We start from the raw sequence: 141,471 nt of genomic DNA on the forward strand, positions 1-141,471 counted from the left end.
GAGAGACCGTCTCTCCCAAGTTTTATTGTTATTTTAATGGTTGTGAAATATTATACGTAATAAAGTTATAACCGCGTTATAAATGAGAATTTGTCATAAACTTAGGACTTTATTAATTTCGCTTAATCCTCTACATTTTAAATTTTTTCTCCAAAAAATTGATAACAACTAGTATAAATAAAATATAAAGTATTTTTCTTTGCTTCGTGTGACCAAACCAAAGTCGCAACCTTTTGGTAGGAGTAGTTATTAACGATACTTTTGGTTTGTTACTCACATCCTCTTATTCTATAAGACTATCAAGGATGTGAAATTATACCTTCATTTTTTCGATGAAGTGATAATTAAACATTGATTTCGTGAAGCCAACAAGGTTGCTGACTTCATGGCTTCTATTGGACATTCATGTCCAACTCTTTCGAGGTGGTTTGATAGCCGGTGGCTTCAACTTACCTCCCTCATTCGAAAGGATGAGATAGGTTGGTCATACCCTAGAGGATCAACCTAGTTTTCTTACCTAATAAAAAAAAAAAAAAAAAAATCTATAAGACTATCACTCGTGTCTCCAAGACTCCAATAGTCCAATTCACTTCCTAACTTATTTTATTCACAAATAGGATCCTACAACCTGTTATACAGTAGCATTTTACAATAGGCTCATATATTACATATTAAACTATCTAAGCCCAATAAAAAAAAATTCTACACATCTCCATTTTCCCCTAATTCCATTTCTCTCCAATCGACAAACCCTACCTCCTCTTTCTCTTCTCTAAATTTCTCTTAAACGACGACAAACCTCCTTTCTCCGTAATTCTGATTCTAATATGGTGAAAGGGAAGCAATTGACATCATAATCAAGGAGGAAAAACGCATCTAACAATATTTTGGTGAACGAGAAGCAATTTACATCATCATCAAGAAGGAAAAATGGATCTATAATACTAAATTTCTACACCAATCATACGAACTATTATTAGAAGAAGACAAGCTAAAAAATTCGAGCACATAAGAATACGAGCTATTAAGATAAGAATATGAGCTAATGTAAAAAGAATACGAGTTTAAAAGAATCACAAACTTAAAAATACGAGCACATAAGAATACGAGCTATTAAGATAACAATACGAGCTAATGTAAAAAGAATACGAGTTTAAAGGATCACGAGCTTAAAAATACGAGCACATAAGAATATGAGCTATTAAGATAAGAATACGAGCTAATGTAAAAAGAATACGAGCTTAAAAGGATCAAGAGCTTTAAAATATGAGCACATAAGAATACGAGCTATAAAGATAAAAATACGAGCTTCAACTATTTTCATGCATTAGAAATTTTGGATAAAAAAATTCCTTCCTCACGAGTCACGTCATATTGATTTGTTCCATATAGTCAATTAATTATAATAATTTAAAGGAGAATAAGATTCATTAGCTGGATGATGGATGAAGATGGAGAGGAGTTAGAAAAATATGGAAGCAATCAGACTATCAGAGAGAGAGAAGGAGGATTTGATTCAAAATTGGATTACGTTATTTTTTTTTCGGAAAATTCACGTGGTACCCTCAAACTTTGCCATTTTTCACGTGGTACCCAACTTTTTAAGTTTGTGCATATAATATCCTTGAAATTTGATTTTCAAGCACAACGTGCCTTTTTATCGTTTTTAAAATTTTCAATTGGTCATAAATTATAGACCAGAAATCGGAATTGACTAATTTTTTTTTTCAAATTGATGACCTCTTCGAGATCTATGAATTGATAAAACGAAAATGGTCATTCAAAAATTTAAGATCGAAGATATGGTTGATTTGAGATTTTCGTTAAAAAAAACCCTATAAAATGTCCGTCGACAATTTTTTTTCACAAATCGTAGATTATGACGAGATAATCATTTTAAGAAAAAAATTTGGTCGATTTTGAATTCCGTTCTAGGAGTTATGCGCAATTGAGTTTTTTTATAGCGACAAAAATGGCATGTTGTGCATAAAAATCAAACATGGAGGGTATAATGTACACAAACTTAAAAAGTTGGGTACCATGTGCAAAATGGAAAAGTTCAAGGGTACCACGTGAATTTTCCGTTTTTTTTTTTTGTAAAAGTATTTGAAAAAACACTAAAATAACCTTGGATGTACAATGCTCATTGTACATCCAGTTGTATAGTCTTGGAACTGTATTTTATTTGTAGCTTTTGGGTTCATGACTTCACAATTTTGACTAGATTGAAAAAAAAATCATTCGGGTTTGGGTGTAAGTCGTGTCAGTTTAAGTCGGATTATTACAGCTACTTAATTCACTTGATTTAGATTGATTCAGATCATTTTAAAGCCGGATCTATTTTTTGATAAAATATAATTCACTCTCCTGAGTCGGGCTTCGCTGGTTCCCCCGGGGTGTGCCTCGTCGGTGTTGCGGCGGCGATGTCCTCTCCCGAGTGCGAGCAGGACTTATGTTTACCACGACCACCTTGGGCTCCTCCGGCGTCTTGATATGGTCTGCCTCCTCCAGTGCTCCGTTCAAGTTTCTGGGAGTCACGTTCTGGGTCCTGGTCTCCTGGACGGCTTCCACCGCTCGTGTCGGCGTGCCTGTGTGAGCTGGTGTACTCCCAATTAGGTCCAGGAGTGTCTTCAATTTTGCCACGTCAACCACCTGTCCCATGATGGTGACCTGGTTGATGGGCGGCGGTGTGTCCGGTTTTATCGGCATTCCGAATTCCGGTTGGACTACTCCGCCGGTGGAGGGTTGCACTACTCCAGAATGGTGAAATGTATCGTCTTGGTGTAGCTCGATTTCGTCGGTCACGACTACTTGTTGTTTCGACATCTTCTCAGCTTTTTGGGTGGGTTTTTTGTGTTTTTGTTTTTGTTGTTTGGGAATAAACGTGACTAGCTTCTAGTGTCTTCCCCACAGACGGCGCCAATTGTTCCGGGTTTAATTCCAGAGCAGATATTTGATACCACTCGTAGCTAGTAGAATGATGTCTTTGCTTGAATCCTCCTTGCGGTCTCCTGAAACGATGAACAAACTGAGGGCTCGGCTTTGGCCGAGCGTACTCACTCCGACGCTCAAGTCAGTAAACTTAGAGAGAAGTTGGTGTAACTTGTCTAAGAGTGTATTGTAGAGAGATAAGGAAGATATTACCAGATGAATAGTGGTTATTAGGTCAATTTGTGGATCCTTTCCTCAATGAAGGTTGAGGAGTATTTATAGGCATTCACCTTTTGTCATGTAGTGACCAAGTGGCCATGTGGCTAACAGGTGGAAAGACCGTTGTACCCTCGGCCGATGGACCTGTGGCAGGCTCGCCGAGGGTCTTGGATATGAGTACGCGGATTTGTGTCCCGGCTGGCGGTTGTCCGCCGAGACCCAGTGACAGTAGATGGGCTCCATCGGCTAGACTGTTTAAGTCGTTGACTTTGCTGTGGATACCCTTGACCTTGCTCAATATGTTGACTTGGTCAGCGGTGCAGAATATGCCCCCATCAATTTGCCCCCAGCGTAGTCTATGCCGTGGCATGGGCTCCGATGTATGTTGAGCGTATATTCTGCGCAAGTATTATGCAAAAATTTTCTGCGTCGGCTTCTTCTGATGCATCGGCTTGATCATTCGTAGGCCTACCATATCCCCCCTCCACACGGATGCGTAAAGGGTATCCGATGTGGGAAAGAATGTGATGCCGGCCGAGACCAGGGCTGAGAGTGCCGGTTATTTCTGATTGCCCCCGGCCGGTGCTTCCTGGCTTGGTCGATCATGTGGCCGGCGGAGAGCAGGTGCCTAGGAATTTGTTGTGGGAGATGAACAGGCGAAGAGATGTGAATGGGCGTGTTGAATACGCTTGGTAACTGTAGCATTGATTGACATTCAACTGTTGCAACGATTGACATTCCGTGGTTGCATGTCTGACACGTGTCCGCTTTGCGATTGGATGACGCTTCATGGGCGTGCCCCGATTGGTCCCTCTTTGTGGGCTTTTCCTTATAAATAGGGCAGTTTATTCCGTGATTTTGGCCATTACTTTCATTTCTTCAAATTTTCGAAAATTTTCTCCCAAAATCTTCATCTCTCTAAACTTTTAAGGGCTTTCTTTTCTTCCAATCTTCGGTCTTCGATCCGGCAAGTGTATTTCTTCAAGGTAACCAAACAAATTTTCTTTTATTTCGTTAGATTTGTTGTGAACATGTCTTCTGTTGATGCCGGGACTAGTGCTTTGGCGCCGGGGGGTTCCCCGCCGCGTCTCGACGAGGAGGGGATGCTAGAGGTCGTCCCGTTAAGACACTGGGGCCCTAGGTCTCCTTCTCCCGTAGCTGATTTGCCCCTTGTGGAGGAGTTGGAGGATGAGGATGATGCTGATGTTGTTAATGACGATGGTGATGGGAGGGCTCCCGTTGATGGTGGAAAGACGACTATCTCGGATCATGGTGAGGCTTGCACGACTGGCCTCGACCGTGTATTTACAAATAAATTCGCAAGCAGCTCCGGAGAGGCTCTTTTCGGAGATCATTTCTTCTTCGGTGAGGGGTATAAAATTGTTATCCCTAAGGAGGGTCAGGCGGTCTGCTGTCCTCCCCCGGGTCATATCGGCGTGCATATTAGGCATCTGGAGTATGGGCTCCGGTTTCCTTTGAATGAATACGTCATGGCCATCATCAAGGCTATGAACGTCGCCGTGGCCCAACTGCATCCGTTGGCCATGAGGACGATAGTCAGCTTTGTATGGATCTGTCTCTTTAGGGAGGAGGTCCCATCAGTTAACTTGTTTCGTCGCCTCCATAGTCTTCGGCCGTCAAAATCGGCAAAGTAGGGTGGTACAGCGTACGACGACGAGCGGAGCCGGGCTATGTCTCCGTGAACAAGCTTTCCTCTTGCAAGGACTGGCAGGGGCGATGGGTGTACGTCCGAGTACCGGAGGACTACCCATTGCCTCGGTCTTTCCAGAGCCCCGTTTGCTTACGGTGTGAGACCCGGGAAGAGTATGAGAGACACGTCTCCCGGGGTAGCAAGGTCAAGATGGACGCTTCGTTTGTCCCTCTTACCTCGGAGGAGGAGCGGGCAATGCGGCTATTTGACGCTGAGGAGGGATGGTCGCCCCGACTCGGATTATTCTTCAGATGAGTCCGTTATGCCGCGTCGGCCTCATACCGCCCTCACCAGGGGTGAGTGGGGTCGGTGTGAGGCCCACCTTTGCTTGTTATGTTCCTTTTTCAGAGCCTTGTTTTCCTTCCTTTACGTAACCCTTGTTTTATTTCTTGCAGATCGGTTTGGGCGGGATCTGTCTGAGAAGGACTTGAAGAGGCTAGGGCTTGATAAAGACGGGAAGGTTGTTACCCGGCATCCTACGGCTGATTCGAAAGATCGCAGGCTATCCCCTAACGAAATCATGGAAAAGCAGACGAGGGGGTTAGATCGGGAGACGGCCCAGGCACGGGTTCTTGGAGGCGTGCCGAAGAGATCGAAGAAGGCAGCGTCCAAGTCGGCGGCGGTATCGACGCCAACTCCTTCTTCGACCCCGGTGGTCCAGGTTGATCATGTGGAGGTGATCAATATTACTGAGGAGGAGGTGGCCGCTGATAAGGTCCCTTCTCCGAAGAAGAGGAAAGACCCACCGCCTGCTTCCACCGTTGCCGGGGAGGAACCTGCCTCCACCAGCCCTCAAAATAAGAGGGTCCGAACTGGTACGGATCTAACTTGTGGTTCGGATTTAGCCGGTTCGTTGGGCGTTCCTGATGACAGACTTTCCGATGTATCAATGCATGGTGACATGGATGCTCTGTGTAAATTTTTTGTAGATCCACCATCGGCAGCCGGCGTTCTGACTGAACGGCAATCAGAGAAGCAGCCTGAGAAGGTCCCTGAAAGGGCGGGTGATAGAAATATCACCGTTGACTCCTCAGCTCAGCAAATTCCTCCCACCGAGCTCGTGGCGGAGGGTGAGAGAATATACAGGAAGTTGGGGAAGTGGATCCGTTTAGCCGGCTCCCTCGTCACGGAGCAGGAAAAGGCGGCGGCCCAATCTGGGCCACGATTGCGGGCCGGCTTGATCTCTCTGCTGCGAGGGGGGAGGCCGGGAAGGCTAAGCGCGATCTCGTTGCTGCCGAGAGGCGTGTGGAGGAGGTTGAGAAGCTGCTGGGGGCCGAGAGGGCCAAAGTTGCTCAGGCTGATGGTGCCACGGCCAAGATGATGGACGAGCTGGAGAGGTATAAAGGTACCTACGACGCCGTGGTTGCCAAAAGGGACGAGTGGAAGGATCGGTTCGAGAAACAGGCGGAGGCGCTCAGGGACGCACAGGCTATCCTTGCTCAAAAGGAGAAGGATATTGACATGCTTCAAGATGACCTCCTCCCTAAAATGTGCGTTCAATTCCGGGACCAGGCCGAGGAGGCGGCTAAGGAGGCAATCAGAAAGCTCGTGGAGGCAGGCTCTGTCCCCGATGGCTTCCCGTGGGATAAATATGACCAGCTCCTTGATGAGATGGCTGAGGCTGCGAAGCAGCCGCCGAGAAGGAGGAGGCGGCGAAGGCGGCTCAGATAGCGTTGGCCAAGGCGGCCTATGAGGCGAAGGAGGCCGAAAAGGAGGCTGAGAATGTCGGGCCTTCTTTTGAGCCGGCCACCGTAGATGTTGCTGCCTCTGATGGAGGGCAGCATCAGGCATAGGGAGACGGGCGGTCGTCACCAGACTCACCCGGCGTCTCGGATAGCCTTAGCTGTTCGGGGGCCAACTATTGAGCCTTTCCTCCCTGCCATCTTTTGGCGCTTCAATTGATATGCTTGTAATCTTTTGCTTTTCTTTTCCTTGTTTGTAAAAAAAAAACTTTCTTGGTAGGTTGTGTTTAGGCTTGCCCCTATGGGGACGGCCGTCGTCTGTGTTCTTCTTTTAATTCCTTTAACAAAGTTTGTCCTTTTGTGTTTATTAACTGAGTGCCTTTTGTTTTTACCTTTGGTATGGCCGAGGCAATTTGAATGCATATCTCAGCTGCGTAACGTTTTTGATGTATCGGTCATTATGTCCCCGTGGCTCTCGGTTAACTTGCCCAGGTAACGGGGTTATGGCTCGATAGCAATTCTTCTAGCGTACCGGTCATTGTGTCCCCGTCGCTCTCGGCCAATTGCCAAGGTAACGGGGTTATGGCTCGGCAAAGAATTCTTCTAGCGTACCGGTCATTGTGTCCCCGTCGCTCTCGGCCAATTGCCAAGGTAACGGGTTATGGCTCGGCGGCGAATTCTTCTAGCGTACCGGTCATTGTGTCCCCGTCGCTCTCGGCCAATTGCCAAGGTAACGGGGTTATGGCTCGGCAGCAATTCTTCTAGCGTACCGGTCATTGTGTCCCCGTCGCTCTCGGCCAATTGCCAAGGTAACGGGGTTATGGCTCGATAGCAATTCTTCTAGCGTACCGGTCATTGTGTCCCCGTCGCTCTCGGCCAATTGCCAAGGTAACGGGGTTATGGCTCGGCAGCAATTCTTCTAGCGTACCGGTCATTGTGTCCCCGTCGCTCTCGGCCAATTGCCAAGGTAACGGGGTTATGGCTCGGCAGCAATTCTTCTAGCGTACCGGTCATTGTGTCCCCGTCGCTCTCTGCCAATTGCCAAGGTAACGGGGTTATGGCTCGATAGCAATTCTTCTAGCGTAACGGTCATTGTGTCCCCGTCGCTCTCGGCCAATTGCCAAGGTAATCGGGGTTATGGCTCGGCAGAATTCTTCTAGCGTATCGGTCATTGTGTCCCCGTCGCTCTCGGCCAATTGCCAAGGTAACGGGGTTATGGCTCGGCAGCAATTCTTCTCTTTGGGTGGCAACTATGGAGGGGACAAGCACTTGGATGGAAAACTTGGTTGTTTCTTTATTTAAGATCACGCGTTGGGGTGTCCACATTGGGTTTTGACACCTCCGCCGCTACACAAAGTACTTTCTCAAGTTGTCGGTGTTCCAATGGCTCATCAAAGGCACACCCTCCATGTCCGTCACCCGGTATGTACCCGCCTCATTTCTTCAACCACCTTGTAGGGACCCTCCCGATTGGCCGTCGCCTTTACCATGAATGTTTCCTTTGTTGGTGGCGGCCGACTTTCTTAGACTAGGTCTCCTACTTGTAAGTCCCTTTGTGGACTCTTCGGTTGTAGAGTTCTTCTCATACGGTTTTGGTATACGCCAAGTTGAGGCGTCTTTGTATCCCGGCTTTCTTCGACCAGATCTAGGGAGGCTTTAAGGCCTTCCTCATTTTCGACCGGGTTAAAGGTAGCCGTTTCAACGTTGGCACCGTCGCTTCAATTGGTAGGACTCGCCGGATCCGTAGACTAAGTGGAAAGGGGAGTACCCCGTTGCTTCTTTCTCCGTGGTTCGTAGGGACCATAGGACGCCGGGTAGTTCATCGGCCCACCTTCCTTTAAGGTCTTCCACTGTCTTCTTCAAACCGTTGAGGATTGTCTTATTGGCTGCCTCCGCCTGTCCGTTGCTCTGCGGGTGGCAGACGGAGGAGTATGCAAACTTGATGCCAAGCTCTTCTAACCAGTTCATTATCAGGTCACTCCAAAATTCTCGGCCGTGGTCAAATACCATGACTTGGGGCAATCCGAAACGGGTTATAACGTTTTCCCAGATTACCTTTCTGACGGCCGCTGTGGTCTTTGCCGGTACTGCTACAGCTTCCACCCATTTGGTGAAGTAATCAACGGCGACAATCAAGAACTTCCTTCCTCCGGAGGCCGTTGGAAACGGCCCTAGCATATCCATCCCCCACTGTGCGAAAGGAAGGGGGCTAAGCACCGGTTGTAGGTCTCGGGAAGGAGCATGTATTACACGGGCATGCATCCGACGGTTTGTGCACTTCTTGGTCTTTGCCCTGGAATCTTGAAGCATGGTGGGCCAGAAGTAGCCGGCTCGGAGAGCTTTGTGGGCTAGTGTTCTTGCCCCCATGTGGTGTCCGCATATGCCCTCGTGAATCTCTGTCAGTATTAGCTCTGCGTCGGTCGGACCGACACATTTCAAGAGTGGTCTTATTACGGACCTTCTGTATAGCTCCCCTTCGAATACCAAGTACCTGGCGGCGATCCTTTTGAGCTTAGCCGTGAGATTGCGGTTATCCGGCAACTCACTTGTGAGTTTGTATTTCATTATCGGACTCATCCACGTTGTCTCGGCCTCCACGTCCCCCACTATGCCGATGGTCTCAGTGATGCTCTTCGCATTCCTGATGTCTACCAGCACGGTTCGGCTGACGTTCTTGACAGTTGAGCTGGCAAGTTTTGAGAGAGCGTCGGCTCGGTTGTTTTCGGACCTGGGGACACATTGGATTTGGAAAGATTTCAATTTGGCTATGTCAGCTTTTACCCTTTCCAGGTATCTTACCATCCCGTCATCCCTAGCCTCAAACTCTCCTCTGATTTGGTTAGTAACCAAAAGTGAGTCTGTCTTCAACACAATGTGCTCTGCTCCGGCGGCTCTGGCCATCTCGACTCCGGTTATCACCGCTTCGTATTCGGACTCGTTGTTCGAGGCCGAGAAGGTAAATTTCAAGGCGTACTCAAACTCGTCTCCGCTCGGGCTGATGATAAGGATGCCGGCTCCCGAGCTGTTCGTCGTGGAGGAGCCGTCGGTGTAAACCTCCCATACGCCTGGGTTTGGTTCTTCTTGATATGTGCATTCGGCCAGGAAATCTGCAAGTGCTTGTCCCTTTATCGAGGGCCTTGGTTTGTACTGAATGCCGAAACCAGAGAGTTCCACTGCCCATTTGATAAGTCTACCGGATTGTTCGAATTTCTCCAAAGCTTTTTCCAGTGGTTGGTCGGTTAGGACCGTCACGGGTGTCGTCAAGTAGGGTTTTAACTTCCTTGCGGCAACGACGACGGCGAAAGCTGCTTTTTCAATTAGCGGGTAATTCCTTTCGGCCGGCAACAGTGTATGGCTGACAAAGTAGATTGGGTGTTGCTGTTTTTCTTCTTCCCTGATGATCACGGCACTGACCGTGGCCAAGGTAATTGCTATGTACAAGTATAACGTCTCCCCCAGCATCGGCCTGGACAGAGTGGGGAGAGTCTGAAGATGATCTTTTAGTTGCTTGAAAGCTGTGCTCTGTTCCTCCCCCCAGCTGAAGTCTTTATTCCCCTTCAACACTTTGAAGAAAGGGGTGCTCTTGTCGGCTGACCGAGAGATGAAGCGGGCTAGAGCCGCCATTCTCCCGGTCAGCATCATAACCTCTTTTCGATTCCTTGGTTCCGGCAGATTTAGGATTGCTTGGACTTTATCTGGATTGGCATCAATGCCTCCGCACCGACGAGTACACCGAGGAATTTACTCCGGACACCAAAGTTGCACTTCATTGGGTTGAGCTTCATCTTGTATTTCCTTAGTGAACAAAACGTTTCCCGTAAATCGGCCAGGTGCTCGCTGTCAGAGTTGCTTTTCACAATAGCGTCGTCGACGTAAGCCTCAATGTTTCGCCCTTTTTGGCTTTGGAATACTTTGTCCACCAGTCTGGTGTACGTTGCACCGGCGTTTTTCAAACCAAACGGCATCATTTTGTACATGTATGTGCCGTTCGCGGTGATGAATGCGCATTTAGGCATGTCCTCCTCATCCATGAATACCTGGTGATATCCCGAGAAGGCGTCTAGCAGGCTCAGCATGGTGTAGCCTGCCGTGGCATCGATTAAGCTATCTATCCGAGGCAAAGGGTAACAATCCTTGGGGCATGCTTTGTTAAGGTTGGTAAAATCTACGCACATTCTCCATGCCCCCGATGATTTCTTCACCATCACGACGTTGGCTAACCACTCAGGATAAGTACAAGGCATAATAAAGCCCGCTGCTAGTAACTTATCTACCTCGGCTTTGATGGCGTCATCTTTCTCGGCTGAGGAGTTTCTCATCCTTTGCTTGACAGGGCGAGCGGTGGGGAGTACGTTTAGCTTGTGAATGATTACCTCCCGGCTCACGCCTGGCATTTCGGCCGCTGAGTAGGCGAAGACGTCTTTGTTTTCCCTCAGCAGATCTAGGAGAGCGGCTCTGAACGTTGGTTCCAGGTCGACACCGATAGTCACGGTGCGGCCTGGGTCAATCTCTACCTCCTCGGTCTCCGCTCCCTCTACCATGCCGATGGTGGTATCCGTGTGTTCGCTATCCTGTCGTAAGGATGGGCTCTTCCCCTTTTCTGATTTCTTCGCCGCTTTGAAGGATTGCAGGTTGCACCCTCTGGCGGATACCTGGATATTCACCACCTCATCGCTCTCGTTCTTCGAGACGAGTTTATGCGCTTCCCCCCGGTCCGAGACATACATCAATGTCAGGGCCCGGATGGACATCACCGCATCAGCCTCACTCAGGGTGTCCCGGCCTATGAGGACGTTGTAGGCGGATGAACCATCGATGACCACGAATTCCGACATAACGTTCTTAGCTGCACCTCGCTCTCCGAACATTACTGGCAGCCTGATTGACCCCAGGGGTACCATGCCGGCCCCAGAGAAGCTGTACAACGGGCTGGTGCAGGGGGTCAAGTCTTCAACCTTCAGACCGAGGCTAAGAAAGCATTCTCCGTACATAATATTTGTGTAAGCGCCTGTGTCAATTAGGCACCTCTTCACCAAGTGGTTGGCTATGTCCAGGTGGACTGTAAGTGGGTCGCTGTGAGGAGCGACGACTCCTTCGTAGTCCTTCTTCCCGATGGTCATATCGGGGATGTTGGAAGCGGGGGTTGCTAAGTTGGGCACAAAGTTGACGGCTTGGTATAGCTCGTTCAGGTGCCGTTTGTACCTACGAGTGGACTCGCTGTTCTCGTTGCCCCCGATGACGACATTAATTACTCCTTTCCGTTCTGAGACGGGCTTTTTACTCGATCCGTCGGCATCTGTTCCTCGGCCTCTGGCAATATATTTGCCTAGGCTCCCCTTCCGGATCAGTTCCTCAATGGCATTTTTCAGATGTCGGCAATCGTTTGTTAAGTGGCCGGTGTAGCCGTGGTACTCGCAGTATTGGCTTGTGTCACCGTCGCCCCTCGGCCTAGGGGGCCTTTCCCACTTCTGACCTTCGCTTTTGCTCAGGGCGAAGACTTCTGCGGCGGATACAACCAGGGGGGTGTGATCATCGTACTGCTTTCGGTAGTATGGTGCCGAACTCCCCCCTGCGCCCGTCGAGTTCTGTTTCCTGGTGGACCGTGACCTATTGTCGCCGCGGCGCCTTTCATCCGGGCTTTCCTCCCGGCGGCTTTTCTTTTCCGAGGGCTCAGTCCCGCTGGGTCCTACCCAAGTCTGGTGGTAGTCTTCTACTTTGATGGCCTGATCGGTCATCCTCCTGGCGGCATCCAGGCCCAAACCCCCGTGCTTGATGAGCTCGTCTTTTAAACTTCCCTTTGGGAGGCCCTTCATTAGTGCGAAAGCCGCCACTTCGGGGTTTATCTCCCGAATCTGCTGAACCTTGCCGTCGAACCTCTTCACGTAGCTTCGTAGAGACTCGCCCTCCTCTTGTTTGATAGTTAGGAGGTCCGATGTCTCCACGGCCGTTCTTTTGTTGCAAGAGTATTGGGCTACGAAGGCGTCCCTTAGGTCGGCGAAGCAGTATATTGACCCGTCGGGAAGCCCCTTGTACCACCCCGAGCCATCCCATGCAGAGTCGTCGGAAAACCCGCACTGGACCTCATCGGGCTGCTCCCATACCGACATGTAAGACTCAAAGGCCTCGACGTGGTCGGTTGGGTCACTTGTCTCCCTTGTGCGTGAACGCCGGAACTTCCCGCTTAGGTGGCACGGCGATGTCAAGGACATAATCACCGAGGGGGCTGCTTGACCACGTGTCGGATGATACGTGGCGACCGACTCCTCGCATTCCTAGTCCGGCTTCTCTCCTCGTAGCGGGAAGGGCTCCTTCTCCCATTGGGCTTCTTCTCCGACTCTCCCGAGTCGGGCCATTGTTCCCCCGGGGTGTGCCTCGTCGGTGTTGCGGCGGCGATGTCCTCTCCCGAGTGCGAGCAGGACTTATGTTTACCACGACCACCTTGGGCTCCTCCGGCGTCTTGATATGGTCTGCCTCCTCCAAAGGCTCCGTTCAAGTTTAAGTCACGTTCGGTCCCGGTCTCTGGACGCTTCCACCGCTCGTGTCGGCGTGCTGTGTGAGCCGGTGTACTCCCACCAGGTCCAGGAGTGTCTTCAATTTTGCCACGTCAACCACCTGTCCCATGATGGTGACCTGGTTGATGGGCGGCGGTGTGTCCGGTATTATCGGCATTCCGAATTCCGGTTGGACTACTCCGCCGGTGGAGGGTTGCACTACTCCAGAATGGTGAAATGTATCGTCTTGGTGTAGCTCGATTTCGTCGGTCACGACTACTTGTTGTTTCGACATCTTCTCAGCTTTTTGGGTGGGTTTTTTGTGTTTTTGTTTTTGTTGTTTGGGAATAAACGTGACTAGCTTCTAGTGTCTTCCCCACAGACGGCGCCAATTGTTCCGGGTTTAATTCCAGAGCAGATATTTGATACCACTCGTAGCTAGTAGAATGATGTCTTTGCTTGAATCCTCCTTGCGGTCTCCTGAAACGATGAACAAACTGAGGGCTCGGCTTTGGCCGAGCGTACTCACTCCGACGCTCAAGTCAGTAAACTTAGAGAGAAGTTGGTGTAACTTGTCTAAGAGTGTATTGTAGAGAGATAAGGAAGATATTACCAGATGAATAGTGGTTATTAGGTCAATTTGTGGATCCTTTCCTCAATGAAGGTTGAGGAGTATTTATAGGCATTCACCTTTTGTCATGTAGTGACCAAGTGGCCATGTGGCTAACAGGTGGAAAGACCGTTGTACCCTCGGCCGATGGACCTGTGGCAGGCTCGCCGAGGGTCTTGGATATGAGTACGCGGATTGTGTCCCTGGCGGTTATCCGCCGAGACCAGTGACAGCCGATGGGCTCCATCGGCTAGACTGTTTAAGTCGTTGACTTTGCTGTGGATACCCTTGACCTTGCTCAATATGTTGACTTGGTCAGCGGTGCAGAATATGCCCCATCAATAAACAATACGATATCTACGCTATCTATTTACTAATACAATTAAATCAATTCATTTTTCAAAATTTGTTATGAGTATTTGATTAACCACCATGAGCATTTGATTAAAGTACAACTCAAGTGTTATCTAGATATTCGGCACACATCAAATATATTTTTCTTTTATTTTCATCAAATAAACCATGAGTGTTATGTAATTCTTCATAAAAAATATAGAGGTAAATTCAAACATTCTACCTCTTATATTCACAATGTTTCCGTCTTAACGACTACGTTATAACAAGATTTGGCAAAGCATACCTAGTTTGCATAACTCCCTAAGCAAAAGCCATAATTTGACACGCAATCGCATCTTTGATTCCTTTCCGATCTGATTGTTTATTACTGCATTAAATTCTGACCATTATCCTTATGCTGAACTTGAAAGTAACATGATTATAGCAGACCCGGCCTGAATTCTCGCAAACCCAAACTAACCTTAATCAGGCTAACCTAACCACCACTAAATCCAATTGACCCGCTTACGAACTCTAGCTATAACCTTTTTCTATATCAAATCAAACTATGACTATACATAGATATTTGATGTAACATCGTGATATTTTTATTTTAACCACCATCTTATAGATAGACTTAACAAGACACTAAACACACCCACTTGTATCTGACCCTATCTCAAACCTATCAACAAAATTTGACGGGTAACCCTAATCGACTCCACCGGCCAACCTCATCCAATTCGACTTGAATGTTTATTACTGCATTTTGATCATCGTCCTTATACAGCTTGATAACAACACATTTGAACCTACAATAATCTGACTCCACTCAATTCGACCCACATCACCACAAACCCAAACTAACATCAATTAAACCAACCTAACCCGCACCAAATTTAAGCTATTATCCCCGATTTCATTGACTCAACTCTCAACCACTATGTTATAACTAAACCTAGCAAAACACATCCGACTTCTACCTCGCCCTATCTCGAACCGGTATTCCAAAATTAACTGGTAACCCCATCGACCCCGGTATTATTCAACCCAAATGTTTATAGTTTCTGTATTCTAACAATTATCTCTGTAGAGCTTGATCAACACACTCAAAACCCAAATAACCAGACTCCGCTAGGGGTGGGCACCGGTCCAAAACCGGACCGAACCGGGCCGGATCAGAACCGGAATCAACAAAAACCATGGACCGAAAACAGACCGGATTTAAAATATTCCGGACCGGACCGATTGGACCGGAATTTGTCATTACATGACCACTTTTACAAATTCCGGTCCAAAAATTCCGGTCCATTGGACCGGATCGGACCAGATTAAAACATAATTTTAAGATAAAAATGCAAATAACTATAATTCCGGTCCAAATTGGTCCGGACCGGACCGGACCGAAAACCGGAATCTTAGAAAATGGTGGATCGGAGACCAGACCGGAATTTTTAATTCCGATCCTAGTCCACTAGATTCCGGTCCGGACCGGTCCATTTTTCCGGTCAAAAATTCCGATCCCGCTCCACTAGATTCCGGTTCGGACCGGTCCATTTTTCCGATCCGGACCGAATTATGCCCATCCCTAGACTCCACCCAATACAATCCGACCCAACTCCCTACAAACCCAACTAAACATCAATCAAACCGACCTAACTCGCACCAAATCCGAATGACCCGCTTACCAACTCTGGCCATAACTCCACAACTCCCATAACCTTTTCCACATCAAATCAAATTATGACTACACCATAGTCCATACATCTACACATGATGTAAACACTGAAAAAAAATAAACAAAATTGGGAGTTTTCCAAACTTCCAAAGAACACGCAATCTCTCTGTCAACAAGTGTACATCTTCTTCCTATCTTCAGTCACTCTCTCTCTTCTTTTTTCACCTGCTGCTTAACTTAACCCTAAATAAATTTCCCTCTTTCCAATACAATACCGCGTTTCCTTTCCTTCATTTCTTTATGTAAGTCTTTTTCACCTTCTTTCTTCTCTATTCACACTTCTCTCCCTTTCAATTTCATTGCTGTCATCTTATTTGTTCTTAATTTTTTTAATTAATCTGTATTATTTAGTATGAGCTGGATCCTAATTTTGTGCTTTTATGACCTAATTTTAGGTTTTTGTTTATTGGGTTTTGATTATTAGTTTGTATATTAACCTGGGTTTCCTTCAATTTTTTCTGGGTTCTTCTTATTTTCCCCAAATATGTTACTAGAATCCAACTTTTTAGGTTTTAGATTTGTTGGGTTTGATCTACATTTCATATATTATCATGGGTTTCCTTCAATTTTTTCTGGGTTCTTTTAATTTTTCTCCCCAAAAATAAAAAAATCTCACCTTTTTAGGTTTTCTTCAATTTTTCTGGGTTCTTCCAGTTTTTCTCCCCAAAATTACAAGGATCCCCTTTTTTTTTAGGGTTTTTTTTTGTTGGATTTGATCTACATTTCATATATTATCATGGGTTTCCTTCAATTTTTTGTGGGTTCTTCTAAGTTTCCTTAAAATAAATACAAGAACTCACCTTTTTAGGGTGTAGGTTTGTTGGGTTTGATCTACATTTCATTTATTGACATGGGTTTCCTTCAATTTTTTGTGGGTTCTTCTAATTTTCCCTAAAATAATTACAAGAACTCACTTTTTAGGGTTTAGGTTTGTTGGGTTTGATCTACATTTCATTTATTGACATGGGTTTCCTTCGATTTTTTGTGGGTTCTTCTAAATTTCCACAAAAAAATTACAAGAATCCACTTTTATTGTGTTTATTGTTCATGTATGGGTGAATTTGTGTAAAAACGGGTTTTTTGAATCCGCTTTTTAAGAGTTTGTGGTTTCTGAAACCTGGTGATTCGTTTTACATAATAGTAGTGAAAGTCTCCTTACAAGAGACTAATTGACTATGCAATTGCATTAATGTTTATTGATTGTTTGTGGGTTGTGGTTAAAATGTTGTTCTGACTATTTAATTTTGAATGTTTTGTGTTTGATTTGTTTTGTTCAGCTGCGCGTGTCCTATTCCTTCTCCAATTTGTAATCTCAATCAGTTAGATTCAGAAACCCTAACCCTAAAAAAACCCTAAATTTTGTGTGGTAAGATTTTTAGAGAGTGAACTTTAAACCATCTATATACATATATAAGCAGAAGATGGAAGTGAAATTGTGGAATGACAAGCGTGAACGGGAAATGTATGAGAATTTTGCCGAGTTATATGCCATAATCAAGGCAACTGAGAAGCTAGAAAAGGCTTACATTAGGGATGTCATAACCCCATCAGATTACGAAACCGAATGCCATAAATTGATTGCCCATTACAAAACCCTGTCCTCTTCGTTGAAAGACTCCGTCCCTAGCATTGAAAGGTTTATCGATATATACAAGATGGACTGCCCATCTGCCTTGAATAGGTTGGTCACCTCTGGGGTGCCTGCCACTGTCGAACACCGGGCAGCTGCCTCAGCTACAGCCGGTACATCGGCAGCTGTTGTGGCCGAGTGTGTTCAGAACTTCATCACAGCCATGGACTCTCTTAAACTGAACATGGTGGCTGTTGATCAGGTCTTTCCCTTATTGTCGGACCTCTCTGGATCATTGAACAAGCTTAGTATATTGCCTCCGGATTTCGAGGGGAAGACCAGGATGAAAGAGTGGCTTGGCCGGTTATCAAAGATGGGAGCTTCCGATGAATTGACTGAGCAGCAATCAAGACAACTTCACTTTGATTTGGAGTCTTCATACAACTCTTTCATGGCAGCCTTGCCACATGCTGGAAATTAATTCGTCGTATATGGGTAAGCTTGTGGTTCCATGCTGAAGCTTCATTCATTTATTTCAGCTTGTATATATTCTCCAAAACTATCCAAGTATACATTGTTCATTGTCTTTGTCGTTCTCCGTAGTAAGTAAACTATGCATGTTATGGCTGCTTTTGCTGGAATGTAAACGATACTTGACCGAAAATCCCTTTTTGTACCAGTAATTGGACTTCACATGTTGAATACAGTTCCTTGCTGGTTATGGCCATTCCATCATTGAGCAGCTCAAGATTTGATTATATTTTGTGTTATACAATTAGTCTACCTATAGACGGATATATCTGTCTAAAGTGAAAAACGAGTCAAATATGCTTAAAGTGGTAACATTTTTGGTCCCTGCCATGCAACTTGTTGCTTGTCTTTTGCTTAAAATGGATGGATATTTGGCCCGTCTATAGCTATTGACGGATATTTCCTGTCTATAATGAGAATTTGTGTTATACGGAACTTGTTTGTGGTTTCTACTTTATAAAACTTCTTTTGAATTTCGGAATTTCACCCGAGCTAAAGGCCAGTCCATAACAACAGAAGAACCTCAATGCTTCTCTACTCGAGTTGCTCTTCATGTTGTCCTTATATTGACTCTTTTCCGATGTCTCCTACATTCCGGTTTTTGATTGAGTGCATATTTGTGATTGCTTTTGAAGTTCTATTTGTCCGTCTTGATAACTTCGTATTGCATCAAAATGCAAGTCAATATCCTTTTTAGCACCGTGCAGCTTCTGGAGTCGTCAATTGCAGCTCACTTCCTGAGAAGCAGCGAAAACAGGCAGAAATACATGATTCAACTAATATCTCCTTTTATATCGCCATTTGAAAACGAATTCAAGGAGTTTCGTTCATCGAGAATCTCGTGTTGATCTGAATTCTGAATTCTGATTATTGAGATAAAGAAAAGCTAAAACAGTCGTAAATAGGTGATACTAACCGAACAAATGATCTCATTAACATCGTTTAAATGTAAACTAAAAATTGGAAAAACGGTTTCAGAAACTTGTATTACACACTTTTACGTAAAGTGGTCTTAAACAAGAATTTATATCAAACAAAATTCCGAGCTAATAGGGACCCCCTTATACAAATTAGTTGTTCTCTCCGCTCCGATCATTTGTTTACTATTAATTAAAGCGGATCATTTGTTTACTATTAATTAAAATAACAAACAAATAGCTGAGAAAAAGCGAATATCTGTCAACCTTTTTTAAAACCGTTTTGCACGAGACCGACCCAACCGACCTAATATTGACCAAACCCGGTAAACATCCCAACAAAATTGTAAAACAAAGAAACACATACAGTGAACATACTCAGCGCAGCCTTACCAGTTACCACAAAAGCTCGCTCTCCCGTTAACAATGGCGGAAGAAAAAGAGGCAATTGTTGCAGCTCCGTCTGGTGCACCATCATTGGGAAACTCCCACGTATCTAAGAGATCTCTTCGTAACAAATCTCTCTCCGTTTCTTTCGATGAAAAAGACTTAAAGTACTCTCTTTTTTCTTCTCTTTTCTTTTAATTTTTTTGTTGTGTATTAAAGTTTATGTCTTTGTTGTTTGTGAGATGTTATTAGCTCATTTCATGAACTGGGTTGTGTTTAATTTTGCTGTTTATGATGATTTTTTCATGTTTGTTTGTTAATTTTTAGGGTTTATATTTTTGATTTAGGGTTTTTTAGATAATTTGATTGGTTGGTTTTGCTCCAAAGTGCTTTAATTTTTGTGGGTTTTTAGGGTTTAGTTGAGAATTAAAGTTGAAAGTTGTGAAGCATTTAGAAAGTAGGGGGTGAAAGTTGTGTAATTCTCAACCGGACTCGAAGACAGTGGTTTAACCGCATTTGGAACTTTTATCGGTTGAAGGAAGTAAAGTATACTCGTTGTTTTCGTGAGACAAATAAAGTATAGCTCACTTTATGGCCAGTTTGGGGCATTCATGTCCTATTTCTTTGAAGCGGGTTGACAGTCGTTGGCTTTCAGTCTCCTCCATTATCCGTAAGGCTGAGATAGGTTTGTCGTATTCTTAAAGGATTAACTTAGAGAATATGGGCATTTGAGTTACGGTTGTTGTAGTTCAATGAGCTGTTTGATGGGAAATTGTTTTAAGTGACGAATAAAGTATAGCTCACTCTATGGCCTGTTTGGGGCATTCGTGTCCTATTTCTTTGAAGCGGGTTGAGAGTCATTGGCTTTCCGTCTCCTCCATTATCCGTAAGGCTGAGATAGGTTTGTCATATTCTTAAAGGATCAACTTAGAGAATATGGGCATTTGAGTTACGGTTGCTGTAGTTCAATGAGCTGTTTTATGGGAAATTGTTTTTAAGTATTGATGAATGTATTGTGCATCTAGTCTCTAGTTCGGAGGATATGGAAAGGTTACTTAGATATAGAGTTCGACCTTCCCATACCTTGCATAGTGAAAATCTTAGTAGATTATTATTTGGAAATGTTGGAGTTAACTATGGGTTTCAATGGAGCAGAGACTTTGTTGGTGGATTTCAAAAGAGAAAGAAGAAGAGGAGAAAGGAAGCTTATAGAAAACAAGAGGAAGCAGGTCGCCGTAAGCATCTTGAGATACGTAAACAGGTAAATCCCTCATTTTGTTTGACAACTTTACTACTACTGTTGTATGTCACTGAATCAAAATGTCCTTTACCTTCAGTACCCGACTATGATGCAAATATTCTGTTAATGGCGAATAGAACTATGATTGAGAAAATTTTGTTTTTTTCGCAGTGTCACATTTTTAATCCTGTATTCATGTGTATAGCTAGGTATTTAGTCTCTTTATATCACACATTTATGTCATGGATTCTCCCAGGCATAATATCTTGGGAAGTACGATAAAGAACAACTGTATCTTGACTCACCCTCTTAAAATGCTGTCTGGCTTCTTACTGTTGAAGTGGTAATCGCGGTAGAGGATCTTAATAGCCTTTTTGTTTTCTTAGCATGTTTTTTTTTTTTTTTTTTTTTTTTTTTTTTTTTTGGTGTAAAAGGAGCCTCAAGGGCAATTTTAATGCTGACGGGATTTGAACCGGGGTCATGAGCACCACCTCTCATGACTTTACCAACTAAGCTAGACATCTGCTTCTTAGTATGCTTCTAAATATGATCTTAGTTGTGGGTTCCTTCATAAATGTGTAGAGTAGTCTGAGGAACCCCTGTCTCGAATTTGGGATAATGGTTAGATGTGGTTTAGTCTAGGAAGTCATTTTAGTGCAATGTTCTCACTCCTTGAGTTTATATGTTCAAATATTTTCTTTTCGAATATTTTTTTTAACGTTGATTGTGGAGGTGGATTCAAAAGGGCCAAAGGAAGGTCTTTGCTTGTGGTCTTGACACTTTTTTCTCCTTTGGATGTGCTTGCCTGCTTGGTGGTGTTATATTACACATCGAAAAAGAAGGTCTTTGATTGTGGTTTTGACTTGTTCCAATGTTCAAAATTTTTAGTTCAGTGTGAAGCCACCCATTAGATGGCATGTAAAATGTTTCTATTTGATGCATGTTATGTTATTTTTTAATTTAGATGCTCAACCTAGTCTCGGATATAAGAATAGAGCGCAACTAGGTCTATACCAGGCAAGAAAAATCGGAGTATTGCCCTCCGCCTTTAAAATTGAAGTTGTACTTCATGCTCTCACCAAAGTCAAATTGAACTGGATGTCAGAAGGCACGCTTTTTTAGGGTTATAGTATCTGATGGGGTTGTTATTGACGCTTCATCTTTCTTTTGATGCTCGTCAGTTTTTAACTTATAAATTGGCTCAGTTCAAATGGCCGAGGACGTTCGTTTGATGTATTAAAACTTTTTGCCAGGATTTGAGATTCTTATTTATGAGCAAAGCTTGATGTTAAAAAGTTTGAGCTCAGAAAACATATGGCATGCTTGACTAGATGGCTCCCTTAGTTTCAAGTATAAGAATCCCGTATCTGTGTAGCCTTAGCAAGCAAGCTGAGTTACTAACTCATAAGTATTTTCTTATTAGTAGACTTACTGGTCGTTTGACATGATATTTTAGGGGATCGTGCTCCTACCATCCCGTCCGTCTCCAGGATGGGAAATTGAAAGTTGATGGTTGTAGATCAGAACGAATGAGATATAGAGTAGGTGTTAATGTCTGATGTAATAGCTCAAAATTATATTTTAGGAAGTTTCTCAAATGACTCGGGATTTGGGACATAGTCGTATTTCCTCGACATTTTTAACGATTTAACCAACATAGTTTGGAGGTTTATTAGATTTATTCACACTTTTTCAGAGGAGAAAGGAGAAAGAGAATGCATTATATGGTGGTGCACCACCTCCTGAAAAGGACGGTGAAGCTGATGATGAAGATACCGAGCAGAATGATGAAAGTGAGCTGATCCCGTCAGTGTCTGGTATGATTTCACAAGCTTGATTACCCATTCTTTTCATTCAGCTGGTAATACATCAGAAACTTTCTCATGTTGTGTTGTGTTACTCGAACTCAAGTATGGGATCCGGACACAAGTACATATCCATGCGTCGGGTTAGGGCATGACTCAATTTTCCCATGTCCTAAAATTAGGATGCTGTGTTAGTGTGGTATCTGTCTCTAATGCAAAATTGTACCCATAAATTTGTAACATGTTTAAGTATTTTAAAGTTAAGAGTCAGTATCACATAGGTTTATCATTGTTTATGTGCCTTTTCCCCATTGCTTAAGCTGTTAACGAGTCCAGTTGTTCAATGCATAGTGATATCTGTGTTATTCTCCGATCCTATAAAGTCCCTGACTGTTAAATTGAAAGCTAAGAAGGTCCGAGAGTGATTTATCGAAATTTAGAGATAGGATGTCAGTAAGAATGTGTTATTAGTCTCTGAGTATCAAAGTAAGCTAGGTACGATGAAGGAACTTTGTTAAAAAATTGTGTCTTGTCGTCTCCTTGATTATTATCCTTTTTCTTTTTAAAAGTTCCTTGAATATATCCTTAGCCGGCTTCTGTTCTCGGAAATCGGAATGCAAGATAAAAATGTGCATAATTGCAAACTTAGTACCAAGCCACCAATCAAATCATGCATTCTGTTTCCTCGATCCCTTTTTGCTCATAACCAGTTGGTCTTGCTTCAGACTGGCCATTTTGGTCTAAAGCAATAAGACGGGATTTTGTAACCATTTTACAGCTAAATGTGACAACTATTGAAAAACAAGTTTTCATAAGTTGTTAACACTGGTGTACCATTGTGGTTACATTTAAGTATTTAACCATAAAATGCTCACATATTCCGGTCTGAGCTTCAGGCGAAAAGTGGTGGCCGTCTGAAACAAGAATTTGCCCATAACTTCTGATGTTTGTACAATTGTACCTGTTGAGCATATGCCAGCTAGCTCAGCTTGTGATGTCGTTGAGGGATGTATTCATAACTTCGGTTTGAACCCCTCAGGTCTCAGCGCCAAAATTCTTCGTTGTGGGCTTGTGGCTCTTTCAGACAAAAAGAAAGTAGTTGACCAACGATTGGGAAAACAAAATATCCGATGTTATAATTGAGAACCAAGAGAGAATTAAGATTTAGGATTTTTTGGATATCGTCTTAGGATACACGTTGACCAACAATCGGGAAAAGAAAATATCCGATGCTTGTTATAATTGAGAACCAAGAGAGAATTAAGATTTAGGATTTTTTGGAGATCGCATTTTGAGGTGTGTGTCCACCCATGGACGGTTCTAAAGGATGATTCATGTCAGACGACCCCAAATCATTTTGGGATTAAGACTCTGATGTTGTTGTTGTTGTCGTCGTCTTAGGATACACGTGCTGGGCTGTATATTTGACATTCTAAGGATGCTTGTTAGATGAAAAGCCTCCGTAATAGGTTAGGATAAACCAATCTAATATCTTTAGGTCATGCAGAGGTCTTTGAAGGGACAACAACATATGAAAATGGCGATGTCATGGTGACAGTCACTACAAGCGATCTTACTCGCAAAGAGGAAGAAGACCGTCCATTGACAAAGTCAACATCTTTACCACCGGCCTTCACTAAAGGAGCAGGCAAACAGCATAACATTCCTGTAAGGAAGAAGAAACCCATGAAGAAAGTTAGAAAAGGTAGCTCCCGGCCGAAGCTACAGAACAAAAGAGAGAGAAGGAAGGGGAATAAGAAAAAGTAACAGCTTTAATTTTCTCCGGTAATTTTTCTCGAGTTCACTCCTCGCTGTTAGCTAAATTTTATGCGGGTTTATAGCGTAGTATGCAAGTAACACAACAATTCGGATTTTCTTGTATTGTTTGCTGATTATAGTCCATGCATTTCTCGATTAACCTTCATTATGGCTTTTCCGTAAACGCCCGTCTCTATTAGCTGAACACAAGGTGAAGCTAGTTATACTCGATCCTCTTACCCTCCCATCCACCATAAACAACCTTCATTATGGAAGATTGGAAGGAACTGTGGCGGTAAAAGTGGCTGATAGGTTATAGTGTGCATTTTAGGCTGTCTATTACTCTATTACTATATAAAAGGGCACTTATTGGAGTATCAGGGGTAAAATGCGCGGGAATGAGTAAATTAGTGTGCGGGATTTAGCAATTACGAATGTTTAATATGTGAGAAAATGGCCCTAAAATGTCGTGTCGGGGTACTTCTAACAGGATGTCGCTGATGTCGCTGGAGTGGGGCAGGCGAAAAGTGGATGTAGGTTCCCCCACAAACTGATACACGCACGTAGAGCCTTAGAGGTGTGCGCTGGGCCGGGTTGGGTGGTTGCGGCACTGGCACAACACTAAATAAGGACCGGGCTAGTGCTGGGCCAGTTTTGTCTGGCGGCCTTTATATATTTTTTATTATTTGTCTGGGCCAGTTTTGTCGTGGCACTAGCCCGACGCTAGGGGATGATCGGGCTGGGTCATGTGCTGAGCGGACCACCATTTTTCGGCACACAGACCCGGGCTGGGATGGGCTAGCCCGCCATGTTGTACACCTCTACATGTACGACAGTACCCACCAAGCAAAAATGAATCCCATACCCGCCCCGCAGTCACCACCTATTGGTACGCATTTTCAACCCATACTTACCCAGCCCGTTAAAACCGGATACACCCTATTTACCCACTAACCCAGTATACTCGCTAGACCTGACAAAATTAACCAGCCCAAATGAATCGATTGGAATAACCTGACTCATACATGACCCAACACCCCAATTGAGGATTTGAGCATGACTCGAAACCCGAATTGATCCGGACGAATTCGACTTGTTTTGACTTTCCACGGATGCTTATTTTGGCAAACTGGCAATTATTCCGAAAATGAACCAACTCCTAAATAACCCGAATTCATATAAACCCGAAAGTGACCGACTCAAAACCGACCTAACTATCCTGTAGACAAGGTCTAATACTTTTCCATAAAAACCTCTAACCGTACGACTACACTAACATAGTAGATGATGAAATGATGTATCTAAGGGGAGTGTACTTGAAATTGGAATTGGTTTCATTTAATAAAGGTAGTGAGGTAGAGATTGGATCAAAGCGAGTGACCGACAAAAGATAATATTCTAATAAGGCGGCAGTTAGCAATTATGATCACGCTAACTCCAATTACTCCCTGCGTCCCCACCATACGCAGCCCTGTCACTGCCTCACCTGATTTACCCCTTCTCTTTTACCCATTTCCCGCACGTGCATCACTTCCCTTGTAATCTTTTTTTTTTTTTTTTTTGGTCTAAATTGGGGTGTCCACCGTCGACAACAGTGTATACTTCCGTTGTAATCTGACATGTACTCAATCCACCGGAGTAAGTATTAAGGGATTACTTTTTTCGGCTTGAATGAAGCTGAATTGAACTAATTTGAGCTTGAACTAAATTGAAGTGAGTTGAACTGAATTAAAATTTGTTGAGATAAATAGAGATGAATTGAGATTAACTGAATTGAAGTGAGCTAGCCGAAAATAATAGGGACTATTCTCCATTTTGATGTCTGAAATTACAGACTTCTACCAGAAATTAATTCAATTTTACTTAAAATGACAATATCCATCTTAAGATGTGATTGACAATATATTTAACACGTTTCCATTTTAAGATAGATATTGTTGTTTAAGAAACTTATTAATCCGATTTTAGATTTAAAAGGATAATCTTGACTATCCACAACATACACAACAAATCGAAGTCATTCCTATAAAATCCCGATTTGTAAATATCGTCGACGTTTTAGTAAATATCGTCGACGTTTTCATTCCAAAAGGCGATAATGCCCTTTGCATAATTACACTATTTTCTCTCTCTAAACAATATTCTCTCAAATTCTATTAAAAACCAACTACATTTCGTTCTCTCATCGCATTAAACAAATTAAAAGATGTTAGAAATTAACGCACATCCTAGAAAATTTAAATAAATTTAAAAAATCGGCAAATAAACGTATTAAACACGGTTTTTTTTTTTTTAAAAATGAACTAGCTCATGGACTAAATGTTGAGATTCAACAATCGACCATGGACCAAACGTTGAAAACCAACGTTTGCCATGGTCCAAACGTGGGAAACCAATGTTGGCGTAGTGGTCAAACGTGGGAAACCAACGTTGGCCGTGGTCCAAAGTTGGAATCCCACGTTTGTACGGAGAATTTTTTTTTTTTTGAAAAAGTTCCAAAAAAAATAAAAAAATCTCCGTGGCAAACGTGGGATTCCAACGTTTGACCACTTCCAACGCTTGGTTTCCACGTTGACCACTGAAACATTGGTTTCAACTGGTCCATGGTCAACGTTAGATCTCAAAGTTTGGTCCATGGTTCAACTTTGGGGATATAAATTTCAGATTTACGCAGAAAAATTGCAATGTTTGTTATTACTAAGTCAATACGTGACGTAAATCAATTATCGAATGGATTTAACGGTGCGCAAAAAAAAAATTAACCAAATAATGAAGCGATTAAGTTGTTTAAGTACCCGGTGATTCGAGATCCGTCGTGTTGTTAATTGTTGTTGTTTTTTTTTTTTAATTTAGTTGAAGTTGAGAGGAAATTTTTTAGAGAGAGAAAGTGTTGGATGAGTGGAAGGGCAGTTATCGTCTTTTTTATGAAAAACGTCGTCGATATTTACTAAAATGTCGTCGATATAAATCCGCCCTCTTATGAATAGAGAAGAAACATAAGATTCTGTACCAAAATACGGTACCATTTCTATATATATAACATATTCCACCTCATCCATCCCTACAAAATCAAACCCAAATACTCAAAATTCAAAAAGGAAAATAAGATTGCATCATTGGCTATACGGTACCACTGTGGCAGTGTAGCACCTCCATTATACATACATACAAGTATATAACATATAAATAAACACGATATGATGACAACATAATAACTCGTGAGAAAGTGGTACCAAAATATTTCACTTCATCTATCCGGCTATCCCTACAAAATCAAGCCCAACACTCAAAATTCATAAAAGGAAAATAAGATTACGTCACCAACAATACCGTACCACCTCTTATGACAAAACACCGACATATTAACACGTGAGAAAGTGGTACCGAAATATTCCAATTCATTTAAACAAAATCAGGTTTCTAATTTTTCCCCTCAACTTTCCATAGTTTCCAACTCCATATATAACTCAATAAGCCGTCAATATTGAACACAAAAAAACTTCCATTTCTTTCAATCAAAATCCCACATCATATATTCATAACAAATCATCATTATTTCTCTTTCTAACATCAAAAGCTGTTAACTTTTTCCCGCTCAACTTTTCTTCATAAATTCTGTTAAATTCAACTAGTGGGTACCATGTATAAAGCATAAATTAGTTACTTTTTTTTTGTTCATGATCTTAATCTTTTAAAATTCATTTTTTTTGATTTAATTGTTAAATTAAATAAAGGGTATTGTTTATTTAGTGGATCTAGTAATAAAGTTGGAATCTTTTTGAGAAAATAATAATGCAAACAAGATACATGGAGAGATCAAAGAGTATGAATGGAAGAGAAAAGAGAAGTTTGGATCCGAATTCGAGTTCGGATGTTAATGGCGATGATGATGATGATGGTCAACCTGATCGTAAAAGACCTGCTTTAGCTAGGTTAATCTCATATCTTTATCATGTTTTTATTTCGGCTAATTTAGTTAGTCTTATGTAAGACGGTTTTGTTTTTTGCTTGCTAATTTGAGTGATTTAGTATAGTTGAAAAACAGTCAGTCTTGGATAAGACGGTTTTATACAAAGATGGCCTTATTTAAGTGATTTAGTAAAGTTGATAAACAGTTAATTTTCTGGTTGTGAGGTGGGTAACTATAAGACCCGTCTTAAACTTACAACATAGTGATTATAGGTATTATAAAATGAGCTACATGGCTTTTAAAAAAACCCGTCTTTAAGCTTAAGACGGTCTCAAATGCTCATTTTCTGTATTGTTATGCTTGATTTGGTTAGTTATTTAATGCTGTTTTATGTCTGATTTGGTTATTAATTTGTGTCATTTAGTAAAGTTGGGAGCTTGGATTTTCTGGGTATTAATTAATTTCTTTTATTGAAGTTCTCCACAATTATTGATGAAATATATGTACTATGTACTTATGGAGTCCATTTTCTCTCAATTTCCGAAAAAGAAATGGAGAGGCAAGTTCCTATTAATGGTCCGCATTTTGACAATATCTAACGGTTCTAAATTTACGCATAAAAATAAAGGGAAAATGGGAGTGAAAGGGGTAATTATTATTCAAATAGATTGTGAGAGGAAATGGAGAGGATCCATTTCCGTACTTATGTAGTGTCTGGCATATAGCTTTTTGATGCAGTTTTGAGATACTTTAGGGTTTCTTCTGATTTTGTAATAACTGCACAGAAGTTAGATGAATTCATTGTTAGGAGATAAAAACTCGATTTTATTATCGACATTAAGGGTCTCACTTAATCATGTTCTATGGTGAAACCGATCCAATTATATATTTCCGACACTCATTGATGCTCCTTGCTAACCAGACTAGTGGATTATATTACATACAGCATAAGTAACTCTTATCCTTCGAAAAATTTAAGCTTTATTGTTACTGGAGATCTGTGAGTTAATTTTTTGCTCAAGGGGTTGTAGATTTATGGGTTTTCACGGCCTTTGAGTTGATAATCTTGAGCATTGCTTTATATGTGCATCAATGTTCGTGTGACGTATGCTGTTTATTCTCTAAACTTTTGTCTTTTATGTAGTGTTATTGTTGAAGCCCTTAAGGTGGATAGTCTGCAGAGATTGTGCTCATCCTTGGAACCCATCCTTCGGAGAGTTGTAAGATTAATCAAACTTATGTATGATTCTCTTCTTCTTAGTAAAGGACAATTTGTCCATTAGAGAGCTGAATTGAACGCTTCTCGATAATGATATTCTTCTTGGAGAAGAAACTGCATCTGGTTACTATTAGGCTGCGACATCTTGACCCCATTAGGATTCATCCTGGTTATTGTTATCGTTGGCGCTATGGAATTAGTGGTTGAAATTAATTAAGGGGGAGTAAAAATAGGCTACTTGCTTGTATGTTTGTGTTGAACGTGTTGTTTCTTTCATGACTGATGGAACAGGTTAGCGAGGAAGTGGAACGTGCTTTGGCGAAGTTGGGGCCTGCCAGGCTTGTTGGAAGGTACAGTTTGCTTGATAACTTTTTCTGTTGAATGTGACTTCTGAATCTAATTTCTGCATGCTCCCACGACTTTCCAGTTCCTAATGTTCATCGTTATTCTTATTTAAAAAATATATCCAGGTCTTCTCCCAAGAGGATAGAAGCATCTGATGGAAGAAGTTTGCAGCTTCAGTTTCGAACAAGGCTGTCTCTCCCCCTTTTCACTGGCGGAAAAGTAGAAGGCGAGCAAGGGGCAGCTATCCACATTGTCTTAGTTGATGCCAATTCCGGACAACTTGTCACAACTGGCTCAGAATCATGTGCAAAATTAGATATTGTTGTGCTTGAAGGTGATTTTAATGACGAAGATGATACAATTTGGACGGAAGAAGAATTTGAGAGTCATCTTGTGAAAGAGCGTGAAGGAAAGCGACCCCTTTTAACTGGAGAATTGCAAGTGACACTTAAAGAAGGCGTAGGAACTCTTGGGGAACTGACATTTACCGATAACTCAAGCTGGATTAGAAGCAGACAATTTAGATTAGGTCTCAAGGTTGCTTCAGGTTACTGTGAAGGGTTCCGTGTTCGGGAGGCAAAGACCGAAGCCTTTACTGTGAAGGATCACAGAGGGGAATGTGAGCATTTTCACGTGTTTTTGCATTTTCTTTCTCGTAGATGCTCCACTTCTGAATGTGTCGCTCTGACAGAATGCTTTACTGTTTTTGTCTGAAGTGTACAAAAAACACTACCCTCCAGCTTTAAGCGATGAAGTTTGGAGACTGGAGAAGATTGGAAAAGACGGGGCTTTCCACAAGAGGCTGACTAAAGCCGGAATAGTTTCAGTCGAAGATTTCTTGCGGTTTGTTGTTAGAGATCCGCAGAGGTTGCGAAATGTAAGACTCTTTAGCAGCATTGTCTGATGATTATTTCTATCTCAGCGATATTATTCTAACCTAACCCAGAGATATTGTAGATACTTGGAAGTGGAATGTCGAATAAAATGTGGGAAGCCCTAGTTGAACACTCGAAGACGTGTGTCTTAAGTGAGAAGCTGTTTATCTATTACTCTGAGGGTCCACAAGGTGTTGGGGTGATGTTCAACAGCATATATGAGTTTACTGGCCTAATTGCTGGCGGCCAGTACTACTCGACTGATGCACTCTCCGATGCTCAGAAGGTTAGCAATTCATTCCTTTCAATCATGGTAATCGGTTTATTCATCTTGTATTTGCTTGCGTTTATTGATAATTCTATATCCGTGAGTGAATTGCTAAACAAATATGGTCTTGAGGAAATTCTAATTGTGTCATTCACCAACTGTGAGGGTAAGGCTTCGGTTCTTACGTTTACTTAGACCATATGATATTAGCCATATATAGGGCAAAAAACTAAGATGTGATACTACTTCTGTCTTAACTCTTAAGAAATCGGGTTATACAGAATAAAAACTTGAAAGGATTTGGATTCTCTTTTTGTCAATTCATGCGAAGGTGGATACGCACATATTTGTCACTATATGAATTATTGGATGCATAGTATGCTATAGTAAAATAATTTCGTCCCCTAAAAATGTCGCTTGTTGGCAGATTTACGCGGATACCTTGATAAAGAAAGCATATGACAATTGGATGCATGTTGTTGAGTATGATGGTAAGTCTCTATTGAGCTTAAAACAGAACAAAAATGACGATACTTCCAGAATTGAAGCACCTATGACTCAATCAAACAACTACTACAACCATCACTTAGCTATACCAAGTTTACCCGTCCCTCCTGCTCCGGAGCAGCATCATGTTGAACCTAATCTCAAGATTGAAGGTTCGGATGCTATTCTTCGCTCTTTTTTTATTTATTCAATGCATCCAGTTCATTTTCTGTCTTCATTATCCTTCTATAAATAATAAATCCACAATGAAACTAAGGAATCGAACTATGCATTACTCGATTAATATATAGACATGGGAACTCTGCCCTAAAATGAGGATACAAGTGAAGTAAAGCTGTTCTGCTTTTGTCATGCGGGTGTCCCTTTTTTATGTTCTTTCGAGATGTCTTGGATTGCTAAGAGTCGGGTATAGTGCTTACAAAATTATAAATATTTCCTTCTGTTAATTTTTACTCCCTCCGTCCCGGTCATTTGTTGTCCTATTCCATTTTGGGTTGTCTCAGTCAATTATTGTCCTTTCTATTTTAGGAATGCATTTGATGAACAATTTGATCATTCACACTCAATTTGGTCCATATGTCACTTAGTAATTGGTCATCTCCTCTTTCCTTGGTCTTTGTGCCAAAACCAAAGGACAACAATTGACCGGGACGAAGGAAGTATAAATTTTATCCTAACAACATGGTATGGTATGGTTAGGTCTAAATGATGCGGTTGGCGCAAGATACTCTTCCCAATCACATACAATGAATCCTAATGGGTCGACGATGCAATTCAACACCACCTCATTTTTGCCTCCTAATCAATATATTGGTGCTTCCGGTCTAAGCCAACTCCCTAGAAACGATGACACGTTGTCACTCGGCCCTCCACAACCATCCTTCCCGGGATTCAATCCAGCTAGTACATCAAACTTTTATAGAGGCACAGAGGAATTGCTATCAGAGGAAGAAATACGAATGAGGAGTAACGAGATGCTTGAACATGACGATATGCAGCATTTACTCCGTATTTTCGGGATGGGTCACAGTCAAGGTCAAAACCTGGTTGGCGTGACAGAAGATCTGTACCCGTATTCATCATCAGGTTACGCACCCTCACCCTCGCCTGCAATCAACTTCAATTTTGACGATGATAAAGTCCGCTCTTCTGGTAAAGCTGTGGTGGGATGGCTCAAGCTTAAAGCTGCGCTTAGATGGGGAATTTTTATCAGGAAAAAAGCTGCTGAGAAACGCGCTAAACTCACTGAGCTTGATGATACCTAGTTAATAGGTCTTCTGGAACAGCTGAGAAAACCAGAAATTTATGCATCTAATCCGTCTTTATGTAAAGGTATTTTGTTCATTTTACACGTCCGTTTGGTTGTATTTTGTATTGTTAAGAACAGTCAATTGGTTTTAGGATGGAACCTCTCTTGTGTTATCGAGTGGTCCGTCTCTCCTCTGTTTGGGTGTGGCCCGACCCGTTTGACTGTTCTAACAAGTATCATGATTTCTTTGATCAAGGTTTACAGGAACATTACCCTCGTGTCTCAAACGGATTTGTACCTATACCCTTCTTGTATTCTTGACTTCTAATGCAATAATTCTCCGAAATCATATTCTGTCCGTGTTGCCTAATTTTTTCGATAGATTTTATTTTGGTCGAACGCTTAATCGTTACCCTGCTTCTCAAAAGTATAACAAAGGCACCTCACCGGAAAGTTGGATGCTTGATATTGTCTTCGGTTAGGCGTTTGCCTAATATGTTCAGATGTTCACTGTCGGTCTATCGCTATCCAATATGATTATATGTGGTACGCTTGTGATGGAGTATTGCATACAATCAGTCGCGGATGTAGCCAAGAGAAGCAAAGCGATAACATGTCGTACGAAAAATCGGAAGCTTGAAATAGAAGGCCAAGGTTAACATGTAGTTTGGCATGAAGCTTGATTTAACATTGTATCCCATTCTTACCAATGCCACGGTTAGCCCCAGCATCTAAAGCACGCGATGATATCGACACTGATTTACTTGGATGATGCCTGAACGAAAGTTCAGTGGGTCATCATAAACTTATATGTCAAGCCAATTCCATGATCAGGACCACATTAATAATAGGGCTAATTTCGGACGGTATGGACCAATTTAGAAGGGAAAAAGTCGGGGTAATTCGCATTGATTGGCTAGTGAATTTACGTTTGTTCAGGATAATTAGCATTTCCCGACATAAGAAAGACCGTGTTAGAACACTTGTCGAGGTTATCTTTGGACGTTATCTTACAGTTTACGTCAGCTAATTTCTTTTGGCTTAAAGGGAGCCACAGGGGCGATTTTGATGTTGACGGGATTTGAACCCAGGTCATGGGTACTAATACGGTAATACCTCTCATGACTTCACCAACTAAGTTAGTTGACATCTGTATTAAAATTCTTATTAACATTAAGGACGATAAAATACACTTGAATTTCCAATATAATGTACGATAGATGACGCGGTAGACTGGGAAAAAAACCTCGCGATTTTTCTTTAAGAAACTACAGTAATCTATGGACTATCCAAGCATACAAAACGTACAAAAATGACCAATTACTCTCAATAAGATTACACAGAATTCAGACACAAGATTCTTTTTTTTTTTGGTTTCTTAGACAATATGGCAACAAACAAGACCATAATAAAACAACCAAACAAAGGTACCATATTTCATCAAATTACAGCATTTCATGATAAACTCTAAGAAATGTAAGTAGGCTAAGATGTACAATATTATCGGTTCACCCGTGACCCGACTTTTTGACAAACCATGGCTAATAAGTGCTGATCTGCTGGACCACGGCGAGACGAGAGCAATCAGCAATGTAAGAGATAGTGAGTGATGGGAGAAAGGGGAGTATTACATACAGGCATACAGCTCAAGAAATTAAAGCTATTCATTATCTATATTGCAAGAATGCGATCCGAACCATGTTCCCTAGTAAATAATTGCCAGCTGGGCCGATGATCACTTGGTCACTGCAGCCCCCGAAAGGAGGTGGTTTACATGGTCCATGTGGTGATGCGGGAATGCATGGGCTCGGGGGGATTCAACCCTCTCGTCATTTTAACCAAGTGGTGTTAGTCCAGTGGTAGCTGGGTTAAACCTTGAAGCTTACAGAAATGCAGGAGTTGAGAGGTCCCAGGTTCGACTATCAGCTCGGGCGATGATCACTTGACCACTGCAGCCCCCGAAAGGGGTGACTTACATGGTCCATGTGAGTGCGGGAAAGCATGGGCTCGGGGGGACTCAACCCCCTCGTCATAAAAAAAAAAGGAATATTCTACATGGTACCCCTCAATTTTTTGACTTTCTACATGGTAACCCTCACTTATTAAAACTTACATGATACCCTAATTGTTGTCATTATCACTAAGTGTGCCCCTAAACTTTATTTTCCGTCAGTTAAACTCAATTTTAGGGGTTAAGTGATTACTTGGACACGTAACCAAGCTTGGCATTTATCATCCCATGACATAAGGACTCTATTAGGCTCAATATTCATCTTTGGATGTGATAATTTAGCAAGGATTCAATAAATTTTCCGTCAAAACTTTTTAGCCTATATATATCAATAAATATTAGAATCGAGATGGATATTAAGTCTAATAGAGTCCTTATATCATGGGATAATAAATGACAAGTTTGGTTACGCGTCCAAGTCATTATCTAACGCCTAAAACTGAGTTTAATTGATGGAAAATAAAGTTTACGGGTACACTTAGTGATAATGACAACAATTATGGGTACCATGTATGTTTTAAAAAGTATAGGGGTACCACGTAGAAAGTCGAAAAATTGAGGGGTACCATGTAGAATATTCCAAAATAAAATAAAAATAAATAAATAAATAAATAATTGACTTGTTTAGTGTACTTTGGTACGAAACGAAATTACTTGCCTAGAGGGCGTTAGGTAATTGAGAATCCGTGTGGAGGTTTGTTATTTCTAATGTTCAATTAAAAATACTTTGGAACACCAAAGAGCATCAAACGACTATATCCTTAATCTACGTGGCCAATAAATCTTTTTCTGGAGTAAAATCCGCTATTTTTATCCTCTCGCAAAAATAAATTAAACTAAAACGATTAAATTGAGCATACCAAAGTGATTCGAATAAAAAATTCTTGCATGAGATGACCTCATTAGCCTCATACACAATGGAGAAGTACTCCAACCTTATCATAAGACTGTCTCACGGTCTCACCACATGTGATCGTTAACATAATTGAGCTTAACGTGGTTATTACTCTCGACATCCCGATGAATAGTTAATTAATTACTCCTATCATTGATTGAACTCTTTACATATTTCAAACAATGGTAAACATTGACAGGGACGAAGAGAGTATAAGCGCGTAAAACGAAAGGATAGACAAGTAAAAGTACCGAACAGCATAGAAAATAGACAACAAGAGGATCCGTGGCGCAATGGTAGCGCGTCTGACTCCAGATCAGAAGGTTGCGTGTTCGATTCACGTCGGGTTCAATTTCCCGATCCTCATCACGGTCTTTTTTCGTTCTGTGTTTTATATATTTGAATTTATATAATACTACATCGCGTGTAAAAGCAACAAGGTCGTTGTAGTATAGTGGTAAGTATTCCCGCCTGTCACGCGGGTGACCCGGGTTCGATCCCCGGCAACGGCGTTTTAATTTCTTATTTTTTTGGTCAAAACAGAATTAAGCTGTTCAACTGAAACCAACACTCTGTGTAGTGTTCGTTTCCCTCTGTCAACTTCTTACAAGAACTACTTTCTGTTTTTTCAAGCACCATATAAATGGTCCATTCAAATCGATCACGTTTATCAATTTTTTGAATAGTTTTATACGAAGGAGTAGAAACCTACCGACCTATGCAACTTTTTTTATTATTTAAACGAGGTGGGTTCATCTTAACCGACTCCAAATCATTTGGGGACTAAGGTTATGTTCTTTTGGATTTAAAGTCACTTAATTTAAGTTCACTTTAGATCCTACACTACAACGAAAACGCGGTATAGTGACGGGCATACTGACGGAAAAAACAAGTCATCAGAAAACACGGGATACTGACGGCTATCTGACGGAATTTCCGTCGGTACACATTCCTGACGGTTTTTAATTAACGACGGAAATTCCGTCAAGGTAGGTTTTTTAGTGACGAAATAAGTTGACCCTGGCTACTGACCGAATTTCCGTTAGGAAATGAAAATACTGACGGATAAGCCGTCAGTACGGGCTGATTTTGGTCGTCGGTATGCCGCGTTTTCGTAGTAGTGCTATAAATTTAGTTCAGTTCAGTTCAGATCCTATAAATTCAGTTCAGATCCTATAATCAAGGCAACAAGCTGAAGGATGAACATATTAATAAAAGTAATACAAGTAATAATCAAGGCAACAAGCTGAAGGATGAACATTGTATTAACAGGGGAGAACACTCTACAGTTTTGATTCTCTCATTCTCTCAACTCATACTAATACAAAGCAAATGCGCCAGATACAGATTCACATGTTTCAACCATCACGCCTTCGAAGAAATTACTACTCCATATTTTAATCATCTTAAACTCTCCTGCATCTTCTTCATTATTCCGTATCAACTTCGTAGTCCTACTTCTCTTAGACGACATTTCTCTATTTAAGTTGAAGTTCCTGGGCTTGGTTGTAGAGATTTCCACTACATTGACCTTCACATATCGGGTCGCATCAGGGTCATTCGCCGCATTAGCATCATCAGAGCCGACCTGAATAGAATAAACTCGACCAAAAGGGCCCAGTGCAGTCAAAGGCCAAACATAATACAGACGTGGCGGCCGTTCCCTAGACAACTGTACTTGTACGCTTGATTTACTGATGAAATAATGAAAGTACCGCCTTATCAGAATTCTAATAGATATTGGGGAATATATATGTTAGACTGTCCCGTTAAAAACCTTGTTAAGGTCACGTTTCGACCTAGAGCATATTTTTTACGCCTCTCCTTTTATACAGAACAATATAACGTAGAGATTCGACAAAGTTTGGGTGAAATATAGATTACGTCTGGTCAACTTAAAACTTTGGACATAAAATGAAGATAAGGTGTAGCAACCCGTACTAAGGAAGGACGATTTAATAATCAAATGAAGGTAAATTGCAGAACAATGCAAGTATTCATGGATGAAAATCATGAAATACAATTTTTAAACCTTAATAATACTACTAGGCAACCAGCTTAAATCAATAATCAAGGGGACAATCAATGCGACGTAAAACGAAACGATAGACAAGTAAAAGTACGTAGCAGCATAGAAACTAGACAACAAGGGGATCCGTGGCGCAATGGTAGCGCGTCTGACTCCAGATCAGAAGGTTGCGTGTTCGATTCACGTCGGGTTCAATTTCCTGGTCCTCCTCATCACGGTCTTTTTTCGTTCTGTGTTTTATAACGTTTGGTTTATAATATACTATAGCGCGTTGGAGAGCAACAAAGTCGTTGTAGTATAGTGGTGAGTATTCCCGCCTGTCACGCGGGTGACCCGGGTTCGATCCCCGGCAACGGCGTTTTTTATTTTACTTAATTTTTAATCAAAACAAATTAAGCTGTCAACATAAATTGATAAAACCACTACTCTGTGTTCGTTTCCCTCTGAGATACCAAAATTTTCGTACACATAAATGATAAATATAGCAACAAAATTGCGTTCAGACATTGCGTTGTAAGCATGGTACCCGTAAATTCGGTACATCGAGTTAAGTAGGCTAAACACCGAAAGATAAATATGAGGTGCATCTTAGTCAACATAATGCAGCTGAGAAAATGAACTATTTTCTGTTTTTTCAAGCACCATATAAATGGTCCATTCGAATCGATCACGTCTATCAATTTATTCGTTTAATCCAATTCCCGGTTTTACAGCAGAGTCTTGATCACTCTTTTGGTTTAAAGTAGTCACTACTACAAATCCAGGCAACTACAACGCCCCTTTAACAACGATTATTCACGAAAATCACAATAGACGTTGTAGAATGTATGGCGCGAATTTTACTAAAATCAATTACAACGGGTATGGTTATAAAAACCGTTGTTATTCGTTTTAACAACGGGTCACACATGAACAACCGTTGTTAATAATTTGGCGCAAAATTGGCGCAAAGTTAGTGAAAAGTAATCACAACGGTTATTTTTGAAACCCGTTGTTAAAACTTATTTAACAACGGGTGTTTTCTACAACCGTTGTTAAAACATATTTCACAACGGTTGTTGTTTAATAACCGTTGTCAATACCTTCCATACTATAAACCACACAAACACAAGTCTGCTGCACCCACAAAACACAAACCTTAATACACAAACACAAACCCAAAGAAGACCAAACACAAACACAAAACACACACTTTCTCATCGTCTCTTTCTCTCTTTCTCATCGCCGCTTTATCTTCTCGCCGTCACTTTGTTGATTTCATCGTCTCTTTACGTACGTTACAGTAATTATCGGGTTTGTTTCATCGTCATTATTTTATTGTTCTAATTATTTCATTTCAATGTATGTGTTTTTATCGACCATTAGGTTCCGTTCAAAGATCTCTGCTAATTATTTCATTTCCATGTATGTGTTTCTAATTATTTCATTTCCATCTTCTTTGGCGTCCTTCAATACGGATCGAGCATGTTTTAGCGATTAGGGTTTGGAGAATATATTGAGATAATGGAAATGCATGTTAGTTGAGATAATGCAATGTATTTATACTAATGTGTGGGTTGAGTTGTTTTTTAATTAATATATATGTTAGGAAGTTGTGCCATATATGTTAGGAAGTTGTGCCATAATCGGATCTTGATGATGACAGATAGATCTATGGAGTTGAAAAAATGGAAGCAAATCAAACAAGCATAACTCAACACTTTCAAAATGATCATTTCATTTAATTTTAAACCAAATACATTACAATTATCGAAAATCAAAAGATGTATAATAAGTCGGAACAACCCCGGTTAAGCGTAAAAAGCGCTTCTCAACCCGCCACCAATCACGCCACTCTGGTATACCGCTAACTTCCGGGTCATTGGCTTCATATTTTGCAATAACATATTGAATATATGCAAGGACACGACTTGCATGTGGAGATAAGGTTGGAAGAGTACAACTCAACATATCTCTGGGCCGCACCAAGTTGCGAGTAACAGGCCGACTAGGGTATGAAGATGATGATGATGATGATGATGAGGCTTTGTTGACAAGCCGGACCGCTTCACGCCTCTTAATCCAATAATTCCGTTGATGTTCAAGGGATGCTTTGATTAATGGGTGTTGATCGGCGGAAGCTTGGCGAGAACCTTCCCATCATCTTCAATCGTTTGTGTAAGCCATTCTTCGTTGTTGATAAAATTAGGGTTCATTGCCATGTTGTTTCAATTAATGAATGTTAGTAAAGGATGCTTTAATATGTTGGTAAAGGATGCTTTAATATTTATAGTTAGTAATATTTAATTTAAATTTTTTTTTTATTTTTTTAGAACAAACAACAACGGTTATTTACAAACAACCCGTTGTCTTTAGTTATAACAACGGTTTTGTATATTAAAACCCGTTGTTATAACTTTCCCCCCAAAATTGAGTCACACTTTCCACAACGGGTTTTTATATTTAAAACCGTTGTTAATAGTTTTAACAACGGTTTCCGTAAGAAAACTAACCGTTGTTAAAACCTTCTACAACGGACGCTTTAACAACGTCCGCTTTTTTATATAACAACGGTTTTTGACCGTTGTTATAGCCTGTATCTGTAGTAGTGAGTGTAGCCTTAATTTGACTTTTTTATATTAGAGGTTGTGCTGTAGGCAAAATCAACATTGGTTGCCTATCAAAGCAACACGTACTCCTTGTGTCTCAGTGAATAGTTTACATTTGTTTTATTTTATGAGGAGAAAATAAAGCAAATGTAAATTATTGACTGAGACGAAGGAGTAGTGACCTAATGACCTATGCAAACTTTTTTTTTTTTTTTTTTTTTTTTTTTATCGAGGTGGGTTCATCTTAGTCGACTCCAAATCGAGGTGGGTCTGAGGTATTGTTGTTGTGAAAATGACATGTATCCGGTAATGCACTAGATACTTCAAAATATAAATAAGATACGTACGAAGTAGATCTTAGTACAAAAATGACAGAAATCAATGGTACAAACACAGGCTTAACATTCAAGGTGATGAGGCACGCGCCAGAGCTAATCTGCCCTGCAAATCCCACGCCCTACGAGTTCAAAGAATTATCAAACTTAGATAATAATAAAGGGCTTCGGGTTCATCTCCCGTTCATCTTGTTTTACAAGAATCATACTAGTAATATAAACTCGTCTTTGAGGGGATTCGACGACCCTGCAAAGGTGATCAAGGACGCGATAGCTAAGGCGTTAGTGTCATACTATCCAATAGCAGGGCGGTTGAGGGAGACGGGCGAGGGAAAGTTGGTGGTTGAGTGTAATGGAAAGGGTGTTCTCTTCATTGAGGGCGATGCTGATGTCACTCTTGACGACTTTGGTCATCCCCTTCATCCTCCTTTTCCTTGCTCCGATGAGCTTCTATATGGTGTTCCTGTCACTAGTGAAATCTTGCATTCCTCGTTGCTTATCATTCAGGTATATTTACGAGTAGTAGACCTGTCAAACTGGCCAGGTAAATGAGTCGAGCAAATACGAGTTTTGGTCATGTTAAAGGTTTAGAGTTGTTATCGCAAATAACAAATTAACAATATACGTTCTCTGTCCCCATCATTTGTTTACCTTTATATAAATAGTGTTTTTGTCACACAACCTTTTAAAAAACATATTTCCAAACATCACCTTTAAAAGAAAGTTTGTCAAACACAACCTTTAATAAATTATTTTTGTCAAACACGGTTTTTTGGCCAGATTTTGACAACTTCCTGACAACTTGCAATGGTGTGACTTTCAGTTTATCTTTGAGATAGCAAACGGAGTTGGTTTTGGTGTTCTTGGACTCGTTGAAAATGTGGGACTATAAACTTTCCAGGGGTTGTCAACACAGTGGTCAAAGGTGACCTTATGTAAGGTCTATTAGTGTGTAAAGTAAGGTTGGTCAGAGAAATGACTTTAAGTCTGGGTTTACAGTGGGTGGTCATGAGTTTTTCGCGGGTCTTTTAATGGGGTTATGCTGTCTTGTTTTGTCTGAAATTTGGTATGTAGGTTGAGGGGAGTGCAAGGTATTTCGTAGTTGGGGTGGTTATTGGTTGCAAGTGGTGGTTTAAGAGGAGTGAATTGACCCTCGAAAAATCCTACTTTAACATACATCAACCCTTTGTGACCATCAACCTTACTTTACACACCAATCTACCCTACATAACACTATCTTTGACCACCGTGTTGACAACCATTGGAAAACCTGTACTCTCACCTTTCCAACGAGCCCAAGAAAACCTCAAACCGAATTCGTTTCCTATCTTAAATATAGACTGAAAATCACCCATTCTAAGGGGTCAAACTATCGCAAAAATGTCGTGTTTGACAAAAAAAAATTATTAAATGTTTTTCACACACTTTTTTTCTAAAGTTGTTGTTTGGAAATATATGTTTTTAAAGGTTGTGTTTGACAAAAAAATCCTTATATAATTATATAAATATGGCAACGGGAAACTGGGAATATAACATCACATCGTTAATCTAATTTAAGGATAATGATAGGGCCCCACCGGGTGGCGCCGAATTGGCTGTCACTCTCTCACATGCATTCTTTATTGTCAGGATCTCCACTTATTGCATGTGAGAGTGAGGCGCCGAGATTGGGTGTCACCCGATGACGCAAACTCATTTTCCTAATTTAATCCAGTGTCTCTTGCAAATCGTAGGGGTAAGGGAGAAGTACGTAGTCTTCTACTCCGTACATATTATTAATACTTCCTCCGTCCCGGTCAATTGTTATCCTTTTGTTTTGGCACAAAGACCAAGGAATGAAGAAAAGGCCAATAACTAAATGACAAGTGGAACAAATTGAATGAAAATGATCAAATTACCCATCAAGTTCATTCTTAAAATAGAAAGGACAACAAATAACTGAGACACCCAAAAATGAAAAAGGACAACAAATGACCGGGACAGAGGGAATCACAAATTGGGCATAATATAAATTCGAAACACACATGTTGAAAAAAAGGCTCCATTCTAACCAACCCGAGATTTTTTTTTTTTTTTTTTCCGTTACAAAAACAGGTGACCCGATTAAAATGTGGAGGATTTATATTCGCACTTAGTCTAAACCACGCAATGACAGACGGGATTGGACTAGTACAATTCTTGAACGCGGTAACTGAGCTCGCAGGCGGTGCCCAACACCCATCAATTCCACCCGTGTGGATGCGTCACCTTCTTAGTGACGCTCCAGGCCCGTCCCAAGGTAGTTACCATGAAGATGTCCGCTACGAGTATAATTGTATTACTTCCCCACTTGATGAATTGGTTCACAAGTCTTTCTTTTTCGGTGAGTTTAAGTTCTCACACTTTTTTTTTTTTTACGAGCCCTTTCAAATTGCTAACTAGACAAGACCATACTCGTATAGTAAGATTGTAAGAAGGTGTTTTTGAAACTCAGTACTATTCGCGGATTTTAAATTAAGTTATTAAAAGTTTACCGTTGTATTTAAATTAAAAATAACTCACTTTTAAAAATTGGTTTTTTGAAATTACTCTCTTATATAATTTTTTTTCTAAAATTACTCTCTGAATATGCACTTTTTTGTCAAAAATTGCTTCAAAACTCCAATTTAGGTAATTTATTTCGTATGTCTATGAACTCATTCCGTTTGTAACTTAGTCAATTTATACTCCGCGAAAGTGATAATTAGGCCCCTTAACTTTGTTCAATTATGAAATTAGGCCCCATAAGTTTTATATGGAGCAATCAAGCCCCTAAGTTTTACCAAAAGTGAAATTCAACCCCATTTTCTTAATTTTCACCAAATTCTTATATTAAAATCATTTTTAATACAATTTATCAAATATAATTTTTTTATATAATTTTAGAACTTTTATATTTATATTAAATATTGAGAGTTTTTTTATTTTGAATTTTATAATATATAGACAATTTATTATATATGTATGAATATTATATAAATTATAAACAATTTACTAAATATGTATGTAAAAGCGTTCTTCAATAATTAAAAAATTATGTAGAAATTCGTAAAGTTGCAATTAGTAATTTTTAGTTATTTAATAGATTGTTTAATACAATATAAAATGTTTTTAATTAAAATTCTTGTGAAAATTTTAAAAATGTGGTTGAATTTCACTTTTGGTGAAACTTAAGGGGCTTGATTGCTCCAAATAAAACTTATGGGGCCTAATTTCACAATTGAACAAAGTTAAGGCGCTTAATTACCACTTTCGCGATTTATATTCTGAAAGGTATAACAATGGAGAATAAGTTCAAAATGATACGAAACAAGTTACCTAAATTTGAGTTTTGTAACATTTTTTTTATAAAAGTGTAATCTAAAGAAAATTTTAAAAAGTAAAAAATTAGTTTAAACTATTTATATATAAAGGAGTAATTTTAAAAAGTAAATTTTAAATGGGGGTTATTTTTAATTTACTCTATTTATTACTAGGATCGGCTGAAATAGCTAGGCTACAAGAATCAGTTTCGCCATCAACAACATTCGAGCTCATAATCGCCCACCTATGGCGATGCCATACCATGGCCTTGTACAGCGATCCTCAAGAGACGGTTCAACTAACATTCGTCATGAACACCCGGTCAAAATACAACCCTTCATTACCAACAGGATATTATGGCAATGTTATTGCCGTCCCGATAGCACAAGCCACGACAGCCGAGCTCTCTGAAAACCCTTTTCAATACATAGTTGATCTTGTGAAAAGGACTAAAGAAAATGTCAATGTCAATGTCAATGTCAATGTCAATGAGGAATACGTGAAGTCCTTGGCAAATCGCATGGCAGTCGGTAGATTTACGGTATCTGATCATAGACGAATTGGGTTAAATTGTTTGGATTTCGGTTGGGGTCGACCTGTTTATGGTGGGTTCGGAAGAGGCAGCGAGTTTAACCCGTATTTGGGATATATTACTTGTTTTACACCTTTTAAGCACCTTGGCAAGTCCGGGGTTTTGGTTCCCATTTGTTTGCCACGCTCCGCTATGGAGAAGTTTGTCAATTTGGTTAGTCTTGTATGAAACGGTTTGTTATAAACAGTCACCCTAAATAATGAAATTTGCGCTACTACATTCGAATGTTTGTGTTCCTCGCAAAAAGGCTAGCTGCTCGTAATTTTCTATCCTTTGTTTTAATTAAGGGATATTCTAAATGGTACCCCTTTATTTTTTTTACTTTTTATATGGTACCCCTAAATTTTTTAAAACATACATGGTACCCCTAATTTTTATCATTATCACTAAACTTTATTTTTTGTCAATTAAACTCAGTTTTAGCCGTTAAGTGATTACGTGGACGCGTAACCAAGCTTGTCATTTATCATCTCATGACATAAGAATTCTATTAGGCTCAATATCCATAGTTGGACGTGATAATTTTGCAAGGAATCAATAAATTTTCCGTCAAAAGTTTTTTAGCCCATATACATCAATAAATATTAAGATCGAGATGTATATTGAGCCTAACAGAGTCCTTATGTCATGGGATAATAAATGACAAGTTGGGTTACGCGTCCAAGTCATTACCTAATGCCTAAAACTGAGTTTAATTGATGGAAAATAAAGTTTAGGAGTACACTTGGTGATAATGACAACAATTAGGGGTACCATGTATGTTTTAAAAAGTGTAGGGGTACCATGTAGAAAGTCAAAAAAATTAAGGGGTATCATGTAGAATATCCCTTTAATTAATTTGTTTTTCTGTTTCGCTTTTCGTATTTATCAGCGGCGGAACCAGATTTTATAGTTTTAGGCAGAAATTTCAGGGTAGTGAATTAGTAATGCAATGAGGTAAACTATGAACAACAAGTCTCCCTTGTGACGGGTATATTCGTTACAAACTTGCGACGGGTCAAATACTACACACATGGGTAGATAAGACAAAAGAAAATGTTACTCCCTAGACAATTTGCTTTTGTCTTAGCTCCCATGTGGCTTGTATTTGACCCGTCGCAAGTTTGCGACGGATATGCCCGTCACAAATGAGAATTTGTGAACTATGAAACGTTTCGGAAATTTTAACTAAAAGGCTTTTAAGTTTTATATTGTTTACTCACTATGTACCAATCATTTGTTTACTTGTACTTTTTGTGAGGTGTATTTTAATCAATGCTAAACAAATGATTGAAACGGACGGACGAGGTACAATGCAACAAAGTGTTTACTTTTGTACTTTTTGTGAGGCGTATTTTAATTAAAGCTAAACAAATGACGGATGGAGTACAATGCAACAAAGTGAAATAGGAAAAGTTTCTGAAATTTTAACTAAAAATTTTATATTTTAAACTGTTTACAAAAAAAAAATGTATATACTAAAAACAAATTATTCTTTTTTACGTAAAGTTAAGCGAAACGAAGTGAGGCAAAAAACAAAATTCATAAAACTTTAATCTTGGTAGTAGGTAGTTTTGTTTAAGTTGACAACCGATTTTTTGTTTTAATTTTGAGCCCACGGGTCGGTCCGCCTATTTAAATGGGCGGACTTGGACAGTTAAACATGACCCGCTATAATGGATACATGCAAAAAAATTAGGTCCGTCAGACAGTTTGATAAGACATAGAAGGTAAACATTAAATTCTTAGAACCATTTGTTTTCACAATAATTATAACAAAGCCGTTATACGCACGAACTTTCAACCTAGTAAAATATAAAAAGGCCAAACTGGATGCGTTTGTATGAAGGCCCAGCCTGTAAAACCCAGTAGCAAACAAGGCCCAGAGAAGTTGGCAGTTTAAGGTAAACAAACACGCCAAAACGACAGAATTTTCGCCGTTTTGAACTGTTGAAATGAACAGTGCACCCAAGGGGGCTTTTAGGGTAAGTTGAGTTACAAGTCTATGACGGATATAGCCGTCACAAGGGCGCCGTCTGTCGAAAAAAGTACTTAATTTTTCCAATTATGTATTCGTAAGACCTAATTCCCAATTCAATTTTACAATTACTCTCTTAATTTTATTGATTTGATTCATTCTTGTAAGTATTAATTCACAAATTATTGTTTCTTTTACTATTTAGGTCTCGAATTTATGTGACGGATTTGCCCAAAGATACTACTGACGATTGTCTCAAAAAACATTTCTCGCAAAAAGGCGAGGTTACTGATGCTAAGATAATTCGTCGCTCGTAATTTTCTATCCTTTGTTTTAATTAATTCGTTTTTGTGTTTCGCTTTTCGTATTTATCAGTGGCGGAACCAGAATTTGTAGTTTTAGGCGGAAATTTCAGGGTAGTGAATTAGTAATGCACAAGGGATTAAGGCCTAAGGGTAGTGAATTTGTTTACTTTTGTACTTTTTGTGAAAAGTATTTTAATCAAAGGTAAACAAATGATTGGAACGGGTTGAGTATAATGCAACAAAGTGTAGTAGGAAAAGTTTTTGAAATTTAAACTAAAAGTTTTATATTCTATTTAGTCTCCCGTTCCAATCATTTGTTAACCTTTTGTTGTATTTTAAATTTATAAATTGTTTATAATGCAACAAGGTATAAATAGGAAATGTTTCGGAAATTTTAACTAAAGTTTTAAATTTAAACTTGTTTATTAGACGATTGCTCGTGCTAGTTTCTATAGTTCTGCCACTGGTGTTAATATGGTTAATATGTGTTTATGGTTTGGTGTATTGTTTTGATAATGTGGTAAGGTAATTGGCCGAGTTTGTGTGGGTGGCAGAGATGGGAAGAGTAGGGGATTTGCGTATATTGGGTACCGGACTGATGAGGAAGCTCAAAGAGCAATCAAGTACTTTAACAAGTCTTTTCTGGAGACGTCGAAGATTGAATGTAAGGTATGGTGTAGGTTTAAGTTCAGTTTTTGTTTAGTTTGTGATTTTGTGAGCTGCTAGGTTTTGCTAGTATTGTCAAAATTGGAAAGCATATGTTACTCATTATTCTAAACTGTTGGTATGAAGGATTTACTCGTCATACCTTTGTTTTATATGGTCATATACATGGTTACCTTGTCCGATTCACTATGAATTCGCCCTTCCCGATTGCATATATATATATATAGAAATGAGATCAAATGAGTCTACCCAAAATCATTGAGTCCATAAGTCCTCTTTAGGGCCCTTGGATGAGGGAGATGAAAAGCTTAGATTGAAAGAAAAAAATGAGGGGATTAATCCTAAAAGGAGGGGATAGCTAATTAAACACTTTCCCTTTCTACCTTCACTAATCAAACACTAATTTTACTATATAGGAGTATCATTTATTTTTCACTCACTTCTCTCTCATCTCACACAATTATCATTTCTCCCATCTCTCTAAAACCAAATAAATCAAAATAAACTCTTACTTATTGTTATTTAAATTAATGTTATGTGTTTTTAATTAGTTTAGTCTTCTTAAATTAATTAAAGTTTTAGTCTTTAATCCTCTTATCATGTTTAGGGTTAGTCTAATAATATTAGTCATTAGATTTGTTCAAAGTTGGAATCTTTATTGTCAAATTATGTTTAATTTCATGTTTAGGATAGTTATGTATTTGTCTTGTGTTGGAATAATTATGATTAGTGAGTAATCCTTTTACTAGGGTGCGATTAGACTCTAACATGAGTAATTAACCTAATTTGTTCCACTTAAATTAGTTGTCAATGGGAAATTAATGGGGTTTACCAAAGGAGTTAACTTGTTAATGTTTTATTTGTTAACTTGCTGCTGCTGCTGCTGCTGTCGTCGCCACCGTCGTTTGACTTTCCTTTATGCTTTGTGTTACAACTTCAGGTGGCGGGTAAAGTAGGGGATCCAAATATTCCGCCTACTCGGAGTCGGCACTCTAAGCAGAAAGAAAAGAAATCAACTGATGAGAACAACAATATCTCTGATGCCACATTCAAGAAATCCAAGAAGAATGTTGCCAAAATAAATGACAATGACGATCCTGAATTTCAAGAGTTTCTCCAGGTTGAGCAGCCACGACATAAGTCAAAATTGTGGGCCAATGATGTAGTAACTTCTACTGATAATAAAATTGAGAAAGACAAAGAGGATTCTCGTCATTCAGGGGAAAGGAATCAAGAAAAGACAATTGATGGGCTCCGCAAAGATAGACGCGCTAAAAAGAAGGATAGTGTGAATGAGGAAAGACAGGTAAAAGCACTAAATGCGCCACAACATGAAGTTATTTCTGATATGGATTACTTTAGAAGTAAAATAAAGAAAGATTGGTCGGATCCAGAGGATGAAAGTGGCGACGATGATGGGAATGGTATTGGCCTCGAACAAGATGATGAAGATAATGATGATGAAGAGGTTAGTTGTGGCAGTGATGATAGTGATGCTACTGAAGGCAATCGACAGAAAAAGGGGATTAAGGAACACTCTGAAATACCCATGGCTAAAGAGCAGAATAGTGTTTCCAAAGATTGTAATGGTGAATTTATGAACTCGGAGAATATTACTACTAACTCTTCTGGTGAGAATGAGGTGCCTCTTGCTGGTCGACTATTTGTTCGCAATCTTCCATATGTTGCAACGTACGTATTCTGTCATTTGTTCAAGTGTTCATTTTAGTCACTAAGTTCGTTTTTTCTCCCTTATGAAATTTCGAGCACTTTTAAGCGTATTTCCATTACCCAAACTAAACAGAGAGGATGAGCTATCGGAGTGCTTCAGGAAATTTGGTAATGTCTTAGAGGTCCATCTTGTGATCGACAAAGAGACGAAGCAATCCAAAGGTTTTGCCTTTGTTCGTTATAAAGATCCAAAAGAAGCTGCTAAGTAAGTAATTCAATACTACTGTTTTTTTTAGTTATTCACTTAGGCCAGTGTATTTATCAGAGTATTTATGCGACAAATTATTTGTAATGTGGTAGTTTTACTGGATTTTCTGTTTCAAATGAAGCCAAGACTCATCTTTGGTGTTAAATATGATGATTTAGCAAATTGACACGCCAAGTTTTGTTAGCTTTCCGAAACATTATTTCAGTGAGAACTAAGTTGTGGTCATCTGAAAAATAGTCCTTCTGTGTCTTCGTTATAGTGGGGAAGACTGAACAATCTGAATCTCCTCACCCTGCCCCATATGTTGTATTTCTACTGTATCTGGGAAAGTAAGAGTCATTTATCCTTCAATAGGAATAAAGATTGAGGTAAAGGATTAAATTTGATTATTCTGAAAACATAATTGAGAATAATTAATCGAGCTACACTTAATAGAAAAGAATTGCAAAGAGAAGCAAGTAAAATAAATTTGGTAGAATTTTGTCAGTTTCAAATCCAAAATCCAATGTTTTTGTTATTGAAAAGGAATAACTTTCATTAATAATGCCGAAATTCATTGTCAGCTAATGCACTACTCTCTTGATTTCAAATGTTGTGAATTGACTAAAATGGAGGTAGTACTTAAGAATGATGCAATTGAAGGTTTTGCGTGATGATAAAAATTAAAGATTCTGATATCTATTTATGCAACTTCATGCATCTTTGGGCTTTGATGGTGATCGCTATGGATTTATATGTATATACCTCTACTAATGGAATATATACGAATGATTAATAGAATATTCCGTAAACTAAAGGAATACAACACTTTGTGTAATGAAGATCAACAAGTTTTAGAGCCATTTTGAAGTAGTTTGTTAGCCTTTAACCTAAGGTGGCATGACTACTATTTCATAAATAAAAGAAAAGCAAAGAGTTCTACAAGCCTTTTCAATGTAGTGGGCATTATATATAAAAAATGACCCCAAAGCCAACAAATGCATAAAATTCTTTCTTGTTCAAACTCACATTCACCGTTTCTGTCCTCTTTTTAAATTAATAGTGAAATGATTTTTTCTGTTACTCAGGGCATTAGAAGAGCTGGACTACTCGATTTTCCAAGGTAGATTATTGCATATTGAGCCAGCAAAAGAAAAAGAGTCTTCACAAAGTCAAGAGTAAGAATATTTTGGCAAATCCTTTGTTTCGTTTTGTTGTTATCAATGTCATGCCATGAAATAAAAGTGAGGAGTAAGATGTTCGGAGGAAATAAGCAGGGTTTGATGCCACATAATTATGGATGATATACTCACCCATTATTTTTAATTGTTTTCAGTTCAGTTATATCTCAAAACAAGCCTAAAACACTAAAGCGTCGGAGGGAGGAAGAGAAAAAGATATCGGAAGCAGATGGCAATACCCGAGCATGGAACAGTTTGTATATGCGTCCTGATACTGTATGGTCCCTGCTATGCTTCACTTTACTTTTTTTTGTCCAATCTTTTTTGTAGTCATTGTCTAATGTTGACCAACGGAAACCACTTTCTAGTTACTTTTGCCCCCATAATTCTGCTGTAGACCTATTTTACATGTTTTGCAGCTATGTTTCCTGACCTAAGTTTCGTCTTGTTATTTCTGCTTCTGTTCTGCATACTGGAGTCTGTCGTTGTCTATATTTACGATGGGCACCTGTTATTCTTCTTCCTGACTTTTGATTGATGGTCACCTATCACCTTTTAAGTTGGTGATCAGGTATTCTGTTCTAGTTATCTGCTTTTACATAGTAGGCGGTTCACTCTTGTCATGCCAAGGAGCTGATAATGTATGAAATTGCCTATTTCTTTAACAACAGCTTGTGCATCATGACTGAGATTTATTGCTTTGTAGGTCGAGCTAATTTGATTTTGGGATAGAACAATGGTTTTCCTCAAATCGATAGTTGTTACCTTCAGATTAGATTCTTAGTAATCCTTTATGAAGGTAGGTAGTGTGGGGATGCGAAATGATTGCTGTCAATGCTGTGACTGCTATCCTTTGGTTTGTGTGGATGAGTAACATTCTCGGAGTGATTTCTCATTAGTTGGGAGTATACACTGGGCCAAGTTGTGTTTCTAGCTACACTTCCATGGATATTTTCATTCTAAATTGATTTTAAATGACAAACTTATGTATAAGTGTCCACGATAGTATTGTATTAATTATGTTATCATACTCCCTCCTGTTCAAAGTGTGCTCCACATTTCTTTGTGGCACTCATCTTAAGAAATCAGTATAAAATCAATAGAAGGACTAGGGATGTCATTGGGGTGGGCAGGTGAAGGATACCCGGCACCCACCAACCAAAATGGATACCTACACCCGCGGCGGGTGGGAAATTACGACCATTTCTATCCCATCACCTTGCAGGTTCCCATAAGGGGTACCATTTACCCACTCCACCACATGGCCAACGCCTAATTCCAGCGTAACACAATGAAACAACATATTTGGAGTGTTTTAACTTCACACTTCGGCTTCTGTTCTTTAGATTATATTTTTTTTTCAAAAGGTTAAATGAAAAGTTGGAGATGGAGTTTTGGGAACAGATTGAGTTGGCGTTGTTTGCTGACCCGAATGGTGATGACCGGTGCTGCTCGTGGCTAGGCAGAGCTGAGGAGTGCGGTTGGTGGTATGGGTTTGCGGAGGTGGTTGATGATGGATGAGAAAGAAGGGTGGTTGGCAGCTCATCACATGCCCTGAATAAGGCACGCATACTCTTGGCTGTTTAGATCCGTGATCGGTTCTTATGACTCATAGCTAAATTAGGCTTGTAGCTGAACCTTTGGTGGCTTCTACTGGTTGCAAACCTTGAGGAAATCAATGTACTTATAGCTAAATTAGGACTTGGGAGTGTTGGGACCCCTTTTAAAGATACATTCCTGAGTTTCTCTAATTTCTTTTTACCATATAGTCATGTAACATCACCGTGGGTCTTGCAGTACCATACTACCATTTCTATCTGTCTTGGCTGTTAATGTTGTACAACAGTGGACTTATAACCTGCATCTTTTTTGTGCCCTGATCCTGAAGTGTCGTAGAGATGTTTATTGAGACTTTGGATGTGTGCTCTCCAGATTCATCAATTGGGGTTGTAGTCTTGTCTTAGCTTGGTTTTAAAATGGTTGCTTTAATTTTTCCACAGATTGTTGAAAATATGGTTAGGAAATATAAAATCAGTAAAAGTGAGTTGCTTGATCGGGAGGCTGATGATCTTGCTGTACGCATTGCTCTTGGAGAAACTCAAATTATTGCAGAGACTAAAGAGGCTCTAACGAATGCTGGTGTTAATGTAACTTCTCTGGAGGAATTTGCATCTGGAAAAACAGAAGCTTTGGAAAGAAGTAACCATGTATTACTTGTGAAAAACTTGCCTTATAGTTCAACAGAAAGTGACCTTTCTAAAATGTTTGCGAGATTCGGGAGCGTGGATAAGATTATTTTTCCTCCAACACGAACACTAGCCTTGGTACGTTTTCGAGGTTCACAATCCTTTTTTTCTCTCTTTTTTTTTGAATAAAATATGTAGTGTACTTGTATAATTTCACTTTAAGGTTATGGAAGTATGCTTTTATTTGCAGTAGAATATATGCTTTCGCTAGGCACAACAATCTTTGTCACTTCTGTTGGCTAGTGGCTAACATAAGGCTGACAGAATGCCTTGTAGATTCAATTTCCGTCTCATATTCTAGAGAGTATGGTTTTGCTAGCAGCTGAATTTGCATTGGAATCGAATTTCCCTCTCATAAGGTAAGAAAATTAGGTTGACCCTCTAGGATATGGCCAACCTATCTCATCCTTTTGGATGAGCGAGGTAAGTTGAAGCCATCGGCTATCAAACCACTTCGAAAGAGTTGGACATGAATGTCCAATAGAAGCCATAAAATCAACAACTTTGTTACCTACACAAAAACAATGTTTAACTCACTTTCTCAAAGAAATGAAGGTCTAATTTCACATCGTTGATAATACTTGAAGTTTTCCAAGTACTGCGAATAGAGTTAATAACGGATAAATTATCACCCTCAACTATTAGCTTTGAAATTCCTAAGTATGTAGCTCCTAAAATTCCGTCTTTTAATGCTATGGCTTGTGCAACAAGAATGCTACTAGATCCACACTCTTTTGCTCCTAACAAAACGACTACCATTATGATCTCTCATACAATATCCTAAAGCAACGTTATTCCCATCTATTTTCTATCCGTCAAAATTTAGCTTTAGAAAACCGTTTTTAGGTTTTTCCCACCAGATTTCTTCCTTACTAGTATTGTTTCTTACTGGCTCGTATTTCTCGGAATTGTTGAGATCCTTATGTCTAGTCTCATTCCAGATCTTAATGCTATTATTACATAAAATAATAAGAGGGCGTTTGGTTAGGGGTCTAAAAGAAAGAGAGAGGGAATCAAAGCTCTCTATTCCCTTAGTTACTGTTTGTTTGGTCATTTTTACCATTCCCTTTCCCCTCCTCATTCCCTCCCATTTCCTCGAATCCTTCTATTTCCATACTCCAACCCCCCCAAGGGTATGAGATTTCATTCCCTAGTCATCCCTTCCCAGGACCACCATAAAACATAACCACTATCACAACCGTGGCGGCACCATCTCATCGCACCATCACAACCACCATCATCGCCGCTGTCGTCAGACCACCATCCAACGTTAGCAGTGACGGCGACTCACCTTACCCTCTCTTCCTCGCCGGCGCCGGAATTCCACATCCGACATGAACAACCACTAACACCACCCTAGAAAAATCATCCCCACCCCTGAAATTCTTTTGTTGTTTTCATTAATCATTATTCATTACTCTTCCGTATTGTTGCGTTTTTAATTTGTTGCTTTCATTCATCAAATCAATGGATTGGATTAAATTACTTTATGAGCATCTTTGATTTTCACTTCTAGCTACTTTTCACTTCTGCAACTTGGTTTATTTAATGGCTCATGGTGCTTCTTGCTTTCTCTTTCCCACTTGGTAAGTTGGTATGCATGTCCTCATTAATGGCGTGTCTGCTATTGCCAACATTTTTTCTATTTTTGAAGAAGAGGGGAAAAGACCAATGCGGGGGATAAGGTTGCCGACAATGTGGCGCGGCGACGACTGAACATCGGTGGTAGTGGCAGTGGTGGGGCGCCAGGCTGATGGTGGTGTTGGTGGATGTGAGTTGTCAAAGGTGGGAGTGTGCTTGGATGGTGGTGCTTGGGTTTTAATGGTGGGTGCTCATGTTTTTATTAAAATGCAAACCAAACAACCTTTTTAATATAAGGGTATTCCATTCATTTCATTTCATTTCCTCTTGTTTCCCTTTCTTATTCCCTTTCTCTTTCCCTTGTACGAACCAAACCCCCCCTAAGTTTGCTGATATTGATATGAACATTATTAAAAATAATGTCATTTCCATAATAAGTTTCCTTGAGATGATTGAGTTTCATTAGAAAACTTTGACTTGCAATATTATCATAATTTGACAAAAAATTGTTAAAGCTAATAATATTCATGTCTTGGATAACAGGACCAATCAAAAGACATTTGTAAAAGAAATGATCTTTGTTTTCAATAGGATGGTTGCACAAAAGAGAGTGAGGTGGGACATTAATATGACTTTTAAGAAGCCTACCTTTCGTTGGGAGGCCGTCAACACATGTTTTCCAAAGAAAAAAATTTAACTTTGGAGGAATATTCAATTTCCAAATCCAGTGAAAATCACATTTGTACTTTGATCGAACAAACCTTTTGCTAACCATGTTGCTGTTTTGGACTTTTGGTAGAGAAATTTCCATCCACGGATAACAATATTGTTAGTCACTAGGAATCGAATTGTATGTTGACCACTTGATCATCTTGAATCTGAACATTTTGTGCATACAGGGAACAGGATTGAGAAAATACCTCAATTTATAGTCATGTTGTTTGTGCTCGTGAGAATATCCGTTTCAGACATTGCCGTTTCATGTGCAATAAACCTATTCCGATTCCATGACAATGTGTTTTGGTAATTTTTCTAGGTGATATTTCTTGTGCCAGCTGAAGCACGTGCAGCATTTAGAGGTTTGGCTGGCAAGCGTTACAAGTAAGTTTATATTCATGTTTGATGTATTGGTCAAATATGTTGCTTATAATTAAACGTATTGGACCAATATCAGGCTATCAGCCAATCATCTGATATATCCCTTCAACTACTACAATTTTGCTGCTATTTTTGAAAACTCCTTAATTATAGGAAATATCAGTGCCTTGACTCTTGAGCCAAAAAGCTGTATCTGTAAACAAATATTTTAATAGCATGACCAGAGACATAAAAATGTTAGCAAACTCACATAGTTACTGTTACTTTTCATCTTATTTCGTGGTACTTAGAATGATAGAATACATGCTTGATGATATTTACAACTTCAAGGCATTGATTATAGGTCTGGTAGTTATACAACAATGAGAAGCAAATTTCATTCTTGATTCTGTTCTGTGAACCTCAGATACATCATGTGACATTGTCTTGGGTGATGTAAGCTATTGTTTTTGATAAGCCGTTTTTCATAAATTAGATTGTGAATTGGAAGAGTCTGATCTATGTTGTTGATATGGAATTTCCGATGACAATGTTAAAAGACGTGTGATGAGATATTTTGAAATTTGGTACAATGTCTTTAGCGTAGTATCTTATGCGATATCTTAAACTAGATAGCCCTCTCTTGTTACCTTTGAAGAACAAATTAATACAATTTGATTAAAAGGAATAATCAGTCTCTGGAGTGTTTTTTATGAATGGTTTCATCAAATTCTTTTGGCATACTCTTATTAGTGGTGGTTGGAAAATCTCTGTAGCTGACTTTTTCTAGACTTTTACGCCTTTCATGAGTGCTGCTGCTCTTTGCACTATGCAGTGTGCACTGCACTCTGTTCTGGTTCATTCAACCTGATGTCCCTCGCTCATTAGATTGATGTGTGGGGTTAGGATCAGCAAGAGATTGTTTCTGGTAGAGTTGGTAGAGTTTGCTATAAATAAATAACCCAAAAATGAATGTATTTAGAAGCGCCTATAATGTTTTATTTCCTGTTTTGAGTAAACTCTACCCTGTAGTGTACTTTTTCAACTCTAGAGTCTACAGGATCTAAATACCAAGGGCGTACTTGCAGCTGTGTGTTGTGTCTGGAAGGGTCATAGAGAGATGACTTCTCCTTCATGACTGATTCAGATGTATGGGTGAAAAGTTAAATTCTTGTCGTTTGTTGTAATGTCTTCATGTCCTTATCTCCGAGTGATGAACTACTGCTGGGTTGCTGCCATATTCAGGGGGTGTTTGGTTGGAGCATTTTGGAATGGAGTTAGATACCTGATGGATTCTAACTCCATTCCAACCCCTTGGAATCCCATACCATCTTTCTCCCCAAGGTTCCAACTCCATTCCACCCAACACATTATTATTCTCATTCCCGGATTGAACCAAACAACTTTAGACATGTATGGGGTTCTAACTCCATACCTCCTTGGAGTTAGAATCCATTCCATTCCATACCTAATGTTTGAGCCAAACGCCCCCTCAGTCTGGACTCGGGTCTTTCATGCTATTGCTTGATATTCATTACTCCTCCATGTGTTTGTTTTTCCAGAGATGTTCCGTTGTATTTGGAATGGGCCCCGAGCAATATACTTAGTCAAGATTTGGCATCTAACGGTGACAATAAGAAAAATATGATTGTTGACGAAGACAAATTTAAGAAGGTTTTACTGGAGCACCAAGTTCTGGAGATGTCTGATGGTGAAATTGATCCTGACAGAGTTGAGGTTGGCTATGTTACAATTTTTTTTTCCTTGTGGCTTGTTGTAATTTTTGCTTTTACAGAGACTCTTCATTGATTATTATGCTACTTTTTAGTGCTGATAGAGTGATAGACGATAGTTCATATGCATGTCTGATGGTTGTGAGTTTTTCTCCTTGATTTGAACTTGCTAGATATGAATGTGCAGCTTACGTGAACCTAGCAAGCCAAATGGTGTCAAATAACATCCTTTTGGTGAATTGACTATTTTAATGCTTGCTTATTACTTATTAGATTTCATGTGGGAACAGGCTTGTAGTTCAGTAGTCTGTATTTTGTAAAACTTGAATCCAAGCCAAAGACAAATTCTTGTAACCTTTGAATTTTGTGTAGCTATGTCTTGTGTTGATTTCAATTTTGTATTTAGAAGGTAGAACTGAGATATTTGCCCGACGTCTTGGATGTTGGTTTACGTTTTGATTAGTTTGATTGTTTATGAGATTGCATCCTCTATATTTCAGTCTCGGTCTCTTCATGTGAAAAATCTGAACTTCAAGTCAACCGGTGAAGGTTTGAGGAAGCATATCAGTGAAAACATGAAAGAAGGAAAAATTAGGAGTGTCAAGGTGAGTTCTCAGTTCTTTTTTTCTTTCTAAAAAGAAGGTAGTTATCAATAAAGGAACACGGATTCACAAGTTCGAAAAGAAAGCAGTCCAGGCTATCTTGTTGGACATATATATGCCGTGCTATCTTCTGATAATTATTTCGTTGGTTCTTCAGATACAGCAGCATGTAAAAAAGGGGAAGAAAGTTTCAACGGGTTATGGATTTATTGAATTTGATTCTGTGGAGACAGCTGCCCATGTTTGTCAGGACTTACAGGTAAGTGAAGTATTAAGTATTTTGTATAGGAACGGTAGTAAGTTCTTTTAGTTGTCAGTTAGCTTCCCATTCTAGTGCCAAGGAGTTGGTGTGTAACAAATATCTAATACGAAGATTTTTCATAGGGAACGACTTTGGATGGGCATGCCTTAATTTTTAAAACCTGTCACGCCAAAGAGTCTGAGAAGGTCTCAAATAAAGCGGAAAATGGTAGAAGCTCGACGAAAATAACAGTAAGGAATGTAGCATTTGAGGCAACAAAAAAGGAACTAAAACAGCTATTCAGCCCATTTGGCAAGGTGAGAATTTATCTTTAGTTTAAGTTTCATATACCACACCGATGGAAATATGGATTTATTTTTGCTTGGTTATGTGTTGCCTGACTACATGTAATTTGTTCTTTTGAGCAAGTGTTGCCCGTTTTAATATGTAACAACTAACAATTACTGTTAAAAAAAAGTCATATCTCTGACATAGAAAGTTGTGCTTGGTATGTTATAATCTGAGCCATTTTCTCGAGCAGTTTAACCTGAAAAAATTTCGGCAATGAGAATTGTAATTGGGAAGCTAAGGCTCTGTTTGGTAAAACTCGTAAAACTAACTGAAAAGTTAGCTGAAAACTGAAAAGCTAACTGAAACCCGATAAGGTAGCTGAAAATTAGGAACTGATAAGGTAGCTGATTATATAAAAAAATTGTTTGGCAAACTAACCCTGAAAAGCTAACTGATTTTGATGAAATGACGTAAAAGGATGTGATAATTATTTAATAGTATAGATTTAAGGGGTAAAAACGGAAAATCCAATCAAATCAGGTACCTGAAATCTCAAATGCTACTCTAGGTAGCATTTCATTTCAGGTAGCTTATTTGGTTAAATAAGCTAGTTGCCAAACGTTTACTAAAAAATAAGGTACCTGAAATTTTTGTCAAATAAGCTACTTTGACCAAATCAGGTACCTGAAGTGCCTTGCCAAACGGAGCCTAAGAAACAACATATGATGAGAAAAGGATAAAGTCCTGGTTGATTATGGCCGGAGATTTGCAACCAGTAAAAAAAATTGGCCTGAAATTTATAACTTAATTTGCAACCAGTAAAGCATATTTGTTAGGTAGCTACTTGCTGCGAGTACGCAACTGACAGTTATAGTTGTTGGTTTGCCAAGTGTAGCATCTAATTTGCTACGAGTCACTGTTTTACCGGGTATTATATGTCTCATTAATCCCCAGTGTGGCTGCGTAATTGGGTGATCTTTTTTAAACGTGACAGGTGAAAAGCCTGAGACTTCCAAAGAAGTATGGGAAGCACAGAGGGTTTGCGTTTGTGGAGTTTGTAACTAAACAAGAAGCTCAAAATGCTCTTAAAGCTCTTTCCAGTACCCATTTGTATGGGCGTCACCTGGTAAGTCTTGTATGGGACGGTTTAATTAGTAAAAGCCAACTTACCATTAACAACTAGTCCAACGGAAAATCTCATTGATCAGTTAACGTACATTTTACTTTTGTTAACGTAATATTTTATTATGACGATGTACATTTCTTGTTATCAAAATAATTCTCTGTTGATATGTCGGGAGTCGGGACTACTTTTATTTCGGGTTCTAAAGGAGAGTTGCTCAAAAGTAATATTATGCCGGTAAAACTTCTACACTAATCTATACGCCCCCGTGATTTCTATGTCAATTTCTTCTTCAGGTTCTGGAAAGAGCTAAAGAAGGCGAAACTCTGGAAGAACTAAGAGCAAAAACAGCTGCTCAGTTCACTAACAACGAAGATCGGTATCAAAATCCAGCTAAACTTTCAAAGAAAAGAAAATTTTGGCCTCCATTTTAAGGGAGAAGACTGAAAGTTTTGTTTAGCTCCGGTTATTTAGCGGCCAATCCTTACGTAGTAACGCTGTGGATTCGTGAAAGAACGGAAAACACTTCCAAGTTTTGTTATTAAGCAGTAATTTATAAAATGGATTGAGTATTACGAATATTTTCTTAATCCTTCAATGTTAATTTAAATCACAGGTTTGCTCTACAATCCTGGGATTTTTTCTCGCCATTTCTTTTTTTTAAAACCGTCTTAACTTAATACCCACTCACAATCGATTAAAATAGAGTTGAAATCAAAATGAGGAGGTTAAAAGTTTTAAGTTAAGACGACCCTAAGCAAAGACCAAATGATTTTTTTTTTTTTAGAACGGGGTTAGCTTTCGTTAACATCCTTATACTTATCCTTACCTTTTTTAAAAGTCCTAAATAAGGACACCTACCATCCTAATTGGTAATTATTAGTAACTGGTTTTGGAACTCGTGCACTATACGGGTGATAACGGAAAGTATTATTAAAAATAAAAAAAATTACGTATTATTAAAATTATGGAACGGATGGAGTATAATACACCAGGATGGAAAATTGAAAGTGATGACTGTAGATAAGAAAGGAATTAGTCTGGGACATCATATTTCTCAACATTTTTACGATTTACGAGACGGGTTTCCTAACTAGCGAAAAAGTCCGTTTCTGTTCTCGAATATATCCTTGGATGGTTTCTCTGTTTCTGTTCTCAAAAATGCAATATATGAAAATGGCGAAATCATGGTGATAAGCTAGGTAGCACGGACACGGACATTGATACGACACGGACACGTGATACGACATCTCATGAAATTTAGGACACGAGACACGTCATTTAAATTTAATAAAATATATATTTTATATTTATTTATGTGCGATTTTATTTTTGAAAAAGTATTTGAATATTAAATTTAAATAAGTGAAGGTATAACTCATTCTCATTTCCAAAACCAAAAACTAACTTATAATCAACTATTTCGACGTCTCATTACTAGTATAAGGAACATCATTTACCGCTAATTCAACTTATTTTCTCACCAAATTCAACCATATAACAATTCACGCCATTTACCTTAAATTCAACTTGATTCCGTTTGAAGGTGTGTCCAAATACCATGGACACGGCTCAAAATACCATGGACACGTGTCGGACACGTGCCCAAATAAAAGATGAAAGTTAGACACGGCTTTACAAGTGTCCGACACGGGAACGCCGATTAGGAGGAGTGTCCGTGCAACCTAGGTGATAAGTCACTACTAGTCTACGAGCGATCTTACTCCCAAAGAGGAAGAAGACCGCCCACTGACAAAGTCAACGCCAGCGCCTTTACCACCAGCTTTCCCCTCCAACATAGGCAAGATTTGGAGGGATTCAACGCTCCATCCTCCCTCCCCTTCCCTTCTCTCCCTTTCCCTCCCCTCTATTCTCCTCCCTTCCCTTTCCTTCTACTTTTGCTATCCAAATACACCCTAAAAAAAAGTGGAATTAAGCTGCATAATATTCCTGTAAGCAAGAAGAAACCCATTAAGAAAGTCGGAAAAGGTAGCTCCCGGCCGAAGCTACAGAACAAAAGTGAGAGAAGGAAAGGGAATAAGAAAAAGTACAATAGTGGTCACATTTGACGAGTTTGTCTAAAGCTTCAAACGAGTATATTTGACCATTTTATGTTTAAATATAATCACAATGATACTAGTACTGTCACTGTTACAACTTATTATAACTTTTTTTTTTCAACAGTAATCACATTTAACTGTAAAATAATTACAAGATCCATCTTTAATTAAAACCAACAACTATTCATACTCGCTCTAAGTAAAGCTCTATCCGTACTAGCTCCAATGAAAATTGTACTTGAAATTAGTTTAATAAATGTAATACACAAATTCTTGTTTATGACGGCACATATCCGTCACTCTTGAGTGACGGATACTATTTTACCTCACAAAGTACCCACTTTTTCTCTCTCTGCAACACTATTCATATGGTCCCCTTTCTTCACTAACCCATTTTGTTACCATTTTATCTCACAAAATATCCGCCACAAATGATAACCCGTCACAAGGAAAACCAATTGAATGTAATAGGGGTAGAGAATTAGAGATTGGATCAAAGTGACCGACAAAAGATATTGTATTGTAATAAGGCGGCAGTTAGCAATTATGATCACAATTAATTACCCCTTCTCTTTACCCATTTACCGCACGTGCATCACTTCCTTTCTTATCTCACTTGTACTCAGTCTAATGCCTATCATTTCACTCTAATTTCTCACCTACTCCCTCCTATTCTACATAACTCTCCCCTTTTATGGAGGGCACGAGAATTAAGGGAGGGAGTATTATATGATAAAGTATTGGAGTGGGGTAGGAGATTGGAGAGAGAGAAGGTATTGTGTGATTAAAATAAGTATTGTTGTGGGGTAAAGTGATTAAAATAAGGATTGTTGTGGGGTAAAGTGATTAAAATAAGATAGAATATGAGTATTGTGGGGTATTGTTGTGGGGTGAGGTGATTAAAATAAATATAAATGTTTGCCAAATAAGGAAATAGGGAGAGTATTGTGAATAGACGAAAAGGGAAATAGGGAGAGTTATTTAGAATAGGAGGGAGTATTTTTTAACTCCACAAATTCTCATTATATAACGGACACTATCCGTCTATAGTTATAAACAGAGCTATAGACGGATAGTATTTCTCTCACAAATGAAGTGGATAGTGTAAGTGAGTGAGTGAGAGATGGATACTTTAATTTTTTGAGAGGGTCACTATCTGTCTATAGTTATAGACGGATAGTTATAGACGGATAGTGACCGTTTATAATGAGACAAACTGTTTTAGTTCAAATTCTCGTTTACGACGGAAATAATAAAACAAAGTCCAGTTCATACGAGTTATGAGAGATTTAAATGATGTTTTTTTTATACTGAATTTTAGTTCAACTTAACTTATTTTAACTCTATTCATCTAAGTAAATTTCAGTTTATTTTAATTTACTCAGCTCAATTAAACTTAGTTTAACTTCCAAACCAAAATAAATAAATAAATTAAACTTAGTTTAACTTTATTCAACTCTAAAGAACAAAACTTTAGTTATCAATATGACAATATTAGATTCAAATGGACAATCTTGACTATCGACAGTACGCACATGTCGAAGTGGAGTTGGAAACCAAATTTTTTTTTTTTTTTTTTTTTTTTGACAGCATGGAAACCAAATTTAAGCTACCAGATTCCTCTAAAATTCCTTACAAAAGTACTAGATATATAAATTTGAAATAAAGCCATCCCTGCAAAATCAAACACAACACTCAAATTGCAAAAAGAGAAGAGAAAAATAAGATTATATACCGGTGATATGGTACCACCTCTTACATACAATATATAAAGTCCTCTAAAATAATAATCACGACATAAAAACACCATAATAATATGAGAGAAAGTGGTACCGAAATATTTCACTTCATCCATCCCTTTAAATTCAAACCCAACAATCAAAATCAAATAAGGAAAATAAGATTACGTCACCAACGATACGGTACTACCTCTTATATACATGATAGATTGATAGATCATATAATATCCTCTAGAATAATAAACACGGCATAAAAGACAACATAATAACATGTGAAAAAGTGGTACCGAAATATTCCACTTTATCCTTTCCCACAAAGTCACATCCAAACTCAAAATTCAAAAATAAAAATAAGAATACGTCACATGATACTATATCGCCTCTTACATAAAACATACTCCCTCCTATTCTGAATAAGTGTCCCATTTGGACAATGGTACGAAAATTAAGGAATATAGTTAAAATAATGAAAATTATTGTATAGGGTAAGAAAAAATGAGTTAAATAATGAAAAGTATTGAATATGATGAGTTATGGGTGGTTGGGGTGTTAAATAAAGAAATGAGCTAAGGGTAGGAAAGTAAAAACTATGTCCAAATATGGCAAATGAGACAATTATGTGAATAGACGAAAATGACAAATGAGACAGTTATTTAGAATAGGAGGGAGTATAAAATAATAAACAAGAAATAAAGACCCCCATAATAACATGTGAGAAAGTGATATGAAATAAGATTACTCAAAATAAGATTACATGATTTACAACACCGATTATACGATACAACCTCTTACATATAACAAGTAAAATCATCTAAATCAATAAACACCCATAATAACATGAGAAAAAGTGGTACCGAAATATTCTCATTTATCCATCCCTACAAAATCATACCAATCAGACCTTTGTTCTTTTCAGCTGAAATAAGCTAAACTGATAGTATAAGAATTAATTCATGAACATAACATAATAACGACATAATAACACGTGAGAAAGTAGTACAGAAATATTCCACCTCATTTTAACAACACAAATCAGGTTTCTAATTCACAAAATCTCATTTGTGACGGCACGTATCCGTCACTTTGAAGTGATGAATACCATTTTCCCTCACAAATGACCCAAATAGAGGAGAGAGGGAAGCACATGGAGGTGCCCCACCTTGTCCCCTATCCGTTTTGTGAGTGACATTATCCGTCACTTATTCCGACCCGTCTTCAGCAAGACTAATTATTTCTAATTTCTCCCTCAATTTTCCAACTAGATGAGTGAGTATAACTCAATAAAGCCGTCAATATTGAACACCAAAAAATCCCATTTCTTTCCATCAAAATCCCACATCATAAATTCATAATAAATCACTCAATTTTCTCTTTCTAAAATCAAAAGTAGTTAACTTTTTCCCGCTCAACTTTTCTTCATAAATTCTGTTAAATTCAACTAGTGGGTACCATGTATAAAGCATAAATTAGTTACTTTTTTTTTGGTTCATGATCTTAATCTTTTAAAATTCATTTTTTTTTATTTAATTGTTAATTTTAAATAAAGGGTATTGTTTATTTAGTGGATCTAGTAATAAAGTTGGAATCTTTTTGAGAAAATAATAATGCAAACAAGATATATGGAGAGATCAAAGAGTATGAATGGAAGAGAAAAGAGAAGTTTGGATCCGAATTCGAGTTCGGATGTTAATGGTGATGATGATGGTCAACCTGATCGTAAAAGACCTGCTTTAGCTAGGTTTATCTCATATCTTTATCTTGTTTTTATTTCCGCTAATTTAGTTAGTCTTGTGTAAGACGGTTTTACACAAACAATTTAGTTAGTTATTATTATTGGTATTATTAGATGAGCTACATAGCCTACATGAAACATGATTGAAAAAACCGTTTTAAGCTTAAGACGGTCTCAAATAATGCTCATTTTTGTATTGTTATGCTTTGATTTGGTTGGTTATTTAAGTGGTTTATTGATTTTTTGTTGGAATTGGATAATGGGGACTTAATTATTGCTTTATTAATGTTTAATTTGGTTTTATAATTGGCCATTGCCCATTTAGTAAAGTTGAGCACAAATTATAGACTAAGACGGTCTCACACCGTGAGATGGTCCATTTAGTTGAGAGTTTGAATTTTTTTGAGTACTGATTTCTTTTATTAAAGTGCTCCACAATTATTTGATGATTTAATAGTTGGTGTACTTCTGTAATGTCTGGCATATAGCTCTTTGATGCAGTATTGAGATTTGCTTTAGGATTTGTTCCGATTTTGTAATAATTCCACAGAAGTTTGATGAGTTAATAGTCAGGAGATGGAAACTCTGTATTTTTTTTTAATCAACAATGAGTCTCACTTGATACCGTTCTACTGCGTGAACGACTTACGTGTTCACCATGTTAGAGTATAAAACCGATCTTGGGACTCAAACCATCAGCTTAAGCTAAGCTTTTGGTTGAGTTGGTTCCTTGACATGGTATCAGAGCCAGTGTGACCAAAAGGTCAGCATTCGTGTGAGGGGGCGTGTTAGAGTATAAAACCGATATTGGGACTCCAACCATCAGTCAGAAAATAAAATTTGCATTTGATCATAATTGAAATATAAGTACATTTCAAAAAGCACAAATAGTTCTATCTTTCAAAAGATTCAAACTTTATTGTTAATGGGGATTTTTCGGTTAATTTTTTTGCTCTAGGGGATGTAGATTTATTGGTTTCATGGCCTTTAAGTTGATAATCTTGAGCATTGCTTTATATGTGCTGATGTGCATCAATGTTAATGTGAATTTTCTGAATTTCTCGGTTATGCAGTGTTATTGTTGAAGCCCTTAAGGTTGATAGTTTGCAGAGATTATGCTCATCCTTGGAACCCATCCTTCGGAGAGTTGTAAGATTTATCAAACTTATGTATGATTCTTTTCTTTTTAGTAAAGGACGGTTTGGTCCATTAGAGCTGAATTGAACCTTTCTCAATGATGATAGTCCTCTTGGAGAAGAAACTGCATTTCATGACTGGTTACTATTAAGGTTGCGACACATCTTAACCTTGTTAGGATTCATCCCGATTTTTGTTACTGTCGGTGGTACGGAATTAGTGGTTGAAATTAATCAAGGGGGAGAATAAAAACAGGTACTTGCTTGTATGTTTGTGTTGAATGTGTTGTTTCTTTCATGAATGTTGAACAGGTTAGCGAGGAAGTGGAACGTGCTTTAGCGAAATTGGGGCCTGCAAGGCTTGTTGGAAGGTACAGTTTACTTTATATTTTCTTGCATTCAATGTTACTTCTGAATCTAATTGCTGCATGAGCCCACAAGGCCAGGACTTTCCAGTTCCTAATCTTCGTCGATATTCTTTTTTATCCAGCTCTTTTCCCAAGAGGATAGAAGCATCTGATGGAAGGAGTCTGCAGCTTCAGTTTAGATCAAGGCTGTCTCTACCCCTTTTCACCGGTGGAAAAGTAGAAGGCGAGCAAGGGGCTGCTATCCACATTGTCTTAGTTGATGCCAATTCTGGACAACTTGTCAACACTGGCGCAGAATCATGCGCAAAGTTAGATATTGTTGTGCTTGAAGGTGATTTTAATGACGAAGATGATACTATTTGGACAGAAGAAAAATTTGAGAGTCATCTTGTGAAAGAGCGTGAAGGAAAGCGACCCCTTTTACATGGAGAACTGCAAGTGACGCTAAAAGAAGGTGTAGGAACTCTTGGGGAACTGACATTTACCGATAACTCAAGCTGGATTAGAAGCAGACAATTTAGATTAGGTCTCAAGGTTGCTTCAGGTTACTGTGAAGGGTTTCGTGTCCGGGAGGCAAAGACAGAAGCCTTTACTGTGAAGGATCACAGGGGGGAATGTGAGCATTTCAACCTCAAATTTGTTTGCTCGTCTTTTTGCATTTTCTTTCTCGTAGATATCTCCACTTCTGAATTTGTCGGTCTGACAGAATGCTTTACTGTTTTTGTCTGTAGTGTACAAAAAACACTACCCTCCAGCTCTAAGCGATGAAGTTTGGAGACTGGAGAAGATTGGAAAAGACGGGGCTTTCCATAAGAGGCTGACTAAAGCTGGAATAATTTCAGTAGAAGATTTCTTGCGGTTTGTTGTCAGAGATCCGCAGAGGTTGCGAAATGTAAGACTTTTTAGCAGCATGGTCTGATAATTATTTCAATGTTAGTGATTTTTTTCCAACCGTAACCCAGAGATATTGTAGATACTTGGAAGTGGTATGTCAAATAAAATGTGGGAAGCCCTAGTTGAACACTCGAAGACATGTGTCTTAAGCGAGAAGCTGTTTATCTATTACTCTGAGTGTCCACAAGGTGTTGGGGTGATGTTCAATAGCATATATGAGTTTACTGGCCTAATTGCTGGCGGCCAGTACTACTCGACTGACGCACTCTCCGATACTCAGAAGGTTAGTAATTCATTCCTTTCAATCATGGTAACCAGTTTATCCATTTTAGCATGGTGATTCTAAGATGAGCCTGAAACTAAGATCTGATACTACTTCTGTCTTAAGAAATCGGGTCATATAGGATAAAAACTTAAAAGGGATTTGGATTCTCTTTTTGCCAATTCATGCAAAGGCGGTAACTGTTGGATGCGTATTATGCCATAGTAAGATAATTCCGTCCCCTGAATATTTCGCTTGTTGGCAGATTTATGCAGATACCTTGATAAAAAAAGCATACGACAATTGGATGCATGTTGTTGAGTATGACGGAAAGTCCCTATTGAGCTTAAAGCAGAACAAAAACGAAGATACTTCCAGAATTGAAGCACCGATGACTCAACCAAACAACTACTACAACCATCACCTTTCTGTACCAAGTTTACCTGTTCCTCCTGCACCGGAGAAGCACCATGTTGATCCTAATCAAAAGATTGAAGGTTCGGATTTTATTCTGTGTTCATTTTTATTTATTCGCTGCATCTAGTTCATTTTCTGCCTTCATTGTCCTTCTATTAATGATAAATCCACAAAGAAACTAAGGATTCGGACTATGCATTACTCGATTAATGTATGGATATGGGAACTTTGCCCTAGTAGAGGATACGAGTGAAGTAAAGCGGTTCTACTTCTACATTTGTCATGCGGGTCTCCTGAATAATCGCTTCTGTTAATTTTAACCCTAACAACATTGCATGGTATTGTTAGGTCTAAACGATGCGGTTGGCGCAAGATACTCTGCCCAATCACATACAATGAATCCTAATGAGTCAATGCAATACAACACCACCTCCTATTTGCCTCCAAATCAATATATTGGTGCTTCTGGTCTAAGCCAACCGTGTAGAAACGATGACACATTGTCTCTGGGCCCTCCACAACCATCCTTCCCGGGATTCAATCCAGTTAGTACATCAAACTTTTACAGAGGCACCGAGGAATTGCTATCAGAGGAAGAAATACGATTGAGGAGTAACGAGATGCTTGAACATGACGATATGCAGCATTTGCTCCGTATTTTCGGGATGGGTCACAGTCAAGGTCAAAACCTGGTTGGCGCGACAGAAGATCTATACCCGTATTCATCATCAGGTTACGCACCCGCACCCTCGCCTGCAATCAACTTCAATTTTGACGATGATAAAGTTCGCTCTTCTGGTAAAGCTGTGGTTGGATGGCTGAAGCTTAAAGCTGCGCTTAGATGGGGGATTTTTATCAGGAAAAAAGCTGCTGAGAAACGCGCTAAACTCATTGAGCTTGATGATACCTAGTTAATAGCTCTTCTGGAACAGCTGAGAAAACCAGAAGTTTACGCGTCTAATCCAGCTTTATGTAAAGGTGTTTTGTTCGTTTTACAGGTTTGTACCAAAACTTTTTGTATTCATGACTTCTAATGCAATAATTCTCTGAAATCATACTGTTCGCATTGCCTAATTTTTTCGACAGATTTTATTTTGGCCACACACGCTATCATAATACAGATACACGATACAAACCATCACGAATGTGGCCAAGAGAAGCAAAGCGATAACAAGTTGTACAAAAAGTCGGAAGCTTGAAATAGAAGGCTATGGTTAACATGAAGTTTGCCACTGTTAGCCAGCCTCGAACGCCTGAGACGAAATGGACACTGTTTTGTGTCTTGACTTAAAAAACAAAGGCTTGATTATGACATTAACTTGGATTATGTGTGAACGAAAGTTCAGTGGGTCATCATATACATATCAGTCCGTCTTGCTTCAGATCGCCTTATTTCAGACCGTAATAAGACCTCTCACAAGTGAGAAGCACATGGGTGGTGGGACACCCCCATGTGCTTTCCCACTCACACCCTAAATGGATTTTTTGTGAGAGGAAATGGTATCCGTCTGACCATTTCAGACGGATATGGCGGTCTGAAATAAGAATTTGCATATACTTATATGTCAAGCCAATTCTATGATCAGGACCACATTAATAATAGGGCTAATTTCGGACAGTATGGACCGATTTAGAAGGGAAAAAATCGGGGTAATTCGCATTGCTTGGATATTGCAGAGGATATGAAAATATATAGAAGGGTAGAATTTATGTTTGTTCGGGATAAAATAGCATTTCCCGACATAAGAAAGACCGTATTAGAACACTTGACGAGGTTATCTTCAGACTTTATCTTGCAGTTTCCGTCTACTAATTTAATATTCTTAAACACTTTTTTGGGTGTAAAGGATGATTTTGAGGCGGACAGGTTCGAAACCAGGTCAGGACTCATGACTACCACATTTCATGACTTTACCAACTAAGCTAGCTGACAGGTTCGATAGGATTACACAGAATTCAGACACAAGATTCTTTTTTTTGTTTTTTCTTAGACTATGCAACAAACAAGACATAAGACAACAAAGGTACCATTCTTTCACAATACTAGAGCATTTCATGACAAACTCTAAGAAATGCAAGTAGGATAAGATGTACAATGTTATCGGGTCACACGTGACCCGACATTTGGGACTAGCCATGGCTAATAAGTGATGGACCACGGCGAGACGAGAGAAATGTAAGAGACAGTGAAAGATGGGAGAAGGGGTACTTCATTTACTGATGAGCACATGAAGTCATGAACTATCTGTATACAAAGTACATGTACATAAACTATTAGGAGTCTTAATGTTCATGGGTGGCCTTTGGCCACACATGTTCCCCAATGATTTCATAAATAAATGGTTGTTTGGTGTATTTTGGCGCCGAGCGGAATTACTTGCCTAGGGGACGCTAGGTAATTGAGAATACGTGTTGAGATTTGTTATTTCTGATGTTTAATTAAATACTTTAGGATTTTATATTCATGTTATATAATGTGTAAAATTACCGACAATATAATTCTTAATCTCCATGGCTAATAAATCTTTCTCTCGAGTACAAAACCGCTAATTTTATCTACTCGCAAAAATAAATTAAATTAAAAGAATAAATTGAATCGCACCAAAGTGAAGTGAATCAAAATTCTTACAAGAGAAAATCTTATTAACCTCATAATAAAACGGAGAAATACTTCAAAATAGGTAAAGTTTCAAATTATTACTTTCAAACTTACAAAACCACCCTATCATAACACCGTCTCATCAACAATGATCGTTAAAAGAAGAGCTCAATATATTTATTAGTTATTACTTTCTGCATCCCCATCAATAGTTAATTAATTACTCCTATTATTAATTAAAATTTACGTTGCATATTTCAAACAATGAGAAACGTTGAACGAGACGAAGGGAGCAAATAAAACGAAATAGATAAATGTGTTAGGAATAAACAGCAAAGAAAGTAAACAACAAGAGGATCCGTGGCGCAATGGTAGCGCGTCTGACTCCAGATCAGAAGGTTGCGTGTTCGATTCACGTCGGGTTCAATTTCTCGATCCTCAACACGGTCTTTTTACCGTCTGTGATTTATACTTCATAATTTATATAGTACTATAGCGCGTTTGAAAACAACAAGGTCGTTGTAGTATAGTGGTAAGTATTCCCGCCTGTCACGCGGGTGACCCGGGTTCGATCCCCGGCAACGGCGTTTTTTTATTTATATATTTTTGGGTCCACACAATTCAGCTACTCAACACTACGGAATTTGTGTCCCTCTCAGAAACCTAAATTTTCGTACCTACGTGATAAATATAGCTACAAAATTGTGTTCAGACATCACGTCATACTCTTGGCATCTGGTGCATCGAGTTCAGGAGGCCAAACACCGAAAAATAAATATGAGGTGCATTTTCACAATAGTAGTCAACAAACTGCAGCTATGAAAATATGGACTACTGTGCAGTCCAGTTTTATAAGCTTAAAATGAATGTCTCTGGGATTATTAAACACGGCCGCAATCCTTGGTTACTGTCAATTTCTTACCAGAACTCCATTCAAATCACGTCTATTAATTTTTTTCGTTTAATCTGATTCCCGGTTTTACAGCAGTGTCTCACTCTTTTGACTTTGTTGATTAGACGATTCATGGCAGTCGACCCTAAATCATTTTGTACGAGTATGCACTAAATACATCAACTATAAATAAGTTACGTAAACCTTGATCAAATTGAACCCAAACAAAAAAACAAACAGTAGTGACATACAATAATATTACTAGTAGTAGGATGTGATAGCTAAGGCATTGGTTTCGTACTATCCATTGGCAGGGCGGCTGAGGGAGACGAGCGAGGGGAAGTTGGTTGTTGAATGTAGTGGAGAGGGTGTTCTCTTCATTGAGGCCGATCCTTTTCCTTGCTCTGATGAGCTTATATATGATGTTACTGGCTCTAGTGAAATCTTGCACTCGCCTTTGCTTCTCATTCAGGTATATTGACTAGTAAAGTACTAGTAGACCTGTCAAACTGATCGGGAAATGAGTTGGGCAAATACGAGTTTAGGTTACGTGAAAGGTTACCACCAGTAACAATATATTGAGTCTGTTTCAAACTTTCAATCATTTGTACATTTGATTAAGATACCTCTCACGAAAAATATAACAGTAGACAAATAATAATTGAGACTACGGCAAGTATAATTAATTACCTTGTTAATTAGCCCAATGTATCTAAGGTACCTTGCAAATGGACAAAATTTGTGTAAAATGATTTTACGCGAACTTACCGTAAAACGGGATCTTTTAATAACCAATTTTAATAAGGTTGTGTTTGGATGCGTACCAATAAAACATTACTCCGTGTATGTAGTTTTTATGATGAGATGATTTATTTATCTTTTATTTATTTTCTTTGAAAAAGATATTTTAAGCACGAGCTTTCAACCTAGTATGACTAATAAAAATACAGCGGAAGTAGTAACTGTAATAGTAACAACGAGGGTAGTGAAATTAACATTATTAAATGAGAAAGAAACGATAATGACGGCCGGAGTAGTGAAAGTAATAGTAGTCACAATAAATGTAATGGAAGTCACAGTAGGAACAATAGAGAAAGTATGAAAAACTAGTTAACAATTCGATTTAAGTAAAAAAATTTATTTAATTAAATATGAGTTTGATAAAGTTAACGGGAATAGATATAGCCGTAAAAATAGCTGAGTAGTCAAAGAAACAACAATAACCGGATGAATAGTGAATATAATAGTATTAAGATGATATTTCTAGTATTAACATGATATTTCGTGAAAGTAATAATATTAACACCGGGAGTAGTGAATGTGTCTCATAAATTTTTAATAAATTCTATTTTTCATTTCATTAGAAATGGTAAACATATATATGAGTTAACTAAGTCTAGCGTAATTTTATTTTCTGGAAAATAAAATTTGGCGATAAATAGAGGTAGTGTAGACGTGGTACTAAGCGGAATTATTTGTCTAGGGGAAGTAGGTAATTGAGAATCCATGTGGAGAAAAGAAAAAAATCTAATTAAGCAAAAACAAAACAATGGTTTTCAAATTTCTCACCCTCACTCTTTCTCTCCCACCTTTTTTCTCCAAGAGCCAAATTCCCGATTCCTTTCTTCTTCAATTAGAAATTAGAATCACATCTTCTAATTCCCAAGGAACGGAATCTTAATTTCAACGATTAAGTGTTAAGGTATATGAGTATATGACCATTGATTTGGCTCCCATCTTCTAATTCCCAAGCAACGGAATCTTAATTTCAACGATTAAGTGTTAAGGTATATGAGTATATGATCATTGATTTGGCCTCAATCATAAGTCATAACCTTAAAGTTTTAGTTAAGATGGTTTTCTAATATGTTCTTAGAGCCTAGTGCTCTTGATAAAAGCTTAAACTCTTCAAGAATGAATCCTTTTCCGATAACACCATGCACCACCCTCACACCACTTTTTTTTTTTTTTTGATGACGAGGGGGTTGTGTCCCCCCGGGCCCATGCATTCCCGCACCACCACATGGGCCATGTAAGTCACCCCCTTCGGGGGCTGCAGTGGCCAAGTGATCATCGCCCCAGCTGGTAGTCGAACCCGGGACCTCTTAACTCCTGCATTTCTGCAAGCTTCAAGGTTTAACCCGGCTATCACTGGACTAACACCACTTCGCAACATTATAGGCCATCAACCTCTATGCTAAATTAACACTAAAATTGCATCATCTCACTACTAAAATTGACAACCAACCCTTTAATCACCGGTATAATATGGCCACAACCCCTTAGGAAAATCTTATTTTTGGACGAAACAAAACAACTCACTTCAAACCCGGCATGGCTCCGCCCAAAACCCACATACAAATTTACAATGCCTCTTCCGCTGCACTAAAGAATTACATTAAACCCACTCTAAATTATGGGCACTATCCTTCGGTCAATAAACCGGCCGCTACCAAATTTGACCACCATTAAAAAAAAAATCCCCTTTATCCACCACCGCTTAATATCCACTGCAAATCTACAATGTGTAATGTATTATTAATAGAATTGATATGGTATGTTATTTTTTACAATTTTGTGAAAAAACTATTACATGTATTTTTTTAATGGCCCCAATTTAAACTTTTGTTTAGGGCCCGAGAAACTTGGGAATGGGCATGTGTAGTATAGTGGTAAGTATTCCCGCCTGTCACACGCGGGTGACCCTGGTTCGATCCCGGCAACGGCGATTTTTAGTTTACTTAATTTTTTTCCCCCTCGAAACAGAATTCCGCCACTGTTCACCATGAAACAAAAAGTCTTGAGTTTATTAAACACTGTCGAAATCTTTAGTACTTGTCAATTTCTTACAAGAACTACTTTCTGTTTGCAATTAGTCTTGCTATAGACGGGTATATCCATTTATTACAATAGACCGGTCAAATACAATGAAAATGGTAATAATTTTTTGCCCCCACCACCCCATTTGTTATTTGTAATATTAGGAAAGTGGTATTATATTTGACCCGTCTTTCATTATAGACGGATAGTGTCCGTCTATAATGAGAATTTATGTTCTGTTTGTTCAAGCACCTTGTGGGCCATTCGAATCACGTCTATCAATTTTTTTCGTCTAATCCGATTCCTGGTTTTAAAGCAGAGTCTCACTCTTTTGTTTTAAAGTTTTTTTTTTTTTTTGGTGACGAGGGGTTTATTCCCCCCGGCCTAGGCATTCCAGCGTCACCACCTGGACCATGTAAACCACCCCAATTGGGGCCGCCGAGATAACCGCATGCATTGCTCATCCGTGGGTTCGAACACGGGACCTCATAATTCTTGCCTTTAAAGTTGTGTAGGCTTAATTTGACTTTTTTTTATTAGAGGATATTCTGTAGGCAAAATCAACATTGGTGGACCATCAAAGCAAAACGTAGTGACCTACGCAAACATTTTGGGATTAAGGTTCTGATGTTGTTGTTGTGAACATGACGAGTATGTGTCGAGACATGCACTAGATACTTCTATTATAAATAAATACATAGAACTAAGTACGTACCCTTTTGCTTATAGAAAGAAAAAAAAAAAAACTGACATACAAAAATGACAGAAATCAATGGTACAAACACAAGCTTAACATTCAAGGTAACAAGGCAGGCGCCGGAGCTAATCTGCCCTGCAAGTCCCACACCGTATGAGTCCAAGGAATTATCAGACTTGGATAATAGTAAAGACGTTCGTTATCTTGTCCCGTTAATCATGTTTTACAGGAACCCTACTAGTAATATAAACTTGTATTATTTGAGGGGATCTGACCCGGTAAAGGTGATCAAGGACGCAATAGCTAAGGCGTTGGTATGGTACTATCCGTTGGCAGGGCGGTTGAGAGAGACGAGCGAGGGGAAGCTGGTGGTTGAGTGTAATGAAGAGGGTGTTGTCTTCATTGAGGCCGATGCTGATGTCACTCTTGATGACTTTGGTGAACCACTTCATCCTCCTTTTCCGTACTCTGATGAGCTTCTATATGATGTTCGTGACCCTCTTGATATCTTGCACTCGCCTTTGCTTCTCATTCAGGTAGTAGCCCTGTCAAATTGGTCGACAAATACGATTTTGGGTTACGTGCTGGGGTTGTCAATTATCACCATTAACAATATATATTAATAGGAATATTTATAATAGTTCGGCCTCAACCATCACCTTAAGGTTTTGGTTGAGTTGGTTCATCTATCATGGTATCAGAGCCAGTGTGACCGAAGGTAACGGGTTCAAATCACGGCAACCTCAAAACTCCTCAAAAACTCGAAGTGGAAACCCAGCACACGGTACGGGGGAGCCGGTGCACAACTAACCACTCTTCAAGCCCGACGGACATTTGAGTAAGGGAGCGTAATAGGAATATTTATAATAGTTGTGTCTCAACCATCACCTTAAGGTTTTGATTGAGTTGGTTTCATCTATCATATATATATATATACCCAGCGTCCCAGCCTGTTTCAATCATTTGTTTATATTTATTTTAAATATCTTTCACAAAAATGTAATGGTAAACAAATAATTGAGACAGTGACACGTTAAAGAACATACATTAACACCAGTATGCAATTATCTTTTTCCATTTTGAAAGCAGGTGACCCGATTGAAATGTGGAGGGTTTATATTGGCACTTCGTCAAAACCACACAATGACAGATGGGATTGGATTAGTACAATTCTTAAATGCAGTAATTGAGCTTGCGGGTGGTGCCAAACGCCCATCAATTTCACCCGTATGGATGCGTCACCTTCTTATTAACTCACCAGGCCCGTCCCAGGGTAGTGGGCAAGATGTGAGCTACGAGTTTAATCGTATTGCTTTCCCACTTGGTGATTTGGTTCACAAGTGTTTCTTTTTTGGTGAGCTTACGTTTTAACACTTTATTTTCAGAATTCTTTACCGTATAGTAAGAAATTAAAGTTTTCTTTCCCACGTGTGGGGTCTGTATAATGTGCCTGAGAAGTGTGAGAAGGTGATATTAAAACTCAGAACAGGCGTACAGCCAGTAACGTCCTAACAATAGTGATCATTTTAACTATAGTCGATGTTGTATTTATTACTCAGGGTCGACGGAAATGGCTAGCCTACAACAATCAATTCCGCCATCAACAACAACATTCGAGCTCATAATCGCCCACCTATGGCGATGCCATACCATGGCCTTGTACAACGATCCTCAAGAGATAGTTCAACTAAGGTTCGCCATGAACACCCGGTCAAAATACAACCCTTCATTACCAGCAGGATATTATGGCAATGTTATTGCCGCCCCGACAGCACAAGCCACGATAGCCGAGCTCTCTGAAAACCCTTTTCAATACACCGTTGACCTTGTGAAAAGAACTAAAGAAAATGTCAATGTCAATGAGGAATACTTGAAGTCCTTGGCAAATCGTATGGCAGAGGCAGTCAGTAGACTTACAGTATCTGATCATAGACGAATTGGGTTTAATTGTTTGGATTTCGGTTGGGGTCGACCTGTTTATGGTGGGTTCGCAAGAGGCAGCGACTTTGGCCGGTATTTGGGATATGCTACTTGTTTTGCACCTTTTAAGCACCTTGGGAAGTCAGGGGCTTTGGTACCCATTTGTTTGCCACGCTCGGCTATGAAGAAGTTTGTTAAGTTGATTAGTCTTGTATGAAACGGTTTTATGATAAATAGTCACTCTAAATAATACTCCCTCCTATTCTGGATAATAGTCCCATTGTGGGCATGACACGGGAATTAAGGAAATGAGTTAACTAATGTAAAATATTGTGGTGGGTGAGGTAATTGGAGAGAGGGAAAGTATTGTGGGATATTATTGTGAGTGAAATGATTAAAATAAGTATTGTTTTGGGTTGAGGTGGGGTATTGTTGTGGGGTTGAAGTGATTAAAATAAGTATAAAAATTTACCAAAAATAGACAATGGGACATTATTGTGAATAGACGGAAATGGACAATGGGACACTTATGTAGAATAGGAGGGAGTATAACTGTTCGCTATTACACTCCAATGTTGGTTCTCTTTGAGATCTGCTTTTATCGTTGACAATTATTTATAATGTCCTCGATGCGAGTGCTCTGCTGAAAAGGTACATGACTGATTAAAGATTTATTCCATTTGTATGGACAGAGATTATCGAACCCACAACCTCATGGTTGGGGGATGAGGGGATAAACCATACCGTATTGTATACACTATTATTCGAGTTATTGTTTGAGTGAAGTAAAGATAAATAAAAGTGCAATGAATAGTAAACAAAAGTAAACAACACCACATTTTTTTAAATGGTTATTCAATCTTTATTTACTCCAAGATCTACGTTCATTATCTCTTACTAATTGTTTCAACACAGTAATCTATCTACTACTCCGTCAAGTCGTCAACTACCATGACTAAGGTTGATAATTAAAGCTATTTTCATGTGAAATTTGAAATAGGCAAACACTTTTACCCCTTTTTCCATAAAAATAGCTTTAAATATTTCTATTTTTGATTTCTTATCACGTGCCTAGTGGGGACATGATAGAAAAACCCTTTTTTCACATAGACTTACTTAGGGGGTGTTTGGCCAAGCTTTTTAAGTGCTTTTCTAATTGTAAAAGTAGAAGCAGGGTCAAACACTATAATTTAGGTAGATAAAAAACTATTTTTGAAAAGTCAGAAGTTAATAAAAAGCTACTAGAAACAGAAGCACCAAATTGATGCTTCTGCTTCTACTTCTCCCAAAAACTCTTAGGATTATGGAAACTAAAAAAAAAACTAAAAAGCAGTAGTAGACCAAACACATCAATTTGTTAAGAAACTATTTTTACAAAAGTTAGGCCAAACAACTACAACTTTTTCAAAAAGTAGTTTATGAAAAAACTCATTCTAGAAAGTAAAAGTTATTTCACATAAACTAGGCCAAACAGCACCTTAATAATACTCCGTATAGACTTGCTAAATATACTTAATAATAATATAATAATAATAATAATAGTATATAATAGTGGTAAATAACCTAGACTAAACTTATGTTCCCCCGAAAAGATTACGGTTACACTCGGTGTATAGAATATTATATACGCTGTGAGTAAAGTTACGACATGTGGCATTGGTGGAATATGAGATTTTTTAAGTTTGATTTTGTCAAAATTTGGGAGCCAAAATTCAGAAATGCAATTTCAAATTTAAAAGGGCGACACTCGGTGTTACCGAATTTGAGTAACACCCTAATTAAAATAATAAAATTAATATAAAGATAATTTGAATATCTAACCGAAGTGGCTTGGGTCTAGTGGTGCGCGGGAGTGCCTCAAAGCGTTGAAATTTTCGACGAACTGCGAGGTCCCGGGTTCGATGCCCTAGACGGGAGCACGGTGGCCCTATGGGTCTGTTAAACGAGGTGCCGGCTTTCCGTGCTGTCGCGTATCCTCAAGGTTTGGGCTCTCCGGACTCTCCTTATGATCTCTGGTGTAATGACACTCGCTATAGTTCTGACTAGGCGGATCCAATAAGGTTTGAAAGGAAAGCCATTTCCCTTGCTTGCAAAAAAAAAAAAAAAAAAAAATTGAATATCTAGATTTTGGGCCAAAAGCACAAAGGGTAAATATGTAATTAAAGTTTGCATTTATAAATTATGGTTGAAGTTCGAAGACACAATCAGTCATTATTGAATCAATATTGATAATTATAGAAATAATCAAACACATTATCATTCACGAGTCATGACTAGTGAAATTCACCGGATATGATTAATATAATTTACATTTTACGATTTTATTGTATTTTGATAGAAATAGTTCATGCAATTGCTAATGACGATGAACTAGTAATGTAAGATGAATGAATTGGGGCAAGTGGACGACACATGCATATACATTCATACTTTACCCAGTTGACATTCATACTTAAATTAGTGCAAATTTTGTTTTGCAAATTTGCAAGTATACATAAAGTACCACGCCATTGACGAGTCCGATCCAAATAGATCGAGAGGAAATTAACCTACCTAGCTCGTAGGCCATCACATCTATAAAATCCAATTTAACTACCCTCCTTATTTTTAGTATTCAGTTAAGTAGTTGTAGCTTGACATAAAATTCCAACAATACCCTTTTGTATATTAATCAATTTATAATTTTAAAACTTTAAAAAAAACCACAAATATGAAGTAAATTACAATTATGCCATGGGTGTTACTCAAACCGAGTAACACCGGGTGTCGCTATCTCATTTCCCTTTCCGAAATTACTACTATATATACCATAATTATTTAGATTGTTTAAAATATTATTTTTATTAAGATAGTATTATTTTGTGAAATTGTTTCATGTTTTAGATTTTCTCTCCTTAATAGCAAAGTTAATTGTCTTTTCCCTTGTTTAAAACAATCTGTCTACTCCACGCCAACCACGCGTCGCCGGCGACATCTCATATCGGCGATCGCCTCTAGCACCAGAAGTGCCCCTCAACTCCAACGACGCACCAGCGTACCTACAACTTCACCAGAAGGTAAGAGAATTGGTGATGAAGGTAAGAGAATAGTAAGTCTCTTCCCTTGTCTAAACGTATTAATCTCAACCTTGATTTTCAGCTAACAATTGGTGATGATTGATGAAGGTAAGAGAATAGTAAAGATAGATTCATGACTTCGTTGTTTCGAAAGCGGATGAACAATGCTGCACAATTTCACATCTTACGAATTTAATCAATGATAGTAGTGGTGTTAGCAAACCAACTCAATTGAAATTAAATTAATGTAGTTTATTAATTAATGAAACAGATTAATTTGACGAATTATACAACTCTTACGTTATTATTAATCAAAACTGACGATAGTAAAAAAAAAATTGACGTTATTAATCGATTTTTGCAAATATTACGCTATTAATCGCCGAGAACAAAGGTTAAGATGTACAATGTTATCGGGTCACACGTGACCGGACATTTGGGACTGGCCATGGTTAATAAGTGATGGACCACGGCGATACGAGAGAAATGTAAGAGACAGTGAGAGATGGGAGAAGGGTGGACTAAAACTCAAGGGTTGAAGTTTTAGCCTCGAAAATGACACGAAAACAGGTTGTTAAAGTGACTGAAATGCAAGGAAAGAAACAAGGATATGACTTAATCCGAACACGAAGCAATAAATTAAGCCTAAGGATTAGCCCAAGTACTAAGCAAAGGGTTCACCCAACTCCAAGCACTAAGCAAAGGAACGTCTTCAAGCACTAAGCAAAGAAGATTTTAAGTAGAAAGTAAAGCTTATAACTTGTGTTTTTAATTCATTCAAATCTGATTGTTATAAGGATAGGTGCTTGGTTTATACAGGGACCAAGGCTTTGATCTTAGCCATTCTAGAGTGCATCTAAGGGCCACAAATTACTCTACAATGAGTACAACAAACAACTATTTTATCTTACACAAACTGAATACAAAGACTAGAAAACAATAAAGCATAAAGTAAAGAGTAATAAAGTGAGTTCAGATTTGTTTGCTTGCAAAATGTCAAATAAGATGTGTAAGCCTTAAGAGAATGACCCTTGGCAACTGCAAATCTTCAAGAACAAGAGTTTAGGAGGACTCTCAAGTCGTGCCCAGCTCTTGTTTAGCCAGAAGAAGGAAGTTGAAAGCGACATTGCACCCACTCTCTAAAACAGCCTAAATTTGATAGACAAAATGTGTCCTTAAGCTACTTTTTGAATCCTGCATTTTTAGGACAAAAGATCCTAGACAAAGTTGCTTAAAACTATCCAAATAATCCATATTAGGCTTTGGCTTCATGACTTAAGCATTTGTGAAGCTCTTGGGCCTCAAAATAAAAGATGGACCAAAACCGGGTTCGAGAACATCTCAGGAATTCATTCGCATCTTGTAGGAGGCATATCTCTTAGCTCCGAATGAATCTCAATGCCCCTGATAGCTCGTTGAAAAGCTAATGAAGTTAACGTTCACCTCCAAAAAGAATCACCCTTAAGCATGAATAAATCTCGAGTTATTCAACTTTTAGTGCTGATAGGTCAGAAGCTGTCCAAAAACGCATAGGCTGTTTGCATCGGTCATATCTCAAGCTATAAAGCTGATATTGTGGTGATTCAAAATCCATGATCTATTTAAGACCTTAAGCTTTCCAATGACATAAGAATCAAAGGATTTTCACGAGTATAACTTGAGATATAAGGCTTGGAAGTTAGGCCCGCTGGTATGACACTTTAAAAAGCGATGAAATGCGTTCAATTGTGAACCATTCCTTGGACTGTTTCTTTTGGTTTAAAACGAATCACAAAGCAACAAATTTTGTTGCAAAGGGGTAGTACTATTGCTCTTGAAATAATTTTTGCATTATCTATTCTTCATTTACTGATGAGCACATGAACTATCTGTATACAAAGTACATCTACATAAACTATTAGGAGTCTTAATGTTCATGGGTGGCCTTTGGCCACACATGTTTCCTCATGATTTCATAGATAATTGCCTGTTTGGTGTATTTGGCGCCGAGCAAAATTACTTGCTTAGGGGGTGCTAGGTAATTGAGAATCCGTGTGGAAATTTGTTATTCCTGATGTTTAATACTTTAGGTTTTTATATTCATGTAATGTAATGTAATGTAATGTAATGTGCAGAATCACGAGAAAACTAATTCTTATACATTTAGAACATGACGGAGTACCAAACGACAATATAATTCTTAATCTCCATGGCTAATAAATCTCTCTCTCTCAAGTACAAAACCGCTAATTTTATCTACTCGTAAAAATAAATTAAATTAAAAGAGTAAAATTTATTCGCACCAAAGTGAATTGAATCAAAATCCTTACAAGAGAATTCATCAAAAAAAAATTCTTACAAGAGAAAATCTTATTATTAACCTCACAACAAAACAGAGAAGTACTTCAAAATAGGTAAAGTTTTAAATTATTACTTTCAAACTTTTAAAGGACTTATAAAACCACCCTCATCATAACACTGTCTCATCAACGGTGACCGTTAAAAGAAGAGTTTAACATAGTTATTAGTTATTACTTTTTGCATCTCGATCAATAGTTAATTAATTACTCCTATCATTAATTAAAATTTCCGTTACATATTTCAAACAATGATAAATATTGAACGAGAAGAAGGGTGCATAAGGAGTGAGCAAATAAAACGAAAGAGATAGACGGGTTAGGAATAAATAGCAAAGTAAGTTAACAACAAGAGGATCCGTGGCGCAATGGTAGCGCGTCTGACTCCAGATCAGAAGGTTGCGTGTTCGATTCACGTCGGGTTCAATTTCCCGTTCCTCATCACGGTCTTTTTTCGTTCTGTGTTTTATACGGTTTGGTTTATATTGTACTATAGCGCGTTTAAGAACAACAAGGTCGTTGTAGTATAGTGGTAAGTATTCCCGCCTGTCACGCGGGTGACCCGGGTTCGATCCCCGGCAACGGCGTTTTTTTATTTATATATTTTTGAGTCCAAAAACAGAATTCAGCTACTCAACAGGCAACACTACCGAGTTTGTGTCCCTCTCAGAAACCTAATTTTTCGTACCTAAGTAATAAATATAGCTACAAATTAAGCTTGGCATCTGTAATTTCGGTACATCGAGTTCACGAGGCTAAACTAAACACCGAAAGATAAATATGAGGTGCATTTTCACAATCTTAGTCAACATACTGCAGCTCTGAAAATGTGGACTACTATCAAAGCAAAACGTAGTAACCTATGCAAGATAATATGACGATTCATGTCAGTCGACCCTAAATCATTTTTGGAACTAAGGTTCTGTTGTTGCTGTTGTTGTGGTGGTGGTGAACGTGCGAGTATGTTGGTAGCTTAATGCCTTAATCGAGTTGACAGCTTAATCAAGATGACTAATTGACGAATGAGTTGGGCAAATAATACGAGTTTAGGTTACGTGAAAGGTTGGTGATTACGAATGTTGGTAGCTTAATGCCTTAATCGCGCCCTAGGCTTTAATTTAATCGAGTAAAAACTGCATCTTATTAACTTGCTTTTATTCTTTAGTATTTGCATTAGTTAATTTCATTTACTTGTTATTTAGTCTAGTTTAATTAGATAATCAACCACTCAATGTGTTATTTGACTTAGCTAAACATAAGAATTAAAACGATTAATACTGACATTTTCCCGATAAAATTAAGACAGAGAAAATGTGACAATTTCAGACCGGTCTTTTCTGTGTTATTTGACTTAGCTAAACATAAGAATCAACCACTCAATGTGTTATTTGACTTAGCTAAACGTCTCATTTCAGACCGGTCTTTTCTATTTGAAATTAAGATAGAGAAAATGTTACAATTTCACGATAAAATGTAATTAGTCCATGATAAAATGTTACCATATGTTTATTGTTAAAAAGTGACAATTTTAGTAACATTTTATCATTCAATGACCACTAATCATTATAAAATATACATTGACATTTTCCCGTCTTAAGTTAAGACCGTCTTAAGGAAGACTTAACAACAATGACATGTGGATCAAATTGACTGTGAATGAGCAAATTGTTCATCGAATACATTATTAAAATACAAAAGGACAACAAATGACTGAGACACCCAAAAATGGAAAAGGACAACAAATGACCGGGACAGAGAGTAACTGCAAAATGACGTGTCCTCAAGGTGTCGTAAGTCGTCGTAACTCGTAACTCGTGAGCTTGGTATCCGTAAATCCGGTACATTGAGTTTAGGAGGCCATCAAACATCGAAAGATAAATATGAGACGATTCGTTGTGGCAATCTTAGTCAACGTAATGCAGCTATGAATATAATGATGAATGATGAATGACTTTGATGATCAGAAGATATTGTATATATAAGAAATTTCTCCAGTTATAAATGAGTAGGTCCCATTGTTGTTAAACTCCCGATCCAGATTGTAGGTAGGATCTTAATTTTGTAGGATCTTACGATTCAACTTATGTCAAATTTTTTTAAAGTAGAATCTTAACCCGATTGTACGATCCTACGATTATACCACCCGATCCCACGTTATTAACATTTCAATTTTTTCCGTTACTAAATTTTATACGGAGTATATGACTTTTAAGATAGAAATTTACTATACACGAGAATAATTAGTAGACACATGCTAAGATAATACTCCGTGTTGTGAGATATAAGTATGAGATTTTAACCTAATTTAATAACACAATTATGTATTTTAGTTAATTTCTAGGATTTTACGATCCTATCGATTCGATCCTAGGAAACTCATCGATCCAAAGTAGGATCCCGATCCTAACAACATTGGTAGGTCCTACTTTGAATTGAAACCGTTTTAAATTAAGACTTTGCAAAGTCGTCCTTTTATTTTTACCTTAGGCGCTGTTTGGTAAACGGCATATTGACCAATTTTTAGCATATTCAAGGGTTTTAGCATATTTGACCAATCAATATGCTAATTTTAGTGTTTGGTAAACAGCATATTGAAACAACATATTTGGGGTCAATATCTTTGTTTTTACAATATGTCTTCTTCTTGATATTGTAAAATAGGAATTTTTTTTCCATTTTACAAAGAAAACTACCAATCTACTAATCGTAATCTGCCAATTACCAAACACTCAAATCTGCCATTTATAATCTGCTTATGCTGAAATTAATCCGCTGTTTACCAAACAGGCCGACTACTCAAATCGATTGTCAATATCGTTTTAATTTAGAACAGACTTAATTAACCAGGAATTTATGGCTATAAATAAGATAGTTCTTAGTGCCCAAAAAAATTGCACCAGAGACACAAAACAGTGACCTTAAAAAAATGACTGAAATCAATGGCACAAACATGTCCTTAACATTCAAGGTGACGAGGCAAGCGCCAGAGCTAATACGCCCTGCGAAGGCCACGCCATACGAGTCTAAGGAATTATCAGACTTAGATAATGTCATTCGTATGCAAACCCCGCTAATCATGTTATTCAAAAACCCTAGCAAAAATTTAAACCCGTATGTATTAAGTGGATCAGACCCCGTAAAGGTGATCAAAGACGGGATAGCGAAGGCGTTGGTGCCTTACTATCCTCTAGCGGGTCGATTGAGGGAAACAAGGGAAGGGAAGTTAGAGGTTGAGTGTAATGGGGAAGGTGTTCTCTTTGTTGAGGCCGATGCTGACGTCACTCTCGATGACTTTGGTGAACCTATTCACCCTCCTTTTCCTTGTTCCGATGAGCTTCTTCATGATGTTCCTGGCTCTAGTGGAATATTGCACTCGCCTTTGGCTCTTATTCAGGTATATTTTCTAGTCGAGTCGACCTGTTAAACTAGTCGATAATGAGTCGAGTATGTTGGGTTTGTGCCTTGATTCTGTTAGTCGCCGTTCGAACGACTATGCGGGGAAAATATGTCACCGTATTTATAGTATGAGTATGATCATAATATCTCCGAAATAAATATTACGAGTCATTGTAATATAAATACAGTAACAATAATTCCCTAATACATCTCTAATCATATCTACTCTCTAATAAATATGGAGGTCACCGTATTTTTTTTTTTTTTTGACAGAAGGTTGAATAACTTACATTATTGTAAACAATACATAGTAAGCTATCCGACTAGGTCACCGTATTTATAGTACAATGACTCGTAAAATTTTTAGAATATTTCGGAGATATTATGATACTTATAATATACTCCTAACAATATTTCCCTAATATATATCTCTAATCATATCTCCTTTCTAATAGATGTATTTTACTTCATAGTACATGCATCATAACAACATAACAAATGAATGTGACTGAGGGAGTAATTTCAGTGGTGGAGCTAAGAGAGCTAGCATGCGCGCTGGCACGTAGATGGAAAATACGAACTTTTTAAGTTAAAAATTTTTAGAATATTTATTAGAGAGTATAATGACTCGTAAAATTTTTAGAATATTTCGGAGATATTATGATACTTATAATCTACTCTCTAATAAATATGGAGTTCACCGTATTTATAGTACAATGACTCGTAAAATTTTTAGAATATTTCGGAGATATTATGATACTTATAATATACTCCTAACAATATTTCCCTAATATATATCTCTAATCATATATCCTTTCTAATAGATGTATTTTACTTCATAGTACATCATAACAACATAACAAATGAATGTGACTGAGGGAGTAATTTCAGTGGTGGAGTTAAGAGGGCTAGCATGCGCGCTGGCACGTAGATGAAAAATACGAAGTTTTTAAGTTAAAAATTTCCATTTTTTTCGAGTTTTTCTTAAATTAAACTATTATTTGTTTACCTCGCTGGGTTCAAATCTTGGCACGGCCGCCACTAAATGGTTTTTTTTCCATTTTGAAAACAGGTGACTCGATTGAAATGTGGAGGGTTTATATTTGCAATTCGTATGAACCACACCATGACAGATGGGGTTGGATTGCTACATTTCTTGAACGCAGTAGGTGAGTTTGCTCGCGGTGCTCAACATCCATCGATCTCTCCCGTGTGGATGCGCCACCTTCTTAATAGCGCTCCAATAAACTCGTCCCATAAAAGGCACGAAGATGTTCGTTCTAAAATCTCCGAGTCTACTGATACACCTTCTCCACCTAATGACTTGGTTAACAAATGTTTCTTTTTTGGTATGTTTATTATATAATTTTCGATCATTTTATGACGGTATGTTATTATTTATTTTGGGATATTCTCTTATGTACCCTTAAACCTTTTCGTTTTCTAAGGTGCACCGCTCGTTTTTCACGAAAAACAACCGACAATAATTCTCTGTTACGAGTTCAGAAACCGATACTTTTTTCAAACCAATTATCTCGTCAAGGCCTTGAATTTGAAAAAAAATTCACCGCTTTTTGAACTCGTAACCGGTAGTTATGGTTGGTCAAAACTTTTTTAACGAATAAACTTTGACCGACCATAATTCCCGACTACGAATTGAGACGTCGGTGAATTCTTTTTCAAACTGAATACCAATTAAAGAAGGTCAATTGGAAAAAAGTTTTATTGTATTCTGAACTTGTAACCAAGAGTAGCTTATTTTTTCAAAGTAGCTTATTTGACCAAAATTTTAAGTGCCTTATTTTTTTTAAGCCTTTGGCAAGTAGCTTATTTAACCAAATAAGCTACCTGAAATGAAATCCTACTTAGGCTCTGTTTGGCAAAACTGCCTGAAAAGGTAGCTGAAACCTAAAAATGTAGCTGAAAACTGAAAAGCTAACTGAAACCTGAAAAGGTAACTGATAAGGTAACTGAAAATTAGGAGCTGATAAAGTATTTGATTATATAAAAATGTGTTTGGCAAATTAGCTGAAAAGGTAGCCGATTTTGGTAAAATGACGTAAAAGGATATGAAAATTATTTAATATTATAGAATAAAGGGGTAAAAAATGGAAAATAAGTCATTTCAGGTACCTGATTTCTCAAATGCTATCTGAGGTAGCATTTCATTTCAGGTACCAAATAAGCTACTTGCCAAACACTTGCAAAAAAATCAGGTGGCTGAAATTTTGGTCAAATAAACTACCTAAATTGTCGTGCCAAACGGAACCTTAGAGTAGCATTTAAGATTTCAGGTATCTGATTTGATTTGATTTTCCGTTGTTACCCCTTAAATCTATATTATTAAATAATTATCATATCTTTTTACGTCATTTCATCAAAATCAGTTAGCTTTTCAGTTAATTTGCCAAACATTTTTTTATATAATCAGCTATTTTCTCGGATTTCAGTTACCTTTTCAGTTTTCAGCTACCTTTTCAGGTTTCAGCTATTTTGTCAATTAGTTTAAAGCCTTATTGACTGTCAAAGTTTTTTTGCAACGAAAAAGTTCAGGGGTATACGAGAGAATATCCTGTTTATTTTGTAAACGATTGTTATTATAAAATCGTCGATGTTTTGTTACTCAGGGTCAGCTGAAATAGATAGCCTACAACAACAATCAGTTCAAACATCATCGACTTTCGAGCTCATCCTCGCCCACACATGGCGATGTCGATCCATGGCGTTGTACAATGACTCTGATCAAGAGAGTAGAGTTAAAATAGCGTTCGCCATGAACATCCGGTCAAAATACAATCCTCCATTACCTAAAGGATATTACGGCAATGTCATTGCCACCCCAACAGCTCAAGCTACGACAACCGAGCTCTCCGAAAACCCTTTTCATTACTCTGTCGATCTTGTTAAAAAAGCTAAAGACATTTTCACCGAGGAATACTTAAGGTCATTGGCTTTTCGCACATTAGAGGAAGGTAGGCTAGCGAGGGACGATGCTAAAAAGTTTGACAGACTTCTGGTGACTGATCATTCACGATTAGGGCTTAATTGTTTAGATTTCGGTTTGGGTCAACCCGTTTATGGTGGTCACCTAAAAGGCAGCGAGTTCCACCCGAATATGGGTTATATTTCTCGTTTTACACCTTGTAAGCCCTTTATGGAGTTAGGGGTGTTGGTGCCGATTTGTTTGCCAAGCTCGGCTATGAAGAAGTTCGTTAAATTAATTAGTCGTGTATAAATTTGAGGTGGTTTGAAAGCCGGTGTCTTCAATTTACCTCACTCATTCGAAAGGATGAGATATGTTAGTCCTACCTAGAGGATCAACCTAGTTTTCTTACTTATCAAAAAATAAAATAAAATAAAAGTAGTCGTGTATAAAGCGGTTTTATGCTAAACCGGCCGGTTAACCAAGAATAATGTAATTTGAGCTATTATGCTTGGATGTTGGTTTTCTATGAGCTCTAATTTCAGCCGCATCCGAATAAGTAATAAGTAATTATGTACTGCTTTCAATTTCAATTTGAAATATGAATGTAATATAATAAAAAAGTAAAAATGTTATATTTACCGTTTATGCATTACGCGGAATCTAGACTAGTGATTTTATTATATCTCAAGAAAGATTGAAAGAAGTGTGTATTATATATACTGAAGATATTTTAATCAACATACTATATACTAATCCTCTAATCTACCGATGGCATGGCATTATATATAGAAATTAAGCATAAATGATGTGGCATCACATCAGTTCTACAATTTAAAAAAAAAATTACTATTTAATAGCCTAATTAAAGTACAAATAGAAGTTATATATAGAAGTAAATAACTGATAATTAAGGATGAAATCAATGTTATACTATTAGATTATTTAAAAATGACAACAATGTAATTATATATAAATCTCCCTAAATAATTCTCATATTAGTTAGTACATAGGCCCTGTTCTTTTTGACTTAATTTCAGTATTTATAAGTTTAGTTCAGTTCAGTTCAACTCTATTAAGTTCAGTTCAGCTACATTCAATTCAATTCAGTTCAGATTAGTTTATTTCATTATTAATATTAATATTATTATTCTTATTTTATATTCTTATTGTTATCATTATTATTATATTAATTTATTTATTATTGCTGATGGGGCATATTCTGCACCCGCTGACCGAGTCAACATATTGACCAAGGTCAAAGCCAAAAGACAACAAGTCAACAAGAAGGACGACTTAGCCGACGAAGCATGCCGGCCTGTCACTTGGGTCTCGGTCTCGGCAACTAGCCAGCCGAGAGACATATCTGTGTACTCACATCCAGTCCCCTCGGCATAGAGTCAACCAGGCCTGCCGGCCTGCCATGGGTCACCCGGCCGAGGGTAGAACGGTCTTTCCACCTGCTCTGCCACTTGGCCACTTGGCCACTACGTGACAAAAGGTGAAAGTCTATAAATACTCCACTTCTCTCATTGAGAAAAGGATCACAAATTAAACTAAAAATCAAATAATCTGGTATAAACTCCCTTATCTCTCTACAATATACTTTGCCAAGTAACATACAACTTATCTCTCTAAGTTTACTGACTTGAGCGTCGGAGTGAGTACACTTGGCCCCAAGCCGAGTCCTCAGTTTGTTAATCTTAAACAGAAAAGAGCGAAAGGAAGAGACGAGCAACGACATCATTCAACAAGCTTACGTGGTCACAATAACTGCTTCGGAATTACACCCGGAACAATTGACGCCGTCTGTGGGGAAAAGATACTAAAAGCTAGTCACCTCCCTTACAAAAAAAAAAGATGTCAAAACAGCCAGAAATTGTGAGTGTAGAAACTGAATACTTTCAGGATGACACGTTCCCTAATTCAGAGATCGGGCAGTCCCCCACAGGCCGGAACGCTGAACCGGCTTACGGGATGCCTAAAGAGTTCGGGATACCGAAGGAGCCAGAAACACCGCTGCCTACCGGCCAGGTGACCGTCATGGGACATGTGGTCGATGCGGCCAAATTGAAGTTCTTCCTGCACCTGATGGGTAGTACGCCGGTCACCCCTGTCACTGCGACGGGGGCGGCAGCACACCCAAAGGTGACCAGGGCTCATAAAGTAAACCCGAACAACCTGTCTGGAGCAATACAAGAGGTTGGGCGTACCAAAACGCCAGCGGTGCCCGTGCTGCCAGTGGCAGACCAAAGTCCTTCCCCCACTCGCGGGAGGATAGCGTCGCCGCGGCAACAACGAGGCCCGCCCCGAAGAAATGAAAGAAGTCCGACTCACCAAAGTCGGACTGGAAGCCCTTCCCACCAGAGGGAGGCAAGCCGGACTAAGGGTGCGAGGAGCCGATCGCCGCGTGTCATTCGACACGTGGTCAGAGAGCCCCTCAGTGCCTGTGTCCTCGAAGTCCCGGTACCGACTAAACTGAAGCTGCCGCCCATATCATACAAAGGGGATAGCGACCCGACCGACCATGCCGAGGCTTTCGAGTCGTACATGTCGGTGTGGGAGCAACCAGATGAGGTGTGGTGCCGAGTCTTCCCAACAACCTTACATGGGATGTCCCAGAGTTGGTACAATAGAAAGGAAGGACTACGAAGGAGTCGTTGCCCCGCACAGCGAACCGCTGGTAGTCCACCTAGACATAGCCAACCACTTGGTCAAGAGGTGCGTAATTGATATAGGCGCCTACACGAACATCATGTTCAGGGAATGCTTTCTCAATCTCGGTCTGAAGATTGGAGACCTGAGCCCCTGCACCAACCCGCTGTACAGCTTCTCCGGGGCCGGCCTTGTACCCCTGGGGTCAATCAAACTGTCGGTGATGTTCGGCCAAGCCGACGCGGCTAAAAATGTCCTATCTGAGTTCGTGGTGATCGACGGTTCGTCCGCCTACAATGTTCTTATAGGCCGGGTCACTTTGAGCGAGGCCGATGCTGTGATGTCCATCCGGGCCCTGACATTAATGTATGTCTCGGACCGGGGGGAAGCACAAAAGCTCGTCTCAAAGGACGAGAGAGATGAAATCGTCAACATCCAAGTATCCGCCAGAGGGTGCAACATGCAATCCCTCAAAGTGGCGAAGAAGTCAGAGAAGGGGAAGAGCCCATCCTTGCAACAGGAGGGCGAACGGATGGATACTAACATCGGCATGGTCGAAGGAGCCCAGACCGAAGAAGTGGAAATTGACCCAGGGCGCACCGTGACTATCGGTGCCGACCTGGAGCCAAAATTCAGAGCCGATCTCCTAGACTTGCTGAGGAAGAACAAAGATGTCTTCGCATACTCAGCAGCCGAGATGTCAGGCGTGAGCCGGGAGGTGATCGTTCACAAGCTGAACGTACTCTCCACCGCTCGCCCTGTCAAGCAGAAGGTGAGGAACTCCTCAGCCGAGAAGGATGAGGCCATCAAGGCCGAAGTAGACAAATTACTAGAGGCGGGCTTTATCATGCCTTGTACTTACCCTGAGTGGCTAGCAAATGTTGTAATGGTGAGGAAGTCATCAGGGGCGTGGAGGATGTGTGTTGATTTTACAAATTTTAATAAAGCGTGCCCTAAAGATTGCTATCCCTTGCCTCGAATAGATAGTTTAATTGACGCAACGGCAGGCTACACTATGCTGAGCCTGCTAGACGCCTTCTCAGGGTACCATCAGGTATTCATGGCCGAACAAGACATGCCAAAGTGCGCATTCATCACCATACACGGCACATACATGTATAAAATGATGCCGTTCGGTTTGAAAAACGCTGGCGCAACTTACACTAGGCTGGTGGACAAAGTGTTTCAAGATAAAAAAGGGCGAAACATCGAGGCTTACGTCGACGATGCTATTGTAACAAGCAAGTCTGACAGCGAGCACTTGGCCGATTTGAGCGAGACATTTTGTTCACTAAGGAAATATAGAATGAAGCTCAACCCAAAGAAATGCAATTTCGGTGTCCGGCCACAAGTTCCTCGGCGTACTTGTCGGTGCGGGGAATTGATGCCAATCCGGAGAAAGTCCAAGCAATCTTTGGACCTCCGGAGCCGAGGAATCGAAAAGAGGTTATGACGCCGACCGGAGAATGGCGGCTCTTGCCCGCTTCATCTCTCGGTCGGCCGATAAGAGCACACCGTTCTTTACAAATCTTTGAAAGGGAATAAAAACTTCACTGGGGAGCAACAGAGCACAACATTCGTGCAACCGAAAGCTCACCTTCGACACTACCGACCTGTCCAGGCCGATCTTTGGGGAGACGCTATACCTATACTTAGCAGTTACCTCGGCCACGGTCAGTGCCGTAATCGTCAGAGAAGAAAACAAGCAGCAATACCCAATTTACTTTATCAGCCATACACTGCTGGCCGCCGAGAGGAATTACCCACTGATTGAAAAAGCGGCCTTCGCCGTCGTCGTTGCCGCAAGGAAGCTCAAACCTTACTTCGACGCACATCCCGTGACGGTCTTAACCGACCAGCCATTAGAGAAAGCCTTAGAAAAATTCGAAAAATCAGGCAGACTTATCAAATGGGCAGTGGAGCTATTCGGCCGGCATCCAAAGACAAACCAAGGCCTTCGATAAAGGGGCAAGCGCTTGCAGACTTCCTGGCCGAGTGCACATATCAAGAAGAATCACATCCCGGTGTGTGGGAAGTGTATACCGACGGGTCCTCCACGGCGAACAGCTCAGGAGCCGGCATCCTTATCATCAGCCCAAACGGGGACGAGTTTGAGTACGCCTTGAAGTTTACCTTCTCGGCCTCAAATAACGAATCCGAATACGAGGCGGTGATAACTGGAGTCGAGTTAGCTAGAGCTGCCGGGGCGGAGCATGTTGTGTTGAAGACAGATTCACTCTTAGTGGCTAATCAAATCAGAGGAGAGTATGAGACTCGAGACGATGGGATGATAAGGTATCTGGAGAGGGTAAAAGCTGACACCTCAAAATTAAAATCTTTCCAGATACAGTGCATTCCCAGGTCTGAGAACAACCGAGCCGACGCTCTCTCAAAACTTGCCAGTTCAAGCATCAAGAATGTCAGTCGAACCGTGCTGGTGGATATCAAGAATGCTAAAAGCATCATTGAGACCGTCGGCATGGTGGGCGACATCGAAGCCGAGACGACGTGGATGACTCCGATAATGAAATACAAACTGACAAATGAGTTGCCGGAGGACCGCAGTCTCTCGCAGAAGATAAGAAGGATCGCCTCAAGGTACTTGGTGTTCGAAGGAGAATTATACAGAAGGTCTGTAATAAGACCACTCTTGAAATGTGTCGGCCCCACCGACGCGAGTCGATCATCGACAGAGATTCACGAAGGCATCTGTGGACATCACATGGGGGCAAGAACGCTAGCCCACAAAGCTCTCCGAGCCGGCTACTTCTGGCCTACCATGCTTGAGGATTCCAGAGCAAAGACCAAGAAGTGCAAGAATTGTCAGATGCATGCTCCGGTGATACATGCTCCTTCCCGAGACCTGCAACCAGTGCTTAATCCCCTTCCTTTTGCACAGTGGGGGATGAATTTATTAGGGCCATTTCCAACGGCCTCCGGAGGAAGAAAGTACCTGATTGTCGCCGTGGACTACTTCACCAAATGGGTCGAAGCTGTCGCGGTACCTGCCAAGACCACGGCGGCCGTAAGAAAAGTGATTTGGGAGAACGTCATAACTCGTTTCGGACTACCCCAAGTCATGGTATTTGACCACGGCCGAGAGTTTTGGAGTGACATGGTGATGAATTGGTTGGAGGAGCTCGGTATCAAATTTGCATACTCCTCTGTCTGCCACCCTCAGAGCAACGGGCAGGCGGAGGCAGCCAATAAAACAATACTCAACGGGCTAAAGAAGAAGGTTGAAGATCTAAAAGGAAGGTGGGCTGATGAACTACCCGGCGTCCTGTGGTCACTTCGAACCACAGAGAAAGAAGCAACGGGATACAGTCCATTCCACCTAGTCTATGGGTCTGAAGCCGTCCTGCCAATTGAAGCATCGGTGCCGACATTCAGAACGCAAACCTTTGACCCAGCCGAAAATGAGGAAGGCCTGAGAGCCTCCCTAGACCTGGTCGAAGAAAGTCGAGACACGGCACGGCTCAACTTGGCAGTGTATCAAAACCGAGTAAGAAGAGCATACAACCGTAGGGTCCACAAAAGGGACTTAAGAGTGGGAGATCTAGTCCTTAGAAAGTCGGCCGCAACCAACAAAGGAAACATCCATGGAAAGATGACGGCCAACTGGGAGGGACCCTACAAAGTGGTTGAAGAAATGAGGCCGGGTACATACCGGCTGACAGACATGGAGGGTGTTCCTCTAATGAGCCATTAGAACACGGACAACCTAAGGAAATACTTCGTATAGCGGCGGAGGTGTCCGAAACCGTTGTGGGCACCCCAACGCATGATTTTACCTTATGAAGAATGATCCAAGTTTTCCATCAAAATACTTGTCCCCTCCATAGTCATGCCAACGCAGACGCCACGGCCAAGCCCGGACAGTCACTACAAGTGCAGTTGATACTCGCGAAAGCGACCAACATGCTTAGGAACGTATAAGTACAGTTGAGACGCAAATCTAGCCGCCTCGGCCAACCGAAGGCCCGGCAGAGGAAGCGATCAATATGTCTACAGATACGAACGCTGTCGCGCCGTAACCCCAACGGGGACACAACGACCGATACGCTAATAAGAACGTATAAGTACAGTTGAAACGCAAATCTAGCCGCCTCGGCCAACCGAAGGCCTGGCAGAGGAAGCGATCAATATGTCTACAGATACGAACGCTGTCGAGCCGTAACCTCGTTTTACCTCGGCCAACGTCGGGGGCGACGGGGACACAACGACCGATACGCTAACATGTTCACAACGGTGGTTGGGAAGCGCAAATCTGACCACCTCGGCTAAGGCCGTGCGTGGAGGAGGAAGCGACCGACATGCCAACATGTTGATAAACGTTTAAGTACAGTTGAGATGCGCCTTCTAACTGCCTCGGCCAAGCCGGAAGTAAAAACGAAAAAGCACTCAATATGTTGAAACGTAATACCTCGGCCAAGCCGAGGGCAAATAAACAAACTTTATTGGAAAATATTTACAGGTGAGGCAAAAACAAAGACGACGGCCGTCCCCACAAGGGATAGCCTAAACACAACCTACCAAAGTTTAACAAAAAAACAAAAGGTACAACAAAAGGTTACAATATTCAGACTTGAAGCGCCAAAAGGATGGCAGGGAGGAAAGGCTCAAAAGTTGGCCCTCGAACAGCTGAAGCTGTTCGAAATGCCGGGTGAATCCGGTGACGACCGCCCGTCTCCCTATGCCTGTTTCTGCTCGCCACCGGCGAGAGCAAGATTTCACCAACGTGGGCGGCCCGGGACCGACTGCTTGCGGCTTCACCTGCCTTTGCCCTCTCAGCCTCCTCCTTGGCCTCCTTCACCTTGGCATCCCGGGCCGCCTTGGCCTCAGCCTCCTGAGCAGCCTTCGCCGCCTTCGCCTCATCCTCAGCTTTGGCCTCTGCAGCAGCCGCCTTCTCATCAATAAGCCGGTCAAAATCTTTCCACGGGAAGTTACCTTCAGGAAAGAGCTCTTTGATTGCATCCCTGGCAGCATCCTCAGCTTGGTCCCGGTACTGGGCACACATGTCAGGGATGATGACGGTTTTAAGCGTCTCAATATCCTTCTCCCTCAGAGCAAGGATAGCCTTTGTGCTCCGGTGCTCCTTTGCCTCAGTCGAATGCAGAGACTTCCATTTATCCCTCTGCTCAGCCATGGTATTATAACCGCCCTGAAATCTGATCTTCTCCTCCCGCTGCTTAGCGGCATCAGCCAACGCAGCCTCAACCTTGGCCCTCTCGGCCAGGACCAGCTTCTCAGCTTCCTCCTTAAGCTTTTGCTCGGCGAGGAAGTCCTTCTTCGTCTTCTCGGCCTCCTTCTTAGCAGCGGCAAGCTCAAGCCTAAGCCGTTCAAGCGCAGGAGCAGCCTGAGCCATGACCTTTTCTTGCTCCAAAATATGAGCGCCGACCAGTTCATTTCACTTCGCCAGCCTCTTGGACAACCTCGTGCCTTCCGCCACAAGCTGGGCGGGGGAAACCTTCTGGGATGAGGAGTCAACGATGACATTTTTATCACCCGTCTGCGCAGGCCGCTTCTCTAATTGCCGACCAGTAAGAACGACAGCCGGCGACGATTGATCTACAAAAAACCCAGACAAAGCATCCATGTCAACATTCATTGACATGTCAGAGAGCCGGTCATCAGGAATGCCTAAAGAACCGGCTAAATCCGAGCCATGGGTTAGATCCGTACCAGTCAGGACCTTCTTGGAGGGAGGGCCGGCTGAGTCCTTCTTTTCCCCTGCCTCGGTAACAGCGGTAGCAGGCATTGTTTCTTTCCTTTTCTTTGAAGGAGGAGGACCCTTCACAACGGTGACCTCCTCTTCAACATCGACGACCACGACCTGCTCCTTTTGGACCACGAGGATTGAAGATTGAGCTGGAGTTGACGCCGCGGCCGCCGTAGACGTTGTCTTTTGTCTCCGACGCGGCACACGTCCGCCAATCTCCGCCTGAGTAGCCGCCACATCCATAGCTTTCAACGCCTGCTCCATTAATTCGTGAGGGGCCTGCTTACGATCACGCGGCTCAACCTTAGGATGCAGCTCAACAACGTTCCCGTCCTTGTCAAGTCCCAACTTCTTGAGGATCTCCACAAACAGATCCTGGCCAAACCGGTCTGCAAGAAGCAAAGCAAGAGTTAAACAAAAGAAGTAAAACAAAGCTCAAATACAGAAGCATAAAAGCAAAGGTGGGCCTCATACCGACCCCACTCACCCTGGCTGAGGGCCGGTATGAGGCCGACGCGGCAAAGCGGCTCGTCCTGAAGAACGATCTGCGTCGGGGGCATCCATCCCTTCGGCGTGCCATCCTTCTCAGCCTCAAACAGCCTCATTGCCCGCGTTTCGTCCTCCTTAAGATAGACCTTCGCGGCGTCCATCTTAATTTTATTACGGGAGACGTATTTTTCATACCCCCTACTCTCGCACCGCAAATTGACGCGGCTCTGGAATGACCAAGGCAGTGGATAGTTCTCCGGAACCTCGACGTATACCCACCGCCCCTTCCAATCCTTGCAAGATGACAACTTAGAAACGGTAACGTAACCCGGCTCCGTCTGCACGCTATACCACCCCGGGCCACCTAGGGTAGTCTGCCGCAGATGGTGAAGCCGACAGAACAGGTTAACCGTTGGGGCCTCCCCTTTAAAGAGACAGGGCCATACGAAGCCCACAATCGTCCTGATGGCCAACGGATGCAGTTGTGCCACGGCGACGTTCATAGCTTTAATTATGGCAACAACATGTACGTTAAGAGGAAACCGAAGCCCATACTCCAGGTGTCTGATGTACACGCCGATACAGCCTTCGGGAGGGCAACAGACTGCCTGATCACCCTCAGGGACAACAATTCTATACCCCCTGCCGAAGAAGTAATGGTTTTCAAAAAGATCAGGACCAGAACAGCTAGCAAACTTGGTCGTCCAAGCGCGATCAGGATTGATCGAGCAGGCGTCGCCGTGATCCAAGAAGTGCGGCCTCTCCGAATCAGATTGGGTTGCCTCATCATCATCATCATCCTCGAAACCCTCGAGATATTTCTCATCAATTTCCGGAGACGGCGACTTAGGACCCCCAAACCCTATCGGGGTGACGACCAGTGGCTCCTGCTCATCAGGACGCGACGGTTCGCCCCCCGGCGCAGAGGTACTGGGTTGAGCATCAGCAGAAGACATGGTGAAACAATTACTTAACAAATGAAAGTTGAAAAATTTGTTTGTTTACCTTGGAAGAAAGTGTTACGCCGAGTAACGCTCTGGAAACTAGGGAGAGAAAGAAACTCTTCGAAAAACTAGAGAGAAGAAATTTTTTTTGAGAAAATGAAATTTGTGCGGAAAAAGAGGGGCACACTGCTCTATTTATAGAGCAAAGCCCATGAAGCAGACCAATCAGAGCAAATCACATGAAGCGTCCACCAACCGACACCAGGACACGTGTCAAGCATGCAGCCACGAAATGTCAATCGACGTAACAGTTACCAACCTTCTTTGACACGCTCCTTGGTATTTACTTGCCAGCGGCTTGCTGATCAACCAAGCTTGGCGGCACCGGCCGGGGGCAATCAAAAGCACCCGACACTCTCAACCTTGGTCTCGGCCAGCACCTTTCTCTTTTCCACATTCATTGTCCATTACACAACCATGTGGAGGGGGGATATGGTACGGCCTGAACAGAACCAAGCCGAAGAAGAGGAAGCCGAAGGAGAAGTTCAACATGCGCAGAATATACGCTCAACACTCATCGAAGGTCCATACCACGGCATAGACTACGCTGGGGGCAAATTGATGGGGCATATTCTGCACCCGCTGACCGAGTCAACATATTGACCAAGGTCAAAGCCAAAAGACAACAAGTCAACAAGAAGGACGGCCTAGCCGACGAAGCATGCCGGCCTGTCACTTGGGTCTCGGCCTCGGCAACTAGCCAGCCGAGAGACATATCTGTGTACTCACATCCAGTCCCCTCGGCATAGAGTCAACCAGGCCTGCCGGCCTGCCATGGGTCACCCGACCGAGGGTAGAACGGTCTTTCCACCTGCTCTGCCACTTGGCCACTACGTGACAAAAGGTGAAAGTCTATAAATACTCCACTTCTCTCATTGAGAAAAGGATCACAAATCAAACTAAAAATCAAATAATCTGGTATAAACTCCCTTATCTCTCTACAATATACTTTGCCAAGTAACATACAACTTATCTCTCTAAGTTTACTGACTTGAGCGTCGGAGTGAGTACACTTGGCCCCAAGCCGAGTCCTCAGTTTGTTAATCTTAAACAGGAAAGAGCGAAAGGAAGAGACGAGCAACGGCATCATTCAACAAGCTTACGTGGTCACAATAACTTCTTCGGAATTACACCCGGAACAATTGCTATTATTATGTTAATATATTTTATTTATATTTAATATATTTATTTATTATTAATTATTATGATTAATGGCAATATTAGTAGTATTAATATTTATTATTATTATTATTACTATTTGTTTTAGCAGGATTTTCCTGTAAGGAATCCGGCTTGATAATATAGTAATCAGGGTATCTAGTTCTATATGTCTGGAATAATATGAGTAAATGACAAAGGAAGAATTAAGTATAAGGAATAACGTTTTTATTATCTTGATAAGCCGAACACAATATCGTATGTAAATCTGAATATTCAAGAGTAAAAAGAGATAAGGTGTAAAATAATTGACTAAGATTGAATGCCTTTACAATTGTTTAGATTCTGCTATTTATAGTTCTCAACACTATTCTCAACGTTACAATGAACAACGTTACAATGAATAACGTCCTCCCCAAATGTAGGAGTTGTTGCCGGATTAATAGGGCATGTCCCCTATTAATCTGCTTGACTTATTCTTCTTTTAACGAACCTTAGGCTCTTTCTCTTCTTTCCGTCCAAATTCATAAATGATAGGGTCTTTTGGTTGGACTTGGTCTTCCTTGAGTATAGGACACGGTTATTTGACTTATACAATCGTATTTCTTGTTTATCTCCTTAATCCAGTCGCTTTAATAATCGCCAAGTCGTTCTATACTTGACCATCGAGCTTCTCTTCCAGGATTTAGTAGCCTCGCCCGCCATAATATTCTTCAACAGCTAAATAATAGTTAGATTTGTCCGGTCTTCGTTTTCTTCAATCAGCCTCGTAAGGTCAGGCCAGGTTATGGTCAGGCCAGGCAAATCTGGGCCTAACAATTGCCCCTTGACATTTTACCCGTGCTGGATCAGGCCAGGGGTGAGATGTCAATTTTACCGGACTGAATAATAAAGAGAGTTACACTTAATCAATGACTCCTAGACTCCTAGTTACCGTTGAACACTATAACGGCTAGGTGATGTCATGCTGAGAGTTTTGCAATCCCTAGGGTTTTCACACCGTTATAGATTTTCTATAAATACGGTATTTAGGGCAAGGTTATTTTTCACCAAATTTCCTCCACTTTCTTTGCTAAATATTCTTCTGAAATTCTTCTGAAATTCTTCCCTACTTCTCAGTAATCCTGTTCTGCTAGTTTGTATTTTCTCGACAATCATAATAAATCAAACACTTAGAGATATGGGAGCCAAAAAACGCCCTGCATCTCAGAAAGCTGCTGCTGCTGAGCCTGAACCTATAGACGTCCAGGAAGAAGAGGTGATGGAGATTGATCCTCCTGCTCGTGCTGTGGCTTTTAAGTACCAGGATTCTGTTTTCAGTGCCCTTCAATCTTTGGATCCTTACTTTCCTGAAGAGAACTTGTTGAAAACAAATTATGACAAGATACTAAGGGAGAAGAAAATAATTCCTGAGTCGACTGAGGTATGGATTCCTGAGTTTTGTCCAGTCAGGGCTAACTGGGTATCACCTGGTTGGTTCTGTATTTTCGAATGGGCATTCAAAGCAGGCTGTAAGTTACCTTTTACTCCCTTAATGATTGACACCATTCGTGCTATGGAAGTGTCACCTTTTCAGATTATGCCGATGGTTTGGAAACTTGTTCATTCCATAGAAAATTTATGTGCTAAACACAATCTTGTGATTACTCTTAATGATATCAAGGCAAAGATATCATTTTAAAAATCCTTCATTGGTCGTTTTAATTTGAGAATTAAGTCAAAGATGTCTCCATTAATTACTAACCTGGACTCTGGAGATGACAAAAGTTGGGCAAAGACTTTCCTGTTTATCCGGACTGAGACTCTGGGATCAGGCTTTGATTACCTGAGATATCCTCCCTTGGAGAGTGGTAGGTTTCCTGTACTTTTAATTTGTAGTTATATTGAATGAGAGTGAGGCATATAAGTCTTACCCGTATATTTTGTTCTGTAATGTTTGTAGCTCCCGATTGGAATCATGATCCTCTGACGAAGAGGTCATTGCAAGGATAGATGCTTTCCTCGCCATTCCCGAGGAAGAGAGGACCTGGACTTGTTTGGGCGGGGAATTGTTGCCCCGGTATATGAAGACCAAGTTGATCAAGGGTTAAAGTACCCAAAGGCAAGCCTAGTTCTCTTGCTCTTTCCTGTACGTCTTCTATATGTTTTTATGTTATCCGTTATCTTCTTGTCGTTTTCTTGTTTGATACTCACGTATATGCATTTTTATATATTCGATATTTAGGTCTTCTGCTAGGCTAGCCAGTTTTTTGCAAAGGATTTGAAGGTGGGGTGGCTAGGATTGCTGAATCACCCAAGAGCCAGGAGGCTAGTGGGAGTGACAAGACACTTGATATCCCGGTTTCCGATATCCACCTTCCCAAGATCTACCCAGGATAGTGTCGCTCGAGGTCGTCCGTGCTCAAAAAGGAGGAGGGGAAGATGTGATCCCGGAAGAGGAAGAAGGGGAGAAAGAGCCTATTCAAGCTCACCTCTCGGGAGTATAAGGCAGGTGGCCGCCAGGATTGATGATATGGATGCTGCCCGGGCACAGATAAACGAGTTTTCTGAAAAGATGGGCGGTCAGCTCTTGTCTGCTAATACTCTTGAGTCGTCTACCAGGGTGGTTTCTATTCTGACTTCTCTCGTAACAAAGGCTGCTGAACTTGCTTCTCAGGCTAATGAGGTTGGTTGTAAGGGAATGTTTTTAATTGTTCATGTGTTTGTTTTGTTTTGTTTTGTATTTGGCTGATTGATTTTGTTCTTTTGTAGGGATTGGATGTTGGTTTGGCTGCCGCCTGTCAGTTCAATGATGCCCAGGCCAAGGTTGCTAATTTGGAGGAAAAGTTGGATAGGCTAAACCGTGATCTGCACACATCCAGGGGTAATGAAGTGGTACTTCAATCTCGAGTTGGGGGGACAGCTAAGGAGGCGGTCGGGCTGCTGTAGTTTGTGAGGTGGTCGCAAAAACGCCGAGAAGGTTGTCAGACAAGAGTTGGAGGCTGAGAAGCAGGCAATGCAAGATCAGTTAAGAAAAAACGAAGAGCTTGCTGCTGAAAAGGAGTTGGTGGAGGTGCGGTTGGCTGATGCTGCTCAGTACTTCTTCGGGAAAGGCCGGGTCGATGCTATGAGGGATCCAGAATCTGACCGGGCTACTTGGAATCCGGACCGGGATGAGATAGCTTTGGACGCTCAGTATCCTGATTTGGCCAATATGGGTCAAGAAGAAGAAGTGGATTCTCCTCCTTCCAAGGCAAAGTCTGATGATCAGGAAATGGCGGATGGTTGTGAGTCGGTCACTGGCTCAAAAATAGCTTAGTTTCGTTTTTCTTTTTGGTTTTGGTCTATCCAGGGGGAGTGTCCCTGGAATGAATATTTAGAAACATTTTTTGACCCATCCAGGGGGGATGTTCCTGGAATGGGTGTTTCTTAGGTGTGTGGTAAGGCCATTTATTTTGGACGAATAAATATTTGGTTAAATTTTCTTCTTGTGTCCTGAAAAGGTGATGTTGAATGTCTACTGGATCTGGCCAGTTATTCGACTGGATCAGGCCAGTTTTTGTGCTGGATCTGGCCAGTTTTAATATGTTATGGGTGGGATAGTTGCCTGTCTGGAGGGCTTATGTCCCTTGCCTGTCTGGAGGGCTTATAACCCATTTATACAATCCAGGAATAGATTTTCCAGGTTTGTATGTTTAGTTGAGCTCGTATTATAAGGCTGTTTTTGCAAATCGAATTTTGGATATCAGTTGGATATTAGTTGAATGTTGGTGGGGGTAGCCCCCAATCTTTAAGATTTGTTTTAAATAAAATGCAGTATGTAAAAACAAGTATTGAAGATTCTACTTGGTAAAGATATGGGAACATAGATCAGTATTTGAGCATGAAAAATCATATATTGCATTTATTCATGTAATGGCAAGTATTATACATGTAATTTCAAATCAAGCTAGGCAGGAAATGTGAACATGAAAATTATACCTGAACTGGGAGATATATTTTATATGTGAAATAATTTTAGGTGTGCAATGTTCCAGGCTCTTGGGATCATTTCACCTTCCAGGGTTTGTAATCTGTAGGCTCCCTGGCCGACTATTGAGTCAATTAGGTAGGGACCTTCCCAGGTTGGGGCCAATTTGCCAGCATTCTTTTCTTTTGTGTTTTGGAAGACTTTCCTGAGGACAAGGTCTCCTACCCCGAATATCCTGGCTTTGACGGTCTTGTTATAGCTTTTCGCAACTCTTTGTGATATGTCGCTAATCCGATCTTTGCCGTCGCATCTCTTAGCTCTTCCGATAAGTCCAGTCGTCCTCCATTAGAGGTATATTGCTTGTTATTGTATTCAGGCTGCATCTGGCTGATGGGACGTCCACCTCAGCTGGGATTACTGCTTCACATCCATAGACCAAGGAGTAGGGTGTTTGGCCTGTGGATGTTTTAGGTGTGGTTCTGTCAGCCCAAAGGACCAGGGGGAGTTCTTCAGCCCATCTGCCTTTTCTTCTTTCCAGCTTTTTCTTTATGCAACTGATTACCACCTTATTACTTTGGATTACGCCTGACCGTTGGCCTTTGGATATCCTGGTGTAGATGTTACCAGATTGATGTTCCATTGAGCACAGAAGGCTGATGTTCTTTTTCCCACAAATTGTGTGCCATTGTCGCATACTATTTCAGAGGGGATGCCATATCTACATATGATGTTGTGTTTGATGAAGGCTATGACATCCTTCTCCTTGACTTGCTTGTATGATTCAGCTTCTATCCATTTGGAGAAGTAATCAGTCATTGCTAGCATGAAAACTTTCTGTCCGGGTGCTTGAGGTAGTTTTCCCACTATATCCATGCCCCACTTCATAAATGGCCAGGGTGCGGATATGGAATGTAGTTCTTCAGATGGCTGATGGATATATGGTCCGTGAATCTGACAAGCTTTGCATTTAGAGCTAAAATCCAGGCAATCGGCTCTCAAGGTAGGCCAATAATAACCTGTTCTGAGTACTTTGCTTGCCAGGCTTCTTCCACCTTTGTGATTTCCACAGTATCCTTCATGGATTTCTGATAATATTTGCTCAGCTTCTTGTGGTTCCAGGCATCTGAGATACGGCCCGGCCTGCGATTTCTTAAAAAGCACGTTGTCAATAATAGTATATGAAGCAGCTTTTATTTTTAGTGCTCTGGCATCTTGCTTATTTAAGGGAAGGATTCCCTGTTGTAGCCAGTCATAGTAAGGTTTTGTCCAAGAATTAGCAATATAGATTGGGAAACTTTCATCTTGTTTATTTATTGCAGGTTCTAATAGATGCACGATGGGTATTTTGTCGAAGTCAAGGGGACTAAAGTTGGATCCTAGGCCGGCTAAGGCATCGGCACGGTATTCAAATCCCTGGGGATTTGATCAATATTAAAAATTTTAAATTTTTCTTTTAAAATTCGGACAACGTCCAGATAAAGTATCATTTTGGAGTCTTTTGCAGTATATATTCCATTTACTTGGTTGGAGATAAGAAGGGAATCAGTACGTACCTTTAGGTTTTGCACACCAAGGTCAATACATACCTTTAATCCGGCTATCAGGGCTTCATATTCTGCCTCATTGTTGGTGGCCTCAAATGCGCAGCTAATAGCTTGTGCTATCTTATCCCCCTGTGGCGATTTTAGTACTAACCCCAGTCCTGTGCCCCTCATGTTGGCTGCACCATCGATGAATAGGGTCCATTCTAGGTCCTGTTTGGTCGCTTTGTCGTTTATTCACTTCTTTTATTAGGTCGGGTTCTAGGGTCGGACTAAAATCGACCACAAAATCAGCCAATGCTTGTGATTTAATTGCTTGTCCTTGGTTCAAATGTTATATTGTATGTGCTTAGTGGGTGACCATTTGCACATTCGTCCAGGACAATTCGGTTTCCTAAGTACAGACTTGATAGGAAGATTGGTTCTGACTATTATTGGGTGACTTTCAAAATATGGTCTCAATTTTGTGCAACTCATAATTAAAGCTAAAACATATTTTTCAAGTAAGCCATACCGATCTCTCGCATCCAGATGAGACTTTTACTTACATAGTAGACAGGGTCTTGTTGTCCGTCTCTGCTTCTTTGACCAGGACTCGCACTGATAGCGATTTAGTGTGGTAGATGTATACTTGTCGGGGTTCATCTTTGACTGGTTTTGCCAGCAAGGGGAGAGGATAGGTATATATTCAAGTCTTCAAAGGCGGCCTGATGATCAGGGGTCCATTGGAAGTCCTTGTTTTTCCTTAGCAGGTTATAAAACAATTTGCATCTTTCTGATGATCTTGAAATGAACCTGTTCAGGGCTGCTATCCTTCTAGTCAGCTTTTGTATGTCTTTGACTGTTTTTGGTGGTTCTAGCTCCAGGATAGCTTTGATCTGTTCAGGGCTGGCTTCTATTCCTCTTTTTGTCACCATGTAGCCCAGAATTTGCTCTTGAGACTCAAAGTGGCATTTTTGTGGGTTGAGCTTCATATTGAATTTTTCCAGATTTGAAAGGCTACTTCCAGGTCTTTGACGTGGTCTTACGCCTTTTTGATTTGACTACCATGTCATCTATGTAGACTTCCATGGTGTCTCCTATCAGATCTTTGAACATCATGTTGACTAGCCTTTGGTAGGTTGCACTGCATTTTTAATCCAAAGGGCATAGCAAAGATAACAATATATACCTCTTTCAGTGATGAAAGCTTTGTGCTTTCCTGGTCTGCTGGGTGCATTTTTATCGATTGAATCCGGAGGCATCCATGAATGTCAACATTTCGTGGCCTGCAGTGGCATCTACCATTGCATCGATGTGTGGTAGAGGAAATGGATCTTTTGGGCAGGCTTTGTTTAAGTCGGTGTAGTCTACACAGACTCTCCATTTGCCATTTTTCTTTTGAACGACTACCACGTTTGCAAGCCCGGTCGGGGTACATTACTTCCCGATCATTCCCATGTCCAAAGAGCTTGTCAACTTCTTGGTTGATGATTTCATGCCTTTCTGCAGCAAATTTTCTTCTTTTTTTTGCTCAGACACGGGCTTAAAGGATTTGTCAATGTTCAACTTATGAGTAATAACATCAAAGATCTATACCAGTCATATCAAAATGTGACCAAGCAAAACAAGACATTTTAGTTTTGAGAAAGTCGACCAGATTTGGTCCGATTGAGTCGGTGCATCGACCCTACAAGTACTTTCCTGTCAGGGAATTCTGGATCTAATGTGACTTCTCCTGTTTCCATCTGTGTTTGTGCTATAAATTCTTCCCTGACAGGTGACTTTAATTGCTATGCAAGGGACTTACCTGACTTTGAGGGTTTCAAAGCCTGAGTGTAACATTCCTGAGCCGTCCTTTGTTCTCCTCTGATGGTGGTTATCCCCCATTCTGTTGGAATTTTTACGCATTGATGGTATGTTGATGGGATTGCTTTGACATTGTGGATCCATGGTCTGCCCAGGATTACATTATACGAGGATAGGCAATCCATTACTCCAAATCTCTCATATGAAGCCACGCCTTCCACGTAGGTAGACAAGCTGATTTCTCCCAAGGTGTTCTTTGTTTCTCCACTGAATCCAACCAGGACGCTGGATTTTTTGATGATCTTCCCTTCGTCTATCTTCATAGCTTTAAGGACGTCAAGCATTACCAGGTTGATTGAGCGCCTCCGTCTATCGGATTCTTGACACCTTTCTTTGTCGATTTGCATGGTGATTACCAGGCTGTCATGGTGTAGATCGATATTCCTTGCGGTCCGAGTCATCAAAGGTAATAGCAGGCAATGACTTTGGCCTGGGAGGAGGTTGGAGTCTGGATTCCCTGGATATTCTTTTGGCGGCCGAGCCGGTGGTCCACAGATTTCGATCCTCCATTTATGAATTTGACTTCATAGATGGGAGGAGGAGGAGGAGGGTCTCTTTGCTTCCGGGTCTCTCTTTGTTTTGTCCTTCATCTTTGTTCTTTGGCTTCCGGATTATGTCTTTCAAGTAGCCTTTCTTTACGAGATATGCCACCTGTTTCCTGAGTTGGATGCATTCTTCCGTTGTGTGTCCGATATCCTGATGGAAGTCACACCATCTCGTTGGATCTTTCCTTGGGTTATCGATTTCTTTGGCCATCCGACCGTATCTCCCGTGTTTTCCGGCGTTTGATTAATCCTGCAGTATTAATAGAGAAGTTATATTCAGGAATAGTTGGGAGGCTAGAAAGGTTACCTTTATGTTCTTGTGCCATATTGACTTCAGATCGTTCAGGCCTGGAATAGGGTGCTGATCTGGGATTGCCTCCTTTCTGGTAGGAACTTTTTCTGTTGGTGTGTCCATAGCCTTGCTTTCCTCCGGATGAGTTCGTCCTGAAGTTGAGATCTTCTTCTAATCTGACATGCTCTAAGGCGATGGATTGGACAGTGGCAAAGGTTGGACATGCTTTCTTGGTCGAGATCTGCATAGATGTCACTGTCAAAGAAGGACTCCTTGTCTGAATGCTTCTACCGCTGTTTCTTCATCGCATCTGGGAATGGCCACCTTTTCTTTGACAAATCTGGCCAGGAATTCTTTGAGAGATTCTTCAGGAAGTTGTTTTACCCCGAACAGTTCTTTGGGTCTCTTGGCCATGTCTCTGTTGCTTGCGAATTGTTGATTGAAGGCATTGATCAATTCTGCAAAATTCTTGATACCTCCATTTGGTAGATTGATGAACCACCGTAATCTTTTGCTCCGGTCGGGTTGTGCAAAGCCTTTGCACATGCAGACTTGCCTGAGTTCACCGGGTATTGAGGCAGCCAACATTTTTTGTTTGAATATGGCAACATGATTTTGTGAATCGGAGGTTCCATCATAAGTTCTCATGGATGGGACAGTAAATTTCTTGGGAAGATCAATCTTTGCAATTTCATCCGCAAAGGTGAATCTGCAAAGTCATCAACTTCTACTTGATCCACGAGGTCCGCACTGGGTATATTTTCTATTTTGTTGTGGAGTTTTTGAATTTCTGAAGCATAGCCATCATTATTGTCGCTTGATTTGTTTGTCTCATCATTGGGAATGGTTGGAGTGCTTGGGATAAGGTATCCTTCTCCGGGGTTCCAAAATTAGAGAAGTCTATGTTTTTGATAATGGATGAGAATGGAGTTCCCGGTTGAATCGGTCCTGAACCCGAAGCCTGATTTTCCAATTTCTTTTTCGAGGCTAGACTCGATTCCTTGACCTATTGATTTACTGCTTGGCGCCTGAGCCTTCTCTTGGATTGTTTCCAATTCTTTGATCTTGGCCAGGGCAGCCGCTAATTGTTGTTCTGCGGTAAGTTCTACCATTTTTGTGTGTGAATATTAAATGAAAGATGATAAGGAGAATTTTATTGGTTGAAGAACTAGATGCCCCACGGTGGGTGCCAATTGTTTTAGCAGGATTTTCCTGTAAGGAATCCGGCTTGATAATATAGTAATCAGGGTATCTAGTTCTATATGTCTGGAATAATATGAGTAAATGACAAAGGAAGAATTAAGTATAAGGAATAACGTTTTTATTATCTTGATAAGCCGAACACAATATCGTATGTAAATCTGAATATTCAAGAGTAAAAAGAGATAAGGTGTAAAATAATTGACTAAGATTGAATGCCTTTACAATTGTTTAGATTCTGCTATTTATAGTTCTCAACACTATTCTCAACGTTACAATGAACAACGTTACAATGAATAACGTCCTCCCCAAATGTAGGAGTTGTTGCCGGATTAATAGGGCATGTCCCCTATTAATCTGCTTGACTTATTCTTCTTTTAACGAACCTTAGGCTCTTTCTCTTCTTTCCGTCCAAATTCATAAATGATAGGGTCTTTTGGTTGGACTTGGTCTTCCTTGAGTATAGGACACGGTTATTTGACTTATACAACTGTATTTCTTGTTTATCTCCTTAATCCAGGCTGCTTTAATAATCTCTGCCAAGCTGTCTATACTGACCATCAGGCTTCTCTTCCAGGATTTAGTAGCCTGCCTGCCATAATATTCTTCAACAGCTAAATAATAGTTAGATTTGTCCGGTCTTCGTTTTCTTCAATCAGCCTCGTAAGGTCAGGCCAGGTTATGGTCAGGCCAGGCAAATCTGGGCCTAACACTATTATTATTATTGTTGTTATTATTATTATTATATTATACTTATCATATTTAATTTTTAGTTATTATTATTAATATGTTACTGGTATATTATTTAATATTATTATTGTTATTATTATTATTATTACTATATTTATTATTATATTACTATTTTATATTTTATATATCTTATTAAATTGTTATTAAATTATATTAAAATATTATTATTAATAATAATGAATAATATTATTATAATATTTATTATTTTTTTTTTTGGTGAAGGGTAAGTATATATTAATCAAAAATAGGTATACAATGTTCTGGATACAAGCTCAACTCACTAGCTAAGAAAATCAAAAAATTACATAGATACACGAGATAGCCATTGTGTTTCTAATGGTCTCAGGGGAGATCTATTCCTTTTCTTCCATCTTTCTAATACCTCCTTCCAAACTTGATGCACTAGAACTTTAGGTTGTATAACTGAATGGTGAAGCCTAGAATGATTCCTAGCCATCCATATTGCATGAATGACACCAACATAGAAAGCACCTGCAAGTAACTTCTGCAGTACACTCTTACATCTACCAGCAGAAAACCACCTGATTATGTCATCTGTAGGGACAGGGAATTGAAGTTTCAGCTGCAATAGACTCATACACCTTCTGGTAAAGACACAATCATGGAATAAGTGATCATGAGATTCAGGGGCAGCATCACACAAACAACAGTTAACATCACTGCAGATACCCATTTGGACCAATCTATCACGAGTAAGGAGTTTCTTATGGAGAGATGCCCAATAGATAAATGCAGTTTTAGGAATGTTGAGAGAATTCCAACAAATAAACCGCCAAGGGACCTTAGGAGAGGAAGTTCTTAACCAGTTGTAACCAGAAGCAATGGAGTAGCCAGAAACATTGTGAATCCAACTGTTAGCATGATAACCAGCCTTAAAAATATCCTTGACCTGCACAATTTTCTTCCAAGTCCAACTGCAGTCTAAAGGAGCAGTATAATCAGTCCAAGCACTCCCTTTCATATAAACATGGTTCACCCATTTGACCCAAAGGTGATCCTTCTTAGTGGCTAGCCAACTGGTATATTTTCCAAGGACAGCTTTATTCCAAATCTTAGCATTCATAAGACCCAATCCCCCTTCCTCTTTTGGAGTACAACACTTTGCCCAAGCTACATTAGGTGCTCTGAGGTAGGCATCTTTTCCTCCCAAAGGAAATTCCTACAAATAGCTTCTACTTTATTCATGACACCAGAAGGAATAAGAAAGATTGAAGCCCAATAGGAATGCATAGTGGACAAAACTGATTTAACAAGTACCATTCTACCAGCATAAGAAAGTTGTCTGGCTCCTAAGGACCTGATTCTGCTGGCAATCTTTTCAATGAGAATATGAGCATCAAACTTTGAAATCTTCTTAGAAGAGATTGGAATACCTAGGTACTTAAAAGGAAGAGTTCCAACTTTGAAGCCAGAAATAGCAACAATCTCCTCAATAAGCTCATTCTTGACTCCATTAAAGTAAATGTTAGTCTTATCACAATTCAAACATAGACCAGAAGCAGAGGAAAAGGTAGAGAACCCCCTAAGAAGCCACATAATGGAAGCAGGTGTACCTTTGCAGAACAAGAGCAGATCATCCGCAAATAAAAGATGATTAAGCTTCAGACTGCCACACATAGGATGGAATCTGAATGAAGACTGTTGGGCTACCACAGATAGAATTCTAGACAAGTACTCCATGCAAAGGGTAAAGAGCAGAGGTGATAAAGGGTCACCTTGTCTTAAACCCCTCTTGCCCTGGAAGAAACCAAAAGAATTCCCATTGACATTAAGAGTATAGGAGGGAGTAGACACACAAACCATTATGAGATGAATGAATTGAGGAGGGAAATTCAAAGCCTTGAGCATTTGATGTAAGAAATCCCACTCAACAGTGTCATAGGCTTTCCTCAGATCAATTTTGATAATGCATCTAGGGGAAGCAATTTTCCTGTTATACAAACGAATAAGATCCTGACAAATGAGCACATTCTCCACAATATTCCTTCCCTTAATGAAACCACCTTGACTCCTATTAATAATAGTAGGCAACACCTCACTAAGTCTAGCACAGAGAATCTTAGCAATGCATTTGTAAAGGGTATTGCAACAAGCAATGGGTCTATATTCAAGGACAGAGGTAGGCTGTTTAACTTTAGGAATGAGGGTCAAAGTAGTAGTATTGATTTGTTTAAGCATCTGGCCATTAATAAGAAAATCCTTAATAGCTCCTACCACATCATTACCAGTGATATCCCAGGAATCTTTATAGAATTGGCTTGTAAACCCATCAGGCCCAGGGGATTTAGCAGCAGGAATAGAAAACATAGTAGCTTTGATCTCATCCTTAGTAATAGGTTTAAGGAGAAGAGATTTGAGGTCATCAGTAATAACAGGCCCCAAAGTAACAGTGGCAACATGAACAGGAAGAGTAGAAGCCTTAGTCCCCAGGAGATCCATATAATAGGACAGGAAGGCATGCTCAATATCCTTGGGGTCAGAATGTAAGTTGCCATTCATATCCTTGATTTGCAAAACTTTATTATGAATCTGTCTGGCACGAATTTGATTGTGAAAATATCTAGAGTTCTTATCACCTTCACTAACCCAGTCCACTTTAGCTTTTTGGGAGAGAAAACTAAAGTGAGCTTTAGCTAAACTTCTGTAAACATCAGCAGCAGAAGCTTCAGAATTCATCAGACTGGGATTATTAGGGTCCCCATGAAGTTGACATTGGATGTTATCCAGATTCACTTTAGCAACCTCAACAGCCTTCTCAATATCAGAGAACCTGTTCCTATTAAGCTCCTTTAGAGGTTGTTTCAAGCTTCTAAGTTTGGTAGCCACTTGATACATCCAGGAACCAGAAACCTTCTTACTCCAATGATGCTTAACAAGCTCTTTAAAATGAGGATCCTGACCCCACATGTTAAAATATCTAAAGTGAGGTCTTCTCTGATTAACAACTCTCCTATAACACAAACAAGGGTTGTGATCAAAAAGTCCTTCAGGTAAAAAATATGCATAAGACTCAGGATACAGCTGCAACCAATCACCATTAATCATAAACCTATCCAGTCTAGAATAAACTCTAGTACTAGAGTCTTGCTTGTTATTCCAGGTGAAAAAGGCACCCTGAGCTTTGATATAAATAACCTCACAATAATCAACACAGTCCCTGAAATCAGTGATATCACTCCAATGATCAGGCCTGCCAATTCTCTCATTAAAATCAAGGAGATTATTAAAGTCTCCACAGATGCACCAAGGGCCATTCCAAGAATCCTTAATGTGCTTGAGATCATTCCATAAATTAAGACGTTCCTCCTCATCATTAGAGCCATAAACCACAGTGAACAAAAATTCATTACCACTAGCAAGTTCCTTAACTTTAGCATAGATGAGCTGGTCAGACATTGTAATTATGTTGACAGTAAAACATTGTTCAATCCAAATAAGCAGAATTCGACCCCCTGGATGGCACTGGATGTTGCTAACCCCACTCCAGTGTTGACCAAGATTATTTAAAACCCCAGAACAGTCAATATCCTTTATTTTGTGTTCAACTAACCCAAATAAGCCTACATTATTATGATAAAGGAATCTCTTAATTTCTAATTGCTTAGTAAGCTTATTCATACCCCTCACATTCCAACTTCCTATGTTATCCATTAATAACCTCTGGTGGCCTATCCAATCTCCCTTCCAGACTTTTTGTTGGACTATTCAGAACCTCAGCATAAGTAGGAGACGTAGGAGCCTCAAGAGAAGAGGTAGAGGCAGTATGATGTTCTTGTCTAATCTGCTGAGTGACCACAGTAACAGGGGAGAGAGTAGCAGGGGGAACAGTCACAACTGCAGGGATTGTAGCAGATACCCTAGGCTGTCCTCTCACAGTAAGGGCAGGAACTACTACAGGACCAGCAGATGCCCTAACTGGAACCCCAGGTTTAACCACTGGTCGCCATTCTTGCCTCTGCTTAGGAATAGGTATTGATTCTTTATTCTTCTTGCACATATCATCAGTATGACCTATTCCTTTGCAAAGTGAGCACAGGTCAGGTTTCCATTCATATTCAAGTGGCACACAAACTTCAGACCCTTTCTCATCTTTGAAAAAAATCCTCTCAGGAAATTTTTGACCAACTTCAACTTCAATCAGAATCCTGGCATATCCTAGTCTAGTTTTATCAGTAGTGGCCTCATCACATCTCATATATTTGCCAACTAATGATGCAAGTTTTTCCAGACTAGAAGTACCCCAGAACTTTAGCCCCAGACCACATAAACGAATCCAGATTGGAACAAATTTGACTCTTTCCTTAGCCAGGCTGCAGTTCTCAGTCCATGGTTTGACCACAATAGGTTTGTTGTCAAACATAGGGAACCCTAATTTCAGAACGAGGTTCCTGCACTCTAGAGAAGGAAAGTGAACAAGGAAAGCCCCATTAGGCAAAAACGAGATTTTATCATATTTGTAAGCACCCAAAATACGACTAATAAACCCAGACAACAACTCCCAAGGTGGATTTCCCCCTAACACATAACAGACAACAGCAGTGGACCAATATTCGACTTCAGGGAGAACATCTTCAGGAGATAGTTGAAGCATACCATCAGAAGAGTGTTGAGATTTAGGAGAAGATGACGGTGACTTACCAGAAACCTTAGTCCATCCTTCCTCTTCATCATCACCCACCTCATCTTCACCCACCTCATCTTCAGATTCCGTCTGAGCATCTTCAATAAGGACCTCAAGGTTTAGGACTGGAATACCAACAATCTCACCCACAGATTTCGTCGTCTTAGCATCATCAGAACATGGGATAGCAGTTCCTGTTGGTGGAAATTATTATTATTATTGGTATTATTATTATAATATTTTTATTTTTATTTCAGTTCGATTCAGATCAGTTCAGTTCAGCTCTATTAAGTTGAGTTCAGTCCAACTACATTAAGTTCAATTCAGTTCAGATAATTTCAGTCTAAAAGAACAGGGCCTTAATATAATGAAATAGTTTACAAACGGGACTCCAAGATTCGACACGCAGGAAGTAGTCTTGGAGTACTAAATGAAACTAAAAACAGAAATGAAAATACATGAGTACAAATAAGAAATCTAAGGGCTTAAAGTCCAAGGACGACGCAGGCAATTCTCAGGGATTATGGGGTAAAAGTGCGACTCCTTACACTCGGCTATGAAGAAGTTGTTATATTGATTAGTCTTGTATGAAATGGTTTGATGATAAATAGCCACTCTAAATAATGTAATTGTTCGCTATTACACTCCAATGTTGGTTCTGTTTGAGATCTGTTTTTATAATGTCTCTGTCGCGGGTGCTCTCACAAAGATGTACATGTCTGACAAAAGAGTTTGTTCCATTCCTTTGGGCAGGGATCGACCCACGACCTCATGGTTAAGGATGATATGAGAAATCACACCATCAAACCCGTTTGGTTTGAGATTTGGCTTTAGCGTCATTCGATTCTTGTTCTCCAAATAGGGTAGAGTTATTAAGGGACCGAAACGCCATCAATACTATATATTAAATCCAGAAACCAAGGGACTTCAATGTAATTAAAGAAAGTAATACAAGTTAATTATACTATATAGTTTTTAATCAATAGTACCGTGTGATGGACCCAATGGAGGGATCTCAATGCAAATATTATATAGTTTGGGTTAAAATTAAATTATATAGAAGCTTGGTAATTTTCCTAAACATGGTCAATTTCCTTAAAATAAAATAATTAATTAAGATGGTCAGTTTCCTTAAAATAAAATAATTAATTAAGATGGTCAATTTCAAGGAGACTAAAAGTAAGAAGATGCCTGATAATTTTCCTAAATATTTATAGAAGACTAGAAGATGGTCAATTTCATTAAAATAAAATAATTAGTATAAACATGCACACTTATGGTATTAATTACTATCATCATAAAATTTTATATTAAATTTAAAATCTATGCAATTTTATTAAACTTTATAGTTTATTAGATGTATAGAGATGTTAATTATTTAACATACAAAAATATAATAAGTAAGTTATAAATAATTCAAGTTAGATTCCATAATATATAATATTGCATAATTCTTTCGATTTGATTTAATGCATATATGTAATATATTTATATAAATATATAATCCTCTTAAAATTGCATGCCTAAGTAGTAAAAGTAATTTTGTCAGTAAGGAAAAGAATTGTGGTAACATTGGATATAGTTATACGATAGTAATCACTCATTTAAATAGTAAAAGTAACAATATTATCAACGAGATTAGTGAGAGTGGTAGAAACAACAACGGGAGTAGTGAAATAATCAATATTAATGCGGCAATAGTGAAAGTAACAATAATTACGGCGGGAATAGTGAAATTATCAATATTAATGCGCCAGTAGTGACAGTAGCAATAATTACGGCGGGAGTAGTGAAAGTAACAATGATTACGGCCAAGTAGTGAAATGTTATTACTATTGTTTCATTAATAAGAGTAAAATATTAATAGCGGGAGTAGTGATTTGTCTCAAAATTTATTTCATCGTAATTTTAGGATATGTTAAAAAAATATATTAATGATAAATTTATGAGTTATGCAACTTTAAGTAATTTTATTTAATGAAAAAAAACTTAATGGTAAGTAGAGGTAGCTCGGGCGAAGCCGGGCACCAATATTAGTTATATATTATTTCCAGAAATCAAGGGACTTCCATGTAATTAAATAAATCTATACACATTAATTATACTATATAGTTTTAAATCGCTAGCGCCGTGTGATTGACCTGAACAAGGGACTTCAATGTAAATATTATATAGTTTTGGTTAAAAGCATAAATTTAGAGAATATTAGAATATGGCGAGCTTCCTTAAATAAACGGGTCCCACTTATGGTATTAATTAGTATAAATATGTTAATTATTTAATATATACTAAATATAATATAAGTATATGTTATATTTTGGAAACTATTAAAAGGTACGTAAATCAATTCAGATTTCCAAAAAATATAATATTCCATAATTCATTAGATTTGTAATTTAATTAGTAAATAATAATGATTTCTCTTAAATAATATTCTAATCTAATATTTCAGATTTATTTAAATATATAACTCTAATACAACTAGATAATCAACTATTATGATAGTAACCTTCCATGTGAGTAGTAAAAGCAACAATAATATATAGCAACAGGAGTAGTGAGAGGCATACTAGCAGCAGCTGGAGTAGTGAAATTAACAATAATAAATGCGGGAGTAGTGAAAGAAAAAATAATGACGGTGGGAGAAGTGAAAGTAATAGTAGTCACAACAAATGTAATGAAAGTAACAGTAGGAACAACGGAAAGAGTATGAAAAATTCACTAACAATTCGATTTTAAGATTTTTTTTTTAAATATACGAGGTTGAAAAAACTAACGGGTTAACCGTAAAAATAGTAGGAATAGTAAAACAAACAACAGTAACCGAAAAGGTAGTGAACGTAAATATATTAACAGGGGATGTAGTGAGTAATAATATTAACAGCGGGAGAGGTGAACGTGTAATAATCAATATTGATGCGGCAATAGTGAAAGTAACAATAATTACGGCGGGAGTAGTGAAATTATCAATATTAATGCGGTAGTAGTGACAGTAACAATAATTGCGGCGGGAGTAGTGAAGGTAACAATGATTACGGGCAAGTAGTGAAATGTTATTACTATTGTTTCATTAATAAGAGTAAAATATTAATAGCGGGAGTAGTGAATTTGTCTCAAAATTTATTTCATCGTAATTTTAGGATATGTCATAGAAAAATATATTAATGATAAATTTATGGGTTATGCAAATTTAAGTAATTTTATTTAATGAAAAAAAAATTTAATGGTAAGTAGAGGTAGCCCGGGTGAAGCCGGGCACCAATAACGTTAAACCTTATAACGTTTTTTTTATATATTATAAACTAGAAGATGGTCAATTTCATTAAAATAAAATAATTAATTAGTATAAACATGCACACTTATGGTATTAATTACTATCATCATAAAATTTTATATTAAATTTAAAATCTATGTAATTTTATTAAACTTTATAATTTATTAGATGTATAGAGATGTTAATTATTTAACATACAAAAATATAATAAGTAAGTTATAAATAATTCAAGTTATATTCCATAATATATAATATTGCATAATTCTTTCGATTTGATTTAATGCATATATGTAATATATTTATATAAATATATAATCCTCTTAAAATTGCATGCCTAAGTAGTAAAAGTATTTCGTCAGTAAAGAAAAGAATTGTGGTAACATTGGATATAGTTATATGATAGTAATCGCTCATTTAAATAGTAAAAGTGACAATATTATCAACGAGATTAGTGAGAGTGGTAGAAACAACAACGGGAGTAGTGAAATAATCAATATTAATGCGGCAATAGTGAAAGTAACAATAATTACGGCGGGAGTAGTGAAATTATCAATATTAATGCGGCAGTAGTGACAGTAACAATAATTACGGCGGGAGTTGTGAAAGTAACAATGATTACGGCCAAGTAGTGAAATGTTATGTGACACCCCCATACTCCAAGTGCCTTACCAGGACCACTCAGGTATAAAGCTGTCACCATCTCGGGTTCCTGAGGCAATGATAATCAAAAGACAATAAAGAAACAACATTTAAATAGTATAAAGTTTAAGTGAATACAATCCAAAAACCAAACTGCCAAAATACGGATTACATGTTCTCAAAACAACTGTCTAAGAACTATCAAAACTACAGCGGAAGACTCTATCATCTGATGGCGACACATCCCAGCTATCCCATGTATCTCGACTCATACCTGCTCAACAACTGCTCACCATCCCCGAATGGATCACCACAGTTTTTAAAACAATAAAACGGGGTCATTACTAATCACACAATTTACATAACTCAACGAAACAACACACAACACAGCTCAATCGTCACCGATATACTCTGAACTCCATCACCAACTCCACAATACTGACTACACACTAAAGTGTGTAGCCCTGCCAGAGTACCCATCGCAACAGGTTACTCCTCGCCGCCAGTGGGGGACCGCAACCGTTCCCACCTAAGCCCCGCTCATCTCCATCGAGCGATAAACCCAAATCCATTAATGTGCACATCCCTTCTGTGGCGGGTTCCACAGAAGGCGAATCATGGGCGTGAAGCCACTCCCGCAAGTGACTCCACTCAGCCAGGGACGCACCCCGAAGAACACAGACAGATACAATCAATCACAACTACTAATCAGCAATCAAAACCAACAACTGTCACAATACTCGTACGATAAAACTCAACAATCACGAATCACAACCAACACATCATGTGACTAATACTGAGTAGGGAAACCCTACCTGGAATGCAATACAATCAGACGATCTCAACAACTGTTATCAAAAAGCCTCCTCTACGAATCCTCCTCCTAACATATGATCACATAATTACTAACAATCATAAAACTAACAAAAACCCCCAATCCCCCAAATTAGGGTTTAAACAAACTTAATAAAATACTATAAAATTGGTACGTAGATCTTACCCTTGACGCAAGGATCACAAGAATGTAAAGGATGATGAATTCCGCCCTCTCAAGCTCCGGAATTTGTCAATAATGCGAAAGATGCGAAGAACGTAGTTTGAAATCTCTTTTGAAGTGATTAGGTTTAATAAAAGTGTTTAATGATGATGACGGAAAGTTATATATACCTATTCGCATTATTAACAAAACCCGACAAAACATTATTACCCGTAAATCGAGCCACTCGATCGAGTAGCTGACGTACTCGATCGAGTGCCCCCTACTCGATCGAGTACCAAGGCTACTCGATTGAGTACCTTACAGACAGAATACTTTTCTAAAAACCAAAACACCCTTACGCGACAACGTAAGGCTCACTCGATAGAGTACCCAGAGACTCATAAAACCATAGTATTACATGTTATTACTATTGTTTCATTAATAAGAGTAAAATATTAATAGCGGGAGTAGTGATTTGTCTCAAAATTTATTTCATCGTAATTTTAGGATATGTTATAAAAAATATATTAATGATAAATTTATGGGTTATGCAACTTTAAGTAATTTTATTTAATGAAAAAAAAATTAATGGTAAGTAGAGGTAGCCCGGGCGAAGCCGGGCACCAATACTAGTAAACTATAGAATTACGAACCAGGATATTACTTAAGAGGGCGATGCGATGAATTAAGTATGCATATTAATATTTTATAAGCAAATTCAACAACTTTCTCAAATGTAATTAACAATTAGTTGTAACGTATTGTGTAATTATGTGATAGTACAACAATATACGGAGTACCGTATTGTATACTAATATTCGACTTATTGTCGTACACAAAAAAAAAATATTCGACTTATTGTTGGAGTGAAGTAAAGCATTCAAAAATTATAAATAAATTAAAGGATAAATTACAAATAACCACCATGTATTTGAGTATTTTTACAAATAACCACCATGTATTTTTGTTTTTACAAATAACCCCCAAATTTTCACGTATACTCCCCAATCACCACCGTATATATGACCCGAGACTCATTTTTTATATTTTTCGACTCATTAATGAATGATTTATCTAAAATACCCATATTACCCTTATCAACTTACACAATCCCAATTAACATAACATCTATATCTTTCTTTCCCTGAAGACCCAAAGTCCCAAATCAATTAATTCATATGGCAACCCTAAACCCTCGAAATCCCCCAAATCAATTGATTCATCTAATCCGTAAATTCCTAAGATCCTCCAACATTTCACCTACACTCATCTCAATTAACCATGCCAAATTCAAGTGCAGCAACCCCCCAATTCCGCGCTTAATTGAGCAGCTAACAACGGCATTGGACCAAAATTCAACCGCACACCACCATTTGAATCACCGTATTTGAAGTCGGAACCGAAACCCGATTTAAAAGTCTGAGAAGTTGAACTAATTGAGCACAAACGAACCACATGTCCAGCAGCCGTGACACGATGCAATCAAGCTAGTTCGACTCGGTTCCGATCCACCATTCTGTCGCACAACCTAGTGCATCCCAAATAAGGCCATCACACCCACCCCCTCCTCCTTATTGCCCATGAATCTCAACCCAGAAATAACGAGTCCCCACTCATCCTCATCATCTGCTCCGCACTCACGAGTAACAATTCGGTACCGCTGTTCAACCACCACGAGCAACCCAGTTCCACCGTGCCGAATCTCTAACAACCCAACCCGCGCTACTGCTCTATTCGAACCCGTCAATCCAAACCACTATGTATGCCGTCGAATTGACGATAAATACTTCTCCAGTTGCTGTCTGCGTAGATCAGTTTTAAGGAATGTGTCTTGTGGGTACGAGCTGAACATGAATTCATGTGATTGAAACCAAAAATTATGGTAAATCATAAAGGGGGGGAGGGACATTTCAGTTGAATTGTAAAGAAAAATTGTAAAGGATATTGGATCAATTGATTTGGGGGATTTAGGGTTTTCAGATGAATCAATTGATTTGCGTATTTCTGAAAATCGAGAAAAATAGAAATGTAATGTAATTTGGGATTGTGTTAGTTGATAAGGATAATATGGGTATTTCAGATAAATCCTTGATTAATGAGTCGGAAAATATGAAAAATGAGTCTCAGGTCATATATACGGTGGTGATTGAGGAGTATACATGAAAGTTTGGGGGTTATTTGTAAAAACGGGAATACATGGTGATTATTTGTAAAATTACGCAAATACATGGTGGTTATTTGTAATTTATCCTAAATTAAAATCGTAATGAATAGTAAGCAAAGGTAAACAACACAACATTTTTTAAATGGTTCCTTCTTTATTTACTCCAAGATCTACATTCATTATCTCTTACTAATTGTTTCAACACAGTAATCTACTCCGTCAAGTCGTCGACTACAATGGAAAGTGGAAACCTTATGACTAGGCTTGATAACGAGCCTATAAGATATTCCATAAAATAAATAAGTAATCCCTCCGTCCCGGTCAATTGTTGTCCTTTCGTTTTGGCACAAAAACTAAGGAATAAGAACAAGGCCAATAACTAAATGACAAGTGGAACAAATTGAATGAGAATGATCAAATTACTCATCAAGTTCATTCTAAAAATAGAAAGGACAACAAATGACTGGGACAGAGGGAGTATTATATTAATATTTATGGAAATTAAGTTGGTCCATGTGGAATTTACCTAAGATTCTGTTTCCACTATTATCTCTCATAACTTATGATGCGTGTGTTTTATATAAGGTTTTTTACCTCATTTTTACACGCATTTCTGTGTTATTTATGTGGCGAATAGCTACAAATGCCCCCGAATAGTCTACTTTGGTTTGCCTTGTGTAAACTGCAGGTACGGACCAGAAAGGAGCAAAATCGAGCCTAAACTTGTCCCGTTTGCATGCATTTTGGAGAATAAGGAATCGGAGCGTGGAATCCATCGCTTAAAGACGCGTGAACTGATCTCGGAAGATGCCAAGGAATCCATATGCGCTAATATAGCTCGATCTACCAGTTATCTGGTCGATCGAATGCTTTATCCATCAAGAGTTGCTCGATCGAGTTGTTTATCTACTCGATCGAAAGGGCTGATATAAGGGGTGCTCGATCGAACAATATTTCTGTTCGATCGAGAAGAATTTATGGATTTGTCCTCGATCGAGTGGTTTTATTTCACTCGATCGAGAAGTTTTCCTTTCTATGCGTGTGTTTGCCTATTTCCGAGATGGGCTTTGTAATTAGGATATAAGCTAGGTTAAGAACTACGTTTGCTATCTCTTCTTCTTGCCTCAGACTTCGACTACTCTCTTCTCTCCCTTTACTCTCTCTTACTCTTACTCTGAAACTTTGGCTCAGATTTTACAACTTGTAATCGGTACTCTTATTCTTCCTTTAATCTGAATCTTAATCTATTATTGCTTTTTATTGCTTTCTCTCCTTTAACTTACAATAGTTATTATCAATCTTTCATTGCTTTATCATGTTTGATCTTAATTGCTTATGTATGGTTGTTGTTATTTCAATAATAATGCATAGCTAATTTACCTTGCTAAGACATAGGGGAGCCATGGTTTTAAGGGAAGTGTAGATTGAATTATTAGGTTTAATGCAAATTTAGTCTATGTTGTTAATCGCTACAATTAATTGTTCTTGTCTAATTGAGTCGACGCAATTAGTTAATAAATTACGGTAAACCTTGACCTAGATCGGAAGATTGGAAATGGTGAGACTTGTAGCGAACATTAGGGCACTTTAGTGAGGGCGGAAGCTAAGCTATTTGTGTTTTAGGGCGAATTGAGACCGGAAGGAGATATTCATTGCTCCATAGATTACACTTGCATTGACCTGAGACCTAGATTGCATCACTAGCGAATCATGGTGAACCGACTGTCTTAGCTGTTTTCTCTCTACTTGCTTAATTCCAACTCTCTTGCTTTATTTCTCTTCCCTGATCTCATTAGATTAGAATAAACAATTCAAACCCCCAGAAACTGGTTACCGTGACGGACTTTGTTAAAGCTGACATTTTCCCATCTCCCTGTGGAGATCGACCCTACTTACTGCTAGCTTCTGTTAGTGTATCTAGGTTTTATTTTTGGTACCTGACGACGGTATCAACTTACCACTCGTAATTTAGAAAACTCTGTCCAATTGACTCTTTGATGGCAAGAGTCCGTATAAAGGGAACATATTTATTTATTTATTTATACGGAATACATATTTATTCTGATTAAGGTTCGCCAAGCCTACCTCATTAAGAAAATACACCATCTAAATTGTGAGGCCGAGGGTTTGGAAACCAAGTCAGATTTGGGGCATAAGGAATTGGGTTATTCATTAAGACATATCAATTATTTCAAGCAATGGCTGGAGGTATGTAATCGATCTCTTTTATCGCTTCCGCATTCAGTTTATACATGTTCATTATGAGACTAGAACATGTTATTTTAGACTATAAGAACTTACAGGGCCCAATTGCGCACACTGCACAAGCCGAGCCTTGCCCGACTTGTGGTCATGAAGCAAAACTCGAGCTCGAGCTCGCCAGAGCTTGAAAAAATTATGCTCATTATCAAGCTCGTGAATTTAAACCAGAACTCGAACTCAACTAAGCCTATATATAATTGTTAATTTTACATTTTTTCTTTCAATATTTCAAAGCCATTTAATTGCCCTAATAACATACGGAGTATATCTTATATATATATATAAAACTGGGTTGAAACGCTGTGGATGCGCCACGTGTCAACCCAGCCTTAAATACACGTATTAATTACAGCTGAAATTAAATACAAACATAATAAATGCTGTATAAATCTCAGCAAAATATTAATTATATTTTAATAAATTATATTAAATAATTACAATGATTTGATTGTAAATTTACTAAAAAATTATTTTGATAAAAATTCTAAAATGTAAATAATTACGTTCATTGTGAAAAATGCTTTCAATTAAGTATAATTTTCATTATATTTATTGAAATATTTATTTTGAGATGTAGAGATGGTTAAAGTGAGCGTCTCACAATGTTTTACATTTACGTAAAAAAACATTTTGAGAAAGTTATAAAACTTACACTATTAAATCCATTAAGAAAAATATATTTGGAAGAGTCATTTTATATATTAAAAACATAACTTTAAAAAAACTACTAAGAGATAAGTTTTTATAGTCTGGGAATGAAAAAAATTATATTGGACAAATTGAATACATATGAGATTTTGATAGGCTTCAATTAGACCTGGCAAACAGATCGGGTCGTGTCGGGTTCGTGTTCGTGTCACATGTAAACGGGTCACGAACCCTTCAACCCAAACCCGACCTAATTAAATTTCGTGTCGACCCACTTACATAAATGGGTCATCAAGCCTCAACCCTAACCCTTTAATTTCGTGTCGGGTTCGTGTCATATTTTCGTGTTTTCTCTATATTTGGAAAGTGTAAGTATATTTATGTGATGAAAAATCAAGAAAAAAAGGATTAATTTAGTAAATAGGTCATTCGTGTCGAGTTCGTGTTTAGAGAGCTCAACCCAAACCCGATCCAATTAAATTTCGTGTCGTGTTCGTGTCGACCCACTTACATAAATGGGTCATTAAGGCTCAACCCAAACCCGTTAATTTCGTGTCGGGTTCGTGTCGTGTTTTCGTGTCGTGTCATTGTTTGCCGCCTCTAGCTTCAATAGTGTGATAAAGAGTATGTGTATGAGTGTGTATGTACATAGTGATCGCGAGTGCATTTGAATAATCAAAACAAAAGTAATGATTATTAAGTAATATATAGTATTATAAACAACATGAAAAAGTAGAAAACACGTTACATTTGTCTTTAATATCTTTAATTAAATACGTATAAGTCAAATATAAAATATTGATTATGACTAACCAAATACTTCGTATTACTTTTAGTTAAATATTTTATATGTTATCTTTTAAATACTTTGAAGTTAAACATCAAAAAATAATATTTGAGAGAGTTCAACCTATTATATTTACAGGTAATAAACTCTTAAAGATCATTATATATAATTGTTTAAAAAAACAAAAGGTGCAAAATTTTCATAGATATGCTTGACACATATCACATGCAAGACACAATCAAAATATTTGAATAAGTTGAGTTTGAACTCTATATGTTAGATAGCTAAATGTCACATGTTATACATAAAAAATTAAAAATTACATAAAGTTATGTTCACATCATTTTGAATAAATATTAATTGATTTGAGACATAAAGTATCGTGAAATGATATAATTTGAGAACTTATTGTTGATTGTTGTATTATTCGAATAAATTTTATTTTGATTAATATGATATTTCACCAGTCACAAATTTATTTATAAAACGTTGATCATGCATAATTAATTATCACTTATTTTGTTTTAATTAAAACTCTTATGTATTTTACTTTAAAACATTGAAGTTAAACCTAAAAATATTAAATTTGAGAAAAAAAAATTATTTATAAGAGAAAATATTGAAGGTCATATATGAATTATATAATTTTTCTTCAATTATAATCATAAAATATTAAAACAGGCCGCGCGAAGCGCGGGATACTACCTAGTGAATATATAATAGTGGATCGAAGAAGAGCCTGTGAGTGTTTTGGTATATTTTATCGACTAGGTGGTAGAATTAGGGTTAAAGCGGTCTTATTCGTTAATCGTGTAATTTTAGGTTTGATGTGATTGATTGTGCGTTTGTATGATGATGATTGTAATGTAAATAATGTAAAACGTAAAAAATTGACACAAGAGTTTTGGTGACGTGGAAAATCCAATGTAGGAAATGGCCGCGGGAGTGAGACGGTATCCCTCTAATGTATTCACTAGCAATCAAATATAAAGGTCGCGAATACATTGATAGACGAATGACTTAATTGCTAGTATTCTCAGATTAGGGTCGAAGCTTGTATTGTGAATGAATCCTCCTTCTATTCTTCATCGTGACCAAGCTTGTAATGATTGTTATATTTTGTAAAAGCATATAAACATAGTGCTGTATAATGTTAACATATTACACATTACAACACATGTTCCCTCATGATTTCATAAATAATTGCCTGTTTGGTGTATTGAGAATAAAATTGACCAAGTGGAATTATTTGCCTAGGGTAGGGGTGTTAATGAGACGAGACAGCTCGCGAGCTACTCGAGATCGGCTCGGTCAAAGCTCGGCTCGGGCTCGGCTCGAGAGCTTAACTAGTCAAGCCGAGCAAAGGCTGGCTCGACTCGAAAAGCTCGCGAGCGGCTCGAACTTGTGTGATTACATAAGATATTACTCATATTTTATAAAAATATTTTATCATGATTATATTTTTGTATTATATATATCAAATGTCCCGCTGATTTGCCAAATATTTTTACATATAACCTTCGAGCCTTATTATTGAAAATATCGAAAGAAAAAAAATGAAAAAAAATAAACAGTGTTATATAGGCTCGATTTGGGCTCAAGTTTGGCTCGAGCTCGCGTTAAAGCTTGCAGGCTTTATCACTAGCACATTTTTTTCAAGCTCGAGTAAGCTCAAGACCGGATCGAGCTCGAGTTTTGGTTCTCGAGCACAAGCCGAGCAAGGCCAAGGTCGGGCTCGGCTCGACTCGTTAACACCCCTAGCCTAGGGGCGCTAGGTAATTGAGAATCCGTGTTGAGATATGTTATTTCTGATGTTTAATTAAATACTTTAGGTTTTTATATTCATGTAATGTAATGTGTAAAATTACCGACAATATAATTCTTAATCTCCATGGCTAATAAATCTTTCTCTCGAGTACAAAACCGCTAATTTTATCTACTCGCAAAATTAAATTAAATTAAAAGAATAAATTGAATCGCACCAAAGTGAAGTGAATCAAAATTCTTACAAGAGAAAATCTTATTAACCTCACAACAAAACGGAGAAATACTCCAAAATAGGTAAAGTTTTAAATTATTACTTTCAAACTTACAAAGACTTACAAAACCATCCCATCATAACACTGTCTCACCAACTGTTATCGTTAAAAGAATTGAGCTTAACATAGTTATTACTCTCTGCATCCCGATCAATAGTTAATTAACTACTCATATCATTAATTAAAATTTCCATTACATATTTCAAACAACGATAAACATAGAACGAGACGAAGGGAGCATAAAGAGTAAAGACTAGGAGTGAGCAAATTAAACGAAAGAGATAAACATGTTAGCAATAAACAGCAACGTAATTAAACAACAAGAGGATCCGTGGCGCAATGGTAGCGCGTCTGACTCCAGATCAGAAGGTTGCGTGTTCGATTCACGTCGGGTTCAACTTCCCGATCCTCATCACGATCTTTTTTCGTTCTGTGTTTTATACGGTTTTGTTTATATTGTAGTATAGCGCGTTGGTTAACAACAAGGTCGTTGTAGTATAGTGGTAAGTATTCCCGCCTGTCACGCGGGTGACCCGGGTTTGATCCCCGGCAACGGCGTTTTTTATTTAGGGTTTTTTGTCAAACATAACCTTTAAAAAACTTTTTTTTTCCAAACACCACCTTTAAAAAAAAAGTTTGTCAAACACAACCTTTAATAAAAATTTTTTTGTCAAACACGACATTTTGGCCAAAGTTTGAGCAATTGTAATGGGGTGACTTTCAGTTGATGTTTGAGATAGCAAATAAGATCGGTTTGAGGTGTTTTTGAACTCGTTGGAAAGGTGGGAGTACAGGCTTTCCAGTGGTTGTCAACACGGTGGTCAAAGATGGTCTTATAAGGGGTAGATTGGTGTATAAAGTAAGGCCGGTCACATGGGGTTGATGTAAGTTAAAGTAGGATTTTCGCGTGGGTCAATTCACTCCCCTGAACCACCACTTACAACCAACGGACATCACAAAGAATACAACTACGATATACCTTGCACTCCCTTCAATCTACATACCAAATTTCAGACCAAACAAAACATCATAACCCCATTAAAAGACCCTCGAAAACCCCTCTAACAACCCACTGTAAACCCAAACTTCTAACCCTTTCTTTGACCAGCCTTACTTTACGCACCAATTGACCCCATATAAGGCCACCTTTGGCCACCGTGTTGACAACTCCTAGAAAGTCTGTACTCCCACCTTTCCAACAAGTCCAAGAACACCTCAAACCGATCTCGTTTTCTATCTCAAATACAGACTGAAAGTCATCTCATTGCAAGCGGCCAAAAAGTCGTGTCTGACAAAAAAACAATTATTAAAGGTTGTGTTTGACAAACTTTTTTTTTAAAGGTGGTGTTTGGAAAAAAAAGTTTTTTAAAGGTTGTGTTTGACAAAAAAACCTTTTATTTATATATTTTTGGGTCCAAACAGAATGCAGCTACTCAACAAGTCAACAGGCAACACTTCCGAGTTTGTGTCCCTCTCAGAAACCTAATTTTTCGTACCTAAGTAATAAATATAGGGCAAAATTACAATTTACCACCTATTATGTTCCATTTTTTACAATTTACCACCTATTATGTTCTATTTTACAAATAACCACCTAACTTTCAACAAATTTCACACCATTCTTACTTATTTTACAATCTTGTGACGGTTTTATCTAGTTATCGACTCGATCTCATTTTAGCATCTTACGTGAATTTACAATGACCAATATACCCTTATTAATTACATATCCTCCCTATCTACTTCACACTTTGACACTCACTTAGCCCCATTCATCCACAAATTGAAACAAAAAACCCAACCTCAAACAAACCCAGAAACCCAATAATTCAATTGAAACCGAGGGTCTTCCAAAAACTTCAGGTTTGTTGTCTATTGTTCATTCTTGCTTGATTGACCCCCTCCTTCACTCCTCCTTTCTTTCTTATTTACTTCAATTCGAGCGATGGTGGTTCACGACATCTGGGTTTCTCGAGAGCTACTGCTGCGGAGGTTACGAATGGAGGTGGTGCGAGGGATCTGAATTGGGCTCTGTCAACGATAGCAACGCAAGGGAGGTTAGAGGTGGTGGTGCTCCGGTGAGCGACGAGGCTGTTGCTTAGGTGTTCGATTTGTAAGCATGAATTGATTCGAACTTGGTTTCGGTTACGATGACGCTGTTCTTGGTTTGTGCGTGAATGGAGGAGCCATGGTGGTCGAATTGGGTTAAGTAGGTGGAGGATGGTTGTGAATTGCTAATGTAGTGCTCAACTGAGTAGATGTTTCAGACTCGATTTCGTTGTTGCTGGTGGATGAGGGAAGGGCGAGGTAGAGGACGGAGGTGGGAGGTGGCTGTTATAGGGGGAAATTGATAAATGAGGATGAATTAAATGGGGAGGGTAGATAAGGGTATATTGGTCAATTCAAATTGACATAAGACGATAAACTGGGGTCGAGTCGATAATTACACAAAACCGTTACAAAAATGAAAAATTAGTGAGAATGGTGTGGAATTTGTTGAAAGTTAGGTGGTTATTTGTAAAGTAGAACATAATAGGTGGTAATTTGTAAAAAATGGAACATAATAGGTGGTAAATTGTAATTTTGCCTAAATATAGCTACAAAATTGCTTTCAGGCATCATGTCGTAAGCTTGGCATCTGTAACTGTAATTTCGTGCCAAACTGTAATTTCGGTACATCAAGTTCAGGAGGACAAACACCGAAAGATAAATATGAGGCGCATTTTCACAATCTTAGTCAACATACTGCAGCTGTGAAAATGTGGACTATTGTGTAGTCCAGTTATATAAGCTTAAAATGAATGTCTCTGGGATTATTAAACACGGCCGAAATCCTTGGTTACTGTCAATTTCTTACCAGAACTACTTTCTGTTTGTTCAAGCACTATATGATCCATTCAAATCAACATTGGTTGGCCATCAAAGCTAAACGTAGTAACCTATGCAAGATAACATGACGATTCATGTCAGTCGACCCTAAATCATTTTGAGACTAAGGTTCTATTGTTGTTGTTGTGGTGGTGAACGTGCGAGTATGTGTCCGGGGATGCACTAATTACATCCAACTATAAATAAGTAACCCAAACAAAAAAGAAACAGTGACATACAAAAAATGACAGAAATAAATGGTACAAACACATCCTTAACATTCAAGGTGACGAGGCAGGCGCCAGAGCTAATTTGCCCTGCAATTCCCACACCGTACGAGTCCAAGGAACTATCGGACATGGATAGTATTAAAGACCTTCGTGATCAAGCACCGCTAATCATGTTTTACAAGAATCCTACTAGTAATAGAAACCCGAATTTGAGGGGATTAGACCCTACAAATTAAAGGTACTACTCAAGGATGCGATAGCTAAGGCATTGGTTTCATACCATCCATTGGCAGGGCGGCTGATTCCCAAATTTCTCACCCAAGACCCAAATTCCCGATTCTTTTCTTCTTTAATTGAAATTAGAATCACATCTTCTAATTCCCAAGCAACGTAATCTTAATTTCAACGGTTAAGTGTTAAGGTGTATGAGTATATATGACCATTGGTTTGGCCTCAATCATAAGTCATAAACTTAAAGTTTTAGTTAGGATGGTGTTGGGTTCCTTATGTTGATGATAACATGCCCATTTGATTTGTATTATCTTAGTTTACCTTTTCAGGATTAATGATGTAATCAAGCTTGGATTAAGAAGTGTTGAAGTTGTTATTAATCCCATTGTAATTAGTCGTGTGTCATCTAATGTACAAGTGAGAAAGTTAAGTATAGCAGAGTAATAGAAACAGTCCAGATGACTGTTGCTTCAACAAGTAAACAGCTGAGTGGACTGAGCCACAACTCGTAAAAACTTGAAGCTTCCTTTTTCTCTCAAATGCTTTCACGTGACTCATATTTTCAAAAGAGAAATTCAGATTTTTATTTAAGGAGGTAGTATCCAATAAAGAATGGTTTGAATTATTCAAAATATTTCCTCTTTATGCAAATTCTATCCCTTGGTTTTTAAGAAAACAAAAGTTGAATTTTGCCTTATTTGTGATTACTTGTCATCATATGACTTGTTTTACATCCCTTGTTTTCAGATTTTGCATGAGCATTTAAGGTTACCTTTCAAACCTTCTTTCTCTATTCTTACCTTTGCAAAAGACTCCTCTTTGGTGCAAGTGTTTGGGTGGCTACTATTGCCCCTCACATGCATGGTCTTTGACCCTTCAAAGCCCTTCAAAACCCTAGCAATCCCTTCACTCACCTCCTCTATAAAAACCGAGTCCCTCCTTCCATAAATCCTAAGACTTTTCGGAATTAATTCTTTCATGTTTTGCAAACTGTTTTTTAGAAGCTTAAAACCGTGTTCTTTGCAAAATCCCTTTAAAAGTCTTCAAGTGTCTTTCAGTTTCTACAGTCGTGGCTACTGTTGCTTTTCTATACTAAACTCTCTTGCTTAAAAGTGTTGATCTTGTAAAAAGTTGTCCACCTCTATTCTTTGTTAAGAATGTGTTAGTGGAAACTTGATCCTTTACATTTTAAGTGTGTTAGAAGAGTTTAGGACGGAGTAGTCTTTTACTCTTGACAACCGGAGTAGGTTGTGAGTTGGCAATCGGAGTAGATTGCGAGTTAGCTTGTCATAAGAACGGAGTAGTTCTTGTACTAGCTTTGCAACCGGAGTAGGTTGGCGTCTTTTATTACAAGGGTCTTTTAGTTGTCGGAGTAGATCACTAAAGGAAAGTAATAAAAAGGTAGATTGGACGTAGGCACTTTAGTATTTGCCGAACCAATTCAAAAACCCGTGTTCATTGCTTATCACTTTAATTCCGCTGCTTATTTACTTTGTTTGTTTGTTTTGTTTCGCTCAAACTTAGAAGTAACAGTTCATCATACTGTCGTATTTGGTCTGCAGTAATACTCCACAAACTGAGACAAATAGATACAGTCAGAACGATTGTTGCTTTCATACTTCAGCAAACATTCATCGTGATACTTGTTCAATCTTTCAATATTATTCAAAGTATCCTCTAAACTCTTTTGTTCACTTAACTTACTTTAATCCAATAAAGTTGAAGTTAAAATTTTAAAAAGAGTACCTAATTCACCCCCTCCCCCTCTTAGGTACTTGAATCCATAAACTCAACAGATGGTTTCTAATATGTTCTTAGAGCCTCGTACTCTTGATAAAAGCTTAAACGCCTCAAGAGTTAAATCATTTTCCGATAACACCACCGACCTCCCTCACTCCTCTTTCTGCAACATCAAGAACTGCAGCAAAATTATAGGCCATCAACCTCTCTACCAAATTAACACTAAAATTGCATCATCTCACTACTAAAATTGACAACCAACCCTTTAGTCACGGGTAAAATTCGGCCACATCCCCTTAGGAAAATCTTATTTTTGGGCGAAAACAAAACAACCCACCTCAAACCCGGCATGGCTCCGCCCAAAACCCACATACAATGCCATCTTCCGCTGCACTAAAGAATTGCAGTAAACCCATTCTAAATTATGGGCACTATCCTTCGGTCAATAAACTGGTCGCTAACAAATCCGGCCATCATTAATGAGCTTCAAAGTCTAGGAAGGAATTTCGAGTCCGAGGACATCATTCGAAAAATCCTTCGTAGTCTAACTCCTAAATGGCAACCTAAAGTCACCGCCATAGAGGAAGCCAAAGACTTGTCAACCCTATCTCTTCATGAACTAATGGGATCACTAATGGCTCACGAGTTTAATCTCGATAAGCATTCTAGTGAGTCATCAAAGGGAAAGAGTCTCGCCCTCACATCTTCTCCAAGTGATGAAGAAGATGAGGAGGAAGACGAGTTTGCTATGTTCACAAGGAACTTAGCCGGGTTGGTCAATGGACAAGGTAACAAAAGGTTCACTAATAATTACTCGAAAAAACGCTTTCCTAAGAAACGACCTACCTCCACCGTGGGATGCTTTAAATGTGGTGATAAAACTCATCAAATTAAAGAATGTCTCAAGTGGGAAGAAATCAAATCTAAGGAAAGAAGAGAAAAGGTTAAAAAGGACTATAAACATAGAGTCATGAGTGCTATATGGGGAATGTCCGACTCCGAGGAAGATGAGGAAATCATCGAGGAGGAACTTGAAGCTAAAATGTGTCTTGCAAATCATGATAAAGAAAAAGTCTCAAAAACCTCAAAAATTGAACACTTAAGATGCCTCATGGCTAACCCCGACGATTCCGACTCCGATTCCGACAACGAGGTAAATCATCTAAAGGCCAAGGCTAGAACTTACTCCAAAGAGAAAGTATGTAAGCTTCTTGACCAACTTTTTGATAAGTGTCGGTCTCAAACTAATAAGCTTGATATAATGCAAAATGAGATTGAGGAAATTGCTCAAGAGAACTTTAATCTGAAAAATGAACTAAAAGCAACAGACTGCGTCACTGTCACATCTGAAGCATATAATGAAGTTAAGAGAGTCAACAAATTAAACAAACATTTGACTAAAGAACTAGAGCATCTTAGGTCGACACCCACGGACGTCTCTGACCTTGAAAATGTCAACACTACCTTGGTGATGCAAGTTTCATCTCTAACCAAGGAACGTGATGATCTTTTGAAGGTCAAAGATGATCTTGAAAATGAGATCTATGACCTTGTAGTTGAAGTTGTAGACTCAAGAGAAACAGTGTCTAAGACTGTTGCTTCTGACCTTGATTTAGACAAATCTAAAAGAAAGAGTGAATGGTTGGAAAATGAAAACGAGTGTCTTAAGAGTGAGGTTGTTTGTCTCAAGAATGAAATAGAAGACCTCCATGAAAGGCTTACCTTCTTTCAAAAGGGTATGCCCGAATGTAGCTCTTCTAGCTCTTCTCCTCATCTTAGATCCGATGAAATCGTTGATCTAAACCAAAGACTTGACAAGATGACATCTAAGTATGAAGAGTCCAAAGAAAGAATCATTTATCTCATGTCTAAACTCAACAATCACACCCATGACTTCATTGTTGAGAAAAGATTGTCCATTGAAAGTGTCAACAATGATGAACTCAAAAGAGAAAAAGAAAAGAATTTGCATCTTCTTTCACGTGTCCATGACTTGACCAATGAACTTGTTAATGCTAAAAACATCACTGAAAAATGGGAAGGAAGTCAAACCGTGTTAAACTTCCTCACGAATCAAACCGAGAAATGCGATAAATCTGGCGGCTTGGGGTTCAAATGGAACAATCAGATCGATCGTTGCATCCAGAAGCCTAAAAACGATTTTAGAGGAAGGAAGTATGTAGGTCTTCCCGAATACATCATTTGCAATTATTGTGGTGACAATGGTCATGTTTTTAATGGATGTACAAAACGTTTTGATGACATTGACAAGAACACCAAAGCATTAAATGAAATGAACATTAAGAAAGACACCACAAGTTATGTTGATCACAAAAAGGGACCCAAATTCATTTGGGTTCCTAAACTCAAAAACTAATCTTGTGTAGGGCTTGGTGAGAGGCGGCCGCAATTGGTACTTGGATAGTGGATGCTCTCGTCACATGACGGGTGATAGAAGCCAATTCCTCTCACTTAAAGCGTATGATGGTGGCACGGTAAGGTTTGGTGACAACAAGAAAGGTGAAGTAATTGGTATTGGAAAAGTTGGTAAGTCATCCTTACTTTGTGTCGACAATGTGCGGCTTGTCAAAGGTTTGAAACATAATCTCCTTAGTATATCTCAACTTTGTGATAAGGGTAATGTTGTTGAATTTCATGCTAATATGTGTCGAATTTTTGATGCCACTACTAATGAACTAATACTCGAAGGAAGACGTGTTAAAGATGTTTACTTAACTAATTTGAACTCTCTATCCGGTCACACCATGTCTTGCATGAGTGTAATGAACAATGATCCTTGGTTATGGCATAAAAGGTTTGGTCATGTTAGTACAAAAACTCTTAATACCCTTAAAAGACTTGATTTGGTTGAAGGCATTCCTAATATAAAATTTGAAATTGATAAAGTATGTGATGAATGTGCTAGAGGTAAACATGTTAAAAGTTCCTTCAAATCCAAAAGAATTATGAGTACATCTCAACCTTTGCAACTTTTACATATCGACTTGTGTGGACCAATGAGAACTAGAAGTAGAGGTGGTAGTCGTTATGTGTGTGTCATTGTTGATGATTACTCTAGGTTTGTTTGGGCACTCTTCCTAAGCTCTAAGGATGAGACATTTGATGAGTTTCTAATTTGGTTAAAGAAGATTCAAAATAAACTTGGTTTAAAACTTGTTTCAATGAGAACCGATCATGGAACCGAATTCGAAAACTCATCATTTGGTGCTTATTGTGATGACAATGGTGTAGACCATAACTTCTCGGCTCCTAGAACCCCACAACAAAATGGTGTGGTTGAAAGGATGAATAGAACCCTTGAAGGAATGGCTAGAACAATGTTGTTAACTAGTAAGTTGCCTAAGAACTTTTGGGCCGAAGCGGTAAATACCGCTTGCTACATTTATAATCGTGTCATGATAAGGAGTATTTTAAATAAAACCCCTTATGAATCATTGCGTGGAAGAAAACCCAACATTTCATATTTTAGATGTTTTGGAAGCAAATGCTTTGTTCACAACAATGGTAAAAACAATTTGGGTAAGTTCGATCCACGTAGTGATGAAGGAGTATTTATTGGGTACTCCGATCATAGCAAGGCCTATAAAGTTTACAATAAACGAACCTTGTTAATTGAAGAAAGCATCCATGTCATTTTTGATGAATCTAGTGTGCTTGGACAGGTACAAAACATGGATAATGATGATGAGGACGATGATGATGAGTTTGAGATTGGTCTTGTTCGAAAAGACTTCGTGTTCACGGATGAAGAAGCTCCCAGCACTGAATTGCAACAGACACAGAGACTGTCACCTTCAAAGGAGAGCAGCAACTCAGGGGGAACACGGAGTACTTCTGATTCCTCTCTGGAAGCAACAGACCCAACGACTGTTGCTTCTACCTCCAGAACTGAAGAAAACCAAAACAGTGAGGATGAAGAACCTTCCAGGCCAATAGCAACAGATCCACGTGGATCGATGATGTTGAGGGGAACAAGAAACTATTGTTCCAAAGAAGTGGAAACATCAAAGCTCTCATCCACTCACTAATCTCACAAGTGATCTCAACTCGGGAATTCGAACAAGATCATCCCTCAACAATCTCGCTCACCTCAATGAGTATTGTGCCCACAATGCGTTCCTTTCTCAAATTGAACCTTCAAATGTAACAATCGCCTTGATGGATGCGGATTGGGTGCTTGCAATGCAAGATGAGCTCAATCAATTCAAAAGAAATGAGGTATGGCACTTAGTCCCTAGACCGCCTAATCGTACCGTTATTGGTACTAGGTGGGTCTTTCGCAACAAGCTTGATGACTCGGGAGAAATCGTAAGGAACAAGGCTAGACTAGTGGTGCAAGGTTATAACCAACAAGAGGGTATTGATTACGATGAAACCTATGCACCGGTAGCTAGACTTGAGGCCATACGATTGCTTATAGCTTTTGCGGCTCACAAAGGCATTAAACTCTTCCAAATGGATGTCAAAACCGCTTTCTTAAATGGATATTTGGAAGAAGATGTCTTTGTAGAGCAACCACCGGGTTTTGAGAACAATGACTTGCCTAACCATGTTTTCAAATTAGACAAAGCTCTTTATGGTTTGAAACAAGCACCAAGGTGTTGGTATGATAGATTGTCTAAATTTCTTATTGAAAATGGTTTTAAAAGAGGCTCCGTTGACAAAACATTGTTCTTGAAGCAACATCGGACAGATTTAACTGTTGGTTGTACAAGTATATGTTGATGACATTATATTTGGTGCAACAAATGAACTCCTTTACTTATATTTTTCGGAACTAATGAAATCGGAGTTTGAAATGAGCATGATGGGTGAGCTAGGATTTTTCCTTGGGCTCCAAATTAAACAATCGAAGGATGGAATCATGATCCATCAACAAAAGTACATCAAAGAAATGCTTAAGAAATTTGGGATGACTAATGGTAAGCCACACGATACACCTATGGTAGCCGGGTCCAAATTGGACAAAGATGAACTCGGTAAGAATGTTAGTGATAAGGTGTATAGAGGTATGATAGGCTCACTTCTTTACTTAACCGCAAGTCGTCCCGACATTCTCTTTAGTGTATGCTTATGTGCTAGGTTCCAAGCAAATCCGAAAGAATCACATTTCAAAGCCGTTAAACGAATTCTTCGGTATTTGATTGGAACACAAAATCTTTACCTATGGTACCCCTTATATTGTCCTTTTGATCTTATAGGTTTTTCGGATGCGGACTATGCGGGGTGCACGGTGGATAGAAAGAGTACCTCCGGAATTGCAACGTTCTTGGGTCCTTGCTTGACTTCTTGGGCCTCAAAGAAACAAAACACGGTAGCTCTTTCTACGGCCGAAAGTGAGTACGTTAGCGCGGCACATTGTTGTTCTCAACTCCTTTGGGTAAAACAACAACTCTTGGATTTTGGTATTATTTTTGACTCCATTCCTTTAATGTGTGATAATACGAGTGCAATAAATATTTCCAAAAATCCTATTCAACACTCTAAAACCAAACATATTGATATTCGTCACCACTTTATTCGTGATCATGTGGAAAAAGGACATATTAAACTTATCTTTTGCAAGACCGAAAATCAAATTGCCGACATTTTTACTAAGCCGCTTGCAAGAGAACATTTTGAGAAATTTAGACTTGAAATTGGGTTAATTAATAGCTTGTGATTTTTGGTGCGAGTTTTACAAAATTCCTTAATTGATTAAATTAAAATTGGAAATATGTTATTAAGTGTTCTAAGTGCATTGACATCATGTTTGGACCAAAATTGACACCGTATTTGTGAGTCGGTAATCACTCAACCTCATATCTAAATTTACGTTTATTATATGCTACCTTGCGTTTTTATTTCGAGTAATTGAATTTGTTTAAGTCGGGCCAACCACCTCTCCTACATCATTTAATGGGCCATTAAACTCAACAACCCATCACCTACAACTACCCGTCCAAACCACCTAAACCCAATTACCCTCTCATCTCCCAAATCCACAACTCCCTCATATCACCTATCTTAACCCACAATGGTAAAAACCTCCTTTAACACAACCATTCCCATAAAACCCACAAAAATTACCTCCCCTGTCACATCAAATCCGCCCACATCACCAACTCCAACCATGCCTCCAGTCAAAACTTCTTACGCCTTTCCTCCACAAACCTCAAACACGACATCAACAAACCCAGATCCACCTAGCCCTCAACCATCACCAAAACCCACTGACCCTCCATCATCCGATGACATACCCATCTCCACAATGGTAGGACGACGCACTCGTGGTGGTCGGAAGAAAAGCTCCACTGAACCAAGCTCCTTCTCTGAACCGGTTACTGTTTTGGTGGAAGATGTTGAAGATGAAACCGAATTTGACTTGAATGAAAATCCGTCGAAATCCGGCGAACCTGACTCGACTCCGGCGAAAAAGAACAACAAAAGAAAAGAAAAAGCCTCCTCCGCTCAATTACCCCCAATATCAGAAACTCTCGAGCAAAGTAATGTTGATAACCCGATTATTGATGCCCCAATTGAAAATCCCAGTGAACCTCCTCACAAAAAATCGAAACCATTGAAGAAAAAGCTTGTTTATCTTGCTCCATCCGACCCGGTATCCCTGACCTCGAAGTGGGATCTAGCCATTGTTTGGGCTCACCTTGAGAGTATCGACCTCCCTACTTCCATTTACAAAAATTGTGAAAGGTTGATGAACATCAAAGCAATTCATTCTCCTCGGGTGTATAATCAAACATGGTTCGAGCCGCCTGCTTTTCACTCTGTCCGTGATATGGTTTTAGCTCAAGGTTGGGAGAAGCTGTTGGAAATGCGTGAGCCGGTATTTGTGAGCGAAGTAATACAATTCTTCGCAACTGTTAGGGTTGATAAATCTGGTGAATTTGTTACAGCTAAGGTGAACGGTAAGCCTCTAAAACTGACTCAATCTGATTTCGCTACTGCTCTTAATATTCCTGTCGGAGGATACGACAATCTTCCCTCCGAAACTTGGGTAGCTTTACCTTATGCCTCACCCCTAAATATCGCCCAAACCGTTTATCCCAAAACCGTTTCTCCTGGACCCGTGAACAACACCCAAATCCCACCTCCTCTTCGAATTGTTTTCAATATGCTTTGTAGGTCAATTTACCCTTCGGGTGATAGAGGAAAACTCACCATTGCCTTACAATATTTAATCTATCACATTGCTACCCATAAGAAGGTGAACCTAGTTGGGCTAATGTTTAAACGTTTCCATCTTATCTCGACCAAGCTTCGTCGACCTTCTTCTAGTGTGATTTACCTACCCTATGGCATGTGGTTATCGGTTGTGCTCAAGGCACAAGGGGTGTTGGTGAATACTAGCTTGGGTTCATTGGATATGTGTGATGTTATGAGTGATGGGCAAATGGGGAAGATGCTTATCAAGGTTGAGAATGATGAGTTAATTTCTGTGAAAATTAAGAAGGACCCGGAAGTTGGGTCATCTAGTCAAGGGAATTCGGGTAATATGCGAGATGTACTCAATGCTGTAGCTGAGTTAGGTGCGTGGATTAGGGAAGATGCTCGTCAAAAGGACGTGGCAATCTCGGCTCTTGCTTCTACCTTGGACCTCATCCGTGGTGAGGTGGATATTATTTCCACCCTTGTGTCAACAAAAGAGGTTGGTGAAGATGCGAATGTGGATGATGATCCGTTGGGTAGTGGCTCGGATGGTGAACAAGCCTCCTCTCCTTAGCCTTTCCATTTCCTCTCGACCTTTTAACCTTTACCCGTACCCCTTCATTTTGTTCCACCTTGGTTGTGCCTTTCTAAAACTTGTTTTCTTGCTTGTTATTTTGAACATTTGGTGGTGTATGTTAAACTCTATTTAGCTTTGTTGAACTTTGATTAACATATGCTTAATCCTTGTTGATGTTGACCTTGTTACCTTGTCACACTTCCATGTGTCTTTTTGTGTTTTCTTATGAAATATCTGCACTCTAATGCTTGTGACATCCCTATCCTTTTGATGATGTCAAGAGGGGGAAAAGGTAAACTCACGCTTTAAACCTCCTTGCTTATTGATTAAACTAACGGCTTGTCTAACCTTCTTAGCTTGATTCTTGTTTTGGGGCAATGTAAAATTGTCAAGGTAAGGTAAGGTAATATTGTCCCTTCTCTATCATTTGATCTTGCTTGCTAAAATCTTGAATTAAGGTGTTTACATTGCTTTTACATTCGTTTGGGGCTTGTCATCATCAAAGGGGGAATTTGTTGGGTTCCTTATGTTGATGATAACATGCCCATTTGATTTGTATTATCTTAGTTTACCTTTTCAGGATTAATGATGTAATCAAGCTTGGATTAAGAAGTGTTGAAGTTGTTATTAATCCCATTGTAATTAGTCGTGTGTCATCTAATGTACAAGTGAGAAAGTTAAGTATAGCAGAGTAATAGAAACAGTCCAGGATATTTTTGCTTCAACAAGTAAACAAAATGAGTGGATGAGCCACAACTCGTAAAAACTTGAAGCTTCCTTTTTCTCTCAAATGCTTTCACGTGACTCATATTTTCAAAAGAGAAATTCAGATTTTTATTTAAGGAGGTAGTATCCAATAAAGAATGGTTTGAATTATTCAAAATATTTCCTCTTTATGCAAATTCTATCCCTTGGTTTTTAAGAAAACAAAAGTTGAATTTTGCCTTATTTGTGATTACTTGTCATCATATGACTTGTTTTACATCCCTTGTTTTCAGATTTTGCATGAGCATTTAAGGTTACCTTTCAAACCTTCTTTCTCTATTCTTACCTTTGCAAAAGACTCCTCTTTGGTGCAAGTGTTTGGGTGGCTACTATTGCCCCTCACATGCATGGTCTTTGACCCTTCAAAGCCCTTCAAAACCCTAGCAATCCCTTCACTCACCTCCTCTATAAAAACCGAGTCCCTCCTTCCATAAATCCTAAGACTTTTCGGAATTAATTCTTTCATGTTTTGCAAACTGTTTTTTAGAAGCTTAAAACCGTGTTCTTTGCAAAATCCCTTTAAAAGTCTTCAAGTGTCTTTCAGTTTCTACAGTCGTGGCTACTGTTGCTTTTCTATACTAAACTCTCTTGCTTAAAAGTGTTGATCTTGTAAAAAGTTGTCCACCTCTATTCTTTGTTAAGAATGTGTTAGTGGAAACTTGATCCTTTACATTTTAAGTGTGTTAGAAGAGTTTAGGACGGAGTAGTCTTTTACTCTTGACAACCGGAGTAGGTTGTGAGTTGGCAATCGGAGTAGATTGCGAGTTAGCTTGTCATAAGAACGGAGTAGTTCTTGTACTAGCTTTGCAACCGGAGTAGGTTGGCGTCTTTTATTACAAGGGTCTTTTAGTTGTCGGAGTAGATCACTAAAGGAAAGTAATAAAAAGGTAGATTGGACGTAGGCACTTTAGTATTTGCCGAACCAATTCAAAAACCCGTGTTCATTGCTTATCACTTTAATTCCGCTGCTTATTTACTTTGTTTGTTTGTTTTGTTTCGCTCAAACTTAGAAGTAACAGTTCATCATACTGTCGTATTTGGTCCAAGAATACTCCACAAACCGAGACA

General features: G+C 39.2%; 8 protein-coding genes and 10 non-coding genes across 27 annotated transcripts; all 18 read left to right on the forward strand.

The window, feature by feature from the left end:
• The first annotated feature begins 15,718 nt into the window (after positions 1-15,718).
• On the forward strand, positions 15,719-18,023 carry LOC141592946 (vacuolar protein sorting-associated protein 28 homolog 1). The gene is made up of 2 exons (XM_074413841.1): positions 15,719-15,960; positions 16,996-18,023. Exon 2 carries the CDS (start codon positions 17,140-17,142, stop codon positions 17,767-17,769), a length of 630 nt encoding a protein of 209 aa, XP_074269942.1. The 5' UTR covers positions 15,719-15,960; positions 16,996-17,139; the 3' UTR covers positions 17,770-18,023.
• A 936-nt stretch (positions 18,024-18,959) lies between these two features.
• Positions 18,960-24,092, forward strand: LOC141592949 (uncharacterized). The gene is made up of 4 exons (XM_074413848.1): positions 18,960-19,290; positions 20,279-20,384; positions 22,060-22,180; positions 23,676-24,092. Exons 1-4 carry the CDS (start codon positions 19,163-19,165, stop codon positions 23,933-23,935), a joined length of 615 nt encoding a protein of 204 aa, XP_074269949.1. The 5' UTR covers positions 18,960-19,162; the 3' UTR covers positions 23,936-24,092.
• A 3,224-nt stretch (positions 24,093-27,316) lies between these two features.
• On the forward strand, positions 27,317-32,648 carry LOC141592950 (calmodulin-binding protein 60 C-like). 2 transcript variants are annotated; one of them, XR_012521263.1, is made up of 9 exons: positions 27,317-27,858; positions 28,981-29,056; positions 29,347-29,405; positions 29,526-30,019; positions 30,117-30,277; positions 30,358-30,561; positions 30,971-31,202; positions 31,750-32,406; positions 32,556-32,648. XR_012521263.1 is itself a non-coding variant. In XM_074413849.1 (8 exons), exons 1-8 carry the CDS (start codon positions 27,719-27,721, stop codon positions 32,313-32,315), a joined length of 1,932 nt encoding a protein of 643 aa, XP_074269950.1. In that variant the 5' UTR covers positions 27,317-27,718; the 3' UTR covers positions 32,316-32,648. The 2 variants fall into 2 exon arrangements, 1 of the variants encoding a protein (XP_074269950.1); XM_074413849.1 differs by having other exon boundaries at positions 31,750-32,648.
• A 2,836-nt stretch (positions 32,649-35,484) lies between these two features.
• On the forward strand, positions 35,485-35,556 carry TRNAW-CCA (transfer RNA tryptophan (anticodon CCA)). The gene has a single exon. It is a non-coding gene; the product is annotated as a tRNA-Trp (tRNA).
• Positions 35,557-35,645: 89 nt separating this feature from the next.
• On the forward strand, positions 35,646-35,717 carry TRNAD-GUC (transfer RNA aspartic acid (anticodon GUC)). Its single transcript has one exon. It is a non-coding gene; the product is annotated as a tRNA-Asp (tRNA).
• A 1,639-nt stretch (positions 35,718-37,356) lies between these two features.
• Positions 37,357-37,428, forward strand: TRNAW-CCA (transfer RNA tryptophan (anticodon CCA)). Its single transcript has one exon. It is a non-coding gene; the product is annotated as a tRNA-Trp (tRNA).
• A 92-nt stretch (positions 37,429-37,520) lies between these two features.
• Positions 37,521-37,592, forward strand: TRNAD-GUC (transfer RNA aspartic acid (anticodon GUC)). Its single transcript has one exon. It is a non-coding gene; the product is annotated as a tRNA-Asp (tRNA).
• Positions 37,593-40,127: 2,535 nt separating this feature from the next.
• On the forward strand, positions 40,128-44,301 carry LOC141592947 (benzyl alcohol O-benzoyltransferase-like). The gene is made up of 3 exons (XM_074413843.1): positions 40,128-40,664; positions 42,252-42,519; positions 43,652-44,301. The coding sequence occupies exons 1-3, from the start codon at positions 40,191-40,193 to the stop codon at positions 44,236-44,238; spliced, it is 1,329 nt and encodes a 442-aa protein (XP_074269944.1). The 5' UTR covers positions 40,128-40,190; the 3' UTR covers positions 44,239-44,301.
• Positions 44,302-45,990: 1,689 nt separating this feature from the next.
• Positions 45,991-59,644, forward strand: LOC141592948 (multiple RNA-binding domain-containing protein 1-like). 5 transcript variants are annotated; one of them, XM_074413844.1, is made up of 15 exons: positions 45,991-46,124; positions 46,233-46,340; positions 46,887-47,001; positions 47,939-48,690; positions 48,803-48,934; positions 50,005-50,094; positions 50,253-50,373; positions 52,098-52,421; positions 54,961-55,025; positions 56,564-56,738; positions 57,235-57,339; positions 57,494-57,595; positions 57,721-57,894; positions 58,863-58,994; positions 59,288-59,644. In XM_074413844.1, the coding sequence occupies exons 1-15, from the start codon at positions 46,117-46,119 to the stop codon at positions 59,423-59,425; spliced, it is 2,541 nt and encodes an 846-aa protein (XP_074269945.1). In that variant the 5' UTR covers positions 45,991-46,116; the 3' UTR covers positions 59,426-59,644. The 5 variants fall into 5 exon arrangements, 4 of the variants coding, with proteins under 4 accessions (XP_074269945.1, XP_074269946.1, XP_074269947.1 ...); XR_012521262.1 differs by having other exon boundaries at positions 46,043-46,124; positions 57,721-58,167; positions 58,604-58,994; XM_074413845.1 differs by lacking the exon at positions 45,991-46,124 and having other exon boundaries at positions 46,887-46,996.
• A 4,389-nt stretch (positions 59,645-64,033) lies between these two features.
• Positions 64,034-68,654, forward strand: LOC141592952 (calmodulin-binding protein 60 C-like). 2 transcript variants are annotated; one of them, XM_074413850.1, is made up of 8 exons: positions 64,034-64,528; positions 65,596-65,671; positions 65,971-66,029; positions 66,149-66,642; positions 66,758-66,918; positions 67,000-67,203; positions 67,448-67,679; positions 67,948-68,654. In XM_074413850.1, the coding sequence occupies exons 1-8, from the start codon at positions 64,395-64,397 to the stop codon at positions 68,508-68,510; spliced, it is 1,923 nt and encodes a 640-aa protein (XP_074269951.1). In that variant the 5' UTR covers positions 64,034-64,394; the 3' UTR covers positions 68,511-68,654. The 2 variants fall into 2 exon arrangements, with proteins under 2 accessions (XP_074269951.1, XP_074269952.1); XM_074413851.1 differs by having other exon boundaries at positions 64,092-64,528; positions 65,596-65,691.
• A 1,898-nt stretch (positions 68,655-70,552) lies between these two features.
• TRNAW-CCA (transfer RNA tryptophan (anticodon CCA)) lies at positions 70,553-70,624 on the forward strand. The gene has a single exon. It is a non-coding gene; the product is annotated as a tRNA-Trp (tRNA).
• An 89-nt stretch (positions 70,625-70,713) lies between these two features.
• TRNAD-GUC (transfer RNA aspartic acid (anticodon GUC)) lies at positions 70,714-70,785 on the forward strand. The gene has a single exon. It is a non-coding gene; the product is annotated as a tRNA-Asp (tRNA).
• Positions 70,786-71,312: 527 nt separating this feature from the next.
• Positions 71,313-77,219, forward strand: LOC141592953 (benzyl alcohol O-benzoyltransferase-like). Of its 4 annotated transcripts, none has more exons than XM_074413855.1 (4): positions 71,313-71,562; positions 74,837-75,143; positions 75,697-75,961; positions 76,167-77,219. In XM_074413855.1, exons 1-4 carry the CDS (start codon positions 71,498-71,500, stop codon positions 76,742-76,744), a joined length of 1,215 nt encoding a protein of 404 aa, XP_074269956.1. In that variant the 5' UTR covers positions 71,313-71,497; the 3' UTR covers positions 76,745-77,219. The 4 variants fall into 4 exon arrangements, with proteins under 4 accessions (XP_074269956.1, XP_074269954.1, XP_074269957.1 ...); XM_074413853.1 differs by having other exon boundaries at positions 71,313-74,719; positions 74,750-75,143; positions 76,167-77,218; XM_074413856.1 differs by having other exon boundaries at positions 74,677-75,143; positions 76,167-77,218.
• Positions 77,220-82,273: 5,054 nt separating this feature from the next.
• TRNAW-CCA (transfer RNA tryptophan (anticodon CCA)) lies at positions 82,274-82,345 on the forward strand. The gene has a single exon. It is a non-coding gene; the product is annotated as a tRNA-Trp (tRNA).
• An 89-nt stretch (positions 82,346-82,434) lies between these two features.
• TRNAD-GUC (transfer RNA aspartic acid (anticodon GUC)) lies at positions 82,435-82,506 on the forward strand. The gene has a single exon. It is a non-coding gene; the product is annotated as a tRNA-Asp (tRNA).
• Positions 82,507-84,790: 2,284 nt separating this feature from the next.
• LOC141592954 (benzyl alcohol O-benzoyltransferase-like) lies at positions 84,791-88,887 on the forward strand. Its single transcript, XM_074413857.1, has 3 exons — positions 84,791-85,313; positions 86,388-86,664; positions 87,943-88,887. The coding sequence occupies exons 1-3, from the start codon at positions 84,846-84,848 to the stop codon at positions 88,548-88,550; spliced, it is 1,353 nt and encodes a 450-aa protein (XP_074269958.1). The 5' UTR covers positions 84,791-84,845; the 3' UTR covers positions 88,551-88,887.
• Positions 88,888-127,150: 38,263 nt separating this feature from the next.
• TRNAW-CCA (transfer RNA tryptophan (anticodon CCA)) lies at positions 127,151-127,222 on the forward strand. The gene has a single exon. It is a non-coding gene; the product is annotated as a tRNA-Trp (tRNA).
• An 89-nt stretch (positions 127,223-127,311) lies between these two features.
• TRNAD-GUC (transfer RNA aspartic acid (anticodon GUC)) lies at positions 127,312-127,383 on the forward strand. Its single transcript has one exon. It is a non-coding gene; the product is annotated as a tRNA-Asp (tRNA).
• The last annotated feature ends 14,088 nt before the right edge of the window (positions 127,384-141,471 follow it).

This window comes from Silene latifolia, chromosome 7 (genome assembly GCF_048544455.1).
Source record: "Silene latifolia isolate original U9 population chromosome 7, ASM4854445v1, whole genome shotgun sequence".
Taxonomy (NCBI): domain Eukaryota; kingdom Viridiplantae; phylum Streptophyta; class Magnoliopsida; order Caryophyllales; family Caryophyllaceae; genus Silene; species Silene latifolia.

Excerpts from the sequence above, each read along its gene's own strand:
- LOC141592953 (XM_074413852.1), top strand. The coding sequence starts at position 74,670 with ATGACAGAAATCAATGGTACAAACACAAGCTTAACATTCAAGGTAACA. Across the intron at positions 75,144-75,696 it reads CGCCTTTGCTTCTCATTCAG|GTGACCCGATTGAAATGTGG; the intron begins GTAGTAGCCCTG and ends TTTTGAAAGCAG. Across the intron at positions 75,962-76,166 it reads TCACAAGTGTTTCTTTTTTG|GGTCGACGGAAATGGCTAGC; the intron begins GTGAGCTTACGT and ends TTTATTACTCAG.
- LOC141592949 (XM_074413848.1), top strand. The coding sequence starts at position 19,163 with ATGGCGGAAGAAAAAGAGGCAATTGTTGCAGCTCCGTCTGGTGCACCA. Across the intron at positions 19,291-20,278 it reads TTCGATGAAAAAGACTTAAA|AGACTTTGTTGGTGGATTTC; the intron begins GTACTCTCTTTT and ends TCAATGGAGCAG. Across the intron at positions 22,181-23,675 it reads GCTGATCCCGTCAGTGTCTG|AGGTCTTTGAAGGGACAACA; the intron begins GTATGATTTCAC and ends TAGGTCATGCAG.
- LOC141592947 (XM_074413843.1), top strand. The coding sequence starts at position 40,191 with ATGACAGAAATCAATGGTACAAACACAGGCTTAACATTCAAGGTGATG. Across the intron at positions 40,665-42,251 it reads CCTCGTTGCTTATCATTCAG|GTGACCCGATTAAAATGTGG; the intron begins GTATATTTACGA and ends TTACAAAAACAG. Across the intron at positions 42,520-43,651 it reads TCACAAGTCTTTCTTTTTCG|GATCGGCTGAAATAGCTAGG; the intron begins GTGAGTTTAAGT and ends ATTTATTACTAG.
- LOC141592954 (XM_074413857.1), top strand. The coding sequence starts at position 84,846 with ATGACTGAAATCAATGGCACAAACATGTCCTTAACATTCAAGGTGACG. Across the intron at positions 85,314-86,387 it reads CGCCTTTGGCTCTTATTCAG|GTGACTCGATTGAAATGTGG; the intron begins GTATATTTTCTA and ends TTTTGAAAACAG. Across the intron at positions 86,665-87,942 it reads TAACAAATGTTTCTTTTTTG|GGTCAGCTGAAATAGATAGC; the intron begins GTATGTTTATTA and ends TTTGTTACTCAG.
- LOC141592948 (XM_074413844.1), top strand. Across the intron at positions 52,422-54,960 it reads CAACACGAACACTAGCCTTG|GTGATATTTCTTGTGCCAGC; the intron begins GTACGTTTTCGA and ends TAATTTTTCTAG. Across the intron at positions 58,995-59,287 it reads ATTTGTATGGGCGTCACCTG|GTTCTGGAAAGAGCTAAAGA; the intron begins GTAAGTCTTGTA and ends TTTCTTCTTCAG.
- LOC141592952 (XM_074413850.1), top strand. The coding sequence starts at position 64,395 with ATGCAAACAAGATATATGGAGAGATCAAAGAGTATGAATGGAAGAGAA. Across the intron at positions 65,672-65,970 it reads AACCCATCCTTCGGAGAGTT|GTTAGCGAGGAAGTGGAACG; the intron begins GTAAGATTTATC and ends AATGTTGAACAG. Across the intron at positions 66,030-66,148 it reads CCTGCAAGGCTTGTTGGAAG|CTCTTTTCCCAAGAGGATAG; the intron begins GTACAGTTTACT and ends TTTTTTATCCAG.
- LOC141592946 (XM_074413841.1), top strand. The coding sequence starts at position 17,140 with ATGGAAGTGAAATTGTGGAATGACAAGCGTGAACGGGAAATGTATGAG.
- LOC141592950 (XM_074413849.1), top strand. The coding sequence starts at position 27,719 with ATGCAAACAAGATACATGGAGAGATCAAAGAGTATGAATGGAAGAGAA. Across the intron at positions 29,406-29,525 it reads CCTGCCAGGCTTGTTGGAAG|GTCTTCTCCCAAGAGGATAG; the intron begins GTACAGTTTGCT and ends AAATATATCCAG. Across the intron at positions 30,562-30,970 it reads CACTCTCCGATGCTCAGAAG|ATTTACGCGGATACCTTGAT; the intron begins GTTAGCAATTCA and ends GCTTGTTGGCAG.